At 38.4% G+C, this 130,766-nt stretch overlaps 3 protein-coding genes across 6 annotated transcripts; all 3 read left to right on the plus strand.

The window, feature by feature from the left end:
- The first annotated feature begins 14,791 nt into the window (after window positions 1–14,791).
- Window positions 14,792–68,368, plus strand: INTU (inturned planar cell polarity protein). Of its 4 annotated transcripts, XR_012835193.1 has the most exons (17): window positions 21,035–21,201; window positions 25,820–26,406; window positions 36,624–36,709; window positions 42,642–42,845; window positions 47,452–47,570; window positions 50,245–50,334; window positions 50,874–50,951; window positions 52,061–52,250; window positions 55,856–55,909; window positions 57,306–57,368; window positions 58,364–58,585; window positions 59,151–59,573; window positions 60,109–60,203; window positions 60,613–60,802; window positions 64,681–64,835; window positions 64,925–65,033; window positions 67,501–68,368. XR_012835193.1 is itself a non-coding variant. In XM_075751116.1 (16 exons), the coding sequence occupies exons 1-16, from the start codon at window positions 14,816–14,818 to the stop codon at window positions 67,610–67,612; spliced, it is 2,781 nt and encodes a 926-aa protein (XP_075607231.1). In that variant the 5' UTR covers window positions 14,792–14,815; the 3' UTR covers window positions 67,613–68,368. The 4 variants fall into 4 exon arrangements, 3 of the variants coding, with proteins under 3 accessions (XP_075607231.1, XP_075607230.1, XP_075607232.1); XM_075751116.1 differs by lacking the exons at window positions 21,035–21,201; window positions 64,925–65,033 and adding an exon at window positions 14,792–14,928; XM_075751115.1 differs by lacking the exon at window positions 64,925–65,033 and having other exon boundaries at window positions 21,025–21,201.
- A 2,468-nt stretch (window positions 68,369–70,836) lies between these two features.
- SLC25A31 (solute carrier family 25 member 31) lies at window positions 70,837–80,053 on the plus strand. The gene is made up of 6 exons (XM_010305872.2): window positions 70,837–71,053; window positions 72,178–72,305; window positions 74,822–74,939; window positions 76,206–76,360; window positions 76,616–76,741; window positions 79,707–80,053. The coding sequence occupies exons 1-6, from the start codon at window positions 70,837–70,839 to the stop codon at window positions 79,905–79,907; spliced, it is 945 nt and encodes a 314-aa protein (XP_010304174.2). The 3' UTR covers window positions 79,908–80,053.
- Window positions 80,054–82,721: 2,668 nt separating this feature from the next.
- On the plus strand, window positions 82,722–109,763 carry HSPA4L (heat shock protein family A (Hsp70) member 4 like). Its single transcript, XM_075751119.1, has 19 exons — window positions 82,722–83,065; window positions 87,501–87,558; window positions 89,020–89,160; window positions 90,269–90,391; window positions 91,899–91,998; window positions 93,747–93,880; window positions 94,828–95,072; window positions 95,159–95,235; window positions 96,441–96,592; window positions 97,100–97,206; window positions 97,612–97,745; window positions 98,955–99,157; window positions 101,592–101,693; window positions 102,203–102,340; window positions 103,222–103,347; window positions 104,278–104,385; window positions 105,484–105,603; window positions 106,183–106,344; window positions 106,790–109,763. Exons 1-19 carry the CDS (start codon window positions 82,959–82,961, stop codon window positions 106,982–106,984), a joined length of 2,532 nt encoding a protein of 843 aa, XP_075607234.1. The 5' UTR covers window positions 82,722–82,958; the 3' UTR covers window positions 106,985–109,763.
- Window positions 109,764–130,766: the final 21,003 nt, after the last annotated feature.

The following is a 130,766-nucleotide window of genomic DNA, read 5'->3' on the forward strand; positions in this document are numbered from 1 at the left end:
GAGGATACTGTCTCAGTAATTCTGCAAGGCAGATAATTATTTCTTTTGCTCAGAAACCACTGGTCTGTGCAACAGCAATGAAAGTTGCTGTTTTGTATCTTGCCTAATGACCCACCGTACAGAGAAAGGGTATCAGGAACTTGTTAGCGTCATTTAGGGGAAGTATTGCAAAAATATACTTTAGCTATGAAGTGTAAAATAATTCCAGGCAATTCTTGTTGGATAACAATGTACAAAATAATTTGCCGTCAGTTGTTACTTGGCCTCTCTCTTGGGCTCAGTACTCAAGCAAAGTGCCCATGATTTCTGGGGAAGCAACTAGCTGGGACTGTTTTCAATGGCATCTGCAGATTAAGCAGAGTTTACTCCACTGAATCCTGTACTTAACAAAACACTTTAGTATTGAGCACTAAGCACAAGCTGGACTTTTTTATTTTAGATAAAACCAGAAAAGCTTTCAAATACAGAAATATTATTTAAAGGTTAGCTATACTATAAGTTGTTGTTAGGTATAATGATTTGCAAGATTAAAAACAATTTATTACAACTGATGAAAAAAGTACTGTTTTTAAATGTTTGCTCTAATACATTTCCAAATTGCCCAATATGATTTTTTTCTTTAGTCCTTTGTAAAATGGCATTTTCTGTGTTTTCCAGCCTTTAATCAGTAACACCCTGCTGTTACTGTTGGCCTCTTTCCCTCCATAAATATAATTCCTTAACCTTTACAGAATTCCTTAACTGGCTAGAGGGCAATACTTAGTGTTCTCCCTTCAGAGAGCTGAAAGAGCTGCCACTGTTGCCCTGCGGAATGATGAAAGTGATCAGGGCACGACCACAACTCAAGAGGATTAAAAAAAAAAAAAAAGTTACTTGTTAGTACTTTTATGTTCTTGGGGCAGGGGAGTGGTGGAGCAAAAGAACATCCTGTACTTTTTCTCTCACTCCATTCCTCAATGCTTAGGATGAAATCAAAGAAATTCTTCTGTAAGTCCTATCTTCTAGTCAGATTCTGACCTAGTCTTTAAAAACTTGCAGACATTCCACAGTTTTACTTAATATGGAACTGAAGAAATATAAAATACAAAATTTTATTTCTCTCTTCATGGCAGACCTCAAAGGTGAGAATCCAATTCTCCAAGTTTAAGAACATCTTTCTTAATTGTACCGACCAGCTGCTGTTTCATAGATCTTCAGCTATTCCTCTCTGTTCTGAACATTCATATCCAGTGAGATAATGAAGAAAACAGGATATTGTAACAAATAAATATCCAAAGGTATGCACAGCACCACTGTGGTACTTGTCAATACAAGAAAAGGTGCCAGAGCCAGTATGATCAGTGAGCTATTAAATGACTTTTTTTAGAAGTGTTTTTAAAAACTATATCCACATGTAGTACAAGCAGAAATATTCTAAATGTTTCAAATAATACTTCAGAAAAAAATAGGTGTACTTTATAGTTTACCATAAGATGGAAACTAGTGCATAATCCAAACAATATGATTACACCTTACCCTTCCAGCAATCTCCAGTAAATTCACAGTATGACTTCATCAGTTACCAATCAGAAAACAAAACCCCAAGCTACAGTATGACTTTTATTGCATACTTCATCATTGATTCATTATAATCATGAAGGCGTGTTATGCATCTTGACATAACAGGGCATTAATAAAAGCAGAGCTGCATCAGTTCTGCCTTTATAGATGTTTCTGGAATGCATTGGTATGATTTTGGCATGCTGTTTTAAATTGAAGAGATGTGCTTTGCTGTAATGCAGTTGAATTTTTCCTCATGTAAACCACTTGTGCTTAAAAGAGCTCTAGGTAAACATAAGTTGAAATGGTTTGTGCAACAGGTACCAGATAGTAAATTTTTCAGTTAGACTCTTTTATGTTGCAAATTAACAGAAGAAGATTTTTCTTTCTCACTATATAGATCATGCCAGTCTCTTTCAACACAATGTGGAGTTTTCATATTGCTTTCCTATATGGCAATGCACTGATGTGGTTTCTCTTAAAAGCTCCCTGATGAATCCTGGTTTTCTTCCTCAGTAAACTACTGCATGTTCTCAGGCAGTCATACAGGTATTTTGTGCACATTAAAGATGTACAAGTAACTTGCAGATTCGAGCATTAAAGGCACTGTCTTACGATTCTCCTGAGAAGGATCATTTCCTTTACCTTAATCATCTAAAAATGTAATTACATCTGCCTTAAAGTTGATTTTAATGTTCAACTCATTATACGTCCTTTCCTAGTGAAGACAAAGCTGTTATAATCAGGCTAGACAGCAGCACGAGTCAATCTAAAATGCTTCAGTCTAATTCATTTTGGCTAGGTTCTGGTTATGCAGCTGACTCTTCAACCTGGCTACAAGTACTTGTTCTGTGTTTTACTTGATTTGTGCCAGTAACATGCTGGAAACCCCACAACGCTGTGGCTCAAAGAGAGTAACCGTACATCTCAATTTACCACAACAGACCTTGAATGACTGTCACACTGTCTCCTGTTTTACAGTGGTACAGTAGCTATTAAAATGTATGTTGTTTGGAACCTGGAAGTTGCAGATTAAGGCATGGATCGCTGTGGCAAGTCCACTGCCAAAAGAAGCCAAAATAATTTTCTGATTAGCCATAGCTAGAAAAAAAGACTATATTGTTCACCAGTACCTGCGATGGACAAGAATTACGCACTAATAAGCTGTGTGAGTTCTTACCTACAATTGATTATGAACAGAAAAATATTTAATTGGTAAAGAGAACAAGATTTAAAGATAAATATAATGACAAAAAATGTGCAGAAGGTACAGATATTGTGTTTCATTTCCTCAAGACCTCTCATTTAGTAATTTTCATCTCATCAGTGTTGGGCTTTAGCTCATCTGCCTGCATCTAAATTCCCCATCTGCTAGCAAAAAGCAGAATCCACAGCATCTGAGTCTCTGAACGGAAACATTTTCAAATCCCATGGTGTAATTGTTCTGGTGAAAACTATAGCTAGTGGCAACTCTAGCAGTTTGTCATAATGAAATAATAAAACAAAAACAAACAAAAAACCCCACCCAAGACTATTCACAAAAGCCTGAACTAGCAAACACAAATGTGATGCTGCTCCACTGGGAAACACTATGAGAATTCGTTTTGTAAGCTTCCACTGCAGATTTTCTTTAATTCCTCAAAACGTTTCTGTGTGACCTCAAGCCTTACAAATTTTTATTGACAACTTGTGAAGGATGCAATAAGATGTTGGTTATTTTTGTAAGCCCTGGGGCTTATGACAGGTAAAGAAAGTCCATTTGATGTTCTCCCTTGCTAAATGTTGTTCTTTATGCTTGTTGTTACCAGATAAATACACATCATAGTATAACCTTGCCACCAGTGTTCTCAGAAGTGGTTATATTTCACTTTAACTTGGTCAGATTTTTTGAAAGTGAATTTGAAACACTAATCCACTGATGAAAAGACTTCATTTCCCTTTCTTTTCCCCTGCAAAACATACTTTTTGAAAGCACTCACTGTGTTGTAGCCATAGTACATAATTCAGATCTTCAAATAATTTATTTGCTATTTGTTTAAGCATGATTGTAGTCATCATTATTTTATGTGCAAGCCAAATCCTACATTCTATACAGGATTTTGCACAAAAGCTTTAAAATAGCAATAGACAATGATTCTTCTTTGGAAAAGAAGTGTGGTCTGCTTGTTTTCTTGTTGCACAACATATTTCACAGGATTCCTATCTATTGTGTCTTGATTCTCTAATGGGAATAGACCTTTGTTGTGACTGGTTTAAAGTCATGGGATGCAACAATTTCATTGGAATTGGCTTTCTATTTCTCTGCTTCACTGCAGTGATATCCCTGATAATGACATCAATGTGTGTATGTATCCTAGTTCTGTGTAAAGTATGCTTCATTTCCTCTGATTTTTCCAAAAGAAAACTCAGAGTCATAAAAATGAGTAACATCTTTTTCTTTATATGGAAATCTCTAAAATCCCTAAGAACAGTTCAGTTGTGACAGATGATTTGAATAGCTACACAGGCTGGGTAGTTTAGCAATATGCAAAATGACTAAGGAAAAAACATCCAGGCTTTATCATTTTGGATTAAACACACAACAACATACAAGTAAAACAGCAATAAATGCCAGTAGTTTGGACCCCAGCCTGTGATGATGCATAGCTCTGTGCAGGTTTGCAAAAATGATAGGAATCGGAGTAGCGGGAGGAGGCTGCCTGTCCTTGCACCACTTTGCATCACTCCCTCTGGCACTGTGGCAACATTTACACGTTTCAAGAGAATACTCTCTTTGAAATCTGCCATATACAGACAGATCAGACTCATACAGGCATCTAAAATAGATAAAGAGATAAGGGAGGGTAAGCAACCTTTTTTCTCAAAGGAAGACTTTCCTCTGTTATATCCCATATGTGCCGTTCTGACTCAAGAATTCTTTGCTTCCTCAGAATTTTTCCTGCACAATTCTTTCCGGGAAGAAAGATCAGTGAGGTATATCAGGCACAGAAGTTTCTGAAGAGCTTGCACTTTTTTTGCAGGAAAATCAATGAACCATCTTGCAACTTCTACTCCTATCACTGACAGATGATTCTAAACTACTCCTAAAATACCCCCTTTGTGTATACTCACTCTGTCTTGTCTTTCCTTCTCTGTTCATGAGAACACATGCAGTTTAGAACTCACTTAAAACAGACCCTAGTGAACTTATCAGTATTTTTAAATTTTGAACAGAATTTGTACAATGCATGCGAGGAAAAAAAATTATTCTATTTCTCAGGCCACAGACAGGCAGGAATATATAACCCTACCAGCTGCCAGTCCCAAGTTATACAATTCCATTTTCAGAAATGGCTGTACCTAATATTGTTTTGCTTCCAATTTCAGAGAAATCCATGTGCAACTTCAATTATGTTGGTTTGTATTGTGTGTGCTGCATGTGCTTGCTGACCAAAGCAATCATTGCACTTGTCATTTAAGTGCCAAAAGTGGTGGTTTTTTTCAGTCTGCACATGGTCTCCACAGCTTTTTCCATCATGTTAGTAATCTTTTATTTGTTAATCACATGGAGAAGCAGAGCACTGTGGAGTTACCAGATGTATGTGCACAGAACTTTCAATGCCCTCTAGTGTTTCTTGCTTGCAAATTAAAATTTATAGTCAGTGAAAATTTGTTAGCATGGCTGGTTAGTTGAATTTTTAAGTCCCTCTGTGGATACTGAAAACAAACTCATTGTAAATACAGTCATATCATGAAACATAGAAGATTGAGTTAAAACTGTCCTCAACTGAGGCTGTGGAATGTTTTCAGTGTTTGAAATCAAAACAGTGAACAGCAGGCCTCTCACCTTCTCTTACAAACTGTAAGACCCCGTTTATTGGTAAACCCATGCATCAGGACACGCCTGCACAAGAAATGTGATGTATCTACAGTCGCATGTTGAGAAAGAAGCCATTCACTCAGAGGTTTGGGGCACAGGATGAGATAGCTCTCTCCTCACAATGCCACAAGTGTCCTTTCAGCTGTGTGATCCTATGCACTGGATCAAGATGACCAAGTGCATCTGCTATATGGAAGCAATTGAGGAAGTAGGAGACTATGTCAGATCAAAGTGCCTTGATAAGACGGAAGGCAAACAAACAGCTGACATTTCAGATACCAGAAGAAACTCAAGTTGCACGATAGTTTGATTAGAATTGTGTTATCTCAGTAAGAGAGAGCGTCCTATCCTAAGCAACTCTATGATTGTCCTCATTTTTTGTGTGTACACAGCGAGAAATAGCATGGATGCTGGAAGACAACAGGCAATCAAGCCAAGACATGACATAAAGTATTTACAAAGATTTTGTCATCTAGCTAGCATCTATCTAAGAAATAACAAGTCTTTTTAGAGCTGTGAATGCTTTGACTTCCTGATATGTAGCACAGCAGCAGTAAATGTATCATCACAGCCCTGTGCCCAAGCTAACCAGCTTTGATCACACTTTTAGGGGCAAGCAACTCTCTCATACAGTATCACTCTTACTGTGTAAGGTTTTGGTTTGATAGTTGAGAGATCTCTACCCTCCTGCTGTGTGAACTCAGGAAGATACGTCCTTAGTAGCTCTTTACATTAGTTTCCTGGTCAGCAATTTCTGAACATAAAGGTGCTTAGTTCTGCCTCGTTAACCTGAAAAAATACCATTTTTAGGTTTTTTAATACTTCAAGCACATAAAATTAAAAAAAGAAATCCAAAACAATGTTGTGACAAACTCACAAACTGTCCCTAATCATTTGTGAATTTACCTAGTTATTGGCTTGTTTATTTTATGAATATATTGGTATTTTTGTACGAATGTATTTGGTTTATAAAAATAATTTTCTCACTTCACAAAAAATTATATGCAAGTCATCTTTAAAAAGTAACATAATCAAACCAGTGACACACAAAGCGGTGTTTATGGGACAAGGTGATCATAATGTTACTATCTGAGGAGGAACAATGGTAAACTGCAATACAGAAAAACAAAACATCAGGCAGAAATAAACCTTCTTCTTCTTCCATGTTCTTCACAGTAAGCACCAGTCAACACCAGTTAACCCTTTTGCCAATAGATAAAATGTTATGGCAGTTTGTCATCCAATAGCTTCAGCATTCAATAGTTTCAGCAGGAACAAAATTAGGCTCAACATTTTTCTCAAGGGGTTTTATTTACTGTTTAAGGGCAAGGTAGGTTAGGAGAGATGCAGCTAAGCTTTGAGGGAAAGCGTTTCTTTTCAGTTTTAATGAGGAGATGTTGGTTTCCTTTTATTGTTTGTGCAGTCTTCAGAATCAGAAAGCCTTAAGAGTGACAGCGCAGCTGGAGACTGAAATCTAAACTATAATTCTAGGTAACTTCAAGGTGTAGCTGGAATTTAGGGTTCCTGCTGGGATGTCACATACAAAGAATGTTTTATACTTTTCGTGGGCTTCAGTTGAGGACTCTATAAATCTCAAGAAGGAAATTGATGACTTAAAAATGAGATGCTATTTTTAATTCTTTTATTTGCAGAAATAAATATATAATGCCTAGAAACTGAATCCTTAGGGATACATCCTCATGCACTTAACCTCCCATTGATTTTGACAGGTTTCAGGCATCTGAAGTCCTTTCAGGATGTAGGTCTTAACTGCAATTATGCTTTTAATTCCGAGCACCATGAGGAAGCCCAGAAATAATTAGAAACAAAGAAAAAGACTGGTGAAGTTCACTTTTAGCTGTAGTTCTTCATCATCCTAAAATCTACATCAGCTGAAGAAAAGTCTAGAAATCAGATTTTAATCAATAATTTTTTACACATTTCCAGAATGTTTAAGCTACAAGGAGAACTTTTTTTAAAGTCCCTAAAAAGTGGTAAATAATGGATAAAGATGTAGGTTAAAAAGTGCCTATAAGAAAGAAGGGCCAGGAAGCGTTAAGAACAGACCTAGTGATAACGTTATGTCCCTAATCATTTGATCTGAAATCGTGATTGTGAAAGGCAGTAGTTTAATCTGTACAGCAATAATCTCAAAAAAAGTGATTGGAATTGATCGTAAAAACTTTGCTCAGCACCAGGTGGTGCTATTCTGCTTTTTTTAAAAGTCTTGTGAGCTACATTTTAAAAGAATAACCTCTGATTAAAAGTGAGTCAGAAATGCATTTATTTTCTCAAGCTATAAGTCAATTGTGACTACTTTCAGTGTTATGCATTTATATATTTAAGAAGCACAGGATTCTCAGCACACCTGACAGAAAAATTAAAGAAGTCTTTAGCTTTTAAAATAATCCTATTTACGTCATGATTAAACTAGTTATATAAATTGTTTAATTGTTAATAATTGTTTAATCCATAGAAATTCTACATATGCTTTTTTCACGAGTCTCACACAAAAAAAGAAAATTCAGCTTACCCACAAGCGCTGGTTGTGAGATGGCACGTGCAAACCATGCATATTTGCTTGTAAATTTTTAAATTACAGACAGGCTGTCTAGTCAATGTTCCATAATTTTTCCTTCCTTCTGAGTTAAATAAGATTAATACGCAATCTCAACATTGCTATTACATGAATATATGACAGAATGTTTTTGCCACAGGTTACAGTCAATGATTGTGACATATACTGCATTGCCAGCCTCAAATATTAATTAGCATAAGTCAAACATTAACCACTAGATTTCTTTTTAATTATGAGATCTGAAAACAATGGAAGTATGTTTTTGCCTTCTTACTTAGTCGCAACAGAGTTGAAGTTTCATGTTCTACTTTGAAACCACCAAGATTAGGTATAGGAACAATTTTCTTCAAAATAAAATTAAACTTTCACATGTCTCTGGAAGCTGGACTTGGAAAAAAAGTGCTTATTTTTGTAAAACAAAAAAAAAATCAAGAACAAACATTCAAGTACAGTTTTTGCAAATAAAATCATAATGCAACACCATCATGCTGCTTTGCCTTGGATGAGACAGGCAAACAGTCCTAATTGCTGCTTGAAGAAAGAAGAAAGATGGAAGGAGTGAGCTAGCTGAACACCAAAGTCTTTGCCTCGAGAAACTCAGACAAGTCCAGAAGGTGGGGATAAGAGAGAGAGGGCGCCTTAAAATCAATTCTAGAAAATAAATCTGGAGTCAAAATTCAAGGATTTTTTTTATTCAGCATGTTTGCCAGATATTCTTATACTTCGCCCAGATGTTCATATAAAAGATAAGTTGCCCCTTTTTATGGTTCTCATCTATTTTTCAGAAGACCAGATGGTCACAAACTGTATTTATAGACAAATTTATGAGAACTTTATCAGCTTCAGTTTTCCAAAATCTAATTATGTTTCATTAGTCTTTGCAATATATCAATAATCTAATAATTTTCAGGATATCTTTTCCATTAGATTTAGACTCCTCCATTCACACAAAAAAATCTTAGAGGAAGTAATAAGAATCCAGCAAATTATTTTAAAGGCCATGAAGTAGCCACGTGTTGCCACCCTATTCCCACTATTCTGCAAACTGAAAAGTCTTTGCAGAGAGCAACTGATAGATTGATATGGAATGAGCGACATCATCCTACGCTGCTCTTCATTTTATCACTTAATCCTTGGACTAATGGTTTACTCATGGACTACTAATTCTTATTTCCAGGGGTTCTTGTGTTGCTGACTTTGCAAGTTTGTCAAAAGCATTGCCTTTGTGGCTGGTTTTGAAGAGATCCCAGAATTACAGGAAATTTGACAAATAAACTGGATTTTCTCTCTTGCTGCTGGAAGGCTGAACTGAAGGTAGACGTGGCAACTGCACACAGCGTTTAGTGCCCCTGCACTCTGAGAAAGACAGATCATTGAATTCAGCATAGCAGAGCTAAACCTTCTGCTCTCTGCAGTGCAGTGCTGATATAATGCAAGTGAGTTAACAGGACAACAACTTGAGGAACCCAGCTTTCTACATACAGATAGAAGAGATGGAGCTATTCTTTAAGTGATGCAATAACACCAAAATCTCTGTGGGTTTTTTTTAATATGCATCTAGCCTCAATTAGAATAAAAGCAAATCCAGAGGTGGATGTCTATATTCGATCCTGTCAGAAGAGGAAAGTATAGTATTGTCTCTGCCTCCTATAACCTTGATAGCTGGTTGTGGAAAGTAGGCAGAGCCTGGAAACTTCTGCTTGGCAAAGATACCCTACCAACCTCACCCCTCAATCATTTAAACATGGCAACAGACAGGCAGTAGCAGCCTGAGTACACATCTTCTTGTGAACGAGAGCCTATCCTGTTATCTGAGACAAAATATCCACTCCACAAAATTGCCATCACTATACACTATTAATCAGCAGAAGAGCAAGTAATACTAGAAATAAACCACTCTCGGCTTGAAGAATGTTTCTACGCAGAATGGCAGAATTTATGCACATTCGTTCTTTATGGGTCATGATTCTGAAGAACCATATTCACTAATGCAAATCACTGCTTTTTATTAACCTTTGCAGTTATTAAGTTTTTAAGACAGTAGAAGCATATTTGTTAATGAACCCACTTACCAGAAAAGGCAACATAACACAACACAGAACAATCCAGCACTAACTGATCAGTTTCCTTTATGGGTTTTCATCCCTTGTGGTAACATAGAGGCCCTGCTTGGCCACTACATCCAAAGATAAACAATCTCCTATTTAAAAGTAAAAGGTAAATTACTCATGTCCCAGTCAGATGAAAAAAAAAAAAATCTTTAGATTGTCAAATCTCTGTGTTTTCAGATGAGTAGAAAATGTGGTCTCTGGTTCATCGTTCCTGGATCCCTTCAGTTACCATAGCTTAATGCAATAGGTATGTGAACTTGACACTCAGCTGCCACAGTTTATAGCTTGGCATAACAAAATAAATGGAATTAGACAGGGGCTTAAGTTAATATACCGGACTAGGAATTGCAGCTGGTAAGATGCATTCTCAGTGCCTGCTCTGTTGCCTCTGCTACAGGAGTAGTGTCATAAGCAAAGAAGTGAGGAAGGATAGAACAGCCAGGAAAGCAACCTTGTTCTCAAACAATTTGCCATAGCCCTTAGTTTGGGAACCAAGTACAGTAAGGCACAGTCTCCTTTACTCATAGGTATAATTGAGCAGAAAAAAAAAGCTTTTTCTACAAATTTATCACCAGGGAAAAAAAATGTTACAGACAAAAATGATCTAAAAGAGACATATCCTCCCTGCTCAGCACTCCTAATTTCCATTAAATTCTTACAATCTCATCACAACTTTTGCTTATCCAGATGGAATCACAGTCACCCACTTTCCTTCAAGCCTCATATTTAACCCATCCTGGGTCAGCAGCCAACAACAGCCCACAGTTGGCTAGTGCCAGGATATTGGACTAGAAAGTATGTGTTGCCTCAAGAGGAGGGGACTAATTAATGATCATTTAATATTTCCCCCTCCAAATTCAGTGGAAGGAATACAGTCTCTTCCAAAACATTTCAACTAGCCCCAGAGTGCTAACATCTCACAGCTAATGACATAAATGACAAATCATACATATGAAGTAATGCTAACCTGATTTCCATCTTGGGCAGCCAAAGAAAGCAGGTTAGATTTGATCCCTAGGCACACTAAAACTTACTAGCCAAGTCAAGGAACTCAAAGGTCTTTGAATATAACACAAGTAGCTTTACTATCTCTTTTAGTCTTTTCCAAAAGGGGATTATGACACAAAAACTTCTGACCCTGTCAGCACAGGAAATAGTTTCATAATCAAGAGCCTAACGGCTGCTTCTTTAAGAAAAAACCCACACTACAATCTCAGAAAGAGATCTCTGTCATAAGCATAGCATCATAATACTTTGCTATTTTTTTTTTTTCTTCTTCTACATCAGAAGCACAGGAATTGCTCTTTAACAAAGCAGAAGGGCTTTCATAAGGCAGTTCAACTGGCAGTAAAAGTACCACAAACGGAATGGGAGCCCAGGCATACTACAATTGTTTTCTATGCAGGGTGCCTGATAAAATTCTTTTTTTGTTGTCACTGCTCTGTTTTTAACCTGGTTAAATTTCCTCCTTCCTCAATCCCTAACGGTTTTGTTTCTCTGCGTTGCAGAACTTTTTAATCTTTCTCCAGTTGCATGTATTTCATTGGATTCAGGAAATACGCTGTAATGCCATGTTCTCTGTATGTAGTTAGAGTTAAGAACAAGAGCTGACAGACTTCAAATTGAACGGTGACCTTCTTCGTTCTGTGGCCGATTCTACCCATGCTAAAATCTTGCAGAAAATACAATGAAACAACACTCTGTATTTTAGTGAAACTTCAATCTGTAAGATCCAACTAAAATAATTCTTGTAAATGTGAAAGGCTGAGGGTTTTGCAGAAGTTGTGTTAGAGGATTAATGCTAGCTCAGAACTCTCTCTTTTAACTGAAGAATCTTATGTGTGGCTAAGGTAACATAACTATATTCAGGAGAAAAAAAAATGGCTCTGAAAATATCCACTGTATCACTTTTGAATTTCTGCTCCTCTTTCATTTTCCAGTTGTGTCATCCATAAATATTAAGTCTAGGCACACAAAACATGGTAAAAGTTGTAATTCCTATCTAGAAAAACATTCTATTTGATTCTAAAATTAGTAATTTTGCCTGTTTATCAGCAGCATGGTGCTGTTGGATCTGCCATTTCATAAGCTACACAAAACCTAAGTCACCTTTTTTAATTTTTGCAGGTTTTGAGGCTTTCTTTATTTATATTTACATGTTCTAGTTTTGCTGAGTTGTAAGCAATTCCAATAAAGATCTTAACAATTGAGTTTAAGCCCATGTGAAAGTACAATATTAATAGCAGATGATGTTATCATTAAGCTCAGCATTAGGTCAGTAGTTGTAAGAAACACAAAAAGTGGTCTCCTGTGAGAAGGAACGCAGGGACAAAGAAAAGCTGGCAAGCATCTTGGAAAGGCTTCTGGCAATGCAGTGTGATTTTGATGGTAATGTTTGGGGTTTCTGTTGTTTTCTACTAGCAAATGCCAGCCCTAGAAGTGGGTTTTGTGTTGTCCTAAGTGAATTGGGGAAACACACCCCTGTTGTGTACAAAATTAAACATCTCTGCTCCCTCAGGGCATAAGAATAATACTAAGAGTGAAAAAAATAGAGCAAAGTAAATCTCTGCAGCTTTTTGCTCTGCTGTTGTTATATAATGCTGTTGTGAAAACTGTATTGTACAGGACTGATGGGAATGTAATGGTCCAGATAAGCTGCTGAAGTTCCAGATCTACGTGAAATTGTAGCCTAAAATTTATACCCTCAGTATGCATGTGTAGGGACTTTTGCCCCTCATTTGCTTGAGGAAAATACACACAGTGCTAGCAGCTCTGACTCCTAATCACACTGCTGTCAGATGCTGAGCTGCTGAAGGCTGATTACATCAAAGAGGAATTACAAAATATTTCCGATGAATCAATGCTACCTTAAGCATCATCAGCTAATATTTGCCTTTTTTTCAATTCAACATGTAGACAAGAGTGAACACACAGCTTAAAATGACCTGCACTGTCTCTTCCTCACTTTCACAGGGCTCATTTACCATAGCAGACACACTGTGAAGACACAAAAGTAGCTGTATCTCTGAACAGGAGGAAAATTTCTAACCTTGCCATCTGATCCATACTTCCAGGAACATTTGTATATGAAAAGCTTCAGATCACACATTGCCCACTGGTGCTGTCACCTAGAAACATGGATTGTGCCAAAGTGTTTTTCTAGAGCGAAGGGCACATGACCACCATGCAAGTTCAATCAGCTCTCTGAAATCAAGATGTGGGTATTGCAAGAAGTTCTTCACTCAGTGCCCACTGTGGAAGCATTATGTATATCTTGATACTGTACATCCCAAACTCCTCCAGCCACTGCTATTAGACCCAAAATCCTGGTATACCTTCAGCTTCCCTAGCACCATAGTCTTGGTGCTAAAGATCATGGCAAAGGTTTTATGGCCAAAGTCCTAGATAGTACTGCTGCTGTTGCTTACCTCAGTGGATGATGGTGGTTCCCACATCTTTGACAGTAGCAGAATTCAGAGGAGATCATCCTTCTCTTGAAATTTCTAGCTAGTATCAAAGAAAGAAAGCAAGCAAAATTTAGAAAAAGGAAAAAACGGTAAGACACCTAAATTTTAGAGTCACACTACTTGGTGACAATCCCAGCCACAGACTCCTGGTGAGTCTGCATTCACCCTCTCCAAACTGAGCTGTTGCCACTCTCTACTCAAGCCAAAGTCTACAAGAAAGCTGAAGCTTTTACTCCATGTAGTAGCCAACATCCCACGGAGTTGAGTGCTAAAATATTCAATGGCTTCCAATTCGTTATCCGTTCTGTATCATACTAATGGTCCTCCTCTTAATGGTCTTTCTGGGAAACAACTTCATTGCTGTGCCACTATAATTATGTCAGACACGATGACTGCGAGAAACTAAAACTGATGCTTTTAATAACTGATTGCAAGACTTTATTAGCTATTGATCTTAAATCACCTACAGAAGAAAGCCTGGAGGAGATGACCACATCTTGAAAAATTCTAAACATTAGAGAAAACTGATCTCTTTGTACGAGGGAGTAGAGAACATAAATGATGGCAATTCATGGGTAAGAAATAAAAATGGTGAAGATATGGGGGACACCACTTGTGTACATTCACATCCCTCCCTGTTCATTCAGTATACTGCATCAGAATTTCACAGATGGGAAACCAGTAAGGAGTCCTGTAACTCAGTAATCATCTGAAAGTGTTTGTAATTACTATTTTGTGAAAGAGGGAAACAAAGACTGGATTATATTTTCTGGAATTGATGATTTTTCATTTTAATACTTAAGGAAATGGAATCAACTGGGCAATTCCATTATTTTAACCAGCAGGAAAATACGTGGGGAAAAACAATTTTCTCACATAATGGGAGCTGCGGGTGCAGCTCTGGGAAAAAAAATCTACAGCTGCAGTTAGGAACGATTTTACTGCATTTATATGAAACTTGTGTTTTCAGAGTTTGCTAGTTCCCGAGAGAAACAATACCATGCAACAGTGTAAGGCAAGCCCCCCTCGGCGGCCGGTAAGAAGTCTGGGACAGACCAGTCCCACTACCTCCCCGGTGCACGCCGCGGTTCTCAGCTGCGTGGGACGCGTTTCCCCCGCGCCCCGCGGCGTGGCGCCGGCGGGCTCTAGGACCGCGCGGGAGGCGCGGCGGAGGCGGGCGGGTTGAAGGGCTCCCACCTGCCCGCAGCAGCCCGCAGTCCTCGGTGCCGTGGGGCAGGCGGCGGCGGCGGCGGGGCGGGCAATGAAGGGGCCGCGGGCGCCCGCGATGTTCGGGGCGGGCAGGTACAGCATCCCGCGGCCCGTCACCAGGAACCTGGAGGACCTGGATTCGGTGCAGAGCGTCCTGCTGCACAGGTCAGTGGCGGGGACGGGGAGGCGGCTCCTGCACCGGCCCGCCGCAGGCTTCGCGGCGGGGCGGGGGTGGGGGGGCTGGAGTTTGCTTCCCGGCCTCGGGAGGTTCTGGCGCCCCTCGCTTTACGACCGCTTCCCCGGCCGGCTGAGAAGCGCCCCTGCCCCTCCGCGCTGGAGGAGGTCGCCGTAGCCCAGCGAGGACCCGCCGGCCGGCAGGAGCCAGGCAACGAGGCCCGCGGGGCAGTGGCGAGCCCCCGGCTCTCCGGAGCGGCTCTCCGCGCAGCCTTTTGTTGTGGAGGCAGGAAGCGAGAAGGGCCGTGTCCTTGCCTCCCCTCACCTTCCCTGGGCGCCGGGGAGGCGCGGACAGGGGGGGCGCCGTGCCCGCCGCGGCGGGGACGGGGGTGGCCGGGCCGGGAAGGGAAGGGCGGCCGCAGGCGGCGGGAGCTGGGGCTGCCCCGGTGCTCACGGGAAGGGAAAGGACGGCTGCCCGCGGGGCGCCCACTCGCCCTCGGGTTTCCCTCCCTCCTTGAGAAGCGCTGGAGCTGCAGGTGAGGGGAGCTCCCCTAATGCACTTCTGAAGGGTGCCCTGCAGCCTGTGCAGGACTGCATGGGAGACCAGGGGCTGCCTCTGGGTTTCTTACACGTGTAGGGAAACGGGTTGACAGAGGGAATCGCTGTTGCATCAATTCCGTAAACGTTTTGAACCCTTCCTTAAGGGGAGGAAAAGAAAAATATCTTAACTCGCACGCAAATCCGAGATGGGCACTGCTTAAGTGGACGTGCAGGAGGCACACTGCATGAGAAGCTGCTTTTTTTCCCCTGCCTTCACCGTCCCTAACGTGCAATTCTCCACAGTATCCCCTCGCAAAGAACTCTCGGCAATAAGCTCTTACCCAGTAGGCCAATGCAGGACTTTCAAAGCCACCCTCAATGCCGTTTTCTTTGGGCTAGCTGAAAGCCGCTTAAACTTTACAAGGAAAACACCATCCCATTCAGCAGTATCCAAGAGAAGCTCGTCTCCAGTTGTTCTGTAAAGCGCCCGTTTCCTAATGTTTTTTTCTTGGCTATACTGATTTATTTCCCTCTGCAAAGAACAAGTACGCTTTCTCTCAGTGCCAACTCCAAACAGCTCTTGCTATGGAAACTAACAACTAATTATTAACTCAGCTTCTCCCCAGCTCAAAGCATCAAACCGAATAGTCGCTTAAAATCCATTCCTGTGAACACTGAGGATGCAAACGCTGAGTACTGCAAGGAGGGCACGCTGGAACCAGCCTGTTCCTGCCTTGCACTCTGAAGCCGCTTTATAAGCAATAAATGCACCCATATGCTAACAGAGGATCCTGTGGCATCTGAAACCCCGTGCATGCATTTGTCAGTGACTTAACAGAAAATGTTCCATTTCAAAGTCGGATTAAAACCGTGCTGCCCCATGGTATTGCTTGTATTAGTATACTTTCAGTGTAATAAGGTACTATTCATACTTGAAACGTTTGCATGTTGACTGACTGCAAATAATGGTTTTCTTTCATGCTTGACATGCCTGCTATGCATAGCAGGTGATCCTAAAAAAAGCCTGTAGATTTAAAGTGATGTAAAAACAGTAGGAAAAATCTTATTTGAAGTTACAGCTGCTTTTCATGTTAGAGGGAACTCTTAATTCTGTAAGACTGTTTTCCAAAAGAATGAGATGTATTGAACTAGTCTTCCCAAATTCTTCATGGCTGTCTTCTGTTGGTTTTATGTTGTTCTTCTAAAATACTTTCTATGATCCAGTTACATAGAGGAAAGTTGATACAGAAAGCTTAAAAAGTCAGAACAACAGTCTGTTTTATTTATTGAACACTGGAATGTTTTCTCACAAAATTTCTGTTTCTTTAGTCAGAAAGGTAGCCTTCATTTTCCATTTAGTCTGTTTATATGTAAATATCCCAATTAAAATGACAGTCCAGTATCATTATTCAATTCATGTCAGTTCGCTATGGATGGTCTCTATGCAATAATGTCAGAAAAGCTGTGAACAGAAGATTTTGTAATCACAATCTTATTCATGTAGTTTTATGTAAACCTTGTAATCACAAAATCTTATTTATTAAGGTATGCCTGTGAAATGTACCTTTTGTCTCTTAAGATTTTGGCGGGGTAGGGGAAATTTGTATTGTTGGCATTCATCTTTAAAATAGATGAACTTATTTCTGATTTTTGCTGATGCTGTGCACTGGAGAAATAAAAAAAACAATAGGAATCAATAGTTGAGAAGTCTGTTATGTCACTTTTTAGCAACCCAGATTTTCTGTTATTTTTTCTTCAGATGTTGGAGTAAAGCAGGTGTTAGCAGCAAGAAACAGCACTGTTAAACAAAGATGAAAATATTTTCCTCTTAGTTTTATCTGCTTGTAATGTATCATGTTGTATCTGTAATATATCATGTTATGTCTGTCCAGTTGTTGATAGTATTTTCAGGAAGGCTCTATCTGATTTGAAAACAAGCAGAAAAGAAAAATTGAAACAATAAGAAGTCACTTAGGCCTTCTTATTTCTTTCTCAATAATGAAGAGCTGTAATATGAAGTATGGAAGGGGAGGGGAGAGCAAAGGAACACTTAAAATGCTGTTGATACACATAGCATAAGACAGACAGATTCAACTATAGTCCAGGGATATCCAGTGAGATTTGTCTCACAGTATTACTACAGCCTGTTTATACTGCCTACGCTGTACAAAAGAGCTGGAAAGCTGGCAGATCCAATCGTTAGAGAATTCCCATTTGGAGCACTGTTCAGATAGTACAGAGGCAGCACTGCAGTCAGTGCTCTTCCTCACCCACTCTGGCATTCAGTGGGGGAAGTGCCCCTGAAGAAGAAGGGGAGATTGCTGAAAAATCAGGGATCTGATGTAATTCCTGGATAGTGCATTGGCACCTCACGGTCAAAAACTAGGTACTCCTAAGTATCAGGTAGCGTTCGCTCATAGCAGAGGCAGCATTAGTTTGCTCCAGTATACCAGAGGCATAACACTGTCCCAGTTTTCAGCCCTGTGTTGAAAAGAGCTCAATTATACCCAAGATGCAGGTCCAAGAGGCCTGCTGAATGCGAATCAGTGAAACCAATCTGGCATATCATCAGTGAATCACAGCTCCTGTAAAATTGCTAAGATCAAGCCTGACTATACAAAATGAACCATATGACAAGTTGGAGTGGTCATAAACACAAATCCTGAATTTCCCCATGCTCTTCCATCTAGCTGCTAGGAAAGACTGTAACTCCAGCCTCATTTCTGCATCATCAGGCTGAAAAAACCAGCTGTCAGTATGTAACAATGAAAAAATGTTAGTAGTTTAAATTGGACAGTGGTTGGAGTAGGGGTTTGTAAGTATCTGTGCGACAGTACCAAAAAAATAGAGTTACCGCCTAGTTATTTTCCTCCTTTATTAGAAAGGACTAGTATATCTCTTTGGTGTGTCCTTTTTTAACTATGATCTACTCCTGAATATAAATATAGATCAAGGTAGAATGTTATTTTTAAAGCACAATAAGCCAAAAAAGTAACAAGGAACTCTTGTTCTGAAATGAATTCCCACACATGGATGTAGTTCCTTGCAGGAACAGCTAATCAGAACAACCTTAAGGCAAAAGAGAGTGCATTTTAATTATCTGCTTTTAAATGCTCATTAACCAGTTGTCTACTAAGGGTGAGTAGTAGTACTGATGCCAGTGATGCCCTGTGGCAAATTTTTACCATCTGCTTGTTAATAACAGCAACCTAGCATAGAAGGCTTATGGGTTCCTTAGTGAGAAGCATCAGCCCAACTACTTGGACTAAGTGTAAAGGATCTGCCAGAAGACAAATTATTTCAAGTCTTTTCCTAATATTTATGCACAAGAAATGAGAGGCTTTCCTCTCAAGAGGGATTGTGTGGGAAAATCTGTGTCTTCACTAAAATAAAATCCTGCTGTGTGAGATATATTATGTCTTGCAATCTTTAATTGTTCCCACAGCAGCAAAAATTCCACATTCATTTCAGAAAAATACTTAGGTGACTCCCAACTACCTCTCTCAGTGGACCAAAATCTTCCATCATCCTTTCCTTTGTGATATGGTTATCCCTATAAAATAGCAAATAGTGTAAGACTGTCGCCCCCTTTTTAGAGAGCCTGTATTTCTCACTTATTGAGCAAACAACTGGAAACAATTAACCACAACTCTTGAACTCAGTGAAATTTAACATAACTAACACAGGACCATCTGGCATAGACTATCACTTCTCTACAGAAACGCTTTGGTGTGCTGTTCATGTATTAAAAGTGCTTGCAAATATAAGCAGAATTAGGGTGGGCGGGACAATGTATCTCGCCTACCTCTATTAAAATTCTCACTCCTGTAGTATTCCTCTTAGAAAACTGTAACTCATTAGGCTTTTTGGGAAATGCTGTTTATGCAGACTAGTTTGTTTTCACAAAGTAAATTAGGAAGTGGGGTACTTTTACAATATTTTTTCCACCTGTTCTTCTGGAAGCAATAGAAAGAATGAAAGTTGGTGCATATCTTGCATTCTGACAATTGGAAACAACCAAAGAGCTGATTTTATTTATTTATTTTTTTTAAGAATTGTCTACCGTGCATGGATTACATACATTGTGTGAAGTGGTTGTTGCCAGCTCACATAGGACAAAAACCCTTACATTATTTACCATATCCTGTCCTACACTGAATGAACCATCTTAGAACAAACTTTTTTTTTCTTTAGGTAGGGAATGTTTCTGTTTCCACCTTTGGATAGGTTTGTAGTCTTAAAATCCATGCAACATTGATTCATATGTAAAATCAGGTCTTGTACAGGCATTTCAGAGTGGCAACAAAATTTAATACAGGTATCTTTAACTTCTCCAGTTGAAGCCTTAATCACATGGAGATGAGTCCAAAATGTTTCTGTCAAGTCACTTGAAATCTCACTTATTAACGAACACTTCCCTAAAACAGTTTCAAGCACGGGAATTTCATACCAGAATTCTGTGACTCCTACGTAGTGCTCCAGCACTATAAAACCTCATTGCTGAAGCTGTGCAAAATATCCCACTGAGCAGAGATTAAATCCAATGCATTAAAAATGTTCCAGCAGTTATTCTCCATCGCTTTCCTTATTCACCATGTGTGTCCTGATAGGCTTACTGACATAGCTACACAGCAAGTTGTCTGCAGGGTTGCCATGGGTCTTGTTTTTCATGGATGTGAATAACTTAGGTCCCGAAAACTGAGTAGGTTGGGTTTTTTTTTTTTCTCTCTCCCTTGACTGTGCATGATTTTGCATTTGTAGACTGCATTGACTGCTTTAAGGTGCCAAATCATCTAGCTTGTTTGGGTCTCTCTCTCATGTCCTTGCCTCTCCTCCCTAATTGCTCTCCTGACTAACCTAAAGAGAAGTTACCTTAGTTCCTCACAACTCTTTAAATTGTTATAATGGAGCACAGAAGTATTCCACTAACCATTTGATGTGATGAAAATTACTATTTGCCTTATGTTTCTTTCTCCAAAGCAGTTTTTTCATTATAAGCAATGCTTTGAGGCTCGCCCCAGGACTACGAGTTTCATTAATAGTCTCTTTTATGGGACTGTCGCTGAGACCTTGATATCAGACCAGTAAAGAAATAGTCTGTTCTCGATTATGTGTTCCCCACTGACCCACTGAAAGACCTTCAAGGGACTGAGCTGTTTGTTTTGAGGAAGTAAACGGGGAGGTTGGGCATTTCGGCATGTTTGTTTATTATTATTCCTGTCAGCCGAAGCAGACGGGCGAGCCGGCCTTTCTGCCAGGTGCTGCACTAAAACTACAATTTACCTCCTCCCGAGGCGGGCAGCGGGGCGTGTCGTAATTACCGCTTATGAAAGCCTGGTGCTCTGAGGCCCGTTGCCGGGTTCTCTCGGGCCGGTTAGCGGCGGCGGGGCTCTCAGAGAGCCTCACAGGCGGCGGTGATGCCGCGACCGTTAACGTTCCGCGCGCGGCGGCCCTGGGCACGACGTGTCTTCAGGCTTCTCCCCCCCCCCGTCTCCATGGCGCCGGGCCGGGCCCGCCAATGGGAAGGGTAGGGCGCGAGTCACGTGCCCGCCCGGCGCGCCGGGGTGCGGGTGTCATGGCGTCCGGGGGGAACGGCGGGAGTGGGCGCGGAGCTGCTGAGGGGATGGAGCCGTCGCGGGGAGAAGGCCTTGAGCGTGCGGGCACCGGCGGCGGCAGTGGCAGCGAGAGCGGTTCGTGCGCCACTTCGCTGTCTGCGAGCTCCGAGTAAGGGTGGGGCGGGGAAGGGCGAGCCGCGGTGCCTCTGGAAGGAGGGTCCCGGGCCGGGCCAGGGGCTTTCCTTGCGCGGATCGCTGCCCCTCGGTAGCGGAGCCCGCCGAGGAGGCGGTCGGTGGGCCGCGGCCGAGTGGGAGCCCCCACCCGTCACCGTTTGTGGTGCGGTGCGGTTCTCGCTAGCGGAGGAGGCGTGTCGCTGTGTAAGGCGGCGTCTCTGTGGCGGAGCCCTCAAGTAACGTGTGAGCTGGCGGGCAGTCCCCGGGCCGGTTCCTGCAGCCCGGCTGGGCGCCGTCTGAGGAAGAGAAGGGAAGGAGCGACTTGGCTCATTCGTTACAAATGCTTTAGCGTTGGAGACGCAGTCTTACTAGTTTAGTGGCCCGTCTTTTGGGAAATGGTGGGTGAGAAGACAAGTCTGTAATACTAATACGTACTTTAAAGTCATATATGCAGCCACTGGGGTTTTATGTGGTTTTTTTTTTTAATTTGTATAAAACAATTACTCTCCATCTGTTCTCTGCATTAAAGAAGCTCTGCTTGACAGTATAAATGTGTATTTCAAGGTCTGATCAATGGCAGTTTACTTGGCTTGTTACTTTCATCATGTAATGCAGTGAAGAAGAAAAAGCAGATTGAAGTGGGAGAGGTTTGCAGTGTGTTTAAGTATGCTTTGGTTTGTAGTTGTCCTGTAACTCTGGCTCAGTGAGAGACAAAGCTGTTGGATGTACATCTACCTTATTTTGTTCCTCTGTTTATAAGCCAGGACTCAGCTGTAACACATTTCTGCCTGAAGCCATGCTTTTTTTTTTTTGGTATGGTTTTTTTTTTTCTTTTCCAGTTCTTTCATCTAAAACACCTCTTTACTGGCATTCTTTATACGTGTTCAGAGGATAAAGCTGTGTGCCACAGTTTTCAACACAGAAGGCAATGTATAATACTGTTGGATAAATTGAAATGCACCTATTCTATCACTGCATCAACAGAACTGTGAAGCTTGAATTTTAGATCCAAGTAGTTTCTTCTGTTGGACCTATCATGCTCCAGCCTTCTGAGTACAGAAAGAAGAGGTTAAGATGTGACTTGTAATAAAAAGGGAGGGAGAAACAGTACAGTTTTGCAAAGCAACAGGTGCAAAGATAGGTCTGTTAGCTGTTTTAAGATAATGGTATTTGTTCCTCTATAGATGATCTGTATGTGGTTTTATAATCAGCCATATTCGATTAAATTAAAGAAAAACTTTGCGACTGGTTTTCTGTATGAAAAGTTACTGACTTCCAGAACAAACTAACAGTTGAAAGTGTGCTGCTTGATACTACAGCTAATGTGACAAAACTGAGATATAGCAAGGAATATTCGCGCGAGGGTAGAAATAGGCATGATACAAGTGCCTCTTGGTCAGACCCGTCACTGTGCAAGGCCTACTTCCAGACAGAGTTGTGAAGTGAATGCTTGTACATGCCATTATGAAAATAGTTTGTTGTTTGTTTATTTTCCATAGTTTTGTCTATTTTAACATTTGCTGTCACTTTCACTAACTGATGGATCAGAACCCCTCTAGCAGCCGTAGCTGTTAGGATGGCAGCTTTGCGTATACCAAATTGATGCTTCGGTTTGAAGCTGGACTTTGTCATTGCATAAGCAAAGGTTGGGGAAAACTAAAGATGATGATCTTAACTTCTGCAAAGTATCATGGGTGGAATTTAATCATACAGTGCAGTAAAACAGTTAAGCCTTGATCTGCTGCTTTCTTTCATTGCTTGAAAACAAGGTTCACAGATGTTTATTGTTTCTGAGTTTCCTTGGGTGAGAACAGTCTTCTGTTGCTTCAGAATCAGAAGTTGGATCCCTTGTTTCTAGTATATGTTTCTGCCCTACCTGAACAATTTCAATTAGCCCTGATTTCCTACATTTATCCCAAAGAAGAAATATCTGTGTGGGATCAGTGAAACTGCTCTTAGAGGAATGCAGGTCTTCCAGATTTTAAGATCCCTTGACTGAAGCTCCCAGACCTATACAGGAGCTCAGCTTATTGTGTAAGTGCTTGTTTTGGCACAAGGGAAGAGAGATCGAAATGAGATTTCTTAAAAATTTTTTTTAGTTTGGTTTAAATCAGTTGGGAAACTACTGTATTAGGGGAAAAAACGTATCATCCTAGGTGCAGATTTCTCACTTCAGACTTTGCTTTTTTAGATGTCTGCACGGATCTGTATTCAAAAAGTGATAGTTCCTTTGCAGTATGCTCATGAAAGTGCCTTCCAGGAGAGCAATTCATGCCACTGTGACACTTGTTTAGTCTTCTGTCTTCATCAGCTTATTCGCATAAAGTGACTTTGCCATACGTGCCTTCTCTCGGGAGTGCTTCTGTTTGAGTGGACCCAGTGAAAGCACCACACACACCCATTTGTGTTTGGCTTCCCCCCCCCCCCCCCTTGGTCCATAGAGTAGGTTCTAATAAAAACAGACAACAAATCTAGAGAACATGAGTGAATAAACTGACATCCAAATTGAAATTTTGACATCTACCCCAAAGAAGAAAGAGCTTTTCCAAAGAGCACAATAAGGTGGCTATCATACATCACAGGAGTTTCTGCAAACCCAAATGTTTGGGGTTTTTTTGTAAATTTCTGATGTTTCCTTTATCAGTTTTGTTTTTTCCTGATTTTGCTTACATGTATCAGAATGCAGGAGTACTTCTTAAAAAAAAAAAAACCCAAGGAAAAAGTGTGTCATGTTATTTCATACCTACCACCTTTTAACAGATGTTGGATCAGATAATTGTCTGACCCTAGTAGCCTCTAGGTGTTATTATTGTGATACTTTCTTGAGTAAGATGCTCAAGATCTTGAGCAAGACTTTGTAAAAGATCCAAACTCTGACTTACCTATGAGTATCAGGACTAGCCAAATTATCACAAGTGGTGGCTCTAATTTTAAAACTATCAACTTGGGGAAAATTAACAAATGCAGAGGAAGTGCATCATATTTCTTACTGTCTGCAACACCCACAGACTTTTCTAAGTCCCTGGGGTTCCAGGAAGAGCATATTGCCAATGTTTTCTATATTCTTACTCCAGCCAGAACCTCTCTCTGAGCCCTTAAAGGTGCTGTGGTGCAGTGTCTTTGTATAATGTTCTCTGTTCAGCTAAACTTTGAAGCTGTATCATTTATCTGTGTATTCAAATTAATGCTCTGTTTGAATTATACTAGTTTTAAATAAAATTTGCATCCTTTATTCAGTAAAATTAGCTAGTTGTAGTATAAATTGTATGAATGTATATTAACTTTAAACAATTGATGATACTAATTATCATGTAAGTCCCTTTCCAGTTTTTCCTTATTTGATTTTTATCACTGTGATCTCAGATTCATAGAATGGGAGACCTGTTTGTCATCTAGTCAGGAAGAATGAACTGGCTTTGTCTGTTCCTGAAAATCTTCCACACAGAACATCCCAGATGTTCCTTACATTGCCTGCTAATGCTTATTTTTTTTTATTTTTTGGGGGGGTGGGGGGGCAGTGTGATCAAAAAGCTCTCTTAAATATTTAGCTTAAATACTTTGGTAAATTAAACCACCTAGTATTCCTACTTTAACCATTATTGATCCTCATCCTTCTGTAGTGATGCTCTGTGGTTCATCTTTGGGTGGGGGAGTGGGTCATTGGGCCTGTTGCCTCTCAGCTATCATTTTTTGTTTGGGTTTTTTCTCAGCCAAAAGAGTATGATTTCCTTCAGTCTCTTTCCCTTTAAAACATGTTGATAAACTACTTACTATTTGTCTCTGGACTTGTTCCAGTTATTACATCTTTCTTAAAATGTACTATCCAAAACTGGACATGGTTGACACATCGCCATTGCCAAATTAGGACAAAAAATTTTTTGTGCTGTGCAGATGGTACTCCTGTTAATACCTCCTGTAGTTGCTTTGCCTTTTCCTTGCAGCAGCTTGTTGCTAGCAACTTGGTGATCCACTCCAGATGCTAGAACTCTTTCTACAGCAGTGCTGCCTCTTTACTTTGTTGTTGTGTATTTTTGCATGTGAGCTTGAGTATGCTGCTTTGAACTTGTCTTTTAAAAAGTGCTACCTAGATTTTTGTCTTGGCGTGGCTGGGGTTTTTTGTTATATTGAAGTGATTTTAAAAATGTTACCCTTGCCTTTCCAAAGGGCTTGCAGTACAATCTGCCTTATAAATACATAAGGGAAAAAATAATGGGAGAGAACAAACAGGATGGCATTTTTTCACTTAAGAGAAAGCCCCATTGTGCCTGTGAATCTAGTTACTTATTAAAACTTGTATGTGAAAGTAACGGTTTGGGGGTGGGGTTTTTTGTTCAGAAAAGGGAATATTGCTTTTTGCAATGGTGGTTTTCCTGTAAGGCATTTGAAGAAACTATTTTAACATCTGGGAGGGATGTCTGTCCTTGCCATATCCATCATTTGAGAAGAGCTCTTACCCTCATGGCAAACTTAGAGCAGTTGACCTTTCTATATTCAGGAGGCAATGTGATTTTTTCCTTTTATTTTTTTCTTGCGCACTCCCTATCCCCTCCCTGCTTGAAGTAATCAGATGTCCTTATCAGAGCTGTCACTGATCATTCTTCTTTCTTTCCCAGTGACCTTGAGCCTGAATGGTTGGATGGTGTGCAGAAAAATGGGGAATTATTTTATTTAGAATTGAGTGACAGTGAAGAAGAAATTCTGCTTCAGAACAGCTGTCCAGAAATGCCAGCAGTGAATCATGTCAGGTTTCGTGAAAATGAAGCTGAAGTTATTCAAGAGGGATCACGAAAAGAAAGAAAGTATGAACTGAAGAAATTGGCCAAAATATTGAAAAAGAAGAATCTTTTACCAAAGCATTCTGGTAAGAAAGGCAGTGGAAGCTGTAATGTGCACTCCACTGGTCCTACTTCCATATTGAAACACCAGTCTGCTCAGAAAATGGGTGTCATTGTTCAGCAAAAATACAAAGATGTGTATGTTTATGTAAATCCCAGAAAACTGTACAGTGCTGGAGAAGATGAGCAGCACAGGCTGCTGGAGGCCTTAGTAGGGATTGTCCATCAGTCTTCATGGAGCAGCAGAAGAGCGGAAAAACAAGGCAGGAAGGATAAAGTTGTCAGAGGAATTGGTGAAGAGAAGCTTGTAGTACATGGCTTGGTGCCAGGTAGTTCAGCAATGAAAACGGGTCAAATCTTGATAGGTAAGTAATTGAATGAATAGTGAACTTCTGCACTCTTCCTTTAAAATTATAACTTTAAAATTTTGTGGGGGGGAGCAGCTGACTTGAATATTTCTGAGACATAAGCAATTACTTAGAACAACTTTGTCCATTCTTGAGGGGTTATTTTAAATAAATGTCATTGCATCTGATGTTTCGGTACCTATTCAGTTTTATTATGTTTATTATGGTTTTAAGAACATGTGACAAACTAGAAGGTCTTAATATAGTAAGGAGATGACTGTCCTTTAAGCATACAGGGAGTGAGCAGCTTGAACTTGGAGCAAGCAATATCCCACCACCACCTTTAATTTAATGCAGAACTTGCTCAGTAGATAAGTGGGACTGGGGAAAAGCTATACTCTGCCAAGTACTGCATTTTGTTTTCATTCTTTTCCACAGTATCCCCTTTAGATAAAAAGTTTTTCTGTATATGCTTTAAATGGATTTTGTACCATAAAAAATGAAGGAAAAAAATGAGTAAGATACATGCGTATGTTACAAACTTTCTGCACAGCTTTGTTCAGATGTTCTTCTGTTTGGCAAGTATAACAGCTGCTTCTTCAGCAGTTGTGATCAGGCAGCCTCCAAATACTTAGTGGAGATGCAGTTTGAGGAGGCAGTGAGCCAGTATAGCAGCTCTCCTTTGTGTTGGTTTGGCTTTTGTCAGACACTTCCATAAGCTGATGCAAATAAATAACCTGGCAGAAAAAGTAACCCAGAAGAAAAACTGCCTGTCCAGTTTTTGCTGGTGTAGTAAGTTAAACTTGGGTCACAGGTCTGACAATCATCCATGCGTGAATAACGCACGGGAATGAACTTCTGTGGCCAGTAGTGAAGGAGCAGAAATACTCCCGCTTCCAGCATCAAGGCACTGTTAAAAGGACTCAGGACTCACAAGATCCCAACCTCAGAGACAGTAAATGTGAGACAGCTAGCTTACATCTGTAAAGAGAGGAAGATTGTTTAACAATCCTTGAAGCTGGTGCCTCGTAGGGAGAGAGAGAGCAAAGATGGGATGTTGGTTAGAAGATCATGAAAATCTTAATACTATAGTAGCACAAATCCCGCAAAGTCAGCATGAGTGCTTTTGAAATTGCAATGTTGTGCGTGTAAAAAGGCAAATCGTGCTTTGACTAGCTGATTCTTTTAGCACGTGTTTTTGGTAGGGATGCTAAAGAATGCTCCAGAGGGAAAACTGGATAACTTTCAAATTGTACCAGAAAGAACTGATTAGTCAAGAAGTGGGGGATGCATGAGGGGGTGGAGGGAGGGAGTTTCAGCTTGATCTGCCTCATTGTATTTAATTAGTGTAAGAGTGGGTATTTATAACCTGTAAGGTAATTTTGGGACACAAATTTCTATATAACTGCATGTTTGTAAGAGCAGGTGTGAAGTCAGAACAGTGTAGGCAAATACCAGATCCAGGAGATAAAGCTAACCTGTTGAATGGAGATGGTACTTCATCTGCAGCACTTAACGCTTCCTGGAGCTACTGAGGACAAAAACTGTGGGGTTTTTTGTTTTGTTTTAGAGAACAACATTTAAATTAATCTAAAGAGGCTAGCAGTTTAATATGTCCTAGGCTATCGTCAACCAATGTTGCCTTGTTTTTGCACACTCGAAGCAAATAGTTTTAAGCATACTGTAGTTATTCAGCTCTTAACTGGGAAAATGAGCTGTATTCTGTGCCAACAGTATAAAATGTATAATTTTCATATAAAAATACTTTCAAATTATATATCTATAGTGAACACTGAGTACTCTGGAATTTTTATGTGGTGTCTAGAAATAGAGATGCTTTGCATAAATTAGATGCTCAGGTTTCAGTGCTGTCTGCATAAAGAATATATAGTAAAAAAAATTTTATTCTGGTCAAAAAAACCTGCCTGGTTTACTGCTTCTGCGTTGCACATCAGAGGATAGGATAGCTATGGTATACGCCCAGAGCAACTGTAGTTCAATAGATAGCCTTCTCAGATCCTCACGGAATCTAAAGTTGGAGAGAAAGTTCAAGAAAAATACAAAATTTTGCTTTTTTGTTGTTGTTGTGAAAAGTAAGTTTTAGGAATTGTGAATTGTGGAAACAGTCCGTAAAAAAATATTTCTGTGGTCAGTCTAAAATTCAAGTATTTGCACAAAAGTTAGCAGCTTCTTGAGCCATACCTGATCAGTATAGCATGATGCCTGCTGGCTGGGTTGGTTATAACTTGATTCGTCTTCATTGACCTGCACATGCATAGATACTAGCTGGATCTTGTTTTGCTTATTAATATTTCAATAGCCGTCAATGGTGCAGACCATTTTTTGTAGTAGTCTTTTGTGAAGCAAATACTAAGTATATTTTCCTTTTAAAATACATGTTTTAAAATGACATACTGTGCTCTTCCTGGTGACCACTTTGCAACACACGTTGCAGGCGAGCAATCTTGACTCAGGGAGTTGTTACTGAATTTAATTTTTGCCAATTAACATAAAACTTCAGATCACTGTTTCAGGTACTGAGAAGATGAAAACAAGACCCCAAACAATTAAGAAAATGCCTTTTTCCCTGCCTTCTCCAGGCTCAGCTTCAACCAAACACCTCTCCTCTCACCTTTCCCAGTCTGAGCTACCCTTGTTCTCACTGCACGTTAACGCTGTGCATCCCAACCCCGTTGGTGAGGTAACGGGTGGCACAAGGGGGTGGGATTGCCTGTGTGATGTTTTCCTTCTGCTGCTCCTTCCTCCTTGTTTTCCTCCGCTGCAGCATGATTCCCCACAGGTCACAGCCCTTCAGGGATGGGTCCCCTCTGTGTGCCACCACCCTTCCCCTCATGACTGCTGCTCTTTCTCAAATACTTTTGGGCAGAAGTGCTGTAGCTCCCCTGGCCAGGTGATGTTTTGGTACACAGTGAGTTGCTTACACAAGCAGCACAAGGCAGCTCACAACCTCCTGCCACATGGGTCATTCCTGCAGCGCACCGCTACCAAATCCTGCCGGTTATGCCCGATTTAGTGTTCTAACTCATCTTATTTAAAATTTGACCTCTATAGATAATTTTTCTGAAGACTTGGGTTTGTAATATAGTAACCAAGTTACCGATTACTTGGTATTTTCATTGGCAAATCAGTAAATTTGTCAGTGATAAGTATGGTTGCCACTTAAATGGCTGCCAAGGTTGAATCATAAGGGTGACTAAACTCTCTTCATTTTTTTCACTCTGAATAAACAGTTAGAGTGGTTATTGCTTTAATATTAGTAGAAATAACTGCTTTTTCCCCCCTAAATAATTGCTTTCCTCAGGTGGCTTCTTCAATTTACTCTGAAATGTGTATCCCTTATAGCTTTGAACGCTTAAAACATCTGTTTATTATTTGTGCACTACACTTCAATTTTTTTTTTAAGATTGCATATGGAAGTCGTAAGTCTTGTTGCTGTACTTTATTAACCAAGCAGAATGCAGGCACTGACCATATGAAAGTAAATACAACAGTTTTGCAAGCTAAAAAAACCCTGCTGCTTTGTAACTCTTTAAAAAGATGCCATTCTGTCCATGTGTTGTTTATCAGTTCATTTATCTTTTTTTCAATACATTTAGCAGTTCAGCATCCATCTTAAATTTTCACAACAAAAAAGCCCTCACTGATTTTTCAATTTTTACTGTCACTTTCATTTTGGTTAAGATGAAATAGTTGCTTTTATCTCACAGGTTTTAAGTGTCTTTTGTGTTTTTGGCAAAATATTTTTCTTGCCTGAGTTTATTATTAACAGTATGCAAAGCTTGATCTGCGATGTAGAACTTTCTGGTCTCATCTTTGAGTGTATCTTCAAAGATAAATTAAATACTCACTTTTAGATCCAAGCAAATAAGGGTTGTGATAGGAAATACCATTATAATTTGATTTCTCTCCCTTCAAATTGAAACCTCTCTGATTCACAGCAGGGGATACTTCTTATAAATGCTGATGACCATCTTTGCTATAGTACAAATGGAAAAGTAATTCCAATGATGCTGAAAATACAGGAAAGCTCTTTTCACTAGCAGGGCGTACTATTGTTACCTTCACCTTCTGTTCTTACTGCTCTCATTGCTGAATATCTGAAGGGTTTGCATGAATTCTCTCACCTGATCAGTAGGTAGAATTGTCAAAAAAGTATGAAAACTACCTAGGGACAGGGATTAATCTTGGATGGTATTAAAGATGGGCTATAATAATCCAGTTTTGAACAAGTATGCAAAAGATGCAGGCTGCTGTTGCAAGCTTCAGTTGAAAGCTCCAGTTCCCAACCCCATTTACTGACAAATGGTTTTCTATGGGTTTCTAATCCAGTGGTTCTGTTGATATTATTTGTTAGGGTTATTTGTTTGTTTTCCCTCAGTAAAGAAATGTTGAAGTATTAATCTTTGCTCATTTTAATAGTAAAAATGCAGATAGTGCTGTTGGAGTTCTGAAGTTTTGGTAAAACAGGCCAGCATTGCTAGAAAGCCAAGTATATCTGTTAAATTACTAGTTGTTTAAAACAGTAATCCATTTACATAAAAATGGGCAACTTCTAGTTATCTTCTGTCAGTCAAAGTGCTGGTTTTGTCATTTGCAGACTATGGAACTAAGAGTCCTGTCAGAAAAATGTCCTTGAAAGGCCCAAAATACTGTGAGAGTTTGAGATTTTCATAAGGAATTACCATATATGGTGTCACTTGTTGAGAAAGCTCTCCAAAGTAGAGACGTTGGGCACGCAAGATAGAAACACAGAGCTTGCGTAAGCTTTGCTGTGTTCTCACTGTGGAGTTTGGGATGTCGTTTATGTTCTTTTAATCTCTTCTTGAAGCATAACAGCATTGGTTTGGGTAAAAGCAGCCTGCTAACATATAAAGCAAGTAATTGATCTGGCTTTCTTCAGTAGAATGTGTTCCATGCTTTGCCTTTTTTGGAGAGGAGTATGTGAACATTTATAAGTACTTCCACCAAGTCATTACCAAGAACAGAGGAAACTAAGTATCAGCATTTCATGAAAAAAGTGTCCTCAGTCCTCTCCCATGTGAACAACGTGGTTCTGATTTTAATTCAGCCAAAAACATTTGCTTCCCATTACAGTATGGAAGTGGTATTCACTTACCCATCAGTGTCCCCTGGCTTAATGATGATCTACGTTTAGAAATGATGCTTGCAGGTTTATCTCTAGGGAATGGATATTTAACAAAAGTGCCTCATGTGGTAAAGTGATAGGCCGTTCGGAAATAAACATTTTAGGGATGCCAGCAGTCCCAAAGACTTTTCTAAACTTTGTCTTTCAAAAAGCAGGAATAATTTCATTAGCTGTGTGCAACCTAGGTGTTTGAGATCAATATATACTGTCCTTGGCTAATACTGACTGGATGTGAGAAGTCCTTTTTCTAATGAGAAGATGGAAAGACAGAACAAAAAAATATGAAAGAATTCCTGCCTCTCACCTTTTCTGTTCTATCACTCTAGTAAAATTCAGTTCTGTTTGGCACTGCATGGAGAACATACATGGATATCTTATAGTTTCTTTGTGGACTGACAATTTTTTTTATAATAAGTGATAGAACTCAAAAGCTTGATTATTCATTATCATGGGATTTAAAAAATAAAGCTTACTTTATTCCTTAGAGGACATGTATTTTTCTAAAGATAAATTTATTGACTCAGGGTCTGATATCCTGGAGCTGCCTGAAGAAAATTATTTCCTCTATCACAGTTGCTCACTATGTCTCTAAAAATGGAACTGAGTGAGACTTTGTTCTAATGTTCTTAATCTTTTAACGTATATGCTGGTGACTTTCACAACACACAATAGCGATCTTATTGCTGGTAGAAATGGAAGCCAGTAAGAGCAGGTCAGGTGCTATTCTATATGGTATTATACAGTAAAATGTTTTTATTAACAGTATTGTTGAAAAAAAGCAAAATTTTACATTATATCAGGTTTGAAAACAACATTTCATGCAAATGTCTGCTTCTTGTCTATGTAAGTATATGTCTACTTCAGCAAAAAGGAAAAAGTTTGCTTTTATCTCTATACTAAAAAGAAGTCAGTTGGAGGGTTTTTTTCACTCCATAGAGCACAAGAAATTGAAAAATGTATTTGCAGTCCATCTGTACAACTTTTTTCTGTCCACTAGTGAGATGTCTCTCTACGTCTGAAATTCAGCAATGTTTTAGTCTGGACAAATTTGACTGAACTCTGCAAACCATCAAGTTAGATCAACTTAAAGAATTGCAAACAGCATTTACCCTTTTATTTCATTTAACCTAAATTGATTAAGCAGTGAAATTAAACTTTATACGTTTGCGCTATTTTTTTGATGGACATCATGTCTGAGGACCTCAGTCAGTCTCACTTTATGTAAGTTTTTCACACTGCTAAAGGGGAGGAAACAATTCTTAAAGGAAGTGTAGATGTGAAACTCTAACAAAGGAACACCTGCATATATAAACTCTTGTGCGCTGGCACTAATTATCACACTTGGTAGATCTCATGGTCATGTTCTGCTTTAAGATAATTCTGTGTTCATAACTTTACATATTTCCTATTGTTCCAGTGATGTCTTTTGTTCTGTTACTTCATAGTCTCTATTCTTTGAATGCTGTTGTGTTTGGCAAAAAGAAAAGGCAAAAATGCAAATGCACACCCCTCCACCCCCAGTTCTGGAAAGTCCATACTGATAAATGTAGATTTTCTCCGTTGTATATCAAGTTGCAGTTCTTTAATAGTGATACTGCATTTTCTGGCAAAGTGAAGGCAGCCTTACAGGACTGCTTTGGCTGTGTCCTCTGGAAAGCTGTTCCATTTATGGTACGTGATTACATTTTTACAAATTGAATGGAATAAATATTTACCGCTGCAATGGAAGTTTTACATATGTACACTAGGCATTGAATAAATAAAAAGCTTTGAGTATGTAACATGTAAATACTGATGCATCTTCTCCTTCCAAAGTGTCTTTGTATATTCCACCTGGGAGATGTGGTTCAAAAATATTCCCTTAAGTGCTAAGGTGCCGATGTCTTCACAAAATGTCTTTCACAAAAAAGCTTGTTTGAATGCCCTTGTGGGTTAGATGACTCAACTGTTGTCTTCACAACAGAATTCCTAAGGTCTGTAGTAAAACAAACAGAATGCAAATAACTTTTGTTTAAACAGTGCTCCAGATGAGTACAAGACCAATTTATGCTTTCTCTTGTATTTGTGAATGATGATCTTTAATACAGTGTTCTTCAACAAAGAATGTAGTAATTCTGTTTATAATTTCTTGTTACATTAGAGTAGCCTGAATGGTCTGGTTTTGATTACTAATTTTCAAGTCCTGGGGCTCTGGCATAGACTTACTGAGTTGCTTTTAAATCCTGCTTAACTTTCAACTTTCCTGTCTTTGAATTATTGTCGTGTTGAAGACTCAATAGGCTAAAACTTCACTGTGCTGTACATCAAGAAACACAGAGGTTAGGGAGAGAGCTACTATTATTTGAAATAGAAAAAAACAATTAATTCCAAGGAATGATAACATTTTTGTGTGTATGTTAAAACTTAACCTTTTCTTGTATTTCCTGTAAGAAAGAATAGGAATGAATTAATGTAAAATTGCAGTGAGCACTTAGTTGTTGCCTAGTGTATTAAAGAGAAAAATTGCTTGCATTTTGGGGGGATTCGGTATTTCCTTTCTGATGGTTAGTTAAGAAGAATGTTCTTTCTCTTGTGGGCCTTAATTGTGTTTTGCAGTGACTTTGCAATCGACCTAGTACCTGGGAAGAATTCCAGTTGTATTTGATGGTATTTAAAAGCAAGGTAGAAGACAGAAATAATGATAAACGGTCAGAATTCTTCTAAACTTTCAGATTCCATTGTCTTTACTAGATTCTCAGGAAATGGAGAGAGCTTAGAGACAGAGATTCTGCTTTTCCTTAGTATGCACATCATTATTATCACTGTGTTAGTTTGAGCTGAGCAAGTCTTCTCCCTAGGAAACTTGAAGTGTGTATTGAACCTTACAGTTGTTCAGTGCTTTATGCTGTTGAGTGTTTTTGTTGCGAAGTCAAGGCTTAAAATACAGCTATACTAACATGTACGTTTCCTGCACATCCATATCCTTTTTCTAATCTCTTTACACTGCCTGAAGGAGTGATGAGCGCTGCTGCTACTAGCTGGCTGAGGATTTCTGTATTGCAGGTGTAGCTGAATACTGCTGTAACGCTGCCTCTGGCTTTTCATGTGTCCTGGTGCAGAGGAAAAGGACAGGTGTCACGATTGCAGCTTCTAGCCTGCACAGTGTGTTCTGGAATTCAGATAATTCCCTGAGCGTGGGTTGTGAGGGACATGCTGGTTTATCTCACCCTTTTCAATAAGGCTCACCTAAGTGTGATGAGTTATAAATGTAGATACAAATAGTAAAAAAACTCCATGAACAGAGGAAATAATGAACTGTCCAACTGTCTGTGGATGTACATTATTATATCCACATACGTTCGCTATGCCAGTCCCAGGATTCCTCCCTTTCCCCACACATTGGGCACCTTTCCCCACACATGGGGGGGATATCCCTTACTGCTCTTATGATATCATCCCCTCTCCTGCCCTCTAACAGCTTTTTGGACAAGTCCATGTTTGCTGCGTCTGATTCTGAACAGGACAGGCGATGAGCTCAGGGTGCAGCTTTACCTGGGGCAGGAAAGGGAAGGAAAAGGAGGGGGGCTTCTCTGTCCAGCAGTGATAAAGTGACTTGTGCTTTCTCTTCTAGCTTTGGCTGAAATTTAGTAATGGGATCAAAGCTATTCATAGTACAAATGTAGAAGCTTCATTTCCTTAGAAAACAGAGTTCAAGAGGACCTAGTTTGAAAGAAAAAGAGTACTTCAATGAAACCTTTTTTTTCAGTCATTGAGTATCTCATATTACATGTTGCACTCTTTTAAACATTAATATTAATAATCTTGGAGAGGATATGAAGGTACTTTTTGAGGGAGTCTTTGTGTAGCTCAAGCAAAATTTGGCTTGGTTTTGAATTTGCTCTTCCAGAGCAGCTCTTGGTATTTTTAGTTCACAGGTGTAAGGAATAAGAATGACTTTGACCTGGAATCAAGTCAGTTCAATGTTAAGTAAGAAGCTAATTTCTTTACTTCCCTTTCCACAGACAGAAGATGATACAAGCTGTAAACTAATGCAGTTTTGCACCAGACAGGACAGAAAGCAGAGACAACTGAAAGTGACACCAAAGAAAATCAAGTAGAAAATAAGGCCTGTTTTGTTACTCTGAAGTTGAATATTTGACTCTGGAGAGGACTTAATGAACCATAAAGTCCTGTATCCTGGTGACACTGGCAGTCACTTTGTACAGTTTTTTCATAAATATATAGTATTTAAATTTTAGGCATTTTACCCTAGATAGCCTTACTGGAAAGCTTTTTAGAAATTCTCTATTTTGAGACTACAGAACCTTGTGATTTCTACTCCAGCTGCTTTCACGCTTCATCTTTAACCAACATAATGGGGTCTGCATTTATGAGGAGTGGATAAAGCATGGACAAGAGAATGGACTAAATTGTGATGTGGCTTGCGAGACAAAGGAGGTGTAGGGATGAAATAAGGAGTGAATGGTTTTCTGCCAGTTTAGTGAACTAAGCTGAGTTACTAATACGCACGGTAACTGCCAGGGCTGCTTCAAAGAGAGGGGCTCAGGAGTGGTGGGATTCTCCCACAGGTGGGCTCAGCCAACACTAGAAACCTCTGGTGTACGTGATGGCCTAGAACTTGTAAGCTGCTACAGGCAGAGTGAGTTTTGGAGTGCTGTTGGAAACAGTAGCATTTATATCAATAGAGTGAGAAGGATTAGCAAGTGAGCAGAGATTGCTTCAGAGGGAAAAAAATACTTCTTGGGCATAACTTGATTGGTGCAGTTGTTGGGTTTTCTGATGAAGTAACAAGAGTGATATAAGCCTGGATGGAGGGGAGAGGCTTTGACAGGTATTTTTGTAAAATGATTCAAGCATAGCAGTAAGGCCTTAAGAACACTGAGGTAATAGACTAATGTTTCTAAACATAGTAAATATTGCATGTAGAAACCATCTACTTAAATGTAACAAAAAGACATTTATGATTGTTTGAATGTTGTATTCATTTTTAAAAGAAAAAGCTGTTTGGCTCTGTACTGTGGTGTAATACCATCTAACTTTCTCATGCTTTTGTCTGTTTTATCTCCAGGAGATGCTCTAGTTGCTGTAAATGATGTTGATGTGAATTCTGAAAACATAGAAAGGGTTTTGTCTTGTATTCCAGGTCCGATGCAGGTACAGTAGTTGAACAATTATTCCAAATGTCCTCTGTAAAAATTAATATTGTTTCTAGCTTTTTTTTTCCTCAGGAAGCAGAACTTAGGCAATCTTTTTCTTAGAACTTCTCCATCTAATTTTTGAACACATTGGTTGACTTCAGTTAAATTAGAGCACAAATTTCAGAGTCTAATTCTGGTAAGTTTTGTGAAAATAGGTAGGTGCAAGTAAGTGACTTAAGCCAGTGTCCTATTAAGGGACATTAGGCACAGTCCAGCTGTTAGATAGTCTGTTTGTCATCAGAGTCAGAAAGCATATGCAACATTGTGCAATTTCTAGGTTTAGACTAACCATAACACCTGATTATTTTTTTCCCCAGTGTGAGACTCCAGGTATTCTATGCTTGCAAAAGTCTGAGTATTCATGTTTCTCTAGGAGAACTAGTACATATGTGAAAAAACAAGTTTTATGACTTTTCCTGCTCCAAAACCAACTTCATTATTGTGTTACCACTTGCATCAAAGTTAGTTACTACTTGTTGAATACAGGGAACTAAGTCCTTTGAGACCTGCACAAACTTTTAACCAGTGATAGTTGTAGTTATGGGCAAAGATGGCAAGTATGGTTGCTTTGAGAGTTGTTATTTTGAACACTCTGATCTCAGCAAATGAAGGACAAGGTACGTAATGTTGTGATGCCTTGCTCCTGGTGGGTAATAGGGAGGTGTGCAATCTGGCAGTAGTATGCATGAAGCAAGATACTGAGGTCTAGCTTAAAAATAAACGTCAACCGCAGAATAGTAGTGGCTATTTGGGAGGCAACGTGGTCTAGTGGAAGGTGTCCCTGCCCGCAGCAGGGGGGTTGGAACGAGATGATCTTTAAGGTCCCTTCCAGCCCAAACCATTCTGTGATTTTTATGAACTAGTAAAGAATTAGATAGCTATTTCAGAATTAAACCAGGAGAATGTTAATTACCTAGGATGTTAGTAGTGTAAAATTAAGTATTTTGAGTTATTCTGCTTAAATCCACTTTCTGGTGGACAGGAAGACAAGGTAAAAGTTGCAACTTATAGATATGAGGTGGAGCAGGTCAAAATTATAGTCTCTCTTACAGTATGTCTGTAACCTCTTGATAGTTTTTCTTCAGGTACAATATACGAGGTAATAATAATAGAAATATTTTACTGTCCAGAGATGAAAAAGAAGTGGAAATTTTAGGTTTTGTTAAATATGCTTCTGTTTGCAACTCACATAGTCTAAGTGCCTGTAGAACTACATCTGCAACTGCAATAAGACTGAGTACTAGTATGGCAGTTTGGGGAGCTTTCCAAGATACTCGACAGTATGAAGCTTGTCTAAGCTACCAGAGTTGTGGTCAGGTATTGGCAGAGCTCCACGGGAGAAAAACCTTGTCTTGCCTGTCTTTGACCAAATATGGAGTTGCTGTAACTGTTATTAAATATAGAATGATTAAAAAAGCAGAGATTATATAGTTTATTTAATTGTATCCTTGCTAGATTAGAGTATATATATTACTTGTTGCTAAAATGCAACACAAACCTTTATATAGTAGTTACTTTTAATGCAATGTTAATGTTTACATTGTCAGTAAATCTGTCAAGCAGACAGTCATTACTTGAAATGTGTAACTGTTTGTCATGTTGGCTTTCCAAACCCTTTTATTAAAGTGCAATTATTCCTTTTTTACTGTGCAGTTTGAGTCAAGCCAGAAGAGTGATTGCTGAAATAGACCTGTGGAGAATTTAAATACAGAATTCTGGGGTTTTTTGTAGTGTAGAACACTGTGTTCATGCTGCTGAAGAAACAGAGGGTTGTTGTTACTCAGATTTAGTAATAAAGACAGCTATTACACAAGCAAAATTGTTAATCTATTCTTATTCATCATACATTGCAAAACATTGAAAAAGATGCAGTTTAAAGCTGTTTTACTGTAGTTGCAAGTTATTTATGTAAGTGAAGTCACTGCTTTTCTGGGTTCAGTGTTAAAAATTACTGGAAGTAATTTCAAAAACTAATTACCTAGATTATCTCAGTTGCAGCATGTGGCATAACATCTCTTGTTATTATATTTCCTGAATTTTGTTTTCTTTACCTCAGTTTAGGCAAACTAGCTTCTAGGCACGTAGGGGCTAGTTTAGCACATTTATTGAGCAACGAAAGTCCGATTATTTTTTTTTTAATGGCAGAACTGTTTCTCTTTGGGTGCTTGCACGTCACCTAGTAAGATATTAAGTCCTAATTCTGATTAAAGCATTGGACATGTCATTTAGAAGTTCTGCAGCAGTCGCTGAATGTGACAGGACAAAGCATACTCCTCAATCAACGCTTGAGATAGTATGATAAAGTTGTGTTCTGCAGTCTATACAATTTTACATTTCTGTAATCGAAATAGCTTCCTGTCACCACAAGACAGAGAAGACAGAATAGGAAGGGGAAGATATGCTAAAAGAATACCCTTTTCCTTACCCTGATACTGAACCACTTTACCTGAAACCCAAAATATTTTCTAAAACTATTTGGCCTGAGGCAGACACTAAGAATCGGAAATTTCAGCCTGAAATTTTTGAGTTACACTTGTGCAAACCATAAGCTCATGGAAAACCAAGACTTACAACAGGAAATGGTAGGCAATCTTAAAAGGCAGGCAATGCCACCAGCTCTATCTATAATAAAATCCACATTCTAAGACATACAGCTTTCCTGCAGATCAACAGAAAGCATGCCTTTCTGGGTCAGACCAACAGTATAACAGCTACATTTTCTGTTTCTTACACTGACAAATGTTTAAAGAGTATTAAGAAACAAATTAAATAGAGAGTCACCTTCCCATCATGCTTTTCTAGCTTCCAGCAGTCAATAGTTAGGGACTTGTTGGATCACTTACAGGTTTGTAACTCCTTTTTTAATCTACTTCTTAAAATTACTTTGACATCCACAGCATCCTGTAGCAGTGATTTACATAACTGATATGTGTGTTACATTCATTTTTGTTGGTTTTCAAACTGCCATCTAATTAGCTGCATTTCCTCTGTTAAGAGGAGTAATTAGCTGTTTATGACTTATTCTTCATATCATTGCATGACTTTGGAGAGCTCAGTCATGTTCCACTTGTTACATCTTTCCTAAGCGGGAAAATCCCCATCTCTGTACCTCATAGTTTGCTGTCACTGTCACCTTCATCAGTGCCTTTTTGCAGTTTGATTACATTTTGAGAACTGTCTAAGTATTGCGAATGTGTGCATGCTGTATATTTAGAGTGGAATACTAATATTTTCCATGTTTTTCCTAGTCTTCATTTCACTTCCTTTTCTTTTTTCTGCTGTGCACTGAACTGATTTTCTTTAGGAAAAATGAAATCAAAGTTGTGAAAGATGTCATAGTCAGTATTTACAAAAGGGTACTTCAGCGGTCACGTTTAATCAGATTCTGTGCACTGCTTAGGATGAAGATTCATTTCCCCTCCACAAAAAAAAAAAAAAAAAAATTTAGGGTGTGTAAAACTGTAGTCTCTTGGTCATTTTCTATTACAGCATTTTCCAGCCTAGAGGGTCTTTTTTCGCAGTAGTTTTTTTTAAAGGCAGGAAATAGATTAGAACTTGGACAGAAGTAGAGAGGAACAGAAAATGTTATGTTTCAAGCTGTTAGATAAAATCAAGAAAATTTGGAAAGGAACTTGTAGTTAAATTGTGCAGAGAAACTTTTCTCAAAATACAGTGACCTCACATCTGAGCGGTGTGGTATCGCCCACAGTGATGTGGGAGGCAGCATGGACGCCTACAGGAGGAGGGAGAGTTCAAGTTCTGTTTGGCTGTATGGTTGTGTCTCAAAGACAAGACAAACTGAGTTGTTTTGTTTTCAATTGAGCCTAAAACATAGACTGCAGCAAGAATTACCTTTCTGTGTCATTTGTGTAGAGTCTGTAGCCTGAGTGTCATGAATAAGCGTCCACAGACAAGATGTAGTAGAAATTAAGAGGAAAAAACTATTGAGCCTTCAGGAAATCTGCAAGAAGTTAAACAGAGCACGAGGAAAATCCTCTGAAATACTTGCAGATGGCATGACAAAGAAAGAGAACTGAGTCACAGAATGCTGGAGAAGAAAGCTGCTGCTGCTTAGCTGGATGTTTCTGCTCCTCGAGTCCTGTTAATATGCAGTGTAGTGAATTGAACTGAAATGATGAGGAGAGAGCAAGGGATGAGTTATGGTCATAAGACAAAGTGGTAGCACGTGGCAGGACAGCAAGATTGAGTGCAATGCTGTTCCAGAGAATTGGAAGAGAAAAGAGAAAAAAAGCTGGTAACAGCCAAAACAGGGAAGAAAAGCTTAATGAGAAGTGTTGGGAGGGAGTAGAGTGGAATAGGAAGGTGGCAGCCAGTGGCATAAATGTCATAGCTGGAAGAGCCAATGATAGCACTTCTCTCTGATCTAGTTTGACAGGCAGTGGGTGTTTTAAAGCATCATTACTTTTTGCTGGCATTCCTCTCTTTATGTGTATATACATACACAATTACGAAAATGTAAATTATCCATATTTAAACATATAATTACTTCTGCTTGGGCTTTTCAATTTATTGCAACTGGCAAAATAGAAACCTTTTTTGTTGCATCGATCATTAGACTGAACTGTCACTGACTTTAAAGAGAAGCAGAATTTGGTGTGACGTATTATGTTTAGAACTTCCCAGTCAACAGGCGTGTTAAGGGTACTTTAAGGCAGACAAACAATCTTGAGTAAAAACATATGAAAGAGGGAATTGAGAACGTGCCTACTTAGTCCAAATAGGTATATTTTCAGTCATTTTGAACTATGATGAAAACTAAGGTATCATCCAAGAAAATAAATCAATTTATTCTCCTTGTCAATTACAATTTTATGCACAGTTAAAAGCTACACGTTTCTCACACATCCTTCTTTCATATTTAAGATGAAGTGTTCATTCACAAAAAAAAATACTATTTTTTCATTTCATCACTGCTGGAACAACTAACAAACATAATTTTTGTAAGGCAGTGCTCATAAAAAGGAGGTCTGTAAAGCAAATTGTGAAACCTATTTCCACACCAAGTTGGATTTTGTGTTGCTTGTGAGCCTAGAAGTAGGCATTTATTCTAAAATTCCTGGGTTTTACTTTATTTGGGAAATAAAGAACAGTAAACATCTTGTCATTTTTTGACAAAGTAAGCTTGATCATGTAAACTTTTAAGTTATTTTTTGAGAGAATGCTGTTTGTGCTTTGATATTTTTTTGCTGCGTGATGTCTTCAGAAGAAGTGATATAAAAAACTTCTGTGCTTCTTGCTAGTTGTTGCCGAATTTAACAATTGTACACGGAAGTTTTATTTGCTGACTTTACAGTTAAAAAAAGAGGCAAATTTAACATAGTGAAAATGTTGGCAGATTGAAAGAATTGCTACTGTTACAAATTAATAGACTTTTGCAGTCTAATGTAAATTTATTTTTCTGTGCAAATGTACCTGTTGATGCACTCAAAATAGCAAAGATGCTGATGAAAGAGCCTTGAGGATATATACTTATGAAAGTGCTGACATTTTGAAAGAAGTCAAATATTGTGTGTGTTTGAAAAGCATGGTAATAGGTTTTGTGTTCAAACAAACCCAGAGCAGTAAGTATGTTTTTCCATTCTCAAAACCATAAGAATTAAGTATGAAAATACACCAAACCACATGCTTACTCACATGGTTCATAGAGCATGTAATAGCTGGCTTTGTCCTTAATAATAGATGGTTCTGTAATGCTGAATATAAAATTGGTTTTCTTGAAACAGCAGGAATTTTTGAATGCTTGCATCTTTTGTCAGTAAAGCTAAGAAAACTTAATCTCTTAAAGGGCCCAAACTGCATCTATTTCATCTGATAGTAGAACATAGTTATAAGTAGAGCCTCATTTTCACAATTAATTATCTTAATAGGTTAAACTTACGTTTGAAACATCAATATTTGAGCCTGAAGGAGCTTCTCAGCAAAGGTATAAACAGGCACAGTCAAGTATGAACAATCTGGTTCGGCTGTTGTGGGGAGAAGATGGTACAGACCTGCAACAGGCTATACAAGACGTGCCTCATATTGTTATGTTCCTCACAATGAAACTGGACTCTGAAACATCTAAGGATGAGGTATGTGGCCATCTAAAACTGAAGATTAAAGGTAACAACTGGCAACAGCAACTGCTATGCATTCTGATGTAAAAAAAGAAAAAAATTAAAAACCTTGCTAATAATTTTGAGTAATCTGTACAATGGCCATTTTGACAGAAGGCAGGCCTGAAATTCCAGGGGGAAAAAAGTTAGCATCACTGTAATTGGACTTGAAATCACTTCAGTGCTGCTGAATGTCTTTACATAAAGAGCAGGCTAGAGGTGTTACCAGACAAAGCAGAGAGAAATTCAGAAGTTCCTTATTGTCTCTCAGATGCTCACTGTGATGTTTTCAATATGCCTCTCAAACTTGAACTACGAAATCTGTCTAGTCAAAAAAATTTTCCCCAGCAGGAGCTGTTGGCAGTCCACCTACATAATCTGTCTAGCCTCTCCTGTTTTGAAATGCTAATGTGCCTTTTCTTAGAGGGCTCTCATGTCTGCTGTTTGCAATCCACTGTTGATTCTTGCTTGGGCAACATTTTTGAGCTTCTGAAGTACTTTTCCTTTGTCCCAAAAAGCTTCCTTGCTTCCTTTCACATCTCTTTCCTTTTTGTGTTCCTCAGAAAAAAGTTGCCGCTGTACGTATAACCCATTGTAAGTTTGTGTAGATGTTGTTCATGGTGTAGCCATAGTTACAAATGCTCCACTCAGAACGCAGGCAAGACACAGAACCACGTGAAGGGCTGAGTCTGGCCTCTTCCCTGATCTGAAAATGAAACATGGATGCAGTGGACTTTTTAGGACCAGACGTTTGGAAAAAGACTCTTCTCTCCTTCTGCAAATTCTCAGTGCCCCAGTGATCTATATTATCTGTGATGTGGAGACATCAAATGAAGCACAAGTTTTGCCAGTCCCCAGGGACTGGGATGAAGGGACAGTGGTGGAATGGGGAGCAGAAGAAAGAAGTTTTGCTTTCTCTCCCCTGGAATTAATCCTTAGACCCAGTTAGCGTTCCATCCCTTCTCTGAGATGTCTTTATTTTTTTATACTGTCTTTCAACTGATTGAAGTATGTATTGCTCTGTTGGTGATGTGTAATAGAGAGAAAGTGTTACAACTACACATAATGGAGTTTAATTTTATTTTCTAGAGACAGGGCTGGGAAGGAGAACCCTAGAAAATTACATGATAGCATTTTTCAGATGATATGCTGTGAAGTTTGCAGAGTCAAGTGCTTAAAAGCTGGGAAATGACAGATTTATGGCTACATACGTAGCATGACATTGCCTTTAAGTATTAGATCTTTTCTGAAAGATGCCTGCCTTGTGCAGAGGATAAGATGGGCAGGTGAGTGTGTATAATTAAGGCTTATTAGGCAACCATTAATCCAGTACTTCATAATTCTGGAAAGCTTGCCTTTGCAATATACATCATGCTCTTTTAACATAATATGTTTAAGGTAATGTGTGCTTCATTGTGTATTGCAGCAAGATACTAACACTGTAAGCTTTGGTTTGCAGTTCTTTCCAATCCTGTTTAAGAGACTGCATTTTTTCATGGGAGATACCTTCAGCAGAAATGAGTTTATACAAGTCTTTCTTATAATTTGGGGTTTTTGATTTTGTTTTTTAATAGCATTGTAACTAGGCAAGGTCATTCTGTGCTCTTTTTCCCACCTGGAGACTGTTTCCATTAAAACATATGATGCTGTGGTATTTTTCTGCTGTGGTATTTTTCTGCTTTGGTATTTCCCTATAATAAAAATGGAAAGAGCTCATTTAACTGTGAATTAATTAAATGTAGGATATTTTATCAAAAGTCACTTACATATTGCCAGTAGTTCTTTTTTTTTTTTCTTCAATTCTAAGTTTGAAGTCCAAGACCGCTATGTTATGTGGATAGAACAGCTACGGACAATTGCTGCAGACTTAAAGACCAGTGTTTTCTTGGTCACTTACATAAACTTTATGACATATTAAAACAAAAATTTATTTCAGGGCCTCTGGCTCCTCTGTTGGTAGGTGAATAGATACGCAAATGCCTAATTGCAATTCCTGCACTTCAGAGTAAATGGAGTACTGCTTTCTTGCCCCATTATTTCTTTACAGCCTCCCACGAAACAGGATTAACTCTGAATGTTGAGCAGAGGTAAAGAGGGATTGTAATGCACTTGTTCTCCCTTTATACCATGGAAGAATTGTTTCCTCAGAAGTCTTGGCAGTTATGCAGCCCCAAATAGTTTGTAATGTTGAGAGATGCTTTGTGAGTGTAATCAAGCTGTTTATAACATTTCCTAACAAAAGAATGTCGCCTTCTTCAAGGCATTTGTCTTTAATTTCATTTGGTGAATAGTAAACGACATTTATCCTGTGCATGTACTGTTCCAGATCTAGTTTACAGCACTATTTCAAATTAGCACTGCTGTTAGTATATACCTATGCCATACTGCACAATAAAAAATAAAATGATCCTTTACTAAGCTTCTTTACTGATAGCCAAAGGAGGCATGGTATGCAGATCACATCCATGTAAACAATGGCAATTAGAACTAGTAACCAATTCTTCTACTTGTGAGCTTTTGGCATCAAAAAGTAGAATTAATGAGCTCTAAGAAGTAACTTAGCATGTGTGCGTGCATGTGGGGAGTGTGCCATAGGATAATGGTTTCAGTGAGTAAGGTTGATCTTTTTTTATATTTTAGTTTAAGTTAGGTATTATGATTATAACGTACGTTATTTGTACTAGCATACACTGTAACATCTTCATGTTTGAACTCATTTTGGCAATACAATGTTTTAAAAGAAGTAATGTTCGTATTCTTCCTCTGTGATAGTGTTAATGGCAGCATGGGTTTGGCACACCTGCAAAGTAGGTATTACTGAGTAGCTGATGAGATAGCTCAGTTCATACAGACACTGACTTGTACTTCTGTAGCATTTCTCTCTGATTTTGCAATTTCTGAATGAATCTTTAAGAATTCATAGTCGTCTTTGCATATATTGTCTCTTTGTTAATGTTACATAAGATGCAACTTAAAGCACCTATTGTCAGTGCCCTGTGAAGATTATAGGAGGTTTTTAGCTGCTCGGCACCACTTTGACACAATTTCTTTGAGCTGTTTCTTAGGTTCTCAAGACTGCACTAGGTATTTTTTTTTAAATGTTATTTAAGCTCAGTTTGAGAAATGAGTAAAATAAAAATAAAGAAGGGAAGCTGTTTGATAAACCATTAGTTTAGACAGTCTGTCCAAGTTTGAGGTTTTTGAGTTGAGGGAGGGTTTACATTTTTTAAGAAATGAGCAACTTCTCATTTATTAATTCCATTGTCCTTGGCCTATGAACTTTTGCCTTGCTTTGGAGACAGCTGATCTTGTATGGCAGTATGTGCTGAACTTTGCTAACTCATTAATCTATATGTAAGATGCAGCTATGACCTTTTGTTACAGTTGTCTTTTCTTTCCCTGGGAAAGTGTACAGATAATTCTCAAATGAATTTTGTGTAAAGGCCCTGGTTCACAGTGAGGAGAAAAAAAGGGTCTTTCTAGCCCTTTGTAGTGCTGTAATTAGAAAATGGCAGGTTTTTTCCAGCTGAGGGATTGATTCAAGAAAGAAAAAATCCTTGTTGCTAATGCGTATTTGAAAATAGAGCTAATTAAATTGGATAAGAATGAAGAGTTTGCCAGGCCCTTCTGTAATGAAACTTTATGTTTTAATCTTGACGAGGGAAAAATTTCCAACGGGAATTGGCACTGGCTGGATGTGCTTAGTGACATAAATAGGAAAGTGAATCATGTCTGTGTTTCTTTTGTTTCAATGGTCTTTGCGCTGGATAGGCTTAATATTACAGGGATTATTTCTGGCCCATCATGATTTGCCAGAAAACAATGTATGTGGGGAATCAGATGTTTGCTTATTACTATATTGTTATGTTTGCTGAAATAATTAATATAAATTTCTTTTAAATGCTTTCATAGAACATTTATTTTAAAGAACTGGTTAGAAAAAGAAAAATAATTGTGACATTTATCTCTACTGATCTTCAGTTTCAAGATGACTTGAGTGTGCTGACACAGATGGTCAGAGGTTTGGTGATAAAATTGTTAATGGTGTATATGTTGTTGTTTGAGTATCTACCTCAGTTATATTTTGTGCTGTACATGTAAAGCAATTAGGTAAGGTGATATAGAGGCACTGGAGATTCAATGTTCTTATTGTTGGCTTTAAAGAACTGTGTGTTTGCTGATTTAAATTGTAAGTTAAATATTGAAAGAACCACACAAATATTAGCTATATCTTCGAACCAGTTTTGTTAAGAGTATATTTTGAGCTGTAAAATGCAGTGGCCATACTGTTTGTCATTTTATGTTTCTTTATGTAATAATGATTCTAAGTAAGTCCTACTTCTCTATTTTATAGAAAAGTTAAAACTGTCAGAAGCATTCATGTGCATTTTAGAACTTTCCACTATGCCTGTGCAGACCACTGCTTGTTTTGATACCATGTGAAAGTATATGATAAAAGCTTTCATGTTTACAAAAAAATTGATGCTGGAAAAAACCTCTTATCTTTTGGGGGGGGGTGGTGGTTTATGGTGATTTTTTTTTTGTTTTGTTTTACTTAATTAACAGCTAACTTTCTTCACAGCAAGAAATTCTTTATCAGTACCCCATATCAGAAGCATCCCAAAAACTGAAAAGTGTGAGGGGAATATTTCTCACACTGTCTGACATACTGGAAAGTGTTACTGGTACCCAGATTATCAGGTAAAAGTATTTGAAATGTAATGTATTACTACTTTTATTATTTTACACATATGTGTACAGAAAACACACGTGGGTCATGCATCAAATTGTAGATAAGAGTGAATCTGAACCTGTTAGACAGTAATGTTTTAACTAGAACAGCATGTCTGAAGTGGGACTGCTGAGCCTGGATATGCATTGATTTGGGGGAATTTCTTTGTCATGGTGGCAATGACTAGAATTTTTAGTTTAGTGAAATTATTTTTAGATCCCTTCTCAAATCCCTTAAAACATCCTTATCTAAACTGGGATTCTGTGGCACAGTACTATGGCAGACAGGACATTCTACAACAGCTTCAATCAAATTAAAAAAAAAAAAATTAAAAAGATAGAACGTAATTCAGTTAAATTCAGGAGTGCCTGCTACTTCTAAATTAATTTTAACATTCAACTTGCAACACCTGAAAGATGTTTGTATCCACAGACCAGGACTCCAGTAAGTCTAATAAAAATGACTCTTGAGTTTTTGGAGAGTGTAGGGGGTGACGGAGATATGTCAAGAGATTATTGAATATTTAAAGATAGATGATTTTCTGGTGGAATAATTAGAAGTGAGCAGGTTCCACTTTTTAGTTTCAAGCTTCTTCCCATTGAGAATCAATATATGAGTTTTGCATTTCTTGGGGTGTCTCAGGCAAGATTCTCTTCTGTACATCAGTGCCTTGTGTGTCAGACACAAGACCTGGACTGGTATAAAAAAGCCAAATATAAGTGGGATTTCAGGACCAAAAATAGAGAGTGCAAGCAGTAATGCAGGAGTAGTGAACAGCGTTGGCAGTAATAAGGAATTCCTCAAAAGGCAAAGAGCCTGTTTAATACATTAAAGTTAGGCTTTCCACTGATAAATTTTTCTTTAAAAGAAGTTCTTCAAGTGCTTTTGAATATTTTTTTGCTTACCAGAAAATTAATACTGGATAATTTACTTTTGTTTGTATCTCTTTTAATTTATTTTTTCCTCAGATTTGTTGGTATCCTGCTGTTTTGAGTAAGAAATTTTAACACCGTGCTTTAACTATGCTTATAACTTTCTAGTTAATAAGTTGCTGAAGATCCTGTTACTGATTTAGTGATCAGTAGGAATGTGGATTGACTCCTTTAGCAGCAGGTATCAAACACAGGGTTTTCATCTCTTGCATATACCAGTATTTTAAGGCAATGCCACATCAATTAGCACTGAGGTATGTTAACTCCTCTTAAATGCTTATGCATTATTAATGGCAATTCTCCCATATAGAAGCATTTTTGGACATGTCCAGATTTTCAAACACATCTAAAAGACAAATCAATCCGTTGTTTGATCTATACGTATGGTATCATCAGAAAAACAATACAGAAATCTATGATAATGTAGATTGTTACTGTTAAGGTTCTCAATTTCCTATTTTTGAGTTCTAAAAATATAAAAGCTGGACTGTTCTAAAAATATATTCTGCTGGACTCTGTGGACTGTCTCATCACTTAGAAAAGACAAAACAGATAATCCCCAGCTCTCCTATGAAGCTTTTTCTGTCAGAAGAATGAATTATTATTATTGTGTCTGCACATGTATATCTTTTGGGATGTGGATGTTTACTTCTTTGTAGTTAACTGTGCTATAAATATATAACTTGTTGTGTTTGGAAAGCACTTTTGGTTACATGAAGGATAAAAATTTTCTGGTGACCTGTGGAAATACTAAAGTATTTCTTAACTAATGAATGACACTATTGTTTTATTCAGTACCATCAATTTTACAGTATGAGTGAATCAGAGAAGCAAGTTAATCATGGAGCCATGTCCCAAAAATGAAATTCTTCAATCTTTCAAGCTTAAACTAAAGTTACCTTTTTTCACTTTGCAGCAGTGTTATCTTGTTATTTAAAATTTCTAACATGACAGTAAGAAAGGTGGAGTTTTGTTTTAAAGTTAGCATTCGAGATATTTACAGATCTTGGTTTTAGCAGCAACCAGTACATTTAATCTGATCATCTGGTGCCTAGTGTATGGTTTGCTGCTAATTAGAACATTGGGTCTCATTCTGATTCATGTTCTAATCTACTTTTTATGGTTCAAATGAAAGTCCTCTCTGTCTTTCTGGGATTGCTGAGCTTCATAGAACAATCTTCTGTACAAGGAGGTAACATGAGAGTTGGAAGTTTATGTTTATCACTTGGGTAATCTGTTCAAATACCTCTTGGGCTTGTTTTCAAAAGGTGTGGAGTCTATTTAAATGATTTTGTGAGTGATTACTATGTTCAGAACCTTCATTAGTACTTCTGGGTACCTCAGTGTGATCTAAGTTGATTGTGTTAAAAGCTAGGCAGATGTATGCCAGGAAGACCTTTAAAGAGCATCTGAATGATTCGGAAGATGACTGGCACTTCAGTAGCGGCTGTTCATCCTTTACATTTGTGTACTTGAAAACGTTGTTACTACTGGTGTGATCTGTTTGGAATAGAAATCAGAGTGTCTTTGAGTTCTGTAATAATTAATATAATTACCTAGCTCAGTTGCATGCATGTGATTATATATGAGCATAAGACTTTGCATATAAAATACATATAAAATACATATAAATCATTCTGCCTTATATTGGTGGTCTTGTTATAACTTCATAGTGTTAACAGAAGTACTTCTGGCTTGATTTTTTTTCTAGTTCCTCCCTCTTCTTATGTGGAAAACTGGTTCAAGTTGTTTACTGGAAAGAATCTGACAAGTTGCTTGTAATTGGCCTTCCTGAAGAAAAGTGAGTTTCAAATAAAATGCTTTGTTTCCCTTTTGTTTCCTATTATGTGTCCTCAAATTGAACCCATCAAAGGAAGAAAGGGAGGGCTTACAGCGTACTCTTTACTATAACTAGTTTCTGTACCTGTGATTCCACTTTTTTGATTGACGTTGTTCACATCTTTTATATATCCATTGTTGCAGTTTCTTTTTCATTTTCTCTAAAGGGAATAAGGTCTTGTTAGATGTCAAATACGTGTAGGCTAGAAAACAGTAGTTTTCAGTGTTTGGTAAAGTCTACTGAATAGACTAGTAGTCTAGAGACTACTGAATAACAGCAGTAATATTACATATTTATGTGTTCTAGGAGGACTTCCCCTTTCAGCTTTACTACTGTGTCATCACGGGCAAGTCACTCAAAGGAAATACCTCATACAGGCCGATGAAGAATTCTTTTTTTGTTTGCGATATAACACCAGTTAAGAATACAGCTCTTCAGAAGATGCCTGTGCTTATTCATAGTAAAGATGCTAAGATGTGTGTTTGAATTTTATCTTTTAGTGTGCCACTTTCTCAGCTGAGGAACATGATTGAAGATGTTGTCAGGACCTTGAAATTTATGTACAGTTCTTTAGACAGGTCAGTTCTTCCAAAAGTATTTTCTTCTCAGTCACTAATTTTTCACTGATGCTCACTGGAAAAGACAGCTAGTAGCATTCATTTTTAATGTTTACGTGGAATTTCTTTGCATGTTCTTTTACATTTGCACAATAAAACTGGATTCTGTTCTTCTTGCCTTTTTGTTTCAGTCTTAACATTAGTAAGATTCTTTTTAAACAGCCTTTGTTACTTCAGAGAGATTATGTGAAAGACTTAACCTAATCAAGGGAAAACTAAGTCATTGTGGATATCAACAGCATTCTGCAAATGTTATCCTTTGTGTTAAAGCACCGTCTGTAAAACTTACATATAGAATCAGTGTTATATTTTTAATAAAGTAAACACTCCAGACTTCACAACTTTATTCGGCAGAGTGACTGTCTTTCTATGCATTTGGAAACAACCCAGAAAATTTTCAGTCTGACTGTAACCTAAATAAAATTGCCAAGGTAGGCTACTCATATGCTGACATTCAATTCAGGGTTAAAGTGTGTATGCCATAGAGAAAAGCCTAATATTTGTATTCCTTTTTTTGTGTTGAACAGCATAGAAGTTTCTAGAAAGAACAATCTCATGTAATGTCAGGCCTTATCTTTCTTATGACCTTTTTTATGTCACTTCATGACAAGGAGCAACTTCTAATACCTGCAACTATTTAAATGCATCTCAGAAAAATTAGCTTTGAATGTGAGATATCAAGTACTTGATTTTGGTAGAGGTATAGACCATTTGGAACAGTTGAATGGTTTTTTTGCATCTTCTGAAAAAACTGACGAGATCTGTTACACACCAAAAATAGTTAAATTACTAAAAGAAAGAAAAAAAAAAAAAACCCAACAATTTCCAAAAGGATGAAGTTGATCATTCTCTCATATTAAGTTGATCTAAGATATACTGCTTTCAGCAAGGCAGTGTTTTTCTTTGTTTGTAGGTACTGCCTAGATATTGGCCTAGTGGGTTTTTCAGTTAAAGAAAAAAAATCTAAATGTAGTATCATGCTGTAAAAAGACTTCTATAGCACAGAGGGTTATATAAACAAGCTACAAGTTTCTTGATGTTATTTTAACTTGGAGTTCATGTTTGTTCAGTGCTTTTTGCCAGGTGGAAAATGTTTCTCGCCTGGATCATTTTTTCAACCTGTTCTTCCAGCGTGCGCTTCAGCCTGCAAGACTCAAGTCAAACGCCAGTCCCGGTGCTCAACACTATGATACCTGCAGTGCATTATTCTTAGACAATCTCCCAGGCTTGCGCTGGCTGACGTTGCCTCAGGAAATAAAGGTAATGTCATATTCAGATCTTTCTAGAAAAAACTGTATACCATAGGCCAGAAAATTGATGCAGGTATCTTCTGCTGTTGTTGTTTAATTGATGGAAGTGCTTTGGCTGTCTGAGACACGCCCCCTTTGCTACAGGATCCTGTATTTACAGTTTGGAACTACATAATTGTTCCCACAGGAAATAGATTGCTATTATGAGGGTAGTTTGGTGACTTCAGAGTTATCTAGGAAGAGAACATGATGATACAGGAATTAAACTTTATTTAATATACATATATACACACACATCTCTGAGAAATAGCATATGCACTATGGAAAGCAGCCACTAGTACGTAGCTTTATGTTTGATTTTGACCATTTAAGTATTTTCCCAGGTAGAAAATACTCCTCCGAAAGCCCACGTGTAACTTGTAATTTAGGAGAGTTATAAAAGGCTGTGGCAGAATCAAAATAAATATCCATACATAATTTGTTTGACAGCATACAAGTACAGCTTTTCTGCACCACTTCACTGTGTCTGGTTACCTTCCAATTAGAAGTTGAGTTGTGCTTTAAGCAGTAGTAAGACAAAAGCTAGATCACAGTAAATAGCATTATAGCTTTCAGTCTTAAACCTCATTTTCATGACTTAAAAAGTTAAAATAGAGATTATTAGGATAATTATTAGTAAATAATATTTTTTAAAGAAAAAGATGAGATTTTATATACATCCAATGCATAATCCCTGTCAAGTCTTCTCTGAAGTGTTTTTTTCATATACACCATAGAATTGAGGTTCTTAGACCAAAATACGTAGAAGTGATGTTTCTCCAATTTGAAAGAATTGTAACAATTTTTGGACAAGAGAAAACAATCCCAAGGAGATTTCAGCAGTGGAATTGTTAAGACGAGCACATATTTCATTTATTGAGAAATAATGTTATTTGGTATTACATATTCGTTTGAATTACACCAAATGAAATTTGAATTCAGTGTGAATTATGGAAAACAAAGGCTGCAACAGCGCTTGCAACTAGAAAAACTTTGTCTTACTGGGTGGCAGGTTCTAGAACGCAGTTCCAGCATAGTTTGGCTCTGTACAGATAAGCAAGACCTAGCCATGTTGTACAGTAGTTGGCAGACAAGCTTCTAATACTTTTTATCAATGTAGTAAGTTCTGCAAAGTGAACAAAGTACAATCCTCAGAGAACGCAGGGGAAAATGGGTATAAAAAGACAATTACCAGCTTTTGTCCTAAATGTAATATGTACAGAAGTTCCTCTGAAATGTTTTTGCTCGTATAATTCTTTTTTTCCCTGTTGTGAATCCAGATCATCTTCCAATCTCTTTTTTTAAGCCCCTGTGGACGTTTTTTTGTTAATTATGGTGTAAAATACGTTCTTTAATAACACAACTGTGTTTGCATTGGTTTAGAAACAAACCAGAAGACTTCCCTTACTCTTTCAAAAGGATTGTAGTTTCCAACTTTTTTCTCTGCTTTCATATTACAGTTTATAATAAAGTGATTTAGCATCCCTGCCTAAGGGTTATGTGCTCCGTGTAAAGCATTGCTAGAACGTGTTTCAATCTGACAGTAGGTTCAGTTGTAGATAACTGGGTCTCACTAGGACCAGTTTGCCGCTTTATTTTCAATTATACTGGAAATACAGAAATCACTGTGTACTTTAAAGACATGGTGATCATTAAATGATTGCTTTTAAGTTCTCATCAGAAAGACCTTCTGGGACTTTTGTTGGCACAAAGTAGATGAAAGTTCTCCCTGGACGATATGGTACCTCCCTGAAGATGATAAAGTACGCTGGCTCTTGCCTAGCTTTCCCCCCCCCTTCCAATTTCTGTAATTTCATCAGTATTAATAGTTGTCGTTCCCTTGTACATTTTATTAATGTTTCTTATTTTAATCCTGTAGAGGTTTTTTTCCTTAATTAGGATTTTAGCCTCGTAGCAAAATAAGGTTAAAAATGAGACAAAATGAGGCTTCTTCACTATTGAATTTGTAACGACTTGGGGTAGCATCCATCTTGCCATCTTTTAGAGCTATGATATAGATGCCTGCAGTTGAAGTGCTAATCCTGGACTCTTCCTATTATTTAATGGGAAAAATCTGGTACTTTTGATAGTAACTCAACTGCTTGACTTCAGTTGTTTACTTTAGTATTAAATGAGTTGTGCCTTAGGATTCCTGTGACTTCATCTGCATTAACTATGAAGAGACCCTGAAGTGAAAGGACTAGCTCAAATAGAGACTATCTACACTGTAGGTATTTAATGAAATGCAGTCGTGTCGTAACTCTAGAGCTAAATCTACTATCCAGGTGACAAATGCAGAGGTGTGCACATAGTCCCGTAACACGCCTATCCACTCACTTGCAAAATCCATGCAATAAAAGGGAATAGAATGTTTATGCAACACATAGTTGTAGAATATGGTCAGTCAGCAACCTAGTATATATTTGAAATGCAACTTAGACCACTTCTAACTGTTGTCATACATTTATTTTTTTTCCCTATCCAGGAAATGGCACGTTTTTTCTTGTACTATTTGGTGATCAAGGTTTTTTTTCCTTCATGCTTTTTTTTTCTTTCAAGTTTCTGTAGAGAGACTCTATTATGCTTTAGTCTCTAGTCTAGCTTGCAGGTTGTTTCTTGCTTGTAAAATTGGTGGTTTTAATTAGAAAACAACAGAGTTTATATTTATGATTCAGTCATTGCTTTCCAAAATTGTCTGAGATCATCCACATTTTCCAGAAAAATTTTTTTGTTGCGGAAGATTCCAGTTAAGTTTTGGTGAAGATCTTTATATTCTGTAAGGAATATAAACCTAAAAATGTCAGTTCTTTGTTGGGCAGAAAGCCCTTTAAATTTTAACTGGGGAAAAGCTGAGAGACTGGTTAGTTGTCAACTGCCAATGGCCTTGCTGGCATTTCTCTGTTTGAAAAATTGGCTGTATTTCAATTAGAGGCAGGCTGTTAATACAGCCAAAGAAGTTTGTCATGATGGGGTTTAGGTTGTTTTCATTAAGTAGCACATTTATGTCATGAATTTCAGTGCCTAGTACTGTGTTCTTTAAAGGGAAGTGTTTTTAGTAAAACTTATATTAACCAACAGCTCTTGTAGTTAGAGAAATAAATGAGCTTAAAGTGGCTTCAGTACAACAAAGTTAATGTGTGAGAGAGTTTTGGCAATTTCCATAGAGACAAAAACTAAATCCATTGTGAAAAAGATTTTTCCAATAACTCAGTTGGATACAGTAGCTTGCCAGATTTGAACTGTCTCTAGACCTGATATTTTAAAGCACGCTGAAAGTAAGAGTGACATCTCCTTTATACTGAACAGTGGGTTCAGTGGGCACACAAGCAGAGAAATTTTAGTTTCAAACAAGAGGGAAATACACAGCAATTAAGAAGGAATTTTCTTTAACCTGACAAATTTAGATGTTCTTGATATTTGATATTACTACTGAAAAGTATGTGCAAATTTTTATCCATTGACTTTGTACTTGTGAATCCTAATCTTCTGAGACAAGCAAGATAGAGCAAACTATGCTATTATTGTAAGTTAATGTGTTGGAAATCTCTATTAAAATGTGCTGTTTAAATATTTCAGATGGAAATTGACACAGCACTGAGTGATCTGGAAGCAGCTGACTTTGCAGAGCTGGTAAACATTTTATGTTTATTGTTAGCATTGCACAGTATCTCTTTGCATTGGTGTCATATTCAGTAGTTTAAAAAAGCACTAATTCCAAACTCATCCACTTTTTTTTAATTAAGTGGGAGTCAAAGCAAACCTATACTCTGTTATGCTTGTTTTAAGATAGCTCCATTCTACCTGTTCTTTTTATCCTGAATTTCTATCCACAGTTAACATTATAACCGTATTTTATAACCCTGTTACCATAGGATTAGTCACTGAAAACCCATGATTTACTATCATTTAAATCTATGGGATGCCTACAAAGATGCTCTAATTTCAATACAGCTGATTGTTGTTACATTTCTATTTTTGTATAGATAACTGTCTCTTTCCCAAGCAATTGTGAAAAACCTGAAAACTTCTCTGGACCACTGAGAACATAATTTTCCAGTTTACAGAAAGCAATTACAAATCATGCATATTTTTAATACTGTTAAAGGAGAAAATAATAATTTACTTAAGCACCAGTAACCATGCACTTGCTGTGCATGCTCTTTACTGTCCTGTATAGGACAGTGAGGTGTAAACAATGAAATTTCAGTTTTACTTTCTAATGAAAGAGCTTTCTTAAACTCATGTTCCAGACCAGTTACTTTAAAATTATATTCTTTATAGGTATATTATAATTGAGCATAAAGCGAACTTGTTTGATCACATATTCAGTGTAACAATTTGGGACATACATATTCTTAATTACAAAAGATACTTAATGGTTCTTAAAACCTAGAATACAAGGTAGGCAGATACATAGTCCATCTTGCAAAAGAATAATAAGAAAAAAAATCATTGTGCTAAACCTGGATGATTATTTACAGAAAGCAATGTTTAGAAGTTGTAGTTTATTGCACAGAAATTGATTGTACCCGCTTCATTTAAAACACACTATATCCACCTAAAGATAGTGTTACTAATCTGAGAGCACTGGGCATCTAGATTAAAAGATTAATGAATGAGTGCATTTTGGGTAAAATGACAAATACTGCAAAAAAATATGCTTTGACTTGGAAGTTTTACTCTAAGAGGGCCTCTGGTGTCAATAGTTATGCTTCAGCTACTTTCCTGTTAAGAACTCTGAGAATTAGCGTCTCCTAACAAAAATAGTTTATGGACAGATAACAGAATTCTTGCTTAGTTCTTATTTTGAGCTTAAAATTGTAGTGACACAAAAATCAATAATGGCGGCTAAAAACTTATTTCACTTAGCTGTTCAGTATTAAGTGCTGTACTGATAATAAGAAGTGGTCAAAAATGAAAGTATTTAGTAAGATTGATTACAATTGACTGGAATTAGCTGACTTGCATTTGGTAAATAAAATTTAAAAACTGAATTAAAAATTATACCATGCTTTTTTCCCCACAGTCTGAAGATTATTACGACATGAGAAGATTATATATGATTATGGGCTCTTGTCTCTTCTACAAGGTAGTATTAGTGATTAAGGTCTAAAGATTAGGAAAATGCATCCAGTAATCTAACCCAGCCATGGAGTAACTCTTTTCAGAACCTCACAAATATGAAAAAAATGCATGACTGCTTTGAACATCTATTTCTAGTAACAGACCTAACACTCAAACACCACAACAGAAAAAAAGGTCAGGAAGTGATATGTACTGCATGATCAGAAAGAACAAAATACTTGTTTGAAACTCTTCTGTGGGAATTTTGTGCTGTATGATCCAAGGATTGGAGAGAGACAGTAATAAGAAAGTAGTAAGAGTCAATTCAAGTGAGACTGTATGATACTCTAATAGGAATTTTTTTGTTCATTGCTCTTTTTTAATACAGGTAACAAGTGATCTATCTTTAATCTGTCTGTGATTTAAAGACTTGAGAAATTGGATTGACAGCTTTTTTCACTTTGGCCTCATTTGCAGACTTATTTATCTCTATTAAATGTAGACAGTGTATTCAACAGTATGAAGAGGAAAATAACAGCCTTTGCTTTAAGAAAACTTACATTTTAAGGATTTTATTATGCAATTATGAGACTAAACTGTTAGCACAAATGGAACTGCACAGTAATGCCCTTAAGTGCTAGGAAGACTGTTGTACTGTGTATGTTCTTTGGAAATTTTATTAATTCCAGTGAAAGCTCAGTATCTTTGGAGAGAGAATTAAAGCACCTTAACTCTGTTTTGCAAGCTGTTAAAGCCATGCATTTCCCTGCTCACCCTTGATAACTGGCATATATGCTGATGTTTTATTTGGTTATATTTCAGTATTTTGATTCTTCAGATGTGGTGCAAAAGCTCGGTGTTTATCTGTTGTACAACTGTATAGCAAAAAGACAGTCTCTGGCCAGAAAGCTTACAATCTCAACGCACGTGGAGCATGGATATCTTAAAAGTAGTCTTAAGTGATAAGTGGTGGTGGTGTATTTCTTACTGAATATGCTTCCTTTTTTGTGTTTAATTAAGGGTTACTTGATTGGTAATCACTTGCCAAAGGAAGATCTTATTGATATAGGTTTATATTGTCGGCACTATTGTCTGTTACCCTTGGCAGCAGAACAAAAGATTGGTCAGTTAGTGATATGGCGGGAAGTATTTCCACATCATCATATCCAGCCATGTGAAGATTCAAGTTTTACGGGATACAGGGAACCTGAAGGAAGATACTTTTTACTGATAGTAGGCTTGGTAAGTTAACATTTGCAGTATGCCTGTTCTCTGATGCTCTGTTTTGCTGTTGTGTGTTGTCCATTGTTCAGTAAGATCAACACTTTCCCTGCATTTTATTTAGTAATTTTACAAAAATATTCATATCATAGCTGTTTCTTGGGATAGAATTTCTCAGAGAGTAGCATTTTTTATACTTTTGTAAAGCTTGCAAGTGTAAGGGTAAATTCTTGTTATTTTTATGCCTTTCCACTTTGGTTGAAAATGTTTTTACTTTGTATTTTCAGACAACTTATTTCAGAAATGTGTTTGCATTTTTTAAATGTGGATTTTTTTTTTTAAAGCAAACAACTAATGAGTTTGTAAGTGATAGCTTTTATGTTTGCATGATTAACTTAAGCAACATAACAAAGATCTCCTTGAACATGATTTGATTAGCAAAAAAATAACTAACTCTCTGGAGATGAGGAAGGAGTGTTGAATATAGTACTGTATTTTGCCCCTGTATCAGATGAGATATAAATATAATACAGCACATATTGTTATGTTAAACCAAAGGCTAATGTTGCTACTTCTGCGTTCACAGAGACACTTTATGCTGTGTGTCCTGCTAGAGGCAGGAGGCTGTGCATCCAAAGCTATTGGGAATCCAGGACCAGACTGTATATATGTAGATCAGGTCAAAGCCACTATACTTCAACTGGAAGGAATAGATGCCAGCATAGAGGAAAGGCTAGATTCTCCTTCCATTCCACCTTTATCTTGCGCTGACTGGTTCCTTCCTGCAACGCGTGACAAAGTAGAGAGCTCGACCACCTCACCCATCCTAAGCAAGCTACAAAATACTTCCAAATCAGTAACCACTCCAGCAAGCAAAAGGAGCCTATTTGGAGACTCTTCCTTAATGACACGTAAGCCGAGCCCTACGCGAAACAGTGGAGGACCAGACCACGGTACCGAAGGTCCTGCAGAAGATGAAAGCAGTAATCCACAGTGTGTAGTGGATCAGGTCTGAGAACAAACACAAAAAGAATTGATAAAGTTCTGGTGGGCTTGGGGGAGGTAGCAATTTTTAAAAAAACTCTAACTAAAGTAACTTTTTTTAAAAAATAAAGTATACTATAAAAAACCTAAATTGTGAGAGCCCCCACATTCAGTAGAAAATACTTCTGTTGCCTTGGGAAGCTTTGGGTCAGCCTCACAGCTGACACTTTTTTATTTTATCATTGCTTCTAAATATTTGTGTTTTCACATGACTAAAATGGACACAGCTGCATTGGAATCAGCAAAAATAACTGGAGAATATTCCCAAAATAATAATGGTGTAAACATAAGTTATCAGAACAAATTGCTGTACAGTTGTACAACTGCTTCTAATTCATTTCAACTTAAAACAGGCTATAATTACATTTATATAAGTTGATGCAACTGTTTGGGCCTTTTCAAAAATGCTGTTACTACCTTTTAAGTAGGTGATTTGTTGGTTTGATTCTGTTGTGAGCTGTGTTTTTCTCTGTTAGTTCATCTATCTGTTTGTTTTTCAGGTCACTAGAAAAAAACATACCCTACCAAATCCATTTCATTTAGGAAACCTCAAAAAGAACCTTTCGGAGAAAGATACAGAACTTAACACTATCAAGTGAGAAATTATTTTTTATTCAGCATTTAATTTTTAATGCAACACTTGGATAGTTTTTTTGAATATGCACAGATCACAGAAGTTCCTGCATAATTTTATTCTAACCAAAACTTTGCTATGCAAGTATTCTCAAAGCTCTTAAATGGAGAGCTTAATTAGAAAAGATGACTTTCTCAAGAATGTGTCAGTAGAATGTATTATGCATGTCCCACGTATATGTGACCTGGGAAGTTCAAATAAAAGATTTCCTTGGTGTAGAAATAGAAACCTTTTGAATGTCTGTATCCATTTTTGTAGTCCATTGTAGTTACCAGAAAAACAATTTGGTCTTAAGAAACAAAAGTGTATGTTTAACTGAAATTTGTTTCAAAGTTATTTGAATAGTAAATGAATTCTCCTATTTTTGAAGGTTGACATCTGGTCCTGAGAATACCCTCTTCCACTATCTATTTTTGGAAACAATGCAAGGAATCTTTATAACGCCAACTCACAAAGAAGTAGCACAGCTCGGTGGCTCCATCCACCCTCAGTTAATTGAGAATTTCTATCGTTGCTGTCTCTCAATTCGTTCCATTTTTCAGCAGTCCATGAGGAAAGAAGTATGGAAGCTTTGTTTTCTGTTTTTTGTATTTACATTCTCAACTCAGTATTTCAAGACTGTTTTCACTTCATTATGTAAATAGTTCACCAGCAGGTGTATTTGCACATGTGTGGTTGTTTTTAAAGCTCCTGATATTTTTACTGTTATGGGCAGGTTCCTTCTCCAACTGTCCAATCAAGTATGCATGCAATTATGGCTCTCTTTCCCCAAAAAAGTGCCCTCAAAATAAATACTCCCTGTCTCCAATATAGTATTTTCTTATTCAGTCTCATATTAGGACACTTGTTTGTAACGTACCAAAAAGTTTCAGGCCCTGGGTTCAAGAACTGTAAGCAGCAAAAGAGAGGGGTTTAGCTGTTTGAATGCTGGGAGGGGATTTCAGATTGGCAGCAAAAGGAAATTTAGGCCGCCTTTTCACAGATGATGTTTCATATGAGCAGTGACAGTGTGGTCTTCCCTCACTGTGCTGTCATTGGGTCTGAACAACCTCTGACGGCGAGAGGGTCATTCATTCTTAGTGCCTTTGCTCTCTGTGCTACCCAAGACGCTTGTACATTTGCCATCTGCAATTTTCTGTAATCGTTTGTCTAAAAGAACTGGCTATAACAATTGATTCCTTTTAATTATGCTGCCAGATCTCCTGGATTTTAGATTAGGTGGGATGCCAGAATGGGTAAGGCTCTTTCCCGTTACAAAGATACCAATTCAAGCCTTGCTCTAGACTTGGTCTGAAGCCTGATCCCAGCTGCCACAGGTTTATGTGGGTACTTGGTATTTAGATTAGACTTTAAAATGGACAGATCTGATGTCAGCAACTGTACTGCCTTGTGTTTCATTAAAAATCTGTTTACTCCAAGTGATCCACCTGGAGTAGGATGGTAGTAGTAATGCAGAAATCTAAACAATAGGTGTAAGAATCAATTTATGAGATACTCTGTTCAGATCAGACATTTTGTGATCAATGCACACTTTATTTTGCTAAAAGTCTGGTTTGTTAATCGCCCGGTTGATTTTTATTGACATGAACCAAATTAACATTTAATCTCTGCTGATTTTGTGACCTGTTTAGTCTTCTTGGAAAAGAGAAGCAATTAACTGTAAATCAAGTGGAATACTGTCTATCACTGGCTTTTTTTAGATTCTAAAGTGACAATCCAAGTGACTTAAATGAGAAATGGGAAATAACAGTATAAATTGAATGAACATAGTTTGCAAATAGCAGAATAATTTTTTAAATGTTTTCTTAAAGTTACCGAAGAAGTCACTTCTGGTTAGACTGATGTGCCTTGTAAATCATCTAGGAGTTGTTAAGTGTTAGAAAAACAGGTTAATTTGGTGGGTTGTTCTGTCAACTTCACATGACACTGGGGTTTAGCTGAATAGGACTTTGGCAATGAGTCATATATTTTAGGCACCTCTGTTGGGAGATGTAGAAACCCAAAAGCAAGGAGAGAGAATACACAAATGTTTCTTATCACTAAATTGCTTTTGGTTACAACTGTTAAACAGACAGTTTATAGTTCAAACAAACAAAAAAAAAAACCCTGAATAAAGAAACCATTGCACTGTTAGGTGTAGGTCATAAAAAGTGAAAAACTCACACTTGAAAGTCAAAACTTCTGCTTTGGCCACAGCTACCTCAGCACATGCTTTTCTGGCTTCTTCAGATGTGAGTACAGTAGGCAGCAGCTGGGTTCATTCTGCTCTGAAAATCAGAAATAATTGATGAACATGTGCTACAGAACAAAGTTTCTCTTTTAGAGAAATTTGAGGTTGTTTTTGCATGTTGGCTCCAACAATTAATGGTGAAATTGGCAGGCTGCATTATGGCATGAGGAAAACGTAAAAGAATGAATAGAAGTTCTCCTTGTTCATACTGCGCTACGAAACAGTCAAATACAGAAATGTATTATTATACTACTTAGTCTTTCACGTCAGCTAAATATTTTATAATTTAGGATTCAGAGAATTGTACCAGTAATGCAAAACTACTGTAAACTGATCAATAATTAATTTTGCCTCACTTTTGAGAACTGAAAAATCACAGTTTAACTTCTAAATGTGTACAGAAGTTTTGAGTAAATTTTAAATTGAGCAAAAATAAGCTCTGTAGTCTTAAACCCTAAAATATATGTCAGTGTATGTAATAAGCAGCCCTGGCCTCACTTTCTTCTTCATCATCTTAGTATTTTCTTACTCTTAAATAAAATCAGAAGGACAGAAGTTTTAATGCATATGAAAGTACAGACCCTCACAGTTCTATCAAACATCTACTCTTAATACGTACTTTTTCTTGAGTATTTTCAGTATGAATAATATAGTGTAAGATGTGCTAAAATATAAACAAATGTCAGCTTGGAAATCGCATGATAATGACCCCATATTGTTGGTGGGGAAGATTATTAGACTGAGTACTAACATATTCCTTAAATCTCTTTTAGTAGCAGTATTAGCAAGAACAGGGTTTGAAACAATTTTATGTGTGAAGGAAAGATACAGGAAGAGTTGTTGTCTATTGTGGCATTTCTTCCACTCTGTGAACTAGTAGTAATTTAGAATAAGCTTTATGAATTTAATCCAAAGTAGGTTTAGGGAAATACAAGACACTCTCTCAGACAAATATTAGCTATTTTGTTTCTCAAATGCTAAGATGCATTTCACCACTTCTTCTGCCATTTTGGAGAAATTAAGGTAGTTGTGATGTGTTGACCATCTTTTCTCTTCAAGATCTTTAACTCCCACATCTTCAATATTGTAGGCAGACTGAAAGATGTGGTTTCTGTTTGTGCACATGGCAGACAGAAGTTCCTTGAGACTTTTTTTTTATTCCAGGAAAACCCTTTTCTTTCACCTTTGAAGCAACTGATTGGAACAGGAGTTTCATTGGTGGATCCAGAGATGCCCTGGCTTAGCAACTCTCTTAAGACAGACTTTGTTTCAGAGGGATTTCTGCTCCTGCTTCCATAATCTCATCTCATTTCTCATGCTTCAAAAGAAAAAAAAAAAAGTATTTCAAGCTTTTTTTTTCATTATTACATAGCCATTTACAAAAGAGCAATAAACCTCCTTTGATGTCAGTGAGAGAAGAGTTAAACTAGTGACAAACTCTTTCACAATTCCTCCTGTGTTTATCTCCATGTCCGTTCTGGTCTTTTTCCCCTCACATTTCTGGTGAAAGATACCATGGCTTTATAGGACCCATAGGACTGCTGAGCACCAAGACAGAGCCAAGAGAGAAAAGTAGATGCAGTTTGGTCCTCATCGTACAGGTACCATGAGTTCAGTTAGAAACAACTGGAACTTTTATAAGGTTTATTTAAAAGCTCCGTACAAAACATAGCCCTAAAAACTCAACGAAACACGAAAATGTCTTACTTGTATATACATCTTACGCACTCATACTGAGTAACCGCAAGAAAACACTTGGAGCAAAGTGCTTCAACTCTTTATTTACAAAAAGAAATTCCTGCCTGGCCAAGTTTATTCAATGGAGTTTTACTATCACAGTTCTTAATTAGGGAGGCACACAGAGAAAGAAAGATGAGAGCTTTAGCTGTTGTAACACACTTCTTTAAAGAACCTGTATTTCTCAGATGTCTTATTAGAGAAATAGCGTTCAGTTAGGAGGGAAAAAAAACCATCAAAAAAGGGAGCATGTGTCTACCTCTGTGTGGTATAACAATGGAAAAGCCTGTTGATGCCAAAGTAACAAAACTGAGGAGAAAAGAATTGTGTAAGCAAGTTAGTTGTATCTAAGTCTGGTTTTTTGACAGCAATCAGAGATTCCTGAATATATCACATAGTTATATTTGCTAGTGTTTACATAAAAATATTTCATTCTATACTAACATTTAACAATATATTTTTTTAATACAGAAGAAGAAAAAAGCAGGCAGTGGGATTTCGGACTTTAGCGAGGCAGATGAGGACCTAGATCTGGTAAAAGAACATGGAATTTTGTTTGAGTGCTCTCCTGATAACTGGAATGATCCGAAGAAACCACCACCAACAATGAATTACTGGGTTGTGGGGTGAGTTTAAAGACCAATTAATCTATTTCTCCCGAAGTTTTCTGTTTTGAATCTGCAGCTGTACTCTTTAAGAATAAATTTAACTGTAGCATCACAGAAATACTTGACCTGACAGACTGAGGGAGCTTTGATTTGGGATCTGGGAAGCTGCACTGTTGTGATGTTCCACCTGCTGTAAAACATGGTGTGTTGACTCAGGTGAGCACCATTCCAGCATGTTAACACCACAGAGCTGGCACCCTTTGCAGTGCTGCGCAGATGTGCTAAAGTGCTGTAATCGTACTCTTAATACCCTGCACTTTATTCTTCTGACCGCTCCATTTCCTGCTTGGCAAGTAAAGCCCACCTTTCTTGCCTCTCTGCATAATGCTGATTCAGTGATACAAAGAAGAAAGGTGAACCAATTGCTGGTGGCTGGGTTTTTTTTCACTGGAAAGATCAAACCAACCTACCAGCCTATTTGAGATTTTGGAAAGGGAGTTTTCTTTCCTCAGTTTGCTTTCAGAGTTCTGCCATTGTCATTGTAAATAAATTGTGATTTTTGTTGTTACTTAAAGTTATTTTCTTAATGATGCATAGTTATTGCTACATAGGTCAGGCTGATTTGCGTGACAGAACAGCGTACTGCCCTAGGTATTAAATACTAAAACTAATACATTTTTTGAAGTAATTAAAATTAGGTGTAACGAGAAAGCAGTATGTATAATTTCTTCACAATTCAGAATGTATCAGATCTTGTAATTGTTTTAAGTCCAGGCCAGTAAGCCCTATTCTGTAGCCACTACTTCTCGTATGTTATTCTTTCCTCCATCTACTATACTTTGTGCTGTGTACATTTTAGCTGCAGTAAGCAGACAGTCATACGAGCAGTAGTCAGCAGGATGTTTCCTCCTTTTCTACGTTTGTCTTCTGTATTTGGTATGCCTACTAGATAAATAGACTGAAAAATGCAAATGATCAGTTAAACGGAAGTTGTGCTTTCCCCATATAAAAAGAAAATCAGTATAGGGAAGGGGTGAAAGGAAGATAAATGATTATGCTTAATTCATTAAGTTATAATTTTCAACTAGTTCAACTATTGTGCAAATAAGAAAGTCAGAAAACAGCAAAATACATTTCTGAATACGGCAGAAAAACTTTTTTCTGATACAATGACAGGAAATGTTATCCACAGGTAATTATAATGGCCAGGAATAATAATGTAGAAATTCTCAAACAGCTCTTGTTCAACTTGTTTGCCTTTAAGTCAGATGTTTAAAGAGGAAAAAAAGAAAAAACAATTGTTTCCCACCATGAAACTACATCACTGCAGTTTGTGTGCTATCCCTGGGGTAGGAAAAATTAAAATCTTTAAACATGTAAAAATGTTTATGCTGCGGTTAATATCTTTCTAAAAATAATTTTTCAGTCTCTGCAATATCAATGTGTTACATCAGGGCAGTCCCTTACTATTTGCAGAGCTATATGCTATGCTATAATGCTATGCTATAATGCTACACACAGTTATGTGCAAGTATTGAGAGCAGCCCTGACGAGGATGACTTGGGGGCATTGGTCAATGAGAAGCTCAACATGAGCCAGCAATGGGTGCTTGCAGCCCAGAAAGCCAACTGTATCCTGAGCCACAACAAAAGAAGTGTGATCAGCAGGTCAAGGGAGGTGATCCTCCACCTCTGCTCTCATGAGACCCCACCTGGAGTACTGCGTCCAGCTCTGGGGTCCCCAGTACAAGAAAGGGAGCTGTTGGAGCGAGTCCAGAGGAGGGTCACAAAGATGATGAGAGGGCTGGAGCACCTCTCCTATGAAGACAGGCTGAGAGAGTTGGGGTGGTTTAGTGTTGAGAAGAGAAGGCTCTGGGGAGACCTTATAGCAGCCTTCCAGCACCTGAAGGGGCCTACAGGAAAGGTGGAGAGGGACTGTTTACAAGGGCGTGGAGTGACAGGACAAGGGGGAATGGCCTTAAGCTGAAGAAGGGTAGATTTAGATTAGAGATCAAGAAGTAGCTCTTCCCTGTGAGGGTGGTGAGGCACTGGAAGAGGTTGCCCAGAGAAGCTGTGGATGCCCCATCCCTGGCAGTGTCCAAGGCCAGGTCGGATGGGGCTTTGGGCAACCTGGGCTAGTGGAGGGTGTCCCTGCCCATGGCAGGGGGGTTGGAATTAGAAGAGCTTCAAGGTCCCTCCCAGCACAAACCATTCTGTAGTTCCATGATGAACAGCTTTGCTACTGAAGCTCTTTCCCTAAAAGAACTTATTAGATTGACATGTGGGAATATACCTACCCAGATGTATTAAGTTTACAAAATTAGTAAGTATGTGAATACTGGGGCTTGCTCCCAAGTACCTTGATTGCAGCTTGCAACCTGGAAACTTGGATGACTGCAAACACACCAGTACCACACAAACAGATCCTGAAAACCTGAAGAATATTTTCCATACACAGCCTTGAGAAAACTGAGCAGAGAATAATTTGATTTAAAAATCTAATGTATTGAAAGAAGTAAGATAATGTAGTAGAGCCACAGAAATTTGCTAGCTGTTTTACACAGCAGTTTTTAACATCTTACTGAAACTTCAAAGTACAACCAGAATATATCAAACAGTGGAGGAGAAAAAGCTAACACCTTTGATAACATCTTTTTTCTTTTTTTTTTTTTTTTTCTTCCCAGGAGACTCACTCTACATCCAAAACCTCAGGAGTGTTATGTCTGTTTTCATGACTCAGTCACAGAAGCTGCTGTTGAACTAGCCTTTAAACTGTCCTTTGGCTTAGCTACATAGACGAGCTTCCTGAACATTCAGCCATCCTGCGGGGGGTTGTCATCTCTTTTCAAGTACTTCAATATAAAGAGAAATTAATGCAATTGTAGTGCCTACCCATGGTGTATCTTTGAAATGCTTTTAAAAAAAAAAATCTACCTTGTGGGAATGACACAGGTAAAACTGCAGTGATGATTCTAATGATCTCATCAAATGAATACTTGAGATTTCAGAGAACCAAAGTTCTTATTTTTATATACTGCTGAATTATTTATCCTGATCATAACTTTATTATATGAAAACATCACATAATTTGTACATTCACTGCTGTTCAGTATATAATATGCAATGTAAAATGATAAGCTGATATTCTCAGAGTACTCTCTGAATGTCTGGCAATTGGTGACAGAGGAAAAAAAACATTTTCCAATTAATTAACAAGATGTTACTGAAAACATTCAGTATTTTTCATGCCCTTAGAGGCACAAAATTTTAATCAAAACAGAAGGAAATCTTTCAGCCAATTCATGGCACTTAGCCACACAAACCTAATAGCTTATCATTTTTGCTATCTACACACTTGAGCACTATAGTGTGGCTGATGTTTTACTTGACTTAATGAGTTTTACTATAAATAATACTTATATTTGTTAAAATACAATTTTGAAGGCACAAAAGATGATGGGGGGTGGGAGGGGGTGATTTTAAGACCTATGCATGGACTTGGCTAATTTTATATTCATAATTTCATAATAAAACATGTATATTTGGCAAAGACCAGTAAAGCATTATTCTACTTTTTTTTAATTAACATGTTTTCTCTTTTGTTTATTTAAACAGTATTTGTTTAGCTAGGTCTTCTGCAATTTACAGCTGGATATTACAAAAAGTTAGGTTACATCCAGATAAGGCAAGAGAAGGCAAGATGTTTGCAAAATCAGAATTCTTCTACAAAATTCAGCTGTCCTACAAATTGTTTAAATATTTGTAATCTACAGACCAGATGCTCCTACAGCTTTTTTTACTCAAGCTTAGTTTAAAATGTAAGATTTTTGGGGGGTCTTTTTACCCACAGCCAGCACACTTAGATCTGGTCATCTGCATAGCATTTCATCATATCAACAGTGCCTTTTATTTTTCTTTCTGCTGTTTCTACTTGCTTTTTACAAGTGGCTTCCATAAAACGCATGACTCAAGTTGCATTTTAAACAATGGGATCAAAAAGTTCAAGTATTCAGGAAAGTAAATTCAGTTCCATAGGGTCTCACAATCAAATCTTTAGATCTTGTTTTCACTAGTAAATTACACTGTTTAGAGTAGTTCTAAAATAGTCAATCAAATGTTTATAACTGCCCACTCTCACAGAGTGATTCACAGCTTGTCTTCAATTACTCAACAGTTGCTTTAATTCCAAGCAGAAGTCGTCTTAGGCTTGAAGTTTAAGCATATGATTGCAGGTTTTGTTAATCTAGAATTTTTTTAATCTCTAGAATTTATGGTTCCTAGAAGATGAGAAACAGTATTTCAATTTGAGACATACAAAACTGAGTTATGTTAATAGTGCTTTAGATTTGTTCCCTGTCAATTAAGTGATGTGAGATTTAATCTGTTTGAAAAATACAAATACGTAATAGTATGGATGACATCTGAACAGCACCTTTTAAAAGTCTAAAATATGTGAGGTTTGAATATTTGATTTCATTGTAGATGAAAGAACAAGCAGTCTTTGCTGCACTGCTTTTAGCAGGTTTAACAGCTTTCACAGAACTTGTGTATGTGTGTGTGTGCATGTAAGCCTGGATCTGTATGGAAAAGGGTAATTTTACTAATGTTTGTGTTGGTTTCGTCTTTTAAAGGCTGGGCTACATGGTCTGAATGCTAAAAAAGAAGATATTTGAATACTTTAAGAGGAGGACAGCTAACTTTTCTCTAGATCCTTGTGTTTAGTCATACCTAGGTTACTCTGCTGCCAGTGTAGTGGGTTGAACTCAGCTGGGCCCTGCACACAGCTGAGTCAATGCAGAAAAAACACTGAATATGTAGATGCATGTAGAAAAAAAAGAACCTGAAGGAAGGTGGGACTCCTTTGGTACCAGTCAGATATTTAAATTGTCTCACTCCTCCACAAGAAACTGTACCTTTAAACAGAATTAAGGGCATCGGAGTATGGTACAATTTTTATACTCAAACCAGTGTAGTTGAGCAACAAAATGTTGTAAAATTTGCATTGATCGTGCTGATGCTACATTTAAGGATTTTTTTTCTTGGTGACTGTGTTAGTCAACTGAGCACAGTCTGTATTTTGTGGATTCTTTTTTTTTTTTTTAAGAGTATGTTTATGTTTAAAAAGACCCCCAAAGGATGATAGGATTTCATTTCCTACAGAACAGAGATTTTTATCAGGTATCTTGGATACAAGTATTTTAGCTGTGTAACTCCCAGGAAGTTTATAGCTGTTAATCAGTGTATAGAATTAATGTTAAAGGTAATAGATAGAAGCTACTAAAGGTGTTAAAACAGTATTGTGGCTCAAAAGAAATTAATTTCTTTTGCCTTTAAATTGTTACTCATAAAAATTAAGAGCAACGTGGTGTACAACAACTCAATGGGTTAAAATCGCTAATTTCAAGGGAATGCAAGAAACAAAAGTTACCATTTAAAACCACTGACAACTAAAAATATTTTGACTGATCAAATATGGTGTTTCATGCCTTCATTAGTCATAAAGTCAGGAGATGTAGGGGAGGTAAAGTGATTTTAAAAAAAACAAACAGCTATCAGCAGTCTAGAAGGAATTGGTACCTCTGACCTGCAATGGAACAGGTGTAATTAACATGATTAAAATTAACTTGTCATGTATAATGTTTATTTAACTCATAAATCAGTGTGATGAACGGATACCCTTTGTTACCTGGTTCTCTATTCTCTAGTTGCTGGCAGGGACAGAGGAGCCAGTTTCCAGAGCTGCCGAAAGCTTCTGGAAAGTTCCTGAGCTCTCTGGTAGTTTTGCCGCCTGCCCCTCACGGAGGGTGGAAGACATCCACGTAGTAGAAGCGAATGGCGCGGTGCCTGGGCGGCCCCTTGCGGCCGGTAACGGTGGGGAACGGAGGCAGCTCAGCTCCAGGATACCCCGAGAGCACCGATTTTTGAGGGGAAAAGGCGGTAGTTAGGTGCCTGCTGGCTGCGTTCTTTTCGGGAAGGGGAAGAACCGGGAGGGGGGGGAGGCTAGGGCGGGGCCGTGCGCCATGGCAGCCCCACAGGGCAAGGACTTGTACGACCCCATCGCCTTCGGGAAGGACCTGCTGGCCGGCGGGGTGGCGGCCGCCATCTCTAAGACGGCGGTGGCGCCCATCGAGCGGGTGAAGCTGTTGCTGCAGGTGCAAGCCTCGTCCAAGCAGATCCGGGCGGACCAGCAGTACAAGGGCATGGCGGACTGCTTCATGCGCATCCCCAGGGAGCAAGGTAAGCACCCCGGGCCGCTCCTCTGCCTGGTCCCCTGCCCTCTCCCAAACCTTGTAAAAACAAAGGCTTTTAGAAACGTCTTTGAAGCGACAGTGATGGAGCAGTATCTATCGTGGGCCCAGGCAGTCAAAGGAGTGGGGATACAGGCGAGGAGAGGGTTACTGCTGGGTACGGGCCTCCAGGATTGGTTTTGTTCATTTGGTAGTAGCAATATCAGGTGCATTGGTATTTGTGGACAGTGTAGAATACCTTTAAAGTTTGCCTTTTAATAGCTTTACTGAAGCAGCATTTAATTGGCGTCATGTTAATGTATAGGAAAGCATGATCAAAGTAGCAGATGAAAACATAGTTTTGAGTTTTCTTTGTCTTAAAGAGCCTTTGCCTTCACCTACAGTAACACAAGAAAGTTAAGTTTGAATGAAGAGCATGGCTTTGCATTACAAAGATCAACTTTGTTGTCGCTGTTCAGCACAAATCTAACATGGCCAGCCAGCCTGTGAACATCTTAAATAGACTTTTTTTTTTTCCCCTCATAATCCACATAAGATTTGTTCCTGTACTACCTCCTCAGCTCCATTTATCTTCTTACTCATTTATCTTGGTGTCCAAAGGGATCTTTTCATTAATTTAGAAGAATATAATTACAAAAGCGCTACCAAGTTTATGATACTTGTATAAGATGTTTGTCGTTGCTTTAATATGGAGAGTGAGCACCCCCTATGGAAGCAAAAATGCATAGGCTGCTTCAGGAACACAATTTCTATACTGTTCTGTGAAATACTGTTCTGTTCTGTAGTTTACATACATATCCCTGGTCTTAGAAATGTATGAAGTAGGGAAGTTGAAAATCTTATCTATTTCTCAGCATTATTGATGTTTCACTCACAGTTTTAGATGTTCTTGTGCTAACACTGAATGCATACATCTGTTGGTGTCGGAATAAATGCAGATTTCTAGTGCCAAATGCATGAAAAATAAAGGACCTGAAAAGGAACATTTTTGGAACATTATAGCCCAACTTCGGTACTTTCCGTAGAAACAATAGAAGGAATGTTGTATAATACACTTGGTGTAGTATAAACTTTGGAAATGTACTTCTAAAGATCTGTTTCTTTTTTCCATAGGGTTTTTCAGCTTTTGGCGTGGCAATTTGGCAAATGTTATACGATATTTCCCAACACAGGCTCTAAATTTTGCTTTTAAGGACAAATACAAACAGATTTTCATGTCCAAAGTGGATAAAGAAAAACAGGTAAATAATCTCTTGCATATTAGTTCTGTTTACTAAACAAACTAGATCTGGTCAAGAGCTGTGCAATTCTTCCTCTCAGAATAGTTGGTTATTAGTGGTAGTATATTGGTAAGATTTTGTAATGAGCTTTTTTTTCTTTTTAAGAAGAGCAGCAAGCGCAGTTTACTGTGTAGCTTATTTTGAAGGTAATGAAATTTGGGGTTTGATCTTTAATGATTAATGACACTGTGATATACATGCTTATAACTGCAGTCAGAATTTTCAAAGTTTTATTCAGGTTACGCAGTTGTTTTGGAGTTAATTGATGCAAGTGTTAAGATGGATATTAAAAATCTTGGACTCGGGACACCTGTGGTTCTGGGCTTTGTCAAAAACCCCAATTACATTCTCACAGTTAGGGTTGCATTAACACGTACTCTAGTCTCAAAAACCTTTATGTTCATAATTTCACTTGTGTGAAATTACAACTGCTTTTATTCTAATGTGTGAAGTTCTTGGGTTGAGTCCCTCAAGTAGGAGTCTGTCTTTTTTTTTTTACATTATTTTCTTGATAATTATTAGTACATAAGTGTCAGAAAAAACTTACAGATGGTAAAGTGTGTATTACTGCTGTAAATAAGTAATGCTTCACACTAAAAACTGATTTCTTGCTACATGTAAACCTAGAAACGTACTTATCAATAGTTAAAGCATTTTAAGAACTTAGTATTGTACAATGTGCCAGAAAAAGAGCAGTTTTAGTTTATAGCTCCAAAAGGCAATTAAACTTTTGGGCTGTGCTGCCTTACCTTGCAATTCTGTGTACTTGGGAAAAGTCCCTTAATGTGGAGGGATTCTTGAAAGACAGAGAGGTCTACACCCATGGAATTAATTACAAGAAATCTTGGTCTTAGAATGCGAGATGTTGATGTTGGCACTTGACAAATTACATAAAATGCATTCATATCAGCAAAATGGAAAATAAGTTCTTCATACCTAATTTGTTTCTTGTGAAAATAGTTGGAAAATCTGCTTTATTTGTGTCTGTCTTAGCTTATCTGTTTTAGGATTTCTTTGGTTAGGTTTTGATAATTTAAACAAAAATGCAGTGTTCTGTGCTTTCTTGAGTTGACAGTTTTTTACTGCAGTGCCAGAAACTTTTCTTGCCACAGGTTTTTCTGATGGTGCTGACCAGGAGGAATGCTGTCAGTCATTAAAGTTTGATTAATCTCCTTGTATTGCATGCAAATTCTTAAGCAGTCCTTTTTCAATTACAGTCATTTTGTACGTAAAGAGTTTAAGGTTGCTGTTTTCTTTCTTTTCTTAAGGTGGAAAAAGTGAAACATGCATGATCTAAGTTAACACAGTGTTTATAGTTCTTAAAATCTCCTTTCTGTCTCCTAGAAGTGTTTCCAGATGGCTTACATGTGTACGAGCTTGTGACATTCCATGAATAGCACTCAAGATTAATTTTTTTTAGAAGTATGGTATTTAGCAAAGTAGCATGTCCATTGTCGAAGCTCAGGGTCTTTGGATGCTTTCTTATGTTTTGTGCAGGATAGGAGATGGGGAAGACAATATGGTTACATGCATTAGGCTTTGCTTAGCTGGATTATCTTTAAAAAAATAATACTTACTAAAACATTTAGACTGTAAAGTGCAAAGGAACTTCTGTTGAAGAAGACAGGCTATATCTATGTGCCAGACACTTGGTATTGAAGGTCATACTGGCACAGTCAAGCATCTTCAGATCGTAGCTACTCCCTCTCCTGCTTGCTACTACAACTAGCAACAGTTCATGCAGCAACGTGTGTTAGGGCAGGTCGCAAAGCCATCTGTACAACTAATAAAATATTGGGGCAGTTAAGCTATGCCGGACTCCATGCTACTACAGCTACAGCGTTGCTGTTACTGAACCAGCAAATAAAAAGTGATTTTGGGTACAACTATGTGGTCTGCATTTACTATACAAGATACACCTGCGATGTCATTTAAGTCAACAGAGCTGTCAAATATCACCACCTAAAAATGTTATGCAAAACGTTTCTTCTACTGTGATTAGCTTTTTCTTATTAGGCAAACAGTATGTGCCACAGTGAAAGTAAGTACACTGATTTTTATATTTCCCTGTTTCTCCACCATGGAGAGTTGATGCACAATTATTGTGTCAGGGACATCCACAGGCTGATTGTTACGGAGGGCTGGGTGACTGCAGATGAGAAAGATATTATCTGCTATCTGGGTCACAAGAGCACCATATAGTTCAGGAGTTGAAAAAGAAAATAGCTTATAAAGATTTTTTTTAAGAAATGTAAGAATAGGTGGGTAATCTTTACAAGGGGAAATTTTGAAATATCCCAGTACAGGTCTTACACTGAGACTGGCTTGTTTCTTTATTTTTTTTTTAAATAATACAGTGTTTTAGATCTTACTCTTCATGCTTTTAAAGTTTCATTTAGTATCTACAACAAAGGTCAGTATTACAGTATTGTAATGCTGTATTTTCGTAACTGCATACAACGATTTTTGTGTTTCAGTTCTGGAAATGGTTTTTGGCAAACCTGGCTTCTGGCGGAGCAGCAGGAGCAACATCCTTGTGTGTAGTGTACCCGCTAGACTTTGCACGAACTCGTTTAGCTGCTGATACTGGGAAAGGTAGTTCCAGTTTTATCTGATGTGCCTCAGGTTGTTTTTATTTACTTCATTTTAGAGGTAGACCAATACTCAACAGCATTAGAATTCTTTCTGTTACTTAAAAATTTACCATTGACCAATTACAAACTTAAAAGTATTAAAAAATGTAAGATCCTTATTGAAAAGGAGAGGATGAAGGTGAGCGAAAGAGGATTCTTTGGAAACAGTGCCACAGTATAGTTCTCAAAGTTTTGCATTATTTTTAGATTCTGTATGGAGAAGTTGAACTGAATTTTGCCAACTTTGGATGCCAGAGACTAGAAGAGTTTAATTTTTACTCACCTATGGTTTTATGGGGTGTCATTTAAAGAGCTAATGATCATTCTTGTTCTATATCAAGAATATCAACTGAAGATTTTCAACAAAGATTTTGGGTAGTATATGTCTCTAGATAGAGGTTTCATTCAAATAGATAAAATTAATTTCCCAAAAACAGCTCTGGGAAGGCTTTGCAGCAGAGAAGAAGAAATCTCTACTTTCTGCATTGTTGTTGGCTTTCCTGATTTTCTGCAGTGGGACAGGTTAACTCTAGTTACTGTCTGTGCTGTGCAGGGTCATCCCAGGAATTGGCTGCTTGACTTTACCTGTTGCTTTCTGTGCTCTGTACTTGGGCCAAATCAATATTTTCATGATACCTTCAGTATAAGATGGTGTACAGTTTGTAGTTCTTCCTTCAAAGACAGATGTATTGCTTGCCATGTTTTCACCTGTAGCGAATCCTAAGAGCTTGGATGTAGTTATATGCGGAATGTAGAAACAGATGAAGAATCTATGGATATGAAAAGTGGGGGTTTTAACTTTGCACAGCTTGTGGCTAGTGTTCCACTATAGGGAAAAGCTGAAATTGAGTAATGCTTACGATAAATTTGAGTAAGAATCTGTGGAGAGGAAGTAAAAGCATGGTATTACGTAGAAAAAATTCTTTTCAGAGAGAGGGTAAGAGAATTCATACTTAAGCATTGTGCTGAATGAGGACAAAATTGGAATGGTAGTTAATTGATCTGAAAGAGCTTCAGCAACTGGATACCACTATCTGAATAAACTGTCTTCATTCATGTGTCTCAATTTCTTCTTTATGCTTTGTTCATAAGTGGAGGAAGCAATGATCTACTACATTTTTCATATAATTTTGATAATGTTAAGTGTTTCAGTCATGCAGAATAGTTTGTACTAATGAGAAGGGCTTCTGTAAAGCATAACAATGTGCATAAATTTCTTTTATATCAGGTGCTGCTGAGCGACAGTTCCAGGGACTTGGTGACTGTATCATTAAAATCACAAAAGCAGATGGACTTCCTGGCCTGTACCAGGGATTTGGTGTTTCAGTACAGGGAATCATTGTATACCGAGCCTCCTATTTTGGATGTTATGACACCATAAAGGTAGGTTTCACAAACAAAAGTGCACATTTAAATATTTATCATGATATTTGAAATGTTTATTATGAACTAATGAGGGTGTAAGTTACAGCTTTTGTCTTTACAGCTACTTGTGCTCAACAGAGTATATTATTGAAGAGCCAAGTCATTTTACAGTAGGATTAACAACAAATTACCAAAACTACAATTGATATCTTCTGGATTTTACATACATTCTACAGAATTTGTACAGGCTTCCATTTTTGTTTTGTTTTGCAGGGATTATTGCCAAATCCAAAACAAACTCCATTCATTCTTTCCTTTTTCATTGCTCAAGTTGTGACTACATTCTCAGGAATTCTGTCTTATCCTTTTGACACTGTCAGGAGACGCATGATGATGCAGGTATGATCTAGCTCGCAATCCTTTTCTGAAAATTACTTCTGAGATTTTTGAAGTTGCTAATTGAAGATGTGCTAATTGAAGCGCTGTATAGCCTTACAGCAGGCGAGACTCTATTCAGAAATAAAGTGGAAAAATCTCCAGAAAGACAAGAAGAAAAATGAAATAATATTACTGTAGGAGCCTGGTAAAAATTCACAGATTGGTGAGAGCTTTTAGTAGAAAACCAGGATCTGTTTTCTACTCAGAAGCCAGATATTTGGAGCAAGACTGGTTTGTGGGTAGAACAGTATCCTTTATTAGCCTAGCTAAGCAGTTAGCAAAATAGTATTTGTGGCACACAGCTCACAGATGTGCTTGTGTGAAGTAGAATCAGTGATCTTCAAAGTTCAGTACAAGCTGAGAATTATTTCTAGGTATGGCATGGATATGATAGTGTGTTATTAGCAATTAATGTTGGATCTTGTTGCTAGCTACTACGTAATTTTACTAGGTAGTTCAGCAGCATTTGAAGTAGATGTAATAATAGAAACTCTTGCTATGAAGATCATCCTCAAACACAAAATTAAAAAAAAAAAACACAGAAATGCTCTTGAAAAGTCAAGACCTTGTTCCCTACATCCCTGAGGAAGTTTTGCCATCTGATAATAGAAAGGAGTTGTTAGATGCAAAAAAGTGTCTCTACGTTGTGTTTCAAGAGTATCATCTTTTCTCTTGGTATTCCAGAAAGTCAGAAGAAAATGAGAATAAATGTCAGCATAGAACTTGCTTTGATGCTTTCAGAAAAATCCCAGGGGATACTTTGATTCTTTTGTAATGCCTGCCATACCTCTGGTAATCGGTCCTGAGTAACAGCAACATTGAAGCTTACAGTGGGCAAACACCATTAGTGCTACTCACTGCTTCCTTTCAGACTAAATATGATTTCACTGTCTTCAGATTTGGCTTTTATCTGCTTAATCAGCAGTAGGACTACATTCAAGGAAGGCTGCCTTTATTCATACGTCCTGTGCTTCTTCAGGCCTCACCAAAGAATTGCCTGTGTGTCTGGTAATTAACTTCCCACAAGGATAGAGACTAGTATCAAGATGATTAAAAACATAAATTATAATCCCATGAAATAAGGTAGTGGGTTTACTAGCACAGAAGATGAGAATGAGAGGACATATATATGTTTTGGATCTGTAAATGTATTTCATGTGGTGTCCTTGTTTCATTCATGTAGTTTTGAAGCTATTTGAAGTAAATAAAGCTAATTAGTATGATTTTTATCGATTTCTTATTGTGATGCTTATTGTGATCCAAGAGGAAGCCCTGAATTAAATACAGCACCTTTTATTTCTTCAGTTAAAATTATATTTACCAGATGGGATAACTTTCTGAAATAATGAGCACAGTACAGTTAACTGCTTTCAGTAAAGTTGATTTGTCAGCTAAGCAGTAATAACCAAATACCCTTTCATTTGCATATATTCATGTCATTTCAAACCAAAATATTTTAAATGCCTTTTAGCTGTGTTACTGCAGTTATTTATATTGATTTATGTGAATATTTATCATAGATTTATTTCCTGCATTTATTGTATTCAGGAAGGAAATCTATAGTGACCTTGACTCCTAACAAGATGTAACAAAATGTGACACTGTCTTCATCAGAAAATTCAAACTTCACTGCATTAGCTGCAGAGTATACCACAAAGGCCTGAAGTAGGCAAGGTTATCTTTCTGCCATTATAGAGAGTCTAGAACCTTTCCTTGATATTGCAGGTAGATTTAACTTAAGATGTAGCTAATTTAAGTTAAATCTTCAACATCAAGTGAAAAAACTAGTGTCTTCTTTCCAGTAGAATTTCACATAAAGATAGGGATTTTGGATTAATCTCTGCAAAAAAAGTGTACTTGGTTTTTGCTAGTGAAGACAAAACCCAGCGTCAGTTCCTAAAACACTCCACAAATCCTGAAGAGATTGCAGTTCCAAACCAGGAATTGTTTGATAGTTCACCAAGCACATCTACAAAAAACCCGCTTTGCCAGAGCTGTGGTGTTACTCAGAGGCTCTGAGAGATTTACTGTCGTCATTGTGCTGAGTTCCACAGTGGGCAGGAGTATTTCCCAAGTGCTCTGCTGTCTCACGTTCCTCTGGGCTGTCTCTATTCTGCTGGTGAAATTTTCAAAACTTAAAGGAGTTGCCATGGTTTTCAGTCATACTGCACTTGGAAAAGCCGAAGGGAGAGTTCTGGACTTGAGCTCTGTCTTGTACAGAAATGGTGATATGCGCGCATGTGAACATTCACTGCTTGGCATCCTTTATTTCCTTCACCTGTAAGCGCTCAAAGCAAGTTTTAGCGAACATGGTGCTGAGGTCTGTAACTAACAAATCCTCCTTTTTGCTTTGTTTTTGTTTGTCAAGCAAATTAATGCTCAGAAACAAGGTGGGCTAGATGAAAACTGCACTGCGCTCCTTCTTAGCCCTCCTGTGTTTTTACATTATCGTACTAGTCAAGACCTTAACATTTTTTAGACTCTCTTTGGAAAATAGCTGCTGGATGGACTCTGCTGATTACCAGTGAACTGAAATCTACTTGGTATAAAAATATTTTGGTTCTACTAAAGAAGGAAAAAAAAAAAAAAGAGCTGTGGAAGTTTTAATAGCATTGAAACAACTGAGAGCACCCTTAGGACTGGAGTGACCTCATTTAATTCCTAAGCCTTCTACTTGCCCAGTAAAGCTTAAAAGAAGCGTCAGAAGAAGGATCACAGCCTTTCTAAATTTAGCTATTGGAACCAGCTAACAGAGCATTATGTCAGATAAATATTTATTAGTAAAAGATCACTCCTTTGCTGTAAGTGAAACATTAGGAAGAAGTTCCTTAGTGTTCTTTACTGAAGGCAGACAAATTTTGCTGAGGATCTACATTTCTTTCTCAGTGCAGTGCACTAATGATTTGTCCTTATTATTTGTGCGCAGAGCGGGGAGACTGAACGCCAATATAAAGGAAGCGTCGACTGCTTTATCAAAATATACGAGCAAGAAGGGTTTAATGCATTCTTCCGTGGAGCGTTCTCCAACATCCTTCGTGGGACAGGAGGAGCCTTAGTGCTAGTTCTTTATGACAAAATTAAGGACATTTTTAATCTCGATGTTTCTGAGAGTTCAGGATCTGATTAAAATAGCGAACATCTATTTTGTTTGTACAGTGTTCATGATAGAATTCTCATTGTTCACATACCATATTTTTAGCTTAAATGTTATACAAGCAATACTTTTAAGAAATTATTTGGATGCTTTTGTGACTAAGCATGTACTAAATTAAATAATTTGTTTTCAGGGAACTGAAGAGCAGTGTTTTCATTTCATTGAAGAAATTAATCCAAGAAAATACTTGCCTCTTGTAAAATTCTCAATGTTTCCATTTTATTAATACAAAATGTTACACATCTTTAGATTACAGCATGTACTTGAATGTATTTTGGTAACGGCAGTTTCCCTCCCCAGGCAACAGAGTCTATTGTAAGTATGCCTACGTATCAGCCTGCTTACGGCTTCTACATGAACCGCAGTAAAAGGAAAACCTGTTTCTGGGCTACTGGTGTGTTTTCATGGTATTTCAAAGCACAAGTCAGGACAGTAAAGGAGTTTACTATATTTTTTTTTTAAATTGGCATTAAGTAATACAGCAACTCTGCTCTTTGTCCTATCCCTCAAACAACATTGAAAAGACTGGCTGGCAGCATTTTAAGCCAAAACATAGCCCAAAAATGTGGAGACCCAAGTACCTAGAGACTTAGAACACTTAATATATTATTTCTTGAGGAAATGCAAAATGGTTGAGGATTCTTCTCAGCATTGAGGATAAATCTTACAGTGTACATAAATCAGGAGACTGTTTCTGAGGCAATAAATTTCAGTAGTGGAAAGAAAAAAAACAAACCTTGTGGAACATTGATAACTTAGGGACTCAAGAAAGCATTTAGGAGGCCTTTATTTAAATGTTTGGTTTCAACTATTAAGTTTCCCACAAAACCCTCAGCTCCTTGAGTTGGTACAAATATTTTCTTAGCTGCTAAAAAATCAGATGTGATCCACAGGCCAGGGATTGGAAGGACTGGGACGACACCAGATCCAAGACTGTTGCAGTAGATGATTGGGGGAGCGATATGCTCAGGCAAGTTTGTGGCTAATCTGACTTGCCTGAATTTTTGTTTGCTCACCGGCCGGGCAATCAGTATGACACAGGAACACGCAAACAAGACTGATGAAATACTTCAAGAGTTTGGCTTGTCCTGCTTACAATCTCATCTCTAACTCATAAGTCTTACTCTTGACAAAGCAAATAAAAAGTCCGTTGGCACTTTTCTTGTCGCTATCATGAATGTCTACACACGTCTGCGTTCCTGACTGCAGCGTGAAAGCAGCTGGCTCGGTTGCCAGAAACAACACTGCAGCAGCAGCACGGAGCTGCGCACGGGCTCATTTATCCTGCTGAGACGTGGGACGTGCCAGTGCTTCTGCCGTGATGGCTTGTCTCTCCTGCAAGGTTGCGCAACTTCTTCTGGGCCTGGCTTACGTGTGTTGCATAGCTACGCAAGAGTATTTGCATATAATCTCTTGGCCCAAGGGGTTTTTTTCAGGCAGGAGTTAGCCTCAGGTGGTGCTGCCACCGAAGCAGGGATGCTGCAATACCTTGAATCATCGAAAACTGGTTTTGTAACAGGGATTGAAACAGCAGAGCAGAAACCCAAGTGGGGATTTGTCTCCCTGGCTACTGCAGATGTGACTGGACTCAGTTTGCCTTCCTGATCCTACTGCTAGCAAGGGAAATGAGGTGGTTAATTGCTTGTACGAATAGTAGTTGTGTCACAAATAACTATTTAACAGTGGCTTCTCTTGCTTCTGGATGTTTGAGAGGGAAATGGCATCTGCTGTCTCCACTAGGAAAATGCTAGTTGTGAAGTCGACCGTTGAAACAGTAACAAATGGAGAGAGAATCAAAACTCTTGACAGGGATGCGAATCTGGTTTATTGGTTTAGCACTGATTTTTAGCCTCTCCAGTGCAACAAAATTGTGCAGCACAGTGTCACATGCTGTGTCAGAGGTCAGATTGCTATGTGAAATTGAGATGTCATTTTTTAGAAGCAAATACTTAAGGAGCTTTTCCAGCGTGTAGGTATGTTTTGTAGAATTTTGTTCCTCCATACTTAAAATGACACCCATAAAAACCGGAGTGACTGCAGCAGAGATAGTCAGGTTTCAGGACATGTTTTTTCTAGGGAAGAAAACTGACCAAGATGCAGGGTGCTTCTGGGAACACGCAGGCACAAACTGGGAACGCCTCTTCCTGTGTGTTGGCGCTGGGAGGGAGAAAGATGGGACTTGACGGTCTGGGAGCAGTCCCCACCTCTGCTTCGCACATGAACACCTGGCCGAATGGTTTCCAGTACGGTGCCGACCTGCACCTTGGCCCTCCAGGGGTTTCCGAGCTGCCCTGGCCGTCCCTCTCCCGCAGGACCTCGGGTCTTTGCCCCGCTGCACCTCCGCGGTGGGCGGGCAGGGCCCAGGTCTGGGTCCTCAGGGGAAGGATGGCTGTCCCCCCGCCCGCTTCTGCCGGTGACTCACAGCTGCCGAGGACGATTGTCTTCATTGGCCTAATCATCGCCCAGCGGTAATTGCACTAGATTGTTATAATCACATTAAATTACGTTGTGTGGCAACCAACTTTTAGATTAAAATGGTAGGTGAGGGCAGGTGGCAGCGTTTAGTGCCAGGCACCACGGCACGGTTAAGGCGGGCGGGCCCGGCTCTCCGCAGGCCGCGGCCTCACCTTCCGCCCTTCTGCGCGCCCAGCCGCGCAACTGCCGCCAGGGGCGGGGCGGCTCCTTTAAGGCGGCGGGGGCGTGGCCCGACGTAGTTGTGACGTCTGGGCGCGGGGTGTCGCTCTAGATAACGCCTTCTCCCTCCCTTTCCAGATCTTTCTCGAACGCGCGGCGCCCGCAGCCAGCGCAGCCCGAGCCCTTCCGGAAAGTGCCGAAGCCGTAGCCGGCGCCTGGCGGATTCCCCGCCGGCCGGCACAGCGCGCCTGCGCAGAGGAGAGTAACTGCCGGTTGGTGGCCAGTGCTCCGCAGTGGGGGAGAGACGGGCGAGGGGCCGGGTCCGAGCAGCCCAGACGGTCGCTGCTGCCGCTGTTAGTCACAGGCCGGCGGGAAGCGCCAGGCGCAGCCATGTCCGTGGTTGGCATTGACCTCGGCTTCCTCAACTGCTACATCGGCGTGGCACGGAGCGGCGGTATCGAGACCATCGCCAACGAGTACAGCGACCGCTGCACCCCGTGAGTACCGGCGCTCCTGGGCCACCCGCCGCCGGGCCGCCCGGCCTGCCCTCTTTCCTCTCCCCCCCCCTCCCCCCCGCCCCGGTGGCACTTCTCCCCTCTCATCGCTGCCCTGGCGAGCCTAGCCGCCCTCTTTTCTTTCCCGTCTTCCCCACCCGGCGCACTAGCTTCCCTGAGGTGGCCGGGCGCTGTGGGGCGGGTGGAGTCGCCTGTGTCCCCGTAGGGCCTTGTCCTCGCCGCGGCCCGTGGGCGCTCCCCGCGCCGCTCTAACGCCCCGGCCCGGCGCCGGTTGCAGGAGAGGAGCGAGGCTCTGCCGGCCGGCGCCGAGACCCCGGCCGCGGCCCAGGCTTTGCCATCGGTCCGGAGCCGCGGGCGGCCGCTGTTGCCGGGCGAGTGTCCCTGTCTCGGTAACACCCGGAATGCTTTAAGTAGGCGCGGAAATGCCTCGGTTGGGGCAGAGTATCCGAGGAACGCTTGTCCCGTCCCCCGTGTCTCCCCCCAGCTCCTGACTCTTTCCGTGTCCTTGAAATACCGCGCCGTGCTGGATGTGCCGCACGGCTCTTGAGGCACAATGGATTTTTTTTTTTTCCCCCCTGTCCTTGTAACACTTTCGTTTGATGTAGCAAAGATCTCGGTTAAGTGCATGTGTTTCCCCAACTCTAGAACGGTTGTCAGGGCTTGAAGCGTTTTCATTAACGATTTTACGATGGAGTGAGACTGGGGAGGAGGAGGAGGAGGACGTTGATTCACCAGGGAAACAGGGAAGTGGCGCGATGAGTTCCCTTTTCTTAAACCTGTTCTTACTTGCACCGCGCTGCATCTGCTGGCCCTGGAATACCGAGGTCTTGCAAGAAGGGGGGGGGGGGGGGGGGCAGTGGGCAACGTCCATGATGATGGGATACGCAGGAGTAGGTGGAGATTTTTCTCTTCTGTTTCTATGGGATACGTCTCGGATTTTTAGAGCTCCATCTGTGTGTAATTTTCAAGGAGGATTCAGGAATTCGTATATTACTTATAAAAATCGGAGTTTGGATGGTGCTTCCTTTTATAAAAGGAATTTGTAGCCAGCAGCAGAAAGCTGTTTCTGCCATGTGAGGCCATAGTAACTTTAGCATTGCTGTATTTTTGATCTCAGAGAAACGTAGGTTTTGTTTTGCTTTCTTAGAGTTTTTTTTTTAAAGTACAAAGAAGTTGAGTGCTAAAATGCATGCTGTCTGCATTAAGAGAATACTCTTTAAAATTCTTCTTATTACTTAAAAATATACTTCTTACATTAACTCTCCAGAAAACGTTATCCTCGCGCACATTTCACGAGAACTGAAATTCTGGGATCTTTCATATTTTGTGCAAGGAACCACCTGAAATTGTTGCCCAAAGAATCCTCAGGCAGCTGTAGCTTCCTTCCCCCTTAGGATGAAGAGCACTTCCAATTCTTAGCTGTTCTTGAAGTGTGTTCTTTGTAGGTAGGCTTCACATAGATTTCCCTGCATTCAATAGTTTTCACATTAACGTCTGAGTAACTGTACTTTCAAGATACTTGTGAAATGATTATGAAAGGGGTCTAAAGCACAGTTAGTAAGATAACTACTGCTTTTAAGTGTGTCTGCACTCCAGATGCTATCTCACTTAAGGTGATCTTTTTTTCTGGCTTTTTTCTTCTCTTTCTCCAAAATGTAATATAGGAGAACAGAGGAACTTCCTTTCTAATGCTATTGTCTTGAGCTAAACCAAAAAAGTAAATAGAAACACAACAAGATTGTTACTGTTATAGAAGTTTATCATAGTAACTAAACCTTACTTCAAACAGGATTTGAGTGATGTAGGCAGATCTAACTCTTAAATCATCAGAACTTTTCTGCTTGTTACACTTAGCAACACAGTAAAGGAACTCTTTATTTGTATGTTCCTATAGAGGCGCTTACATCATTTAGATACTTGAAGTTAGCTAATAGTTAACACTGATTGGATATGTCCCAAATACTTGAGACTTACTCCCAGAAATACGAAGAGTTAATGTTTGTTGTGTCTGTGTAGCGAGGTATAAAAATATCTGAACTAGCTCTGGACAAGCTGGTACACTTTCATGCGCAGTGTGGTGTTATTAAGCCACGTAAAGATACTGGGTTAGGTACTAAAGATAGGACAGTCCTGGCTGTGCTCTACAGGGCTAATTGCTCTTTCTGGGCAAGGCTAATTAGTGCAGCCAGCTCCCAGTTTTGGAGCTGGTTCAGCTATCTGCAATAATGGTGTGAACAGTACAGCGTTAGTGTAAGCATGCTTCAATGCCACAGACAAAACCAGTGTAGGCTTATGGAATATATGTATTATCACAATTTAATACAGCACTCAAGTCATAGATCGAGTGTCCCAGTTGTTAAAACATTCTGGTGATCCTTTATTAACATTGCCTGCCTGCAGCCTACATGCTGTAATCTAAGGTATAGAATTGTTAGCGTTTGTAGAATGTGTATCATCTTTGAAGCTTTGGCACAAGTATTTTAGAAAGAAAGGAAAAAGATTCTGCCATTAAGCCATCTGTTTCAGTAGAACTTGTACTTTTTAAGGCTTTTGGCCTTAGCATCTCTTTTTGAGACTTTGCTTTTTCTGAACTGGGAGCTCCAGCAAGTTTGTTGTGCATGTTTCCAGCACGCCAGGCATGTTAAACTCATGGCAAATGACCCTTTCAAGTGCTGTGCCTCGCTGCTGTGGCTTTGTGGAAAAACAGTTGATTGTTGATAGCTCCTAATTTCTTAGTAACTTTTTTTAAGACCGTGTGTAATTAGCGTATTCACAAACTGTAATTAAAATGATGAGGTAGCATCTTTTTCAGAACAGTGCGTGGAGAGGGTTGAAATGTCCTTCTGGTGAAGAGAGTTGCTACCTGTAGAAAAGGCTGTGTACTGTTCCAAAGCAGGCTGAGGGTAGTGGTGGGGGAGACGGTTCACTTCCATCCTGACGGTGGATGTGCTTCCTAAAGAGCTGTTTTGGATACAACTGAAGTGTTTGGAGCCAAAGAGAGGGTGTTTTATTTTTTGACATCTCTGCTTCCTAGCCAAGGGAGGGAGAAGCCAGCCATCCCCTTGTGCTGGAAGTGCGTAATTGAAGTAAACCATGGCAGGAACGCTGGTGGGCTAAATAGCTTCCGACTTGACGCTTCATGCTCTGCATAGGGGTATTAGCAAGTAATGCTGTCTGTCAACAGAGTCAAATCCTCACACTGAAAAAATGTGATGTAATAGCATTAGCATGTTATTGTCTATAGAACAAATGTAAACCATTTGCACCCTTTATAAATTGCTCTTTCATCTGACTTTCCTTAATTACTACAAAGTATAATTTGGAACTGTAGCATTAAGTGACGTTAAAAATTCTAAAAGCCATTTGCGAAAGGTGAACTACATACTTGCAAGTATAGGGCAATGCATTGTCTGTTTGCAGCAGTTAAATCTGGAGGAGGTTTTACATGTTCGGTGTGGTGGTACAGCAGAAGTTGCTAGATGATACTGTCAAATTACATACAGTGTCCTCATTGTAGTGATGATGCAGAGGAGGCAGGAAGCAGTCTACTCTAGTGACCTTTATGCATTCGTTAAACAATTAAATTTGAACTGTATGAAATTTGGGTTGTATCTGTTACTTACTACTGAATGGGTTGAGCCTAATGAGTTCCCTTTTGGGGAAGGAGTTCTATTTCAAATTCATAAGTGAAGATGTGGCAATAGTAACTTCCAAAACAACAACTAAAGTTTCCAAAGGCGGCAGCGAGGTGGCCAGATGGTGGCTGGGGACCTGGGGCAGCCTTGGCTTTGTACTGGAGGCTGCTCAGTGGTCACCTGAGAAGCTGCAAGGGGCAGCTTCCCCAGCCCTTTTTGCCTGTTGGCAGTGTGGTCCTGGTAGTCCTCAGTCACTGGAATTGCTCAGCAGCCTGTAGAACTGGACTGTTTATCTGCCTTGGGCTTGGGTGGTGGTTTTTTATTGTCTCATGATTATTGTTGCTAATAGCACTTACAGTGTGAATGTGGTACTGTCAGACTTCAGGGTTCTTGAGTCAAGAAGACTTGACTGGTGAAGTTCAGGTTTTTAAAATAAATGTCCCAGGCTTCTTTGGTTATAAGCTGTGACCCAAAAGTAAGTATTAATTCTTTACCTTCCTGATAAGATCTGTAGAACACATAAGCTTTTAAAGAATTCCTTAGATGCAATTATAATGAAAGCAATTGCGGTTGCTTGTAGTTTCTAAACTAATTTGCGAAGAACAAAATAATTAGAATTCTACTGCAAGTTCCGGTGCTTCATGCAATAATGCTGTTAAATACCACATCCATGTTCTGATACTTTAATTTTTTGTCAGTGTTTTGAAAAGTGCTATGGAAATATTTTATGATGTTTTCTTTTAAAAGTTAATTTCTTTTTTTTTTTTCCTGTTTTTGCTTAGAGCATGTATATCTTTAGGATCCAAGACCCGGGCCATTGGGAATGCAGCAAAGAGCCAGGTAAATGGATGAAGACCTCTCCTATTAGTTACCTGACCTGTGTCCTGTTGAACTGTGGGAAGTAATTAATAAATTTTAGATTCTTCTATTTTAAAGTAAATTTTCTACAATAAGTGTATATTTCACAGTAACAGTATACTGCTTCAACAGTATAATCCCTGTATTAAAATTGAAACAGTATTTCTGCATTGTTTTGTCGTTCAGAGTAAAAAATGGGAAGAAACAGAAAACCTTGTTTCTTTCCCAGTAAAAGATTTTTTTTTCTTGCTTACTCATGACAGCAAGAATAAAGTTCATAATCTCCATTGGGAGTGGGGAGGAATACTGTGCTTATGTTTTAGAAAAATTGAAACTGAAGTTGAAGGAAAGAAGTTTGGTATAAATACTGGTTATTGCTTAGAATGTGAAACGAATGCATCTTAGTAATTTACTGTCTCTATTTGGAACTTTGAACAGAAGCAAACTTTCTCTAATCCTCTGTAAAGTCACTTGTAGCCTAGGAAACCCTTCCTTTGGAAGGAAAATATGTAAAAATTCCTAATAGCCAGTGTGAATCTACAAATTCAGAATAGGCAGGGTCTTGCCCTCTTTCTCTGCATCTGTGCATCGTGTTAGCACACAGAGGACTTCCTTCCCCTTAGTGTAGAGTGTGGGTATTTGGAAATCTGCCTGGCGAATATGAAGGTAATAGAGCCCGCCGGTAGTACCATGAGCAGTCAGTATATGCAGAGGCTGTATCACTTTCATTCTGAGAAACTTTCCACTTCTTATCTGAGCTCAACCCCTGAACTTTGCTGGTGAGAAGGTGTCCTGTTAGTACTCTTCCCAGCTATAAAGTTTGCTATTTAGGCTAATAAACTGGACTAGTTTATCTCGGGGAAGATTACCCTGGAGTAATTTCTTTTGATAGCTTAAATATTGTGTTTGTTGGGATTTGTTTGTTCTGGTCCTTTCTTTACTTAAAAATCTGTCCTTAAAGTTGAAATGCTGATGGGACAATAGGGGTGGGGAGGCTTTATGTCTAGATGGGATCTGAATTAGAGGCGAAATTGAAAGGAAGTGAAACATGTTAATTTGTCAAAACTTCATTTAAGGTTAATGTAGGTAATAACTTCATTTGTTCCTGCAGACAGCCATGGCAACAGTATGTAATATGATCTCGGGTATTGCATGCTGTATCAGAAAGCTCCTCTAAAAGTACAGTGAAAATTGATGGCAGCAAGCTAATGGATATTAAAGAGGGAAGTAAATTTGTTGGGGTTTTTTTTTTTAATGGAGACCTTAGACTAAAAATTAGATGCTTCTTTCTCTCCCCCAGCCTTTGGTTTCCAGTAAATGTGTGTGGCTTGACATGGGTCTGCAGCATGTGCAGTAAGCCTAGCATGACAAGAGATCCTTTCTGGGTGGTCTTCTATAGTCTGTGTGTCATGGGTAATTAAAGATAAAATACATTTTCCACAGATTGTCACAAATGTAAAAAATACGCTACATGGCTTCAAAAAACTGCATGGAAGAGCATTTGAAGATCCTTACATACAAGCTGAAAGGGCCAAACTTCCCTATGAACTTCAGAAGATGCTGAATGGCTCTGTAGGAGTAAAGGTGAGTTACAGCTTTGTACAGAATATCTTTAGTGGTAGGGATGAGCACTTTGGACCTTTGTCACTTCACTTCCTACTTGAACTGACTTAGGTTTTCCTTAAGAAAACTCTAAACACATTCTCACTAATTTTGAAAAGAAATGTCAGGTGATAACCAGTACAATAACACCTTTTATTTTTCACAGAGCCTGCCTTTGCATAGTTTTGCTATGTTTCTCATTTCTCCTTGTAATTCATTCACTTCTTTAGATGTCCAGGAAAATCTAGAGTACTTGCTCTGTATTACATATTCATGTCTTGTAGTAATAAAGTAGTGTAAAAAAGGTATTGCTCTGTCTCCTATACAGGTATGCTATAAAACGTTAATAGCTCTCACCCCAAAAAAAGTTAAAGTTTGTTTCATTCACCTTCAGTGAAATTGCCTGTGTAATAAATCTGCTGTTACCAAGAGACGAAGAACATTTTATTCCCTGCAGTAACATCTGCTCAAGTACTGTACTTTCTCCAAGATGTCTGTTGAGGTTTCTCATCCGTTGTATTAGCTTTCTATAGTCACATTAGTAGCTTGTCACCTTACCTTACTAGATTTACCTTCAAATACATGGAATTATAGCGTGTGGTTATTAGTCTCATCTGAGTTTAGATCTTACGTACATGAAGAGACCAGGTTTCAGGAAAACAAGATAATGCTCTGAAGATGTAATCTGAACAAGTTATTTCCTTCCAAACTAAAAGGCTGGAAACTGCACTTCTCAAAGATCAGGCTTTCTGGCTTCAGTCTCTGAACGTGTCTATGTCTAGTGTTTTAATTTGGATCAGGAGTGCACTTCTGAAGCAAATCTTACAATCATCCTCACTCGGTGCACTTTTTAATTTGCTTTCTGGCCAAGTTTCCCACAAAACAATTTTCAACTAAATGGAAGTTATGATTTATGATTTGTTGAAGGGAGCACAAATCCATAGCATCAATTGATACAGAGAGTTATTCGTGTCCAGAGTCTGGTGTTAAACTTGGGTCTCGATGCTCAAAATTACAAAAGATGTCCAAGTTGCACATCTTACAGAAAAGTTGAGATGATTCATTACAGAATTGCAATGCTCTGTTTCAGGTGAGATACCTAGATGAAGAGAGACTGTTTGCAATTGAACAGATCACAGGAATGTTATTGGCCAAACTTAAAGAGACTTCAGAAAGTGCTTTGAAGAAACCAGTAGCAGACTGCGTGATTTCAGTAAGTTGTAATATATTTCTTGCGATTCTCTATCTATAGATAACTTTATGTAAGCTAGTACCATTCATGCCACGGTGCAATGGTAAGAGATACAAGTAATGGATAGAAATCGCACGCACACCCCTCCAGAATGGGCCTTTATTACAGGGTTTTCCAAATGAGAATACTTTTGTAACCATGTGTGGGGAGATGGAAAAGTTGTTAAATTAAGAGTGTGTTTTCAGAAAGACCATACTACTTAAGCTGATCCAGACTGGTTAACTCCAAGTGCTACATATAGTAATCCTGATTACTGTAGTTCCTGTTATAAATGGGAACTGTCCAATGTGTAAGCCTGTCTTCTTCAGTTCTAAAGAAGCTTCCCAAATTCATGTTCAGTTTCTTTGCTCTTACATAGTTGAACACTGTTGGGTTGTAGTATAGTTGAGAGTTGCCTGAACTTTACGGCTCTGAGGGTCATTCTGGCAATTTGAGAAGCCCAAACTACCTGCATTTGTTTGAAAAGATATTTTTATTTGGCTGCTTTACTTGTGTTGGGTTTTTTTAGCTAGTGTCCTCACCCATGGTGGGAGGAAGGGCTCAGAGATGAGGTTTTGTTCCTAATGGAGTCCTAACTGCCTGCTCTTCACATTCTTTGTTTACTGCTTCACTTCTGGTGTTGCTCTGCTGAGAAGTCTGGGCATGAAGTATTGGGGTTATCCCCCCTCTGTCAGACAGACACGGGAACTGGAAAGCTGTATACTTTAGCTGTTAGAAATCTGCTTTGATCTTCTTCCTTGCTTCCTTATGGTATACAAAGACACTTGCAGAGACTACCTCCCAGACAAACAAGAATCCCTAGTAATACACCACAATGACAGTTAAGGAAATACACTATGAATGTAATTCTAAGTCTTGAGCTTGACTGAAGTTGAAGATATGCCAAGGGATTGCAGCCAGTTTCTAAATGGGCTCCGATTGTACTTCAGCTGGTTTTGGTGGAATGGAGTATTGTAGTGTGCTGTAAGCTGGCACTGTGGCCGAGGTGATAACTGAAAAATAGATACAGATTCAGCTGTAACACAAAGTTTAGTTCAGGGCTAAGTTTAGTTCCAGCGTCACCAGTGCTTCTGCAGTAACTTACTTTGGGGCTATATATGAATGTTTAATGTGTTTGTTTTGTGCTACGCAAATGGTCTCAGAAACTGGTAGTGATTGTAAGATCTAAGACTCATCAGAAGAATGTGAGAAAACATGTTCAGGTTTTTTTTGGTGCTTAAATCTACTTAGTTTAAAACAACTCTGGATGTCATTTCATTTTTGTCATATTACGAAATTCTAATTAAAATACGCACTAAAATGAATCGCCTAGCTGTTTTATTCAGACTGCCTTATTAACGTGAGGTTAGCTTATAACAGTTTCTTGCGGTATTGAAATTTATAGGGTTGCTTGATTGGTAAGTCTGACTCATTTAAATTAAAAAATTCTTACTTCATAACATCCCATGTAATTATTTTTTGGAAACAGGTACCCAGTTTCTTCACTGATGCTGAGAGAAGGTCTGTAATGGCAGCTGCACAGATCGCAGGATTAAATTGTCTGAAGCTGATGAATGAAACTACAGCAGGTAAAGGGCAGCAACACGTTGTTGTTGGTGTTGTTGTTTTAACCCATTCAGGCTATTGAATCCGTGAGGGTGATGGCAGCCTCCTGTAACACAGTGAGGAGCTTGGGGAAAAGCTCTCCAGGCTAGTGCTGCCAAATCCAGCTTGGGAACTGGAAACAGCTTTTTCGGTGGAGTGGTGGTAGCACTTGCAAGATGTGATGAGAGTTTGGGTTTGCTAACTTTAATACAGTGCCACTTGAAAATAGCTACTCTGCTTCTGAAATAAAGGTGATACCTGTGCTTACCTCTCTGCTGCAGCATGCAGATGCAGCAGCTGCGTCAGAAAGGCCTGAGCTAGCTTCAGATTCTCCTCATGATCCGGCTGGGGTGTGCAGTTGACCTACATTCTCAGTTGTTGTATTAAATGATAGTATAGTACAGTATTATCGGATGTAACCTGCCTCTGTCTGTAAGATTACAGTAAATAGATTATTTAACATAGGTGTGTAGTGGGGGTTTCTCACTTTCTTTCCAGCTTACTGGAATATGGGTGTGCTGGAGTAAAAAATCTCATTAAAGTATTAGAGAAATACTTTTTTATCATAAACTAGTATTTATTTGAGGTTAAATATATTGAAAGAAATGTGTAATCCAAAGATGTTTCATTTTTAACTACCTATATGCTTTAAAAGCTGCTTCTACACAGACTGCATTTTTATGGAGCTTTTTCTGAAAGCAGGCTTGCTGATCATATTTAGAACAACTTGAACCGTATGACTTCAGAATACCCAAATCAAGTCAAGCATGTGTCTGTGGTGTAATGACAGTTGAAATTTGTGGCAGTCCTGTCAGTTGTAGCATTGGCACAACAGTTCTGTCTATAAAGTGATTTGTTTACTGCCCTCCTTTGGTTTTGGTGAATTCTAGGGTAGAGTACAGAAATATGTTACACTTCATGGGAACTAAACTTGGAGTTGTTTAAACCAGTAATTTTTTTTTTATTGATTTAAATTCTCTTTGCTTTTAGAAAGTCTCAACCAACTTTCCAAATGAGTGCTGATACTGAAATCTTAGATTCTTATAAACTAGGCTGCTAAAACATATTTTTATCTCTTGAGCGTGCTTGAATTTTGCAAAACTGAGCTAAAAAATTCTGAAAGTAAAGCATTTCGAAGGAGAGGTGTCAAAGCATGAGACTTAATCTGTGCCATTTCACAAATTACAGTGTTAATTTGGCTACATGCAAACTGAAATACAAGGTGATGCTTCAGTAGTGTTAAACCCTGACTTGACATCTGTTTCCTTGAAGTGAAAAATGTGTTTTCAACATGTTAACTTTTTGAGCTGCTTTACATATGAACAGTAATTCTTAAACAGAAGCAAAAATAACCAATCTGATAAATCCTAGATCTAAAAATTTCAATTTATGATGGCACATATGCTGCTGACTTTAAGTTAGTGCTTTGAAGGTGCACAGCATGCAGTTCTTGATCAAAAGAGATGTTAGGTTATACAGAATACTTGATTATATGAATGAACATGAGGTAATTTACTAGTAAAACTAGTAAATGAAAATAAGGAATGTGGCAACTCAATGGTCTAAAACTTGTGACCATTTTGACCCTTATGTTCTATTTGAGCAGAGAAATGGAGGTGTTCAGAAAGAGTAAACCTAAGTAGTGTCTGTCTTCTGGTAGTGCTTTTCATGCATGGTTCACAGTTAGAAGTATACGGTTTTCCCTTAACTTCGGTGGGTTGGTGTTTTGCAGTTGCGCTCGCCTATGGCATATACAAGCAAGATCTGCCGGCCTTGGAAGAGAAGCCAAGAAATGTGGTCTTTGTGGATATGGGACATTCTGCATATCAGGTTTCAATCTGTGCTTTTAACAAGGGAAAACTGAAGGTAATCTTTTAAGTCATACAATAAAAGCCAATATTCCTGAAGTATTTAATTGAACAAAACTCACAAAACTGTTCTGTGGCAAGATTACTCTTAAAAAAACCCAAACCCCAAATAAATGTCTATAGAGAGTATTTTTTTTTAAATGCTGAATACAAAAACTTTGTTACTTTTTTGGCTATTTCAGCAAATCAATTTTTGTAAAATGCAGAAATGAAGTATCCCAAAGTGTGTTCTGAAAAGCACTTGACAATTAAGCATACTGCATGGGTTTTGTGCTATGTTGTATCACTGAAATATCTGCATATTCTGGTAGTCTCATAAGCATTGTAGTTGGGCAACTGATTTATCTATGGGAAATGGATGAACTCCCTGAATTACTCTGTGGTGATTTTTATTTTTTTCTGCCATCCATGAAGGTTCAAAATCTAAATTCAATAGGATGTGAAATGAAACTGAACAGTCTTTACTTCCTGGCTTGGAGATTTTTGCCTGTGAGCTACTGATGGCTGAATGTTTTTGTAAACTTGTCTTTGGTAGCAAAATGTTGTCATCTGAAGTTGGAGAGATGATGATAGTGAGTTTTTCTGTTTTGAGTAAATGACACAGAACCAGTAATAGCATGACAAAATAGCTATCCTAGTTTGCCTTTTCTTTAGTGAGCTAGTAAACTGTGTAGGTGCTGCAGCGCGGTAGAAAATAGCATGGTAGATGGGATAGTATTTTATTTGGGTAGGGCAGAAACTAAATAATTGGGGCGTGATCCTTTTAAGTTGTTTTATCTGGCAACTGCATAGAAGATGGTGAGAAAACCACGAAGAATTTTCCCCATATCAAACCTGTTTTTAAAGGTGCTAACTTACAAAACTAGTGTCTGTATGAAAGTTATCACTGTATCTAAACAACATGGTCTAATAACTTTTAATCTTTGTTCTTTCACTTCTGTGCAGGTCTTGGCTACTACCTTTGACCCTTTCATAGGTGGTAGGAATTTTGATGAGGCTTTGGTAGACTACTTCTCTGAAGAATTTAGGACAAAATACAAACTGAATGTAAAAGACAATCCCCGAGCGCTGCTACGATTGTATCAGGAATGTGAAAAACTAAAGAAGCTTATGAGTGCAAATGCTTCTGACCTTCCGCTCAATATTGAGTGCTTCATGAATGACCTGGATGTCTCCAGTAAGATGAACAGGTACTGTGCGTTATTTTCACTGGAGTACTTTGAAGTGTGGCCTTTAAGCTGTCTTGTAATGTGAACCGCTTCCCCTCTTCCTGTAGAGCTCAGTTTGAGCAACTGTGTGCTGCCCTTCTGTCCAGAGTGGAACCTCCTCTAAGAGCAGCCATGGATCAAGCTAGTAAGTAGGAGTTAACTTAGGTATTACTTTTAGTTCAAGAAAGTAATTAGTAATCCAGTTCTTCTAGACCTCTTTAATGATTATCTTTTTAATATATTTTTGTATTTATTAGAATTGCAAAGCTAAGTACTGAAAAGTTAAATGTAAGTTCCATTCATGTGCTTGTCATGTATGCATGATCCCATTCCTGCCTCATTTAGTGCACATATCACTCTGCAACCTTGGTTTATTGACCCTCATTCACCCTATGCAATGGAAAAGGTTGGTGCTCTGAAAGATTGTTTTATTTAAAAACAGAAAACCACCAAACCAAAACAATGATGGGAAAAACTATTACTCTTTACTGCAACTGTCTGGCCAGCCTGTTCCATATGTGATACATACTTGTCCTCACTGACCTGAGAATTTGGCAGTATATTCTTGAAATAAATTATCTAAAGCATGTGCAAATAACAAAATTTTTTTAATTTTTTTTTTTGCCTAATGTAGTATGAAGGAGAGAATTAGACTTTGACAGGAAAGCTTTTATCCATAATTCCAGCATCTTCAACTGAAAGAAAGGAAAGAATTCTGCTTATCTTGTGACTTGGCTAGATAACTAATATAGGAAGTAAGAACCTGAGTAACTGCTGAGCAGAATTGTTCAAGGACTGACAGTTGTTTGAGATCGCTTTATACACATATCTAGAATTCAGAATTAAGAAGTTACCCTGCAAGCACAGCCTAATATTTATTATATATTTTTAGTTAAGGGTTTTGCTTTTCTTTATTGGCAACTCGATGGAAACCAGATAAAATGAGGTATACTTGGGATTCATTTTGTTCTTGTTTGGGAGAGGTGAGGTATCATCCAGTAGTGCAGGGCTGCCAGAGAAAACCCAATTACCCACACGTGAGTTCGTGCACACCAGAAAGGGGATACACACGGACAGAGCACTTTAAAGACCAGCTGTCCTCAATGATGCTTGGCTTCTGCATTTTCTAGGATTATGCAACTAGAAAACTTTGTGGCCTGCAGGAGGGACAAAGAGTTTGAATAGGACACATCATGAGAAATCTGGTTTTAAACATCTTGGCCGTTGACTATATTCAAAGCTTGTCACAGTGTCTAGATAACAAAAGAACTCTTTATCTTTTTTTGGTTGTCCAAAGACAGCTTTTTGATATCTTGATGCTAACTTAAGGCCATGCACTCTCTTTTCTAGAACTTCAGCGTGAAGATATCTACAGTATAGAAATAGTAGGTGGGGCTACTAGAATTCCAGCAGTGAAGGAACAGATTTCTAACTTTTTCTGTAAAGAGATAAGCACCACGCTAAATGCTGATGAAGCTGTCGCAAGAGGCTGTGCCTTGCAGGTATAGTTATTGAAATTAAACTTCAGTATTGCTTCTTTAACATCACATGCTAATGAAATACAACTAACCAAAAGTGAAAGGTGCTGCAGCTGAAACAAGGTGTAGAGTCTGACTTGTTCTTTCCCTGTCACAGTGACCATGTCAGAAATGATTGTATTACATGCGGTAATTTGCTGCTGTGTCATGTTAGAAGGATGGTCTTGTTAGAGACCTGTTAAATTTAATGACGTAAATTGCAGTGTTCCACTTCTGTGCAGTCATTCGGAAGCTTTGCTGGGTATCTTTACTGATAATCACTGGGGAAGTAGCATCTGTTACTATTACTATAATGTAGTGAAGTCTTTCAGTTCAATTAACTTTCTACTAAGCATAGAAAGTTTCTGTTATAAATCCTGTGATAAGCAGGGCCTCTGTGTGACCTACATGAATTGTAGCCTTTTTGCACTTAGGTATTAATTACTGTACTTGCTACGTGGATATAATAAATTTTTGGTCTTTGTTTTCTAGTGTGCAATTCTTTCCCCAGCTTTTAAAGTGCGTGAATTTTCCATCACAGATGTTGTTCCTTATTCTGTAACGTTAAGATGGAAATCGTCTTATGAAGAGGGAACAGGGTAAGTTGTATGGTGCCCCCTAAAAAGTGTGTGTTTGTATATAAAGAAAAACATTGAGCTATGGGAAGGACCAGGCCTCAGGCTTTGAAGCTGTCATCCACTTGAACAGTTTTAATTTTCTTGTTTTGCATTATACATCTTGGTTTTTCCTTACTGCTTAATAATGAAATACATTAAATGAAAAAATGTTGGTGTGAAGTTGCCTGATTTTTGAGAAGTGACATAGAATAGTCCAGCTTTGAGACTTACAGGCCTTCAACCTGCAACTCTTGTCATAAACAGATTTAAACTAAATTATTTAGCTGCTTGGTTAGCACAGCTGATGATGACTAACATACCTTGATTTTGATTATCCATTGTGTTATGCTCAGTGGTTTAACCTTACTTAATATTATGCTGCTTTAGGGAGTGTGAAGTCTTCAGTAAGAACCACGCTGCTCCATTCTCAAAAGTAATTACTTTTCACAAGAAAGAGCCTTTTGACCTGGAAGCTTACTATACCCATCCGCATGAAGTGCCTTATCCTGACTCCAGAATAGGTAAGGACATGAATAAAACCCCCATACCCAGCTCCTGTTGATAATGGGAAAAGCGGTTCTCCTTTTTCAAAGACACCTTGCTTCTGTATTTCCTAGGTTACAGAAAAGCCTAGGTCCTTTAGAAAGGTTCGGCACAGTTGTCTTTGTTTAGATTCAGTGATCAAACGATATCAACATCTTCTTTTGGCAGTTCCTAAAAAAAATTTCTTTCTTCGCTCTGTCTTTGCTGTTTCTGAATGCTTTAAAAAAGTAGGTACAAAGAGTTTAGTGCTCTATTGTCTGCTGCTTTCAACCTCTAAAATGGATAAGGATCTTATGTGCCCGCCAGCCTGGATTTTTCAAAGAAATTAGATCAAAGGAGCTGTTAGCACTAGACATGTATCTGTCCAGACAGGTATCCGTCATGTCTCTTTCTGTTCATCTGAGAACATAGAAGGAATGCATTTCCAGGATGTAAGCATCTGTAGTAGAGTCTGAAGTATTAGATGGTATGAATAAGTTTCCTGGTAGCTAATACTACCTTACTTGCAGTTAGTAGACTCCTCAGGGTCTTTAATTCACAATTTTATTTACTGATTTATGAATTGGATATAAACTTGGTGCTGTCTGTGCAAGAAGTCTGCTGTCTTTAGGAAAGAATGTTCTCCCTTTACGTTTGGCACAGTTTGCGTCATTCAAACTGAAATTTCCAGCAAGATGCAAAATAAGAGATCGACCTCACTGCTTCCAGAAGCCTTGATTAGTGCTGTTCATTCTCCAAAATGTGTAGTGTACCCATGTTACCAAACTCAAATAGAGCCTTTTATCTCTGTTAATATTTTATTTTTCATTGCAAAGTTGGAGTTACGTGGATGAAAGAAACGATTTGAGATGAATCGATTTCTCTAGTGTGATGGTTAGAGAAGGCAACAGAAGGAGAACACCTAATAAAGTGTTACCTTGACTTTTTAATGAAATCCAGAGAAAGCAAAAACATCTTATTAATTATCAGTTAACTGATAATAATTGGAGAACCAGGTTTTAGTTATCTAGCTGCATCTTACATTGTAGAATTGACATCTAAGTAGAAAGTTTCCAAATAGTTTAAGTTACATTAAGTTGCTGTTTAATTTAACACCCTTCAAGGAATGTATTTTATTTCTTTTTCTTCCTCTTCCACTATTTTTTTGGGGAATAACAATTAAAACCATCCCTTTTTTTTTTTCCAAGGGCGTTTCACTATTCAGAATGTTGGTCCTCAACATGATGGTGACAATTCCAAAGTGAAGGTTAAAGTGCGTGTCAATATTCATGGCCTTTTCAGTGTGGCTAATGCTTCTATAATAGAGAAGCAGAACACAGAGGGAGATCACAATGACACGCCTATGGACACTGAATCATCAAGTAAAAACCAAGGCAGAGATGATGAGCTGGTATGTAAACTTGTAAATGCCTACACTCCTTGAAATTTTGACAAGAGAACCAATAATTAGAGATTAAATCATTGTGTATAGCTTTTGACAATTACTAACTTCTCCACCCTTAAATTATTTCTTCAGTTATGTAACATCTTTCTTCATGTTTATCATGGTGACATGTAGCACTAAGCAAAAAAGAATGTAAACCCAGACTCTAAAGAAAGTTTTAACTTTTTCATTGGTCTTTACTATCTCTGTACTAGTTTTAGTGTTATCTAGTGTTGCTATTAAATGGCAACGTATTTAGTGAGATCTGTTGACAAATGAATTGTAAAGGTTGGTTTTTCCTCAAGTACTACATTTTCAGTGAGTAAAAAATTTATGGTATTTCTTTATATATGGCAAACTTGTTCTTTATAAACATTCCTTCACTAAGGGCACTTACGTGCTTCAGTGTTGGCAGTTCTCACAAACTGGCTTGTAAGCCTTCAGGGGAAAATTACTGGAAATAAATGTGCAACAGCTTGTCATTAATACTGAGAAATTAACGAAATGATGTGTTCTCATTCTAGTGCAAGAAGGATCAGCTTTTTGGATAGTGCACTGCATGCTGAAAGCAGACCACTGAGAGTAGTGAGGTGCACTCAGTGCATTTGACACTGTAGAGTTGAGCACCAGGTGCCTGGGAGCGCTTTGCAGCTGGGAAGGGCATGCAGGCTTTCTTTTTTCTTGTGCCCTTCTATAGCTTGGGATTTTGGTTATGTCGCAGCTCACAGGGGAGAGAGATGATAGCGTAGAGAAAAAGAGGACAAAGTGGTGGGCAAGCTGCAATCTCAGACAGCAAAGCGCTCAGCAGAGTGAGGGGTCTCGCAGGCTGTCGGGCGCACAGAGGGAGGGTTTCCTTAGAGGGGGAAGGTTGGACAGAAAGCAAACACTTAGCGGCTTTCTTTAGAGGAAGGGGTGAATGCATTTTCTGTCATTACCTTTTAAAATTTGTCCTTAGCAGCTTTTTCCACTTTAGTTGAGTATACCACAGGAATTGGAGCAAGTGGTTGCATAATTAGTATTACATAATTGATGTAAAATGGTTGAAAGTGACATAGCTGGCGTGTAGTGTAACAGGCGTACTTAACTGCATGTGGAGGTTACTAAGATGAGTATGTTCTGTTCAGTACAAGAGTAACCACTTCCATCCTCAGGCTTTCGATTTGTAGTACTTCGGTTCATCTAACACACCTTCTGTTTTACACTGGTGCTTGTCAGCAGTTACCTTTCATTACTGAGGATGATACCCTTGACTCTGAGGAGGAGGTTTGTGGTGTATATATGTATTATTTTCCCCCTCTAGCTTTTCTATGTTGGCAAAACAGTTCCTTCCAGTTGTTGCCTTTTCTGTGTGAACAGTAAGAACAGTAAATGAGGAAATTTTTTTCCTGCTCTGAAGTGACAAAACTTAAATTTCATAAAAGTAGTCTTCTTGGTTTTAAGTTTTATCATTAAAAACTTGCTGAATCAATTAACGTAGCTAAACTGCAACATATACACCTGTGCTAGAGTTTGAAATCCTTCAATATCTTTTTCTTGTGTTTCACAGAACTAACAGTAAATTATTTTACATACATACGTAGTTTGTGAATCCAGGAATCTTCATTCCCTGTAATGGAAGTAATCTTAAACCTTTCAGACTTCTGCTACAGCTTGTTATTTATTGATGCTCTGGATGTCCCAAGTATTGGAGTCATGCTGAAATCTTTAGACTTATCCATTACTATGTTATTAAAAGCTTTTTTGCAATGATGATAGGGAATTGTATTCCTTAAGTAATTAGTGATGTCTTTAAGATCCATAAATTTAGAGTAAGGCATAGGTGAGCTACAGATAAATTTAAGTGAAACTTCTGTAATTTCGGGTGGCAGGGAGGGAAGTCAGCAGGTCATGTGCTCCAAGAGGCTACTACAGAAACTAATTTTTATGGTCCTATGAGACAAATGCAGGTAACAATTACCATGACTAAATTACTGCTGCTTTGGATTACCAACTTTAAAGTTTAGGTGAAAAATGGTATGAGGCTGAAGTTCTGGCTGTTCCATAGAGAATCTATTGTTATTGCCTGTGGTGGTGGTGTGTTTCTAGAATGTTCTTTGCATACATTTTGTATGTATTTATTTCTAAGTTAAGGGAGTATTCACAGGGCTTAGTGTAATTCTTTAACAGGGGAAGGATGGCAACATGATAATTATTTCAAGGGGGACAGGCAGAATCCAATTTCCATTTAATTTGAGAAAGACGAATACAAGTACTATATCAAAATACCTATTTAAATATGGTGAATCAAAAATTCTTCAGATTGATTCTTAAGTCCTTATAGTATCTGTGATCTACTGTAATTGACGGCAGTCTTGCATTGTACAGCAAACCTTTGCGTTCAGTTATGTAACTCTCTTTCTAGGATAAAATGCAGGTTGATCAAGATGAAGGTACTCAGAAAAGTCAAGCTGAACAGCAGAACCAAGCAGATGAGGAATCTGAAAATGCAGGAACCGAAACAAAAGTTCGTATTCAGTATCGATAAGGAAATGTAATGTTGTTTCCCGTAGGCTTTTTTGCCCAGTGCTCTCAAAGTCATTAATCTGACGAAGAGGAGTACAGCTATGTTGAAAGGATTAAGTTAGGAATCCTGCCTTAGCACTTCAATTTCAACATAGTATGTGATTAAGACTTTGAAGTAAGTTTCTGTTAACATAGTTTTATAGTGAAGATGGAATCTAGGGAAGCTTAGGAAAAATTATGAAGAATGTGTGGTGCCTTTAGCTTTTTGAATAGGTTTTCTCATCAGCTCTTCACATTATGTTTAAAGAAATTAAATTTTACCAGTTTGTTTTAGAACTAAGGTAGTGGTGATTCTGAATAGCAGAGGAATAATTAAGTGCTTCATTTATATGTTATTAATTCGTAGCGCTCATACTAGTTTCATTTGTCTCTCTTTTTGAGCATAAATGTAGTCATATTTCTATTCTTGACAGTTTCTTCATAGTCTTTTCTTTAATAATCTTTTTATAGGCTGCTTGTGGAGACAAGCAAGATAATCCAGCGCAGCCAAAGGCTAAAGCAAAAGTTAAGAGTATTGACCTACCTATACAGGCAAGCCTCTATAGACAACTGGGACAAGATCTTATCAATTGCTATATAGAAAATGAGGTAAGCTGCATAAACAGATGACCACTCAAGTTAATGTCACTGTAAATAATTATCCAGAAAGTATTTGCAACCATAAACTTATTACCTAATTTAGAATTCCTTGGGGGTTTGTCGTTAATTGTAAGGGGGTTTGTTTTAAGTGGCTTTTTTTGAGAAATTAATCAGAGTCACTGAACTACCCAGATGTTTGAGTTTGATCCATTAGCCTGTCATTACCTAAAGTTCCGTTCTTAGGCAGGAAACGTGTAAGATGACCAGGAAAGGCTGCACAGTATGTTACAGGGCTGCTATTGGTTATTGACTGACCCAGTGCTGGTCAGGAGTAGTGTTTGCATGGGGCTTTTGTGCTTTACAGAAGCTGTGTCCTTACTTAGATCACATTTTTGCCCTTCAAGTCCTCCATCAGCAGGGAAGTATTAGAACATGCAGAAAACCTGCATTTCAGAGGATCCTTTCTGAACTTCGTAGGTATAATGTTTGTGAAGATCCCACCAGCATAAGCTCTTCTCAGAAAGATGGTCAGTCTGAAGAATAAAATAGGAAATAATTTTTATAGGGCAGAATTATTCCTAGTGATTTCCAAACCAGAGTCCAGACTTGTCTTTACTTTGAGTCCCGTCTGTGGTGGTCAGATCATAATTGATATCTGATCCATTTATGTTGAAACATTTGCCAAACAGCTTCCAAATATGAGCTCACTTTTTTGCCCTGTTCCAGTTCTGCCTGCAGTGAAGACAGCTTACACAGAGTGAAAACTTTTTAATCAGTAATTGTGAATTAGCAGGCTTCTGCAAAGTTCTGTGGTATAGTTTCAAGAGAGTAGTCATTAAGCTTGACACTTGAAATGCTTTTAGTTTTAAATAAGCTTTTCTCCACCCTAGGGGAAGATGATGATGCAAGACAAGCTTGAGAAAGAAAGAAATGATGCTAAGAATGCTGTTGAAGAATATGTGTATGACTTCAGAGACAAACTGTGTGGAGTCTTTGAGAAATTCATCACTGAAGAAGTAAGACTCACCTATGTTTCAAATGTCAGACAGAACTCTGGATTTTTGCGTTTTGAGTGTGGGTTATGTGGAGGCTGCAGGGGTCTCTGGGACTTGTTTCAGAATGTGGAATGGATTAACTTCACAGAAGTGAAGTTCAAACTATACTTACTAACTTGGAAACATGATTCCCCACTTAAAAGTCCAAGGAAAAGGTGATGAAGAAAGCTGTACACTGGGCTGTTGTAAAAGCAGTATTGAAAGAACACTTGTCTTACGACCATTTCTCTTAACAGCCATCTAAATAAAAGTGGCTGGTACACAAGCAACCAGTTGTTGAGGCAACAAACGTCCAGCAGCAGTTTTAAGGTCTGCTCTCTGGATTGATTACCTGGTCATCAACCCAGCAACACAGTACAGATGCTCTTCCAGTATAAACTCAAGGGTGTGAGGCTGTCTTTCCCATACCAATTTTGAAACCGTCTCTTACATAAGTTAGAGCGATAGAGAATATTTTTATTTCTAAATAATTAAAGATAAAATCTTTGTTTATAGCTGGTAGAGTCCAATTAAAACAATTTTAACTTCAGCTATATTCTTCTGTCCTGCTATCAGAACTTGAGAAGCAGAACTTCCCATGTAGAGATAATATGTGAGAACGTTGAGATATGCATGTGCTTTCTTATAAAAGCAATCCTGAAGCTATGTAACTCCCATAAACTTCACCTGCAAAAATCAAATGAGTAGGGCTCTCCTGCCTGTCTTACCATTCTGTAAAATCTTGCCTTTGAAGTCTGTTGATTACCATTTTTCCTTCACTATCACTTTGAATATTTTAAACTGATGAAAAAGTCTTTTTTTTGAGTAGGGAGGTTTCTTTGTGTGCTGGGGGGAGAAGTCTCATTTGTCGTGTTCCCTTCTGAACTAGAGTATCCCTAACTTGCTTTGTAGGATTCAAACAAGCTGACCTTGATGTTGGAGGACACAGAAAACTGGCTTTATGAAGATGGAGAGGACCAGCCAAAACAAGTATACATGGATAAGCTTCAGGAATTAAGAGTAAGGCTTTAAGTTACCTTCTAGGAAAAAAAGTGTGTGTGTTTGGCAGTGGGGGAATTTATACAAATAAATGTGGCTAAGTAAGCAAAGCTCTCTTAATGAGGGGGGGGTGTGTGCATACCCATGTGTGAGTTTTGTAAATCCGTTAACTCTTAAGTACGGATATTCAGGTTGTATCTGGATGAGGTTTAGATGTGAAATGAACGTAATACTGAGAACTAGAAATACAGTTTGTTTTAATGTCAGTTGTGCTCCTAATTTGAAAACAGTCAAAATGACGCAGGCTGTCACTAGTGACAATACAATTAATTGCTATGGAATTTTTCTGCCAGTCTTGTTACAATCTGAAAGCGGCTTCTGAGTAATTTGCTCTCCCAGGTATTCAGAATTACACTCCAGAAGAGATGCTCTGGTTTTCCTGTTTTCAGTGTCTTCTATAATTGTATCATAAAACTGAATTTTTGGTCTAATATCTAAAGATAAAGGCTGCAGAGTGCTTTAACAGTAGCTTCCATGGTATCATTTCATTAGTAATGACAAAAAACCTTAAATAATTCAGATTTTAATAATCTCATGGCAAAATGTGAATTCTGATGAATGACTAACTTAAATTTACTACAGAGTAGCATGTCTTTAGCTCTTAGGCTCCAACTGTTTTCTCTCAAGTCAGATGTCCTTTTTAGGGAAGGATAACTGGTGGAAACAGCAGTGTAGATCCTGGCAACTCCCTTCTTGCCTGGATCCCAGTATTCAAGAGAAATACAGACAGTGGATAAAACTAGAAGTTTTCAGGTGAACGACTTAAAAATTAAACCATCCATATAAATCCTGTCTGGTTTCTCTTCCAAATGCGTTGTTCCAAATGCTCTTTTTTGCTCTAAATAACTGCAAAATGCTAAGCCTAATAAGAACAGGCAGTACTCCTGTGTTGAAACATCTGGGCTCTTATTTTGTTGTTGTTGCACTAAAGCAAAATGGAAAGATGAAGCTCTTGAATGGGTGAGAAAAGGAGTTACAGCAGCCTTCCTCTACTATGCTATTCTTAAATCAGACTAAAGTAAACTTGTATTTTGTCAAGATCTTTGTGCTTGTTTCTAGAAATTTGGACAGCCTATTCAGGAAAGATACATGGAACATGAAGAGAGGCCAAAAGTGTTAAATGAACTGGGAAAGAAGATTCAGCTCCTTATGAAAGCAGTAGAAGCATACAAAAATAAGGTAGAAGGAAATTATTTAGGCAATGAACTATTATGGGTGTCCAAGTTTGGTTGAAGAGTTTGTTGTGTTTAAAAAGAAATCCTGTAGGATTACCTGTCAAGCTGCTTTAAAATGGCTATTGTGCTTCTGCTACTGAGAACTTCTAAAACGATTCTGGATTACTAGGAAAAATGGCGTCTTCATGAGAACGCAAATTAAGCGTAGTCACGTTTTTTATGGTGACTTGTACCATTTGAAATTAGTACCTCAACTTTACAGCTGTAACCATTGTTTCTATAACTTATGAGACTGACTATTGGGGTTAGTTAATCAAACTACAGTAAATCTCAGGTGTTTTTTTTTCTTGCAACTTCATTACTAACCTGTGCTTCAGCAAGGTGCATGTCAGATCAAAATTTCCAATGTCTAAAAAATAATGTCCTGTCTTGTTCTACAGTCATTTTTCATACTAAATGCTTGTTAAAAACTATTTCCATCAGGTTGTAGCAATGTTATCCTATTTTAGTACATGTCCATGAAATTCTTAATTGGGTGGGAAGTGTCTATATTAATAGATGATACAAATCTCTCTCTCTTTAGGATGAAAAATATGATCACCTGGATCCTGCTGAGATGGAAAAAGTTGAAAAATATATTAGCGAGGCTATGAATTGGTTGAACAGCAAAATGAATGCCCAGAACAAACTAAGTCTAACTCAGGATCCAGTTGTGAAAGTGGCAGAAATACTGACAAAATCTAAGGTAAAAAAAAAAACATCATTGTACATGTTACATTCTAATAAAGTTTTTCTTTAACAAGATTTTGGCCTCTATGTTGAGCTAGAAGATTAATCCTGCAGACATTTTAAAGCTATGAAAAGATCCATACAGAGGGAGCATCAGTTGTATCTTAAATTCTGGCTCTTGATTTACAGCAGTACCTCTGCATCAGCCTTTTGAAAGTAGCCTGAGTTACAGCACCAGGCTTGCTAGAAAATGGATTGCCATATAAGCTTTTAACAGATCAGAAGCTCTTTAGCCAGGGAAGGGTTTTACTTTGTTTCTAGACTCGATAGAATTGAAAAATCTAGTCCTTGGAAATTAAATTCCAGGTCATTACGAACCAGAAACAAATTTGAGACATTGTCATTGAATGCAATTACTGTACCACCAAATGAACTTGCTCTCTTGCTTCTGTTACAACTAGGAATTGGATAGCTTCTGTAATCCCATTATATACAAGCCCAAGCCGAAGATAGAACCTCCCAGTGATGGGCAGTCAAAAGCTAATGGTGAACACAATGGACCAGTGAACGGACAGAGCGGTACTGAAACAAAACCTGAACCAGCGAAGGACAATTCTCAGCAGACCAAACCACCTGGAGAAATGGAAGTGGACTAAATCTTGCATTTCTTTTACTTAATTAAAATAGTGCAAGTAACCACAGGGTCCATTGTTTTTGGTCTGGTACACACCTCAGATGTTCAGTTATTCTTAGCCACCCTTCTGTCATTTGTTGCTGAGTAGTTTTGAAAGTGTTTTATATTAAGTACACCTCTGATGTTCATTTCCACTGATGCTGCTTATGTGGAGCTTTAGCCAAATGTAGATTGTATAAGTCAGTTTAAGCTTTCCCAATATATTTTATATCAAACATACAGAATTGATATATAAATGGCAACAATCTACCTTATTTAAAGCTTTTATTGTGGATAAACCTCAGCTCCTTTATTCAGGAAAGGATACTGTATTGCACTACTGATGCTCAAGTGTAGATCTAATTGCATCTTTATTTTGGAAAAATATTGGAATTGAAGTGGCAAAACTTGTCACTTGAAGCACTGACCTTTTCTAGTTATTGTATTGTTATAATTTAAATATTAAAGTAGAGGTTAGTTGGCATACTAGTCCATCTTGCTGATGTACCATGAGAATTGTATGGTCTTTTTCATATAAACTGAATAACACAAGCTTAAAAGTTTTTTTTTTTTTTAGATTCCCATACCACTAACAATCCTAGTTACAAAAATGCTGGCATAATGGCTCTGCCATGTGCTGAAATTCCATGAATGGTCTCAGTGCACATTGCTGTACATAATGTACTGTGCTTACGATAATAGTATAAAGGGGTAGAATATCCAAGGACTGTTGCATAGCTTTCCCTTGAAAATGTCTTGTTGCACATGTTACTATTTCTGCTTTTGTTTTGAATGAAATCTACATCTTGTGCTGGGCAGGAGAAACAACAGAAATTGCGCTGTGCAAGCTGTATGCTAGCACCCTGACTTTGAGGTTGCTTAAATGCTGTTTGTTGCAAACTTGAAAGAAATACTGAGAGCTTATTTAAGCCTTGGTACTCAGCACGTATTTATACAGAAGAACTTACAAACTGGATAATAATACCCCAAAGATGGTATCTACTTGATGAGCTTGCATAGCTTACCAACTGTCTTTGGTCATTGACTTGATTTGATGAAAGCGTCTGTAATGTGTTACACAGTTGAGTCACTATTTTCTTTGACATGTCTTAGGCACTGTCAGGGTCCACTGTACATTGATATATTGTGAGTGCTTCTGTCAGTCACCAAGGTACTGTGGCACTTGCTAGAGAAGTCACTTTTGACTGTAAACAACTCTTCTATTACCAGAATAGGAATGGGCTACTCTATGAAAAGTGGTTTCTTAGTCAAGTCAGTGTCAGACTGAGATGAGTTGCAGTGTAACACTTCAGTGACTTGAATGCCATTGCAGAACTGCGTTGAGGTGTTCAGGTCTTAATCCGGCATTCCTGCAGCACTTCTCCTGTACAAGCTTGTTCCTATTGTAAACAAGTGACAGGTCCTGCTCTTGTTTGTGGCTTTGGCAGCCATTTTATTTCCATCCATGCTCTTCATGTTCCACTGCTGTTCACGCTACAAAGAGTAGTCCATGACCCAAGCTAGAGTTGGTAGAGATGAACTATACTCTCAAATACCTTCACAGGGAAAGGAAGCATCATTTACAGCTGTATATAAACCTGCTAAACTAGCTCAAGTGCTAGAATAGTATCTTTGTGACTGACATGCTCATACTCTGCTCTACTGTTTCTGCTGTACACAACAGTTGTGGATGGTCTGGCACCTTGAGTTTACATATTTAAAGCCCTTGAACAAAAACTGAGTGACCTTGAAGAGAGCTGCAGCTACTCTGCGACTCAGTCTTTAATTGTGCCGCTGTAGTCACACACCTTTGGCCCTGATGGGTGACTGTATGTCAGTTGTCCTCAGTTTAAGTCAGAACATGACTGAGCTAGTTTTGGTCCTCTAGGCTTTAACATTATGAATATCTTCATGGCTCTACCACAGCAGTGTAGTGAGTAGCATTCTTAAGTATTGGCTTCCTAAAACCCATCTACATGTTAATTTGTCTAGCAGCCTTCCTGATACTTGGCAGAAGAGTTCAAACAGTGGAAATCTCCAGTGTAAGCTCTCCAATAGCTAAAAGGTCATGTGTAAGAACAGAAAGTCTTCTGCCTTGTGGTCATCAGATGCTTAATACTACATTACAAATGTTAGAGGCAATTCTTACGCATAAAGGCTGGAATAAAAGCCAATATGGTTAAGACAATTGTAGTAAGGTTTTCTTACTAGAATAGGAGTGTTTTGCTGTGCATCTGCTCTGTCTCTAGATCCCTGGTAAGAGGAATGCTACCCACAGGTGGCTGGTAGTAACTCATTGCTGATGTAAACGTTAAGAATCCCTTTGGAAGGGCAAAACTGTTCTTTCCACGGCGAGCTTCACATTAACGTGGGAACATGTGACTTGTTAATATGTAACCTGTTTTCTGTTACAAAGAGGAAATCTTGCCAGGACACAGATTTAAGGTTCTCAAATACTTGTATAAGCTGTGCACAACTTGAAGGTGAGATTTTGTGTGTCGGACTCAACAAGCGAGTCTCTCGGTAGCTACCCTGACAGCACCAGAATGAGTATTTTGCAACATGAAATAACAAGTTTTGTTAGGGAGCCAACTACTCTGCAGCTTGTATATTTTAAAAGCAGGTATTTGTTGCTAATAACTTGAGAGTTTCTATTGAGGGCAAGATACATTTCTAATGTTTGAAAATGTTCTCTCCATCTGACAAAAGGAAGAAACAGGAAGCAACACTATCTGTGAAGGCAGTAGAGTTTGGGGTTTTTTTTTAAAAAAGTCTTGTTAATCAAAGTCTATAACTTGATGTAAAAGTTCAGTTACAAAATACTTTTATTTTACCGATAACATCTTTCTTTTAGAGGACTGATTATCTGCTGTCTTCAGCATTAATGAACTTGCTTAAGAAATGGCTTTAAAACTAATTTGTTTTACTAAACAAATTACTACTAGCTGTTCTACAACTGATTCATGGCTTCCTTTGCACATCTTTTATTACAGTAGTTTAGACTTCAGGATTTGCTTTGAACTTCAAACATTCAGCTGTAACAAACAGATTTTTAACAATCCCTTTAAGTTAAACTTTTATACTACTCTTCCTTTAAGCAGACAAGGGTGCTACATGATAAAATAACCCAGTACAGCTGCCTGCCTTGTTTGGTCTGAATTTGCATGTGTGTCTGAATTTGAATGAAAAATCTCCCTTGTTGGCTTCTGGCAGTGTCCTTCTCTCACGGTTTCAGTGCTGCCTTTGGGGCATGCTTGCAGAACTTGTAGTTTTCCAGGCCATTGGGGTGAAGCACCTGACCGGTGTTTCACAAGAGAAAGTGGCAGAATGAGGGGAAGAGGCCCTGGTCTCACGTTGGGCATGGCAGCACTGGAGGGGAAACACTGTTAGGTGGTGCTACTTGTGAAGCATATGGGGCTGCAAACACAGCAGTCTAGGTCATGTGAGCAGCCAGAGGGTACCACTGCTGTGGTGTGGAGTATGAAGCTTTTGGTTCTTCCATTTAAAAGTGAAAGCTGTTAATTTAAAGCATCTAATTTGTTGGGTTATAAGATTCCACTGTAACTTCAGTATTTGAAATTATTTAATATTTTTTTAAACATCTCAGTGTGCTGAACTCCACCCTCTGCTATAGATTCTTCTGTTCTCAAATACTCCCTATTTAAGTGGGGATTTTTCCCTGTAAGGATGACATTTAAGTGTAATTTCAGGAAATGGGCAAGGAGCTGGCAGGAGACTCTTCTTCCTAAGTATATTTTTGACAGTAGTGTGAGAACTTTACAGCCTTAACAACTCTTGGACTCTTTACGCTTCTCAGTGCTATGGTTATCCATGCCTCTCAGTTAGCTGACACTAGCTTTCAAAACATGAAACCATTTTTCAAATATGCTGCATTTGCTGGTTCAAAGCACCTAACCAGCTGCTGTAGGAAAAAAAGCTAAATTCAATTCCTGTAGACCTCATTCCTCAGAACAGGGCTTTCATTTTTGTGTTACCACCCTGTAATACTTTAATACACTGACTTCTGAAGCCTGGATGCCCAGACTTCATTTGTGGGTCAGCATAGAGTCTGCATGCTCTAAGGATGCTTACATTAGGTACCACTAGCTGTGAGTTCTCTTTAACTGGGTGGAAGAATATTATGTTGCCTCTTACACTTTTTTTGTTATGCTAGGTTTTTTCTCCCCTTTCAGGCACCAGAAGAGAGAAGCTGTCAGAAGAGGTAGTGAAAAACATGTTGCTTAACAAAAGGTAGTTAATGCCTTGTAAATTGTCATTTTGCCTCCCAAGATAACATCTGGATTATAAATACAAACTCTTAGCTCACTAGAGCAAGTGTGTGGTAGCTGATTCTTAGCTGAATTCTTAAGTCTCCACAGTTGAAATCTGAAGACTTCAACCACTTCTTACATGTGTAAATAACAGTGAAAACAACTAAATGTGACTATTGGCACTGCAGAATACTAAACCAGGAATGTGCTCACATGACTTACCTGATACAGTTGTTACACCCTGTTTTCCATCTTCCTGGTCAGAAGGAAATACATCAAGTAATGAAAAGCAGGAATCACTGTAAGGTGATTGATGAATCATTTTAAACAAAAATGCAATTAAGAGTTATACCCACCGGCCACCTCTACAAAGTGCTGAAATGGTTTGATTAAATTAATTAACAAAGGTGGTAGTCCCTGAATGTTGCATCGTTGGAAAAGTTCGTTTACATAGTCTAAACGTATCTCCATAGGATGGGGGGGAGGGAAGAGGTGGGAGTGTTAGAATTGAAAGCAGTGTTTTAAGTATGCAAAATGTTTACTATGTATGTAAATGGGATTCTTCTTAGTGACAGATCATGTGCAAATTGACAATACTTCAATTTATTTTTGAATGGCGATATAGATTGTCAAGGTTGTGTATAATTATAATAAATATATAAACAGCTACTTGAACAATAAATGACCACCCAAGACCTCATTTTTACATGAATGTTCTTAAAAGAAGCTTTGTCTGATGTCATGGGTTGACAATGTATGTTTGTCCAAAAGACCACAGGTAAGAAATAGGCATTTTTGGTAACTCACCCTGTCCTGCTTGCTTGGGCAGGTGTGGTTTCTCTCACATTGCTCTGTCCCTGCCTGCTGCAGACTCTGCTGAGAAACTCCATCAGATGAGTTACCTGTGAGCACTGTGACCCTTGGCTCCACCTGCTGCAGCCCAAACACAGTACTGCTTTGCCTTCGGAGAACTGCAGCTGTTTTCACGTCAGCAATCACGTTTGTGTGTTTGGATGAGCACAAATTGCCAAATTTCAAGTAATTCATCTCACAAATGATTTCTTGCAACATACAACCAAGTTCAAAGTAGTTTTCCTGCGTCTTGAACTGCTTGGGGAAGTTGATGGCTTTGGGCATTGTTGCTTTTCAGAGAAGATCCTGAAGTGCAGCAGTAAAGCAGTAGTCTGTGGGCCTACTCCAGGAGTTCTTTGACTGCAAGGAGTCTTAGCGGTACAATGAGGATCCCTCCATCCTCCACCAGTATGCGATGACAGTAGAATATCTGCATAACCTACACAAATGCATCAAAACACAACATCACTCAACATGTTTATATCCATCTTCCTCAATATGCTTTAAAAGCTTCACAAAGTCTGTGAAGGCTTTGCATACTTGGATCTCAATAAAGTTTTATAAAATACTTCAATGATATCATTAATTTCACAGGCAAGGTTTGGGATTTAGGGGTGGGGAAAGGTCCTTATTAAAAAAAAATACATATATACACACTTATATATGCATATGTAAAAGCATACAATCTAAAAATCAGCTCCATGTGCTTAATGAGACTCAGTATAGGGAAAAATATTGCCTTTAACCTGCTTTGCTATCTGAGCATCTCAGACTACTACATGAGCTGGTTTACACTCTGGTATTTATCAGCTGTGTGAGGATGATCACCATCAATAAAAGCATTCCACTGATAACACTGCAAAAGGGGAAAATCAACTGTTCTAGCAAAATTAGGTGAATGTGAAAAGAAGCTTAAGGTAGCCAGCTGAAACTCAAGGAATTCAAGACATGGGCATGGTGTCACGCTAATGGTATTTGCATCAAAATACTGAAATACATTGTAAGGACCTAGATTTCAAATTTCATCTGAAAAATAGCTTCTCTGGCATTGTAATATCCTAACATTATCTCAAGGGGCTGACTTAGTGCAGTTTCTGGGAGAAAAGAGCTGCTTACAGAATAAAAACAATTTATTCCCAGAGATGGTGTTTTTCACAGAGCTTCTGAAACAAAGAGTGTCCCAGCCATTGTTACCATGACTGCAAGTAAATATTATCCTTTACTTTCTGAGATTAATTCTGTTTTACCTTCTTTATTCCCCCTACAAATATCAGTGTGCTCTTCCTTTTATAAGAAGGTAATTGCATATTCAGTAGTGTTGAAGCACTTTCAATCACAAAGAAGAAAATGGCATTTTTTTTTTTTTTTTATAGCAAATACAACATTTAAAAACTATTAGTCAAGAGTATTTTACTTGCAAAGTTCTCCAGAAAATATCCTCATCCTCAAATATTCAAGAAGGAGACACAACTGGTGGGAGACGTGTCAGCAGAGACAGAAAATACCAGGGGGCAATAGGAGCACCCAGAATCATAGCACTAGTGGTTTTATCTCCCAGGGCTATTTTTTTACAAGCATCTTTTGAATCCAGCTGGGAAGTAAGAAAAACACACCACCTGACCAAAAGGATTTTTAAAAGTACTAAATTATCAAAGCAGGTTCCTAAATAACTTTACAACTATGTGTCCCTTCTATTCCTGCGTCTTGCCTGAGCACTAGCCCAACAACAGTCTCTGGGCCTCACTTTATGTGCTACAACATTAATTTGCCTTAACCTTCAATTTAATCTTGAAATAAACTCAAGACTTGGAGAGGGATATCCAGTTGCGGTTGCTCTTCCCTCCCTACTCTCCTTGCTTCCATACCCTTCCAAACCACAACAGGTTCTGCAGGAACCTGTAATTAACCTTTTCCTTCCAAATTGGAGGGCCACTACAGGACAATTCGGTGTTCAGCACTGAGCCGAAGGGCTGAATGAAAGAGATTCCCGTTGCTTACCTACACCTACAGCCAGCTGCATTCTTCTTCTTCTTCGGATGCTGCAAAGTATGAAACAACAAGCATTGTCCATAGCAACATGTGCAATGAACCTCTTTAATTTAAAAAGTGGTAGCCCATAGTCTTAGAAAAAATGTTAAAACTTACAAAAAATGAACAATAGTCCCTCAACTGGGTCATTTTCCAGATGAATTAAATAGTCTAACAGTCCTGCAAAAGCTCAGTATGCCCTGAAATGGTAACATCGTTACGTTAGGATGTATATCTGTTGCATGCACTATGCCCATTGTAGGGGAGGGTCCAGAAATAACGCTGGACATTTTATAAGCATTGTACAGAGAAAGATAAATGTGCATTACTACTTTGCCTCCAAAGCAGAGTAAAGTTAAGTAAGTGACTCATTCAAGTCACACAACATCTATGACAAGAGTGAAACACGTTACATTCCTGGGACTGTAGCTGCCATCGACACCAGGAAGGCAGGACATCTGCATAAAAATCCTAGGCCAGAGCTTTAGGTTCCTTCATAGAACATGGCAGCAGCCAGCACAAGAGCTACTCTTGGAAACTAAAATGACAAAGCAAAACCAAAAACATTTGTCTTGGCACTATTACAGGAAGATGTGGCCTAAGAAATTTCCTTTCTTGACCAAAACTAACCTTTCCCACTTGCTCTTTCCACATATTTCAAATGCTCCAGGACTTTGTTGCAGTAACTATTCCCCACCTACTCCATCATCTACCTGCACTGCATTGTCTACAATACCAAGGCAGGTCAAAATATCCTTATGAAATTCTATATGGCAATTTTAGCATAGAAAGTGGAGATGGACGTGAGATCTGAGAGGAACAGGTCATCCTATTTATGACTGCTCTTGTAGACCTGTGCTTTCAAAAGTCACTGAAGAAGTAACACCCACACGAGCTCCTTCCTGCAAGTACTTATAAAGTAAGGGTTAACAGATATTTCAGAAAAGTCAGTGGCATTACCTTTGCTGCTTTTGAGTGTTAATTCACAAGGAATAAACAACCCAGCCTATCTATTGGTTGTTGATCTATACTCATCTAACCAAATACATGATAAAAATAGCCTCCTGCCTGTATTAGAGACTGTTCTTGGAAAGCTCAGGCAGATGACCACTCCAACAGCATGAGGGAGTAGAAAACCCAGAGTTCCACACATCTTCTACTCTACATCTACTGAATTTCTGTTTGAAGACTGGAGTCAGTTTTCTGTTAGAAGATCTAGGTATTCTAATACTCAGAAAACAAATCTAAAGAAAAATTAAAAAAGAATCACACTCCCACCTGTAACACGCACAGGGACAAAAAAGATATCTCTACTGCCACCCACAGCACTCAGTAAACTATGAGTAGGTACATCCATACAGTAGCAAGACCCAGTTTCACAGACACCTGGTGGTATTAAATCTGAACTGTCCATTTTCCTTAATATGTCCACATCATAACAAGTGCTATTCCTCAAGGAATCCCTCATTTACAAAGGACCTTCATTGACTTCTCCCTCCGGCGTTTTCATAATTCTACTTTTGACCAGCACTGTTGACCCTAAAAACCTTCAACTCCCCAGAAAAGGCCCAGAGGCAAGAGGATATTACACTTACTTGACAGTCAAGCACATTTTGCAAAAAAATAAAAATAAAAATCCCAAACAAAACCCCAAACGTCAATTACTTAAAGAAGTAAAGGGTGGAGTAGGAAAATACAAGGTCCCAGCATTTAAAAGCAGATAAATTAATACCTAGAGACAAAAGTGCAGTACATTTTCTTCTGAGTATAAAACCAAAAAGGACAGTAAATGCAAATTTCTATTTGTCTCAAACATTTGCAGTAAGTCAATAGGTAAAATTTAATAAAACAATTCCATTTCTACTTATACTTTCCAGAACAGGATCACGTGTTAAAACCAGGTAGAAGCTATGACTGAAGAAGAGTCATAAGATTTTCTGAACACACATATAGGTAGCCAATACTACTGCAACCACCAGAGAAAAGGCTTTTGGAAAAGTTTACAGATACTGCAGTGATATCTAAATACATGCAGAACTTTTCAGTATATTTTCTAAACAACTTTTTGTACACGGATTTAAATCAGAAAACACAGAAACACATTTTTCCTAATTTTTTACTTGCTTAAATCTCGTAGAGCGATCTCAGAGGGAGCTAACCTCTACTACTTCCTGTGATTTGCTGTCACCCTTCCTAAATTCCTCCTGGCTTTCTCCCAGGAGATAATAGCTTTACAAATGTGTAAATAAAGGCTTAATGTGAGCTCCTTATTATCCTTACAAATGAAAAAAAAACCCCCAAAGAAACATGCAGTTTGACTCCCAATCAATGAGGTTCTATGTAGCCAACAATTACAAAAGAGTAACTTTGTAGTTATAAGGCATATAAAGTTGAAATGGAGGTCACTGACCACTTCTGCAAAGATTTACACAGTTCCTTACATGAACGTGGTGTGATTAATCCTACTGATGTCAATAGTGCTGCCTGCAATACACAGAGTGGAGCCCAGGTGTGACTTCACTAGGTTTGAGTCTAGGACTCCAATGAAGAGGTCTCATGCAACTTACTGCCATCGCTTTCCTGAACAGAACTGTATTTTAGGGCTTTGTATGCTAACATCCTTCCCTTCAGTCCAAACATGGGTTTTGGTCTTCAGTTCTGAGCCCCTTCTTAAGCATCGACACTCTGTGCTCTCTTTTCAGATGTTAGGAACAAACAGGTGTATGTGAAAATACGGATTCTGTCATTTCTTATGACTGACTCAAGTAACAGTTTGTCAAGTCCCGGCAGACACTTCAAAAAGGGACAGATGTTAGTCACTCATCAGTTTAGCCATAGGCATAAGAACTGCACCAATTAATATTTCTATTCTGCAGGCAGTTGGAGAATATAATTTTCTTCATGAATATGGTAGTCTTTGAACTCTTTTCACATTTTAAAAGAGGAGTTGTCACAATTAAAATATGTTAGAAGCAAAACACAGAACATTTTACTTGGAAAGCTCAGTACCTCAAAAACCTTCAAGTGACAATGCACAGGAAATACAAGCCTTGCCTTGCAATTTTTCCTCTTCCAGGCAGGCCTTTCCATCCATGCAGGTGGTTTTTTAAAGGACAGAGAATATTATTGGACTGGTTTTACCACCAAAAAGGCAAGTTGAAGTTGACCATAAGGTAAAAACAAACAAAATAAAAAATTGTTGTCAACTAAGAACTCCAAACTTGTGTCCTGAAGCTTGTTGTCCATTTGTACAATGGAAGCACAGATTTCCTGCCCTGCAAATCCAGCTGGTGGGATGCTCTCCATTGCAATTCCCAGAGGAAGGCACCTTCCACCCACACCTCAGCCACTCCGCAGGAGGAAGTAGCAACTGCACTTACTAAAGAGCAAAACCCTCTCAGCGTGCACTCCAGGGTGGCCTTCTGGATGGAGCTGTTCAGAGACACAGGCGGAGGCACACCTGGTCTTCTCCACCTCGTCTGACTCCAGGCTTGAGCTAGCGATGGAGCTGCTCAAGCTCTACTGGCCTGAGACAGCACCGCATGCGCACACAAGAACAACTGAGGGCTGGAAATCTGAGAGCAAAACAGCACTACATTTGGATATTTAGTTACTTTCTAAATTAGGCAGAATTGGTGGGTTTAGAAATCACAGTTTTCGATTTAGGAATCTAAAAGTCCACATTAAGACTTCAAGGGGGATTTATTTGACCTGGTCTATCATGGGAAAGTTTAATTTTCTTCCATATTACAGAAAGTATGAAATACACATTTATAAATATAATTTGACATGTAGAAATATAAAATGTATCTAAATTCACTAAGTTGCCAAGACTTAAAATTATTATTTAAAAATATTTTTCCTACAACTTTAAATGACAGAAATACAGTATTTGCATGTCTCTGCTTGCAAGGAAATAAACAACCACAGTCCGATTTGCTAATTTACCGTGACAGTACTTTTCCAAGACAAGCTAACTGAGCTCAGACAACAGAAACTGATTCTTCAAGTAACTCCTTCCTACATCAACTTGGTGATACAACAAGCCATTAGAGAAGTATTTTGTCTGGCTTTCCTTTAATATCATGTGAGAAAAAACACTGCAACGACCTGTTTGCCACAAAAAGGGCACTGAGAAATGTCATTTGTCTTAATATGCTAAACTGCTGATCTAAATCCTTTGTGAACAACCGGACAAATGCATAAATTACATCTTTATGCTTAGGTGACATTTTGTCTTCATGGATGATGTCAATAAACCAATTTTCAAGGCCGAAGTGGCAGAGATATACTCTGATGGTGAAGTATGAACTGAAAAAAAGGAAAAAAAAAATATTAGGATTTCAGTCAGGTATACTACAATGTAATTGATATTTTGGTGAGGAAGCTTTCAAATCTCATACTGCATCCTTTATTATGCTCTTCAAATCCACCTGAATGACCTTTGCAGGTATCACTACACAAGGGATTCAGCTGCTTTGCAAATCCAGCCGCTTGCCTGGTAATTAACTGCTAGTTACAACTAAAAATTTACAAAAACAGCTTCAAAGGGAGTCAATCAAAATTTCTGACATAATAGCCTAGGGAAACACTGAATACATTTTTATTTAAATTGGTTATTAGCTCTAGGTATCCAAATAGCAGTGTTGCTGTGCAGAAGAATCTGTCCTCTAGTTTTAGGTTTGTATCACTTTACAAGACAGAGTATCACTCACATGGGGACACAATGCAAGTGCTAATGCTTGAGTATCTGCACTGATTTGAAACTCCTTCATCTCTGTTGTGATGATGTTATTTTCACTTTGGGGTGAGCAATTCTTTGATGTAAGCCAGGTTTGTGAAGACTGTGTGATGAATTTAATGGTAATTCTAGATCAAGCTAGGTCTTCTTAAGAAACAGTTCAAATACTGAGATCACCCTTTCTCACAGAATTTATTTTGACTTGCAAAAGTTTCATCTATTAGAAATTATCACTTAGTGGTCACCAGTGCTGTACAATCAAAAGAATCACAGAAAATGCATCTGGAAAAAAAATTTAGAGGTTATCTAGTCCACCTAAGTGCATCGAGACAAAAATAAAAAAGGTCTACTTGTCCTAACAAATGTGTGTTTCACTTTCCTTGAAAATGACAGACTTCATAATCTCAGGAGATAATCTGTTATAGTGAGAATATATTTGCAGGTTCACAGAGAACACACACAGAAAAACCCCAACCAAAAGTTTTTTAAAGATGTTTTCTTACTAAATGGATTTTATAGCTATTTTAAGGGATGGGGCATTAGCTATTACTTTCAACAGTGAGAACTAGCTATACAGCCCCCGGCTCTGCCACAAATTTCCAATCTGACTATGAACAAGTCTCCTTTTTGGCTTGTCTATGAGACCGAGTTCTGCAGGGGAAAAGACTCAATATGCATATGCAAAACACTGAGCCCTCTTGGATCTTAAACTCGTCTAGAATCTCTGTTCTTTACTGTTGTACAGTTAAAGAATAAAAATGTTTCGTTTTCAAAAGATATGCAGATATCCACATAAGGCACTTGATTGCCATTGAGCAGTTCGATGAACAGGGAAGAAAGGGGAAACACAACTACACGGTAAATCACAACTAATAATAACTGCTTTTGAAATGCTGTTTGCTCTACAGCAATGACACAAAGATCATTTCATAGTCAATGCATCTATCACACAGATATCCGCTGTTGTACGGCGTTACAGAGAAGGCTGCAAACAAGTAAGTATGGTCAAGAGTGGGAAAGATAAATCAGGAAGATGTGACTTCCAAATACAGATGACTAACCTACTGAGAGGCTGACTGAGGAACATACGCTCAACTTCCAGAGAAGACAATAGAAAAGCTACTTTCATAGTGATTCATGTCCTGCTTGAGAACAAGGCACAATCTGGTACTATATTCCATACAGCAAAAAATATGACAGACACAACCAAGGCATCAGCTAAATTAGCAAAACATACCAATGACCTAATTGTTTCCATAAGAATATAGGCATGATGTCAGCTGGGCTCTAGTGGTAACTGAGTGACTAATCTCATGCTTGGTATCTACAGAGACAGGACAACTACACCACACACAGTTACAAATACAGCAACATCTCTAAGACATACAAAAGATACGAGGAGAAAAAAATCTAATGCTGGCATAAACAGTGAAATTCCACTGAGTATTATCACTGGACTTGCAAATGCTGGCATTGTAGTCCAACTCAATAGCCACCTGGCTTTGACAGCATTTATATAAGCAACATAACATTCCTGTAACATAAACTTTAGGACATTGCTGCAGGGACAATAACTTGATAGGACAGTTCAAAGTTGGAATGTCTGTAAAAATGTGTTAGTCATTGAAACAAAGCCTTATGACATACCAAGAATTTTACTCAAACCAGAATATATTTAATAACTAGTATTTCAGAAACAATCATTCTTTGCACAAACTATTTTTTTTTCACTTACATTGCAAATAACTCCCCTCCACCCACACTCCTCAGCTAAGGATGAAATGTGTTGCCAGTTTTACAGATGAGTAAACCAAATCACATGGCTGACAAGTTTGACTTGTTTCTTAAAAATACGGATTTAAATAAAAAATTCCTTCTCCAAAATATATGGATTTTCACTAGCACAGAAGTAAGGTAGGTGAGAAAAAAAAAAATTTATTGTATTTTTTTTCTTGATCAGCATGGCATTGGCAGGGTCAGTTACAGGATGAAGAAGTTTTTAGTTCTTTTTTCTGTCTGAAACAGACGTTCACTCTGGAGGACTCACCATTGGACAGACAAATGAGAACCACAGCCTTTTCCTGTGCAAGGCAAAGCATAAAAAATGACACAGGTCTCAAGATAGTTGTTCAACTCCCAGTCTCTCACAACTGAAGCATTCTGACATCTAAATTCACGTATTTCTTCTGAGCATGATTAAGAAAGAAATGCCATTCTCCTGAGCAGCTGCACACAGAATCTGAAGTGGAGAAAGTTTAAAAAAACAAAAAACAAAAAACAAAAAACCCAACAAAAAACCTTGGGCTACTGAAAAGAAAAACAGAGACTACACTGCACTGTAATAACGCTACTGTTTGTCAGCCTTAAGCAATAAAGTATCATGGGCATAAACATGCCATGCAAAATTCTCAAGGAAAACCAGTCTTGTCTCTTAATGGTAGGGAAGAATATCAGGGAGGAGAACTAAGAGCTCAATAATTAAAGCTGAGCATAAGCTTTTGTTTAAGAAAGGAGTTCCAAAGCTAAACCTACGTACTGCTTCATGTACCTCCAAACTTCAGTCACATTGTAAAGATACCCCTGCCGGTTTTAAACTGCCTTGTTCAAGTACTAGTGCAGCCACAGCAGTACAAAGCTCAACACAGACCTATTAATCCTGAAATACAGGTCCAACCTCAGGTTTTACTAACAACTAGGCACGTGTTGTTGTAAGAGAAGTGGTGCACATGTGAAGCTATTAGGTCAAAGTATTTCTGAAATTGGAACATGCAGGGAAAAAACCCAACCTGACAGCATATGAATTTTACTGATGAAAAAAATCCTATTATTCTTATTTTTCCTCCTATTCCCTATAAGTAAGGCTGTTTACTATTGAGTTGGAAATGTCAAAGAAGAAATGCAACTTCACAGTTTTTGAAAATTTTAAACCCCAACCTGGGAATCAAACTGAACCTTTGTACAAAGCAATACAACTTCTCTAATCTCAGTGGAACTACAGCTACTTATGTTTAGAGTCTAATATAGCCCATACAGTTTCCGCCTTTGGAAAGCACTGTCCTATGTGTGCTTCAGAACAGTTGCATGGTTTAAGCAGGCACTTCAAATATATTATCAGTCAAAATGATGGAAAATAACCACATTAATTTAGTTAGTGATCAGTTCTATTGCTAAAGCTGACAGAAATCTTATCCTTTTTGCTAACCCCCTCTTATTTTAGAGGAAGCTGAGGATGTTATAGCTGGGCAAGCCTCTGCAGTTACATGAATGTCACGGGTTGTTTCGGATCCCAGGAATACAGTGATGGTCACTTCAGATCATTTATTCACTCAGAGAACTTCTATGCTTCATGTGACAGAAAGTAACACTTGATGGCTCAGTGGATGATCATAAATGTTCATAGTACAAATAAATACACCTACTAATACTACACTGCATATGACAGGCACATATGTTTCCTCCTACAATTTAGTTAGCTTTACTGCTAGCATGAAGCATAAAGACAGGGGTAAATCCATTCATTCTCTTTTGACAGAAGAGCAAAATAAACAGTACATTCTACAAAGGCAGATTAACTCTTTTTTACCCATGATGTCTTAAAAGAATCAATGCTCAATAAGATGTTTTGGGGTTTTTTAACTTTAAGAGACTGCTTAGATGTGAATGCTCCATTTATTATCAAAAGCATTACTTTTGCTTGCTATGATCCTGTCTTCCAGCATGGAGAGATTACAGTGCAGTTCAAAATCCAGTTGTTTTCTATTCAGTGGTCTTTTGGCATTCTATAATAACAGATGCAAACTTCATCTGCTTACAGTAAGTTCTGAGTTCTGAAAACATATTTAAGGACAAATGCTAATTAGAAAAAGGATTAAAATATGACATAAGACAGTAGTTACTCTCATGACTATTGCATAATTCCATATGGCTTGGAAACATCATTAACAAAGGAATTGTGCCTAAGGGAGCAGTCTACGTTTGCAAATGAAACTAGCTGTCAACACTGGCAGCTACACCCACTGCTGGCAATTGAATATTCAATAAGGAAGACCAAAGAAACCTCTAGTGAACATCTAAATAAACTAATATGTTAGGCAGTGTATCTGGAGGGGGGGAATGATGCCGACACTGGGCAAGGATAAAAACAGACTACTGAATCCTCAGATACCAAACCACACTGAGCATATATGCTTCAGCCAACGTGTATCTGTGGAGTTGCATCTCCAGTGTACCACGTCACTCAGCTGTCAAGAGAAAAGGTAAAGAAATATGAGATGAAAAGGTTTACAAAGCTGAAGACAAACAGCTGCATATGAACTGGAAGCTAGTGTCACCTTTGGATATTGGGATGCTCAAGATGGAAAGAAAAAACATTGTAGACTGAAGCCTTTACATGAATAAAATGCATTTGCAATAAATTGATGCTGCACTATTCCTCTCAAGGCATTTTGGCAGGCTGAATAAGCATAGATAAAGTCTGAGGTGGAATGGCCCTTGCATAAGCCAAAAATTAGGAGTGGTTTGGTTTGGTTTGGTTTTGGTTTTTTCCCCAGACTATCTTCTGAGTCATAGGAGAACACTAAATTTTTTTGACAGTTTATAACTTAGAAAACAAAATACATTTACAGACACCGAAGGGGTAGATAATAACCATAAGAAATAGGTCATATGCTCCTAATCGAGCACGGTCGGAGCCAAAACTTTTAATGAGATTTGCTCCAAACTTCAGTATAATCAAGATACAGAGGTTTTGTTTTCACAAATTTTGGCATGGCAGCTTTTAAGAAAAAGCATGTAAGTGGCAAGGCCTTTTTATGCTCATCTGTAAGATGTACTTATTGCAATTATTACATTACTATGTTTGACATAAGAAACACGATGTGAACACTGCAGACTACTGTAAACAGGAAACATCCAGCAAATATGTTTCGAAATTAATGATCAAACTGTTGAAATGCCAGACTGAAACAAGCGCCCGATAATGAATTGCTACTGACAGAAACTTTGCTTTTCACCACTCAAGTTTTCATTAGACAGATGATTCTAAATACCAAGAGCAAGGTTTCTCATCTCTGAAAGCAAAGCTTAGTTCTCTTACTGAAAGGTTAACTCTGAAAGCATTTGTGTGGGTGGGCAGCAAAACCAAGAAAATTTGATATTATTTGTAGAAACACATAGTTCTATTTAGTGAAAGAGAGAGAGAGGAATCCAAGCCTCCATGATCACGTACCCTCCCTCAAATAAAATTCATAAAAAATATACAACAAAAAAAGCATTGCAAACATAAGCTGGATTTGATTCAATTTTATGCTTTGGATAAATCAGTCTCTCCTTGCCCAATTTTTCTAGCATTACCATCCAGAATGAGGAATATGGGAAAAAACTGCCCGTGTGGTGTCACTGTGACAGTAACTAGAAGAGGCTCTTCCTTCACAGGGCAGTCATGATAAATAGGAAACTAAAATAAACATTTCAGTGGTATTAGGACAGGAAATATCCCACTAAAATTTTGTGACTGTATAATTACAAACTTCAATTTTTAAAAATAAGTTGTTTTTCTTCTTGACAGTTTTTGGACTTGGTTTCCACTGAAGAACTCTTGCAGAACTGCATTTCCTTTATCATGTTGCTAATGCAGAACAGTTGCAGGCAGACTTGTAGGACAAGCCCTGGTGCTTTGATTGCTTTGCTTGCCCTTCTTCGCTTCAACAGCTTGCAGTGCTGCTGAAACACACTCCCTGCACAAGCACGCTGCCGATGAGCTCACTCCCTGGCAGGTCATAGCAATCCCTTGTGCATATGCCTGTGAAGCTAAGGCATAATTTATTCTAATGTTTAGAATATAAATTTAACACATCAAAGCAGATCTGGACAGGGATCCTTTCAACACCTTCCTGTGCCACACCTTAATTGTCTTAAGAGAGTGACTGATGCATTATGTGGTTTATTTCCTTTCCTTCTTACCTTCACCCGAACTGAACATGTTATTTCTAGCATTCTTGCATATTAAAGCAGTCACAAGTGTGAGAAATTATGCAAACTTAAAAAAATTAAATCTGAAGTAACGAAGAACTCCTCAAACTCTGCCACATCATCTAAATGAGCTTTCTTCAAAAGCACAGCCATCTTCCCATTTCTTCAGGGGATGAGGGAGGATAGGACTGAGTCATTCTCCAAACCATTTGTGCCTTCTTGGGTAAGAGAATAATACTTAGAATACTGTTAATAGCCAGCAAATCTCCACTAAACGCATGGCGTCAGCTTGACCATCTCTGTATTACACCAGAAAAACTACAGACTTTTAAAGTAATCTTATTCTATAACACTTGGCACTAAATAATTAAATACAGTAATAGGAACAGTTTCAACAGAGTACCAATCACTATTGTAGAGTGCAACGTTCCTAATCTCCTACAGCTCCTAATTGTTCTACTGATATGCTCTTCTTAGTCTGGGAAGTAAGACATCATAAAACAAAATCAACCTGTATATCGATTCATGCATAATTAGACAAGTTTTTAGGTTAAAATCACAATCCAGATTAAAAAAACAAAAAGTGCTTATTACAAATTGCAAGCAGTGAATTTGTCTTACTGGGAAATATCTGTCCAGAGGACCGTATGGTTTTCATTTATTACTAAAATGAAACTGAGCATCTGCTTTGGCTCTAGACTTAAAGTGGAGCAAAATAAAGAACAAAGATTGGCATTTTTCTGAAGCAATAAAATGGAGGTGGGGGGGAATATTCAGAGGTTATTATCTAAATGACTCCACCTCTCCATTCTTTCAAATACAGAGATCATTGAAGAGATTATCCAAGCTGCTGAAACTTGGGGACGCCTCAGATAACTACTAAAAATTTAACATTGTAATAGTATTTTTAAAGTATTGTAAAAGTATTTTTAAATACTATTATTTAAATAGTATTTTTAAACTATTTAGAAAAAAAATAGTATTTTTTTTCATGGAAAAACCTGAGATATGGATGGTTTAATCTGACATCAGTGCAGACCAAAGCAGAAGATGTGAAAGAGTTAAAGGATATTAGCACCATAAATACCAGTCACACAATGTCACAGGAAAGGCACCAAACACAGCGGGTATACTCCTCGATTCAGTCAGAAGTCCTATTACAAACCAAATACAACATCATATCCTTAGACTTATGAAAAGCACTGGACCTAGTACCATCTGACATTGTTGTTAAAACAGGACGACGGTAGTGATTTTTATTCTAGCAGAAAAGACACCCAAAGTTAAAAGGCTTGAAGCCAAAGTTAGGTAGGTAAAGTCACTCTAGAATAAATGCATACATTTAAAGTGGGGGTAATTAACCACTGAGACAACCAACCTAGCTAAAGGCAAGACAGAGTCATTGTCATTTGACATGTTTAATATGGAAATGAGATCCCTGGAGATGGAATTGCAGATCTGTGGGCCTCTCAGGCAAACCCACTACCAGTACTCTTCCTTCTCCTCTGTGTAGAAAACAACGTAGTTTGAGTATGGCAGCTGCAGCAGAGTAACATGGAGAGATTTCTTTCTTTCTGTCTTGGTTTGAGCATATTTCACAGTATCGTATGTCTGGCAAAAGACTGGTATGAGCTTTGGATCTCAAAAGACAAATATAATTTAATAATTAATGCAGAAATCCTAACCCAATTAATTTTGTTGTTGAGTCTGTACAACATGTTGATGATGTAAAGCACTACTATAAATAAAATTGTGCGAGATAATTAGAGGATTCCAAATTGGGATTCAGATACTCCACTGGGGTAGAGTGAAAACTTCACGAGAGAGAGAGAGACTTAAATTTAGACAAGGCTAAAGTGTTCTTGGATGACTAGAAGGAGAAATATTACAGAGTATAATGTCAGCATGAGAAAACGATTCAACAGATCAAAGCAAACTGAAGCTCAGTCAAAGTCCATCACAAAAGAAAAAATTTCAGTAAGAATTAATGTTTCATGACACTTGAGTGCCATTGAAGGAGAAAAGCATAAAACTAGGTGGATTTTTTTCATTTAGTCCTAACTGTCAAATAAAAGCGACAGCTAATGGATCATTACATGCTCACAACTCATCATTTACCCAGGATACACCAACAATATTTTTGAAAAGAGACTCAGCTTTTGCTGTCTAGACTGGCACTACACTACTAGATACTCTAGATACATCTGAGAACATTTTCCTGCATCTGTCAAAAGCACCAATAAGAAATAAATATACATGTGTTAAATACATGAAACTACTAGTGTCATGAACCTTTCTGCCAAGATGCAAGCAAAGCTGTAGAACCAATGATGACATTATCATTTGTAAACCATAACTTCATGCCCTGTGGTCAAGCACTCTCAGAGTGTTGCCAGTGTCTGTGTGTAAGCATGTTTATTTTGTAAACACATATTCTTGCCTACATGAATCCTACAGGTGTATCCATACATTCTTCAACACAGCTTTACAAATGCACTGGCTGCTTCCAGGCTTTACAAGTAGTTGCTTCTTATTACATCACTAGTTTGTCTCACAAGCTCTGCTTACAACAGATGCTGACCCCTGTAGTCGTAAATTCAATCCAATGACAGAATAGTGATTCAACTTCCTTTTTAATCAGACAAAGTACCGTTTCACTAGCATGTTGCTGGCTTGACAATTACTGGAGGAGTAGTTACCCAGTTGCTGAATGTCCAAAGACACTCTGACTCCCCTTTTAATGGGGACTTTGTGACATGAAAGAAAAAGAAGCCAAACCAAATAATGACATCCACCTCCCAATCTTATGCAAGAAACATGATCATCTTCAGAAGACTTCCTATTTATAACTTCCTAACTACCACGCAACCCCAAATATGCTATACACTATGCGACAGAACTTCAGAGAAACCAGGGCCTGTGCCCTAAAGCACGTACACTTTTCCAGCTGCAGTGGCTAATTTAAAAAGGTATTACCTCTACCTACAAATTTTTGTCTTCTGTATAGTCATACAGCATATTTGGTATGCTGTCAGCTATTTAGTTTGCCCCCAACATCAATATGTATCGGTCATACTTTTGGCACATGAATTCACCTGCACAACTTTTCTTACCACTGTTCAGGTTAAAAATCTAGCCTTGAAATTAAATTGAAAGTCTTATTTTTGCTAATCTTCCACCCTAATTACTCAAACCAGTGATGACTGTTAATGTTGCACAGCTCCACAAACCAGATCTGTTTAATCGGTCACACAGCTTTGGTTTCACATTTAAGGATTCCGAACAATTGACACATACACTGGTCCACAATCCATTTTACATCCATTAAGGAGTGGATGACTACATGCAACTTCCCGACAGCCTCCGTCTCTGAAGGAGAAAGTGCAGCTTGATTACGAGCCACCTTTATACTTTATTCCAACAATGAAAGTTGGCAGGTAGTTGGGGAACTGTTTAAGTTTATAGTTACAAGCTGACAAACACTGGAAAAGGTGAAGTGTTAAACCGGTGCACCTCCTTGCACCCTGGATGTTAGCCTGCCCTAGCCAGAGTAACTCTCTGGGAGCATGCCCCTGGTACAGAAGTAGCCAGCAAGCTGTTTATGAGGTGGAGTGATTCAAAGAGCAGACTAATTAAAAAACCAACCAATGAACCAACCAACAAACAAATCTTTTCCCAGTCAAAACCAATTCCTTGATCTGGTTCACTGTGTAGCCCCATGAACAGTGCTGCCACACAACAGAGGGTGGAAACAAATAGTCTGGTCTGCTTCAGCCAGCTTTAACAGTACTGCATCTGAATGTCAAGCAAGAAATAAACAAACCATTGAACTACCAGTTAAAAAATAAGAAATGTAAAAGCAAATATCTTCTCCAAAATTGAGGAAAATTTATTCTATGCAAGGGACCTGCATCAGTTCACTATACTGGTTGAGCCTAAATATTGTTTGAGGGCATACTTGCCCAAAGATTAATTTCATTTTTAACAGACTAGCTAGGAATAGAAAAGCACATGAGAATGTAAACAAACTGGTCAGGTAATGGAGCTTGATGATGTTCCCATACATTTTAAATTCACCTTAACTACAGAAACAAAATTCATCAGTGATGCCTGGCATCAGGTGAAGGCAGCTAGCCCATAAAACCAAATTAGTTACAACAACATTGATGTGTTTCACATTGGACACGAAGCGCTGTTGACCAGGTCTAATTGCTACTTTGACATAACAAACAAAAGCTAAATGAAGGTGCTGACCGACACAGGCACTGTGAGAAACACAACACAAAAAGGTCACTCAATACTTCTAAAGTCACAGACAGAAACAGCAGACTTATCAGCCAACTCTACAGTGTAATGGAAGGGAAAGAATATAGGATCGTCTTCCCCTCACTTAGCTTCATCTCACTGCTTTCTGCCAATGGATGGAATTCCACAGCAACACCAGCCCATCCAAGAGAGAGCTGCTGCTGTCCCATCCTCCCTCTTGCTCCCATTTTAGAGTCCTGTCCCTTCCACTGCACTGGCACTACTGCTGGCACAATCACACACTGACCTAATGCTGGGCACTGAGCAAAACCTAACCCTGCCGTCTGGGCTTCTTAAAAAGGCTTGCCACTCAGCTGAAAAAGCATCACGGCCAGCACAGGAGAGAAGATAGATGAGACAATGGCAGCCCTGAGTAAACTCAATCCCAGCTAACGGGGACCAGAAAGGATGAGTTTGTTATTAAGATGTAGGTTTGGAGGTCTGCCAACAGGCATATCACTCAGGGCTCTGCCCAACAACGCATTAGTACCTCAGGTTAAAGAAAGATTTATGTCAAGAAGAGCATGCTAAGCACAGGTGATGGAATGAGGTTCACTCCTGATTTTCTTCACTCATGTTTTTTTTTAAAACTCCAATCCGATTCACAGTTCAGAAGCTATTTCAGCAGAAAAAATAGCTGGAAATAGTTTTATTTTCAGAAAATAAAATGATGTAGCTAGGAATTAAACCCACAAATGGTTTAAACCAGCTGCTCTGTCTTTGCCTCTCAGTTCTTCCTGAACTTAACACTCATCACACCTTCTTGTGGTAGACGAAAATTCAGAGAAAAGCTGCACTATATTCTAACAATAATTACAACAATAACCACCACTGTAAAATTGGTGTAATTCCTATCAGTGGAACAGACTAACAGAGTTAGTTGCAATAACTTTGAAAAACGTTAAAGGCACAAGAGGAATTTGGTTGCAAAAGCACGGCTTGCAGCTGAAAGCAGCCCTGAGAGATCAGAAATGCAGCTGAGAACAAGGGTGCTGGTAGAATAGTTGTGGAACAACTGAATGGACCCAGATCCACTTAAAGAATTTTACTCAAAGTACAAGAAACCAAAACATGAGCACATCATCACACCAAGGAAAACAACCGAATTTAAATAATGAAATTATATATGACAGGTCTGCTTTCCCTTTTGTGCCATTCCCTTTCCAAATGAACGGTTCAAAAAAATTTGACTACTCCTCTATAGCTTAGATTCTACTCCATTAAAGGCAATGTAAAATCTTCCTGGCTCTTATTTCAAAACCACTTGACTTTGTAATCTTCTAACTAAACTGTAACCCAGCAAGAATGTTAACTTTGTCTATGCAAATGAAGATGTGTAACAAGCAGAAAGTGACATTTTGTCACACTTACAAGAAACAAACATGTTGTTATTCTAGTTATACATATTGTAAAAGTGAAGGCCAGAAAAACAGTAAGGTTTTTGGAGGGATGATGCTACAGACCATTAAAGGAAAGGGATATGCCTCTTAAAGGACATCATAAAAAGCTGACAAAACCTGCTGCTTTAAGGGAAGCAGTCACTTATTAATGACAAAGAATTAAGATCAATGCAAGTATGAAAATGCTGACCTGGTCCG

The sequence above is a fragment of the Balearica regulorum genome, chromosome 4 (genome assembly GCF_011004875.1).
Source record: "Balearica regulorum gibbericeps isolate bBalReg1 chromosome 4, bBalReg1.pri, whole genome shotgun sequence".
Lineage (NCBI taxonomy): Eukaryota > Metazoa > Chordata > Aves > Gruiformes > Gruidae > Balearica > Balearica regulorum.

What these genes read in the sequence shown, in the direction of transcription:
- INTU (XM_075751115.1), top strand. Translation starts at nt 21,053, where the DNA reads ATGGCGTCCGGGGGGAACGGCGGGAGTGGGCGCGGAGCTGCTGAGGGG. An exon ending in AACGGGTCAAATCTTGATAG is followed by an intron (nt 26,407 to 36,623) that starts GTAAGTAATTGA and finishes TTTTATCTCCAG; the next exon opens with GAGATGCTCTAGTTGCTGTA. An exon ending in GCTCTTGTCTCTTCTACAAG is followed by an intron (nt 57,369 to 58,363) that starts GTAGTATTAGTG and finishes TGTTTAATTAAG; the next exon opens with GGTTACTTGATTGGTAATCA.
- SLC25A31 (XM_010305872.2), top strand. Translation starts at nt 70,837, where the DNA reads ATGGCAGCCCCACAGGGCAAGGACTTGTACGACCCCATCGCCTTCGGG. An exon ending in GCGCATCCCCAGGGAGCAAG is followed by an intron (nt 71,054 to 72,177) that starts GTAAGCACCCCG and finishes TTTTTTCCATAG; the next exon opens with GGTTTTTCAGCTTTTGGCGT. An exon ending in AAGTGGATAAAGAAAAACAG is followed by an intron (nt 72,306 to 74,821) that starts GTAAATAATCTC and finishes TTTGTGTTTCAG; the next exon opens with TTCTGGAAATGGTTTTTGGC.
- HSPA4L (XM_075751119.1), top strand. Translation starts at nt 82,959, where the DNA reads ATGTCCGTGGTTGGCATTGACCTCGGCTTCCTCAACTGCTACATCGGC. An exon ending in TACAGCGACCGCTGCACCCC is followed by an intron (nt 83,066 to 87,500) that starts GTGAGTACCGGC and finishes GTTTTTGCTTAG; the next exon opens with AGCATGTATATCTTTAGGAT. An exon ending in TTAACAAGGGAAAACTGAAG is followed by an intron (nt 93,881 to 94,827) that starts GTAATCTTTTAA and finishes ACTTCTGTGCAG; the next exon opens with GTCTTGGCTACTACCTTTGA.